We start from the raw sequence: 121,896 nt of genomic DNA, 5'->3' as shown, positions 1-121,896 counted from the left end.
CCAAGAATGAAGAAAAAGTTCTAATACTTATTGTGATGATTGTACAACGCTTTTTAGTATATTTAAATCACTGACTTGTGTGATATGTGAATTATGTCAATGAAACTGTTAGAAAATTTGAGACAGAGAGGCAACTCAGAAGGGGCAGGAGACTGCTTTCTGGAATGCCAGCGAGGGCGCTGGTGAAGAATATGGGAAGTGCCAGGGACTGCTCAAAGTACAGAGCAGTCTATCTTGGAGGGAGTATGTCCAGAGGGCTCCTTGGAGGTAAAGATGGCAAGACTTCATCTCTGGTACTTTGGACATTTTGTCAGGAGAGTCCAGTCCCTGGAGGAGGACATCATGCTTGGTAAAGCAGAGGGGCAGCGAAAAAGAGGATGGCTCCCAGAGAGATGGATTGACACCGTGGCTGCAACACCCGGATCACACACAGGCACAACTGGGAGGCTGGCCCAGGATCGGGCCGGCCGAGAGTCGCCGTGGGTGGAGCTGATTGTGTGGTACCTACCAGCAACACTTTAATACACTTTCACGGAGGTCACCGAGTGATCACGGGAGGTGGCTGATTGGGAAAGGATTTTAAGAAAATTGAAAACTGCATTGATGAGAAAAAGGCCAGGAAAGTGCACCAAGGAGTCCCTCCACCCACCCTCAGCCCCCTTCCTGGTCAGGACAGTGAGTCTGCTCACTGTTCACGGCCGCAGGGCTCCTCTATGGGACTTGTTGGGAACCTGGGAATCTTACAGCATTCACCACACAGCTCGGATCTCGGCCCTTCACAATTCTTTTCTTCCCCAAAGTCAAAGAACATTTTAAAGGAGCATTATTTTGACTGGCTTGAGGATGCCAAAGCTCCCTTTTTGAGGGGATGCAGAATTTGGGGTGTGGGATTAGACAAGGAAACAGCCCCTTCAGAAGTGTACAGCCCTGAATGGAGGACATGCTGAGAAACAACAGCTTCACATTTTTAGATTGTAAATAAAGGTCTTGTCTTTTATAGCAATGCTTTTAAACTTACCTTTGTTCTGCTGGACCCTTATTTTCCACACATGAAATTATTTTGTAGTTTTCTGTTTTATGCCATGTTTAGTCAGATTAGAGCAGGAATGTTCCGGGGGCTTATTAAACTGGATCTGGAGACGTCTTTCTCCAGGCTCCGACAGATGGATTAATAGAGAAATCACGTGCAACTGCCATGGTTTTGTGGGATAGATATCGAGCACTTTCTCAATTTCCTCCCATATTAATCTGTGTAGCTTTTCCATCTCACTTTGAGCTTAATCTCAAAATGTATATTTAGTACTCTATTTCATCCAGGTTTACAGCTGTATTTGTATGTAGTTGTGCAAAATACTATTTTACTATGTTAATTTGTCGTTACTCTGTAATTTTGTGTATTTTTATTTTTAGTGTGTGGGTTGTTTTGCTCATGAGAATAGCATTTAGACTTAACAATTCTATCCCTTTCCCGATTTCTAATTAATTAAATTTATTAACTGCATTCAATCCTTTCCTTTTTCCCTTTATTCATTTTTGTTGCTGTTTTTCTAATTTCTTGAATTTGAGTGTTCTCTATAATTTTCTCTAACTTAGAAAACTGGAGGGAGGTATTTTATTTACTGTTTTGAAATGTTGAAAGTAGACTATGCATGTATTTTGGAAGTGCACATCCAAGATCTGTCTGAATGGTGGAGGCCAGCGGAAACCAGATGCACCAGCCTGGGGTGTGGAGACCCAGAGAAGCAGCAGCAAGACTATGAGGTAGCTCTCCCTTATCCGGCCGGAGACTATGGTACTGTGAGACACAGCAAAAGGTGGGATGGCTTCCTGATCCATCAAGGCAAAGGCCAAGGACCATGTAGCTGAGAGGCTCTGTGTGGGATACACAAAGGTTTTTCCTAGGTTGTCCCCCCCCCCCAAATATATGCCAAACCCAGGATGCTGCTTGCAACACGCGGTAATGACTGTGGCTTATGGGTGGTCAGCTGCTTAGAGGTTATCTCCCTGAAGGTATCAGCCACCTAGAGCAATCAGACCGTACTGTCCAGGGGTCCTCAAACTTTTTAAATGGGGCCAGTTCACTGTCCTTCAGACTTGTTGGAGTGCCGGACTATAGTTTTAATATAAACTATGAACAAATTCCTATGCACACTGCACACCTTATTCTGAAGTAAAACAAGAAAGGTGGCCAAAACACCTGTCGGGTTGGATATATGTCCTCGGTGGGCCACATGAGGCCCTCGGGCCATAGTTTGAGGATGCCTGGTACTGTCTGTCCCACTATAGGTGGAGTCCACTCCCTGTTCATAAGGATAGTGGATTGATTCTCTGAAGGAATCCAGAGACAAGGTCAAGGATGACCAAAGTTAGGCTGCCATCTTGAATCTAGGATCTGTCCATCTTGTCACATGTGTACTCCGAGTCCCTCCCCTTCCTATTGCATGTACACCCCTAAGTGGATATAAGCTGTGATTAGAATTATGCTCTCTCCTCCTCTCTTCTCCCACCTCCACGTGGACACCAAGAGGGGCTGAGGTGCGCATGCTACCATGAAACATGTCAGACTCTTATTTACTCTCTCCCCTATCCCTCCTATTCTCTCTGACTTTACTACAATCCTTACGTATTATCACTGTACAATCGCACCTGCGGAGGTCAGAGGCTGGTTTACTCTGGCGGCTGAGGACTAGAGAGACACTTGGATGTTGGCTGAAGACAGGTGTTGCTGTGGACCAGACTGCTTCCTTACTGTTTGCTAACCCTGACCTCTGGGGACCTATTAGCTTCCCTTGTGTAGTAGTCGGACCCAAGCAAGGTGTCATTTGATCTCTTTCACTGCTGCTTCCATGAGCATTGCCTGTGGATCCAAGCAAGATGGAATCTGACCATTTTCCCTGCCCCCCCATCCCCCATTTATCATGATGTTACCTATTGGTCAAGTTGTGAGGATTTGGGTTTTCTGTACATTGAGTTGGGTCAGTCTGCTGCACAGACCTCTTGAAAGTGTTGAAAACCAAGGCTGTCACTTTGAGGACTCAGCTACACCTGACCCAAGCCATGGCATTTTCAATCACCTCATCTGCATGTGCAAGTTGGACATTAAATAAAGCAGACTGGAGAAGAATCGACACATTTGAATTATGGTTCAGGTGAAGAATATTAGAAGTACTATGGTCTACCTGTCTTGGAAGAAGTATAACTAGAATGTTCCTTAGAGACAAGGATGGTGAAACTTTATCTCATGGACTGCGAACCTGTTATCAGGAGTGACGAGTCCCTGGGAAAGGATACCACACTTGGTAGAGGGATAGTGAGAAAGAGAAGGGCCCTTGACAACATAACTGACACAGTGGCTGCAACACTGGGCTCAAACATAAGAACAATTGTGAGGATGGCGTAGGACAGGGCAGTGTTTTGTTCTGTTGTGCACAGGGTCACTATGAACTGGAGATGACTTGGTGGCACCTAACAATAACATTAACTTAATTAAAACAAAAAACTGCCATCAAGTCAATTCTGACTCATAAGGACCCTGTAGGACAAGGAAGAATTACCCTGTGAGTTTTGTAGACTTTCTCCCACAGGGCACTTGGTGGTTTTGAACTGCTGACCTTGCAGTTATCAATCCAATGTGTGACCACTAGGCCCCCTAACTTCTCTAATAAGGGCCCTTGTACTGAGTATTGCGTGTCCTTGCAACAGACTATTGAGACCAGAATAGAAGTGGAGTGCCAGGCGGTGTAGTTGATGTCAGAACAGGTAGAGAAGGGGTGGACTGTGGAGGCAGGTCAGACTGCTGTCTCATAGCAACAAGGAAGCCAGAGAAGATCAGCTATGGTCCCCTGGCAACTTATTGCTATCTTCTAGGAAACATGAAAAATATAGATGAGTTACAAAATTAAAACAATCTGTAATTCCACCACTTAACTATAACCATCAACATCTTCATGTAGCTCTTTATAGCTTTTCCCCACGGACCTACACATTTATAAGATGTGACTGTATATATAATCTTCCCTTGTTATTAAACATTACCATTTCGCTCATTTTCAATTTTCATTAAAATATTTTATGGAAAATTTGTTGCCTGACTCTTAATTCTTAAAGACACATCCCCAAAGCGGAAAGGACTAGGTTAAGGATATGAATTTGTATACAGTCTTGATAACGGATCGCCTAATTGCAAATCAGACTCAGTATGTCTTTTTCTCTTGCTGATGCATTTTTAAGCCTTTTAAAATCCTTGTTAATTTGATAAATGGAAGTAAACTCTGATGGCTTTGATTTGCCCTTCTGGGAGCAGTGAAGAGAAAATACATTCCTCACGTTTGAAGCATGTTTAGGCGAGAGGACAAGTTTCATCTGAAACACACTGTGCCTCAGCGTGGCCTGAGAGACAACGCAGCCAAGGACACAATCACGACACCACCAGGGCTCCTTAAAGAAATCTGCAATCTCCTTAGAAGTACCGGCCACGGGACTTGTCTTAAAGATGTTTCTGGCTGGTGTACTAGTCTATCTCAAATGTCCTATCACCGAACAAGTTCCGATTTATCCTTTACTTAATTTTGATCACTCTCTGTAATGAGTTGATGGTGGTTATTTCCCAAGAACATGAACTAGATGGTCTACTGAGAGCTAAAATTAACTATGTGGATGCATAATAGAAAGACACAAAAAGTCTTTCAAATTCAGGACTGTTTACACAGTTGAACACCATATTTAAAAATTTTAGAACCCAATGCAGTTCAACTGTTAGCCTTATCTCCCCTCCCCTTTCTCTCCGTCCTCAGTAAACATGCTCCTTAGTGTGCTGTTCAGTCTAGAATATTTTATCACCAAACAAGTTCCTACTTATCCTTTAAGGCCATCATCAGATGTTAACTGCTGACTCAAGAAATGGTATAGGGCATTTAGGCCCCCTTCACAATCCCCATCAGTCCTCTCCAAGCAACCAAATCAAACCCAAAATGTGTACTCTTATCTTTAAAATTTTTTACTATTTTATTTGAATTGCACAACTTCAGTTAAAGCAAAGTGCTTTGTATGTAAACGCATCTTTAGGACGAGTCCCCTGGCCTGTACTTCTAATTAGATTGCAAATTTCTTTAAAGGGCCCTCGTGGTGGAGTGGGTTAAACGGTTAGCTGCTAACCACAAGTTTGTTAGTTTGATCCCACTGGACATTGTGAAATGGTCAAAGATGGGATCTTACTTGTCCTGAGAAGTCTTCTGTAGTCTTCAGCCCGTGGCAAGCTATGGCTTCGCTCTCATACAGTAGCCTTCTCCACCCATTAACTTACTAAACACTAAAAGACTGTTTTTTTACCCCCTTGGTTTTCCTCACTAGGCTAGCTCATGTAACTACAGATCATGCAATTGCATCAATAATCTGTTGAAAATGTTAATTTAGAAAAGGGATTCTAAACTAAAGAATTTACCTTTGACAAACGTTAGAGAAATTGAGAGTTAGCAACTATGCCGTCGGTGAGAGGCTAATTCTACCAAGGGAGTTCCTGAGTGGTACAACTGGCTAATGCACGCAGCTGCGAGCTGAAAGGTTGGGGACTCGCGTCAACCCAGAAGCCCTTTGGGGGAACGCCCTGGGGCTCTGCCGCTGGAACAGCAGTTACTGTCAGACCTGCGGAGCACAGCTCTACTCTGACACATGGCCGGTCATCATGAGTCCAGAGCCAAAGCACCTGCAATGGGTGACATCTACGACATCGCATCATCCGAAGGGCAACGTTCATCAATACATGTAGGAATCCAAGATTTTACACCCTAGTAGCAGTTTCTGGAAAAGGTGTTCATCTTTGCCTTTCTACCAAAACTACAGACTGAAAGATAATCTGATTTAAAATATATATGAAGGGTGGATAGGGAACTGAGAATGAGTGTGCACAGGCACACACACACACATACTCAGGCACACAATTTAACTCACCAATGCCCTCAATTGCCTCATATATGCACGTAAAAGTTCATGTTTATTGCAGGACCAGTTCTAAACTATGCCTAACCCAGAAAGGAAAATGATCAAGTAACTGTGGGGGGGTCTCTCACCAGGAAAGACGGGAAATGTCTTCTTCTGAACAGGGCAGACGCCTCTCTCCGGATAGCCCAAAAGAGAGGCGCAGGGGATTCCATTCCTCTTGGGATTAGTAACTCTGAGCGTGCCTGTGTCACACTTTGGGGAATGTGAATTGTTGGGAAAGATGTTTTTCCAAAAGCTCAGCTCTCAGCCCCAGCCACTCCAATCTAAGTATGCTCATTCGTAGATGAGCACTGTGTAAATGGACACAAGCACAGTGAATTTTATTGTTAAATTACAATGTACCACACGCAGAACAAAGATTACTGGCTGTGCATTCGCATTTTAAATTCTTGAATAATAAACAAGTGAACAAGTGATCAATTAGGAAAGAAAGCTCAAAGCTAGGAATTCCTTACAAGTCTTCTGATTTCTCTATTAATTATAGAAAACATGCTCAAATTTTTTAGAAAACCTTGCCCCCCTACATGTTAATAAATAAACTATAATGGGAAAGACTCCCTTGATATTCAGGCCAGACTGTGTCTGGCTAATACTATTATCATGTGGATATAATATATGCATCCAAAAATAACAGGGTGGCATAGTTTAAATTTTTCCCAAAACTTAACACTATTAATGCTGAGTTTCCAGTTCCAGAATGGTCCATTCCCCTTGGGGAGAACAACTCTCAGAGGAAAAACTGGCCATGGTGATGCTTGCGGAGGAGTCATCAAATGGAGATGTTCTTTCGCTCCATCTGTTCAAAGTGTCAACATGTGCTTGACCCTGAGGTTTTGAACTGTCTCGTGCTAAAAGTAGTGTCTGGTTGATTAGGTACTGTGCTAGATTTAAGTCTTCAGGAACAGAATTTGTAATATTCAAGTTGGAATCTTCTTCAGAGAGCAGCTGCTTTAGCAGAGTCCAATCCTGTTTGGCAAAGTGCTGATCTTCAAAATTTATGTCCACAAAGTGTGAGTCTGACTCCACTTCCGGCTCACAAGCTTCCACTACATCCAGCTCATGTATCGGAGAGAGGGTGTTTGAAGGCCGGTGGGCAGACATGCAGGCTTGGGCCAGTGTGCCACAATCATCTATGTCTCCTGGAATAATTCATAATACTACACAATGTAAAAATCGCACATGTTGTTACCCCTCAGAGTTTTGAAGATCAATATTAGCACAAATCAACAGTGATAATCCGAGAAAAAAACAGAGAATCGGAAAAATAATATTCGTACAAAATTGGTGGGATTCTTGAGGCAATTCTTTTTCTATGTCAAAAACAAAACAAAACAAAACAAAACAAAACAATCCCAACCAACTCAAGGGCACAGTTTAGCAGCATGTAGGCAGGCATGTAGGCAACTAACAATGATTCTCCACATTTTAATTTGAGAACTGGTGATACAGAAAACAAGAAATAGTTTAAACATAAACGCAAAATGGCACACAGATATCTAATTCACTACAATCTGAGCTAAAGAAGAAAAAAACACCATGTGATAATCTCATGTTGACTTGGAGAATAAGTCCATTTTCTCTAAAAGCTTACTAGTAGATTGCACATGCACAGGCGGATGCAAGCAAGGACAGACAAACAAGAAGCAGGACTTTCAGAGCTCTCCACATTCTTTTGCTTTTGCTGAACAGGGACTAGATTCGTGTTTTGTTTTGTTTTTTTTTTGTAGTCCTGATACACAATAGCTACTCAGTCAGTCACTATTGCATATTTTGGGCTTGGGTCATTGGTTAGAATTACTGTGGTGAGGAAGACAAGCACATAAAACACCTAGGAAATCAACGAAACATATGCAATAAGCCTGGGCTTTTTTTCTATTATATAATCATTGCTTTTAAATATAGTCTCTTTTAGTAAATTTGTCTTTATATTTGAAAATTTTAGAATATAACTAGTGTTCCTGAAAGTCTTAATCTCTGTAAAATGTATATAAATTGTACTATTTAATCCAGTTGTTAAAATAGCTGCTTTCTAGTTACACATTCCTATAGTTATTGCACGGCCCTCTTAGACATATAATAGTAGAGTCCACAAATAATGTCTAATGATAACAAAAATCTGAATAATCAAGAATTCCTGTTAAATTAGATGTGAATTAAATAATAGCAAACTGAGTTCTTTATTCCTTCATGTAAAATCCCTTACATTAGATCTGTCTAGTGGACAACCCCCAATTTTGTTTTTATTAGATCTTACTTCTTCACTTGGACGTTAAATAAACAATAGGGAATAGCTAAGCTGTTTTTCATATTCCTAAGAAATTTAAGTTTTCCTTCAAAATTTAAATCTGTTGCTTAACTCTTCACCCTACCTAGCTAAAATATAACATTTAGGGCTACGTATGACTTTAAAATTCTACAAACTCATTTTTTTCTTAGGATTTAGCATTTCTATTTCTGTACATTACCTGCAGACAAAGCAATATTGGCTTTTTCGGTAGCTGTGGGATGGCTCTCTTTCACTTGACCTTCCTGAGGCAGAACTTGACTCCGGCCGGAGTCTACAGATTTTGCTGAGCTGTTCTTTGGCATGTCAGCATTGGGTTCTCGCTGATGAAGCTCCAAATGACACGGTCTTTCTTGATTTCTCATATCACTATCTGAAAGTTTGCTAAGTAGCTGGAAATCACTATTTGCATCCCTTCCAATGCTGACTTTGGAATCTTCTGGAAGAAGCTGCCTGTCTCCTTCAGACAGGGCATGGATGGCAGCCTTCTTAGTTTCTGTGGCAGAAGCACTCTGTGGCCCTTTTCTTGAAGCGCCAATGCTACTAAGAGCCAAGACAGGGTTTTCATTGTGATGGACATGATTGGTTGTTTCTTGTTTACCTCTCCAAGCACTGTTTTCCCTTTCCTTTGAGTATCTAGAGTAGCAGGCGCTTCTACTACGATGCTCGCCAGAAACGCCATCGAAAACATCGGGAGGCGAAAGGCGATCTACAGAAGGCTGCCAAGGAGTATGGGCTTCCCCTTCATCAGACCCCAGCTCATCACACTCATCTACTGAGAGTAAAACGGATCTCTTGAATTGCTTAGTTGCGGAAAACTCAGGACGTTCATTTTCAGCTGCGTCTTCGAACGCTAGGTTAACGATGCCCTGGAACTGCTGGGGAGCCTGTGGAAAGCTGTCCGCAGCATTGTCCGTTTCGGACCGGTCATCTTCCGTTTCGTCTGCGGAGGAAGAGACCGGGTCTGTTTCCTGGGCGCCCTGGCCACTACTGCCTCGAGGGCTGTTTGCTTTCTCCCTGGGGTGGCCGGCTGCAGAACGAGGCCACGGGCCCGGCCTTTTCCTGGGAATCTCGTCGTCACTTGTGGAATTAACCTGGAAAAGATCACTGCTACTCTGCTTTTTCATTCTGACTTCAATTCTTAAATTGCTGTCATATATTTTCAATTCTTCGGGAGTACTGGTATCACTGCTGCTTCTTCCAAGAAAGTCGTGGCACAGCACCGTGCCGCATTTGGAAACGCCCCTGTCGTTGGACCCGTCATCATCCTGAGAGCCGCCCGCATCGTAGTCTTCAGAGCGGGGCTTGATGTCGTCAGAGGAGGTGGTAGCGCTGCCAGAATCAGATTCAGGGCTCTCTCTGGGATGCAGAACACTGGGACTCAAACTCCAGGGACCCGTGAACGGAGCCTCTAAAGTTTTGTGGCTCTCTGGCATTTCTGTGGCTCCCGTATGTTTAGGAGAATTTTTCCCTGATCTTTGTTCTGAAAAGCATTTAGAAGAAAGATCTGAGCCTGCTGCCGCAAGCCTGTCATTATGTACGGCCTGCTTCTCAGGCGGGTGACTAGGAATTCTCAGGCCTTCTACGAGAACTTTGCACTTTGGGTCATTGGGAACAGAACTTAAAGCAGCATTTGTCCTTTCAGGGGCACAAGGTGAAACCGCCCTCACATCTGCAAGGGCTGAGTTCTGGTTTGCGTCTTTTCTCCCCACTTGGTTCCCCCCCTCTGACATCAAGCATATTTGTTCTTTATTTGTTGGGTCTAATGCAGAAGTTAGATTAGAGTTCAAGGAGTTTTCCTTTGGCTTCGACATCGTGAACTTCGGGGTGGCGGAGCGATGGAAATTTGAATCAGTACTATCGCTCCCACTGGCCGGTGAAGGTCTTTTACAGGCACGGTCATGACCTGTTGCTTGGTGGTCAGGAAATTCGGTTTCACTTTTACGTGCGGAAATCTGTTTGGACTGTAGTTCGTGCTGCACTAGTTTATCCAGCTTTGCAATGTTCTGGTATTCTACCCCCAGTTTCTCCTTTTCTGGATTGTTTAATGGCTTTTGTGGGTGGGGTTGCTGTGTAGCCACTTCTGCCCCATTGACTTCCGGTGTAAGGCGCATTACAGGCGTGCGAGACTTCTGCTCAGAAACACTGTCTTTATCATCATCATCATCACCATCGCATCCCTCACGAAGCATACTTTTTTGGACAGATGTTTCACTTTCTAAAGGCCTTTGAGAAGACTGTGTCTTTAAGGTAACCTGTCCTGGAAGCGGCTTCTGTTTCGTTTCTTTATTATGCCCACTTTCCCCTTTCTTTGACTGACTGAGGCTTTTAGGCATGGCCACAATTTTTGCATTAACCTGAGGCAAAGTCGTGAGTCCCTGCTTGACCGTCTTTCTCTTAGGGGTCTGTTTATCTGCAGCTGCACGGTGATGCAACTTTATCCCATTTTCTTCAGACTGCCTTGAAGACACTGAAGATTTTAGCGAATTTGGTGACTCTCCTTGATAACCTGAGAAAAGAAAGTTGGAAAAGTTTCACTCCAGTTTGTGAAAGAATGGCAGTATTTGCTTTTAAACTACTTAAAAAATAAAATTAATGACGTAATGAAATGGTAACACGTCTATGAGCAAATGACCGTTAAGGATTCGGGGTTAGTGACGTGACAGTAAGGAGCCCTGCAGGTACGCCGGTGAAGTGCTTGGATGCCAACCAAAGGCCACTGGTGTGGACAAACTATAGACGTTCTGTGGGAAAATATGCGCTCATCTACTTCCCTAAAGATTACAGCCTTGGAAACTCGACCAGGGGGCTCTGCCCTGCTCTCCAGGGTCCCTGTGAATCAGTCAACTTGATGGCTGTTAGGTTTTCTACCAACTTGGATACAACTGTGGGAAGATAGGGAGGAGTCCAACCTCCCAGTCAGGACACTGTCTGATGGCGACGTCTGGGGGTGTGGACTATTTCGAAGAGGCACTGTGGGGAACTGGGCTCTCTTATGCCTCTCTTCTTCCTGCTCGCTTGGATCCAGTCTGGCTGTGAGGACCAGTGGCCTTGCAGCCTGCGCACTCTGGGAAGCACAGCGTCCTGTCATGTTACTGTTTCATATTGGATCCATGCAATCCTGCACCCCTGGCCTATGATCTCCCAGTTTGTCATTTCTCCTTCCTGCTTCATCTGCTGGTGGCTATTTGAGTTTGCAGGGGCCTCCAGCTACCATCTGACCCAGGGACTTGAGGTGGACTAGGTTGGGCCACTTCCTTGATGCAAATTTCTTTCTTGATATAAAGTTCTTTTTTATACATAACGAATGTCACGGTTTTGTTTTTCTAGAAAACTCAGCCAAAACACAATGGCAATTAGTTGGAACATGATAGATTTTTTTAAAAAGAAAAGGCTTATCTTTTAAAAAACATAGGGTCTTAGCATTCCAAGGTCTTAGTAAATATTGAAATAGGATATCTCTTGCTCAAGAACAAAAGCCTTGATCTGCTGCTGGAAGTAGATTTACATACATAACTACATGGGGGTAGATCCCCCCACCTTTCCCAAAAGTGCAAGAAGAATCTTCTTCCCTTTGAAATTTTGAACAAAAAGACTGTGTTCTCTATAGTAAAGGAAAGAGTCAGGCTATTTATTAAATGCCCCCAGCCCAAAGGCACTGCCATGGAGTTGATGCTGACTCAGAGGGACCTTCTATACAGGACAGGGTTGACCCTGTGGGTTTCTGAGACTGTAACTGTTTACGGGAGTAGAAAGATCCATCTTAAATGAAATAAGGACATTCAAATTGTAAACAAAATTTATTTACTTTTTGTAACCAGTTGATTATTGACGTAGTTCATGCAGGTTCTTGTTAAGTGCCATCAAGCCGAGTCAATTCCAACTCATAGCAGCCTAACAGGACCGAGTAAAATCTAAAGCGAACTCACTGCCATCCAGCTGATTCCAACTTATGAACTGCCGCCACACGATTCTCTTTATGGAAGCAGAGCAGCACCAGAACTTTGCCTGCTGAGCCACTGAATGGGGTTGGGATTGCCAACCTAAGGTTACCAGCTAGGTACTCAACCAGCTGTACCACAGGGGCCCCTTCATTAAGGATAACAATGGAGACAAACAGTGGACACTGACACTGGTGAATGGAAGGAAAGAGGGATTCATTTTGAGAACCCATTTGTTTATAATTAGCTAATATCTTAGAGATGATATTTTGGGCACTCAAATCTGTCTAATAGGATTAACATGTTTTAAAGTCTTAAATTTTAGCTTAATTACTAGAATAAGAGTAATATTACTCTGTATTATTTTTAAATGAGCCTTTGGTATTTACATATCCAACTCAATTTTAAAAAATAGTTTTACAAACTACTCTTACCTAAGTGAATGCTTAATGTATAAGGCAAATAATTAAAAAAACCATTTATTATGCTTAGCAATATTATATAATCTGATCAGTACTCTTTAGGTATATATACGGGGATCACCGCCCCAGGTGTAACCACCCAGGGATCCTTTTTTCCTCCCTTCCTGGCTTCTAATCTTTTTTTAAAAAATTAATCACTTTATTGAGGGGGAGGGGGCTCTTACAAATCTTCTAACAATCCATCATTCAATAGTGTTAAGCACACTTGTATTCATGTTGCCATCAACATTTCTGAAACAATTTCCTTCTACCTGAGCCCTTGGTATCAGCTCCTCTTTTCCCCTCTCCCGACCACACCCTCTTACCCTTGGGAATTCTTGATCACTTATATTTCATTGTTGTTATGTTGTAATCGTTTTATTAGGGGTTCATACAACTCTTATCACAATCCATACACACATCAATTGTGTAAAGCACATTTGAACATTCATTGCCCTCTTCATTCTCAAAGCATTTCATCTCCACCTAAGCCCCCGCCCAGGGATCTTACAGTTATCAATAAGACCTTCAAGAAAGGGGTATATCTAAAAGGTCTAGAAATGCAGATAAGCTAGTGATACTCTCAATTACGTCTCCCGCAATAGATAATAAAAACAACCAAATGTACACACCAAAATTAATAGTATAAAATCTCATCTGTATATTGTGAAATGAGTACACTACGTTATATTTGGCTTATTTGCATTGGAAGTTCACGGTTAAAGTTTGTTTGCCCAACTTAAGTAAGTTGTACTCAGGATACCCCATACTGTCTCAGCTTTACCTTGGGCTTTAGCGAGGTTACATGGTGCACTCTTTGTCCTGTGCTGAGGTGGGACACATCCGTTGCCATGTCCCCTTTTCTTCAAAATTGCCTGTGGTACTGGATCGCTAGGTCCTTTGCCAGTTACCTTCTTTAGCACACTGGGAAAAATGATTTGCATTCAATATTAACTCTTAAGAGGCCCACACATGATATGCACATTTTTTTCTCAAGGGAAATAATACACAATGCATTTATTTTTTGAAAGCAGAAAAACCATGTGCATGTAAGACACAAGTGCTGCAAGAGCAATCTAAGGTATTCCATCATTGTGCATAAATATACAATTTCTTTTCAGAGAAAAATCATTCTAAAATATCATTGTACAAATATACTAAATTCTTTTTCCCCACTAAATTCTTTTAACAGATAACTTTAACATATTTATCTATAAATTAGTACAAAAACAATTTTCAGAAAAAGCATAACATGGAATGAAGGTAACCTAGGTAACCTACCTGTTATTCCTATTAGTTTCTTGTTCATGAATGCTTTTTTTATTGGGAATTCCATTGGTAGCCCTTGAAACGGGTCGAGATTTTACTGGTGTAAATTAAGAGAAAGTGAGTCACAAAATAAAACGTATTATATACATAGTAATTACATATAAATATAATTATGTGTCAGATACTCTAAACAAAATTAAATTAGTTTTTAATTTAGAAAAATAGTTACATTATCTCTTGGTTTGCAGAATACATGAAAAAATATATTTATGGCATTTAAAACAAATAACATTCCAAACTGAGGCTCATTTTTCCCTAGGATCTTTCGCTATTAGGAGCTATTAGGAATTAGAGCGGTAAAACCCACCTACAGAAGAAGTTCTGACACTTTCCACGCTGGTTTTCGCTGTCTGTCTTTGAGAGTCACAAAAAGATAGCTTATGATCTGATGGCTTTTCTCCTATTGGTCCATTTTCTTTTGGGTCGTCCAGACCTTCATTAGGAATCAGGAATTCCAGGCTTGCATTGGTGGACTTGCTGTCGGGCCCTGTGCTGCTGAGAACTGGAGACGCCTGCCCTGTTGTTTTCTTCAAAGGCTTTGCTTTGGCATGAGTGTTTACGTTTCTGGGGAGGACCTTGGGCCTGGCACCTGCCATTTGCCCTTCCTGATTTTTCACTCCTTTTGCATTTATTGAGTTCTTCTGTCTATGTGCTGCTGCTGCTGATCTTTCCACAGCTTGTCTCGGGCACATGTTTTCTGACTTCGCGTTAATATCACCATTGTCTGTTTTGGGCTTAATTATAGCTCTAGGCTTCCCCCCAGTTTTGAAATCTTTTGTAATCTGCAATGCTATTTTTGTACCATTTTTTCCCTTTAACTCATCATGCTTCAAAGTACTGCTTAAAGTATTTCTATTGGCGTTTGATGAATGTCCTGATGCTCCTAATCCATCGGATTTCATCGTTTGTTTAGGAGAGGGCGAACTCCAGCACTCCTTCTTGTTATTTCCCCTCCAAGACTTGTTCTTTACAACGCCAGAGTCAGAAACTTGTCTCCTTTGCTACAAAAAGAAAGAAAAGTATTTGGCAAATTGACTAACATTTTACCACTCAGTCTTTGATATAAAACACTTATGCTTGAATAACCCAGCTTTTCAAAGGAGAGGGAAAACAAAAGGAACCACGCTTACGCTATGATTTAGGCTCACTTAAAACATAAACGATCTTAGAAGGCTATTTCAGTTCGTTTCACATTACTTCCATCAGATCTGAACTACGAGCTAAGTTGCTTGTTTGGGAGGCCCACGGTTATGATTCAAGAGGCTATGGCAGAGCTAATATCGAAAGGGCTTCGGCCGCCCTCGGTGAGTAACAGCCAGTATGCTTTGATGCTTCGCTCCTGGATTTGGTGGCAAGCCCTTTCTTACACCACCTCACTTCATCCTGACAACAACTTCACAGGAGAGCTTCTCCCGAAGACTCAGGCAGCTGTGTGACACATGCCAGGCCTAGTTGGGGAAGGGTGGAAGGAGGACTCGAACCCATGAGTTCCTACTCGAGCAGAGAGTTGCCCAGATGATACAATTAGCTGGACGTCGCCATGCTTTTCACCCACCATTCTCTCTTCAGCGCTACCCCAATGCCTGCGATTTTATCATACAGGCTTAACCCTCTTTGGTCACGCTTGTTTGTTTCTTGGAGTCCTCCTTAAAAAAAAAAGCCCCCCAAGCCCCTGGGGAAGACATGCATTACATCCGAAATGTCTGCGTGGCAGCACAGTGCTGACCGGATGAGGGCAGGACGGGTGGGAAAGGGAAGACAGAAGGGCACTGAGGACAAACACAACCGCTCGATCCTTCTGCTTAGAACCGACCTGGACACTGAAGACCAGCGTATAAAGGGTTGGGAGAGATTTTTGAAGAATACATTTTGGAGATTTATATGAAGATACTTGGACAGCTGTGTAAGACTGTACAGGCGTGGAGCACAGTCTGTGTTGTTTTCATCTATTTAATCCTTAGAAAGGCCAAAGAGGCTTGGGCCTCATATTTGGTTATCATGAGCAAATCATAGCTCCAAAAAACCCCAACTATTTTCAACCTTAAAACCAGGCAGACTTGCAGAGTCTACTTTGGATTTCTTTTTCTACACTGAAGCATTATGCTCTGTAGCAATTAAACTCCTTGGGAAGTTTCACATGAACCTAATACAGCATAACAAGGATTCAAGATGCACACGTCTCTGAGTAGAGACAATGCCTGATATAAGTTTGTCAAGTGTTCACACATCCCTTACGTGTGAATGGCCTACTGGGAGAGGTCACTGGAGTTCTACTGATGCAAATGAAGACCAAGAGGGTTACCCCCTTAGTATGCCTCTTCGACACCCTTTCAGCTTTCATGGATTCCTCTTTAAAACATTTTTTAAATTAAAAAATATGTAAATATAATTAAAAGAAGACAGGATAGTATAATAAACCCCCTTGTGCCCATTATCCAGCTTTAACCAATTTCAACTCACGGTCAATTGTGTTTCATATTTACTCACCCCCCCATTACATTTTAAAATAACTTCTAGAAAGCAGATAATTTTATCAAGTATTTCAGTACCAGCCACTTTTCCTAACTTTTCCTATCTTATCACACTAATGTTCTCCTCTCTCTCAAAGATTCCATGTCTCTTTGGAGAACACATGATTCATTTCATGTGTATCGGGGACTTATCCATGCCAGGTTACTGTACATAAGTGACTGCACTTTGTATTACTCCACCAGCCTCGGACCAATGCTCTGAAGGTCTTGTCCAGGACGACATGGATAACAAATGTGGAGCATCATTTGAACCCAGCTCTTCTGATGCTCTGGTGGTGTCGTGGGTTACGCTGCTAATCACAAGGTTGGTGGTACACGCCTACCAGGTGTGTCATGGGAAAAAGATGAGGCGTTCTACGCTTGTGAAGATTTACAGCCTGGGAAACCCACAGGGGCCATTGTACTCTGTCCTGCAGGGTCAGGGTCACTATGAGGTGGAATCAACTCAGTGGCAGTCAGTGATTTGTCATTTCTTTCTCACTCTCAGAATCTTCTATGCTAAGGAAGCCTGGTGGTGCTGTGGCCTGGGTGTGGGCCTGCACAGTTGGTGATTCAAATCCACCCAAGAGCTCTGTGGGAGAAAGATTAGGCTGGCAGTCATCTGAGCTTCCAATGCTATGGTCCACCCTCATTTCATTTCACCACTGCCTTTATGAAGACAATTATTATTGCTTCCTTCCCTAACAGTGAAAGACCTGAGGACATCCTCAAAGTCTTAGCAGGAAGATAAGAAGTGGGCAGCGAGAGTGGATTCTTTGTATTTTGCTGTCAGCCAGGAAAGTGTTTTATATACTAAGCTTGCTAATAAGAGAACAGAGGAGAGGCAGCCAGGTACGCTGACAGCTGGGGTGTTCATCTCCTTTAAAGCCCTTGAGTCCGCTCTGCAGAACTACATAACAACCAGGACTCAGAGAGGGGGAGGAGTAAACTTACAAGGCTACAAAATTTGAGGGGATTTTGGGTAAGGTTGACTTTAGCTATTTTTAAAATAAATATTTTACAAATTACATTGCTTTTAAGTATATTATTATCTTAGAGAACCATACGATGTGGAACAATTCTCAAAATTAATTGACCTTAAATGTTCTTCGATGGAACATACGATACGTAAGTACATTCTGTAGAACAAGTCCTTGATTTGGAAAACTCTTAGGAGTTGAATGGCACAAATCTACAATGTTCCCCAGCTTTTCACCCTGGACACCTGGAACTTGACCTCCACCTCAAGCCATCAGAATCTCAGCTAAGGCTTGGAGCTACATGGGTTCCTAAGTAAAGGCTGAGGAGGAAGAAAAGATCTGTACCCCAACAAATAAGGGCAATGTTTTCAGTGGCTTTGAAATTAGAACTCTCGGTGTATTTTCTCCATGTGATCATGATGATGCAGGAACTAAACAAAAACCAGAGCCCCTACCATCCAATTGGCTCGGCCTCACAGTGACGGATAGAGTAGACGTCCCCCTCGGGGCCGAAACGCTTTCCGCATGCAGACTGCCACTGCCTCTCCCCAGGAGAGGTTGGTGGGCCCCAACCACCAGCCTTAGCTTTCGGTGAGCAGCTGCGCTCCCAGCCACCGGGCCGGCTGCTCTTCAGCACCAGCACTAAAGAAGTAGAATTTGGGCCTTCAAATAGATCACTGATTAAGCGACCATCTGTAAGTTTGCTTGGAACTCTATCACCAAAAATATTTTTATGGAAGGAAAATGTATTTTGGGTTATAACAACTATACAAAGTAACCTTTAGAGTAAAAAATAATGACACTGCCTTGTCCTGATCAAGAGCACATTATGTGAAATAAAACTGAAGCACAGAGATAACTGGGGCAGCAAAAACCTTTAGTTAAGAAGTAGGTTAATTAGAAAAATAGACACTGAATTAGGTATAGAGTTCTAGACAATTGTTAATCTAATGGAATAGCTCCAGTGGGTTAGCTGCCAAGAGTCTTCAAGGAAATGAAACAATCGGGAATATCTCACTTCCTGTGCCATCAGGGTATAAAGAATCATGTCATTTAAAAGTTTATGAAATGCTCCCTTGATTTTAAAAATGTGAAATAATTTCCATTAAGAAATGGCTTTAATTAATTAATGAAAAGAACAAATTATTTGAAAGTTTTTCTGAAATAAAAAGGATAAGATTAAAATTACTTGGTACCGTTAGGAAGTTTACCTGAGAGCTACTGAATATAGGCTTTTTGCCTAGTCTTCGATCATCACCTTTGTCAAATGCAGCTGTTGAAAGAAACAGCAATTTTACTGATAGCATTATTACAATTATCATAGAACTGAAGGAAGGATGGTAGCAAAAATGGTTATGATTGAATAAAAATAACTTGAAAACGGAAACCAATCTTTTACATACAAATAATTCTCAAATACATTGTAGAAAACTAAAAAATATAACCTTTCTAGTCATACTCCCTGATCCCTATGGATTGCATTATTAAAATGAATAAATCATAAATGCATTATAGCACAGAAAAGATTCACACATTTACACCAAAATAGAATTTTCTCAACCTGTGAAATTTAAGATATAATTGGCCTCATTTAGTTAGCTTTCTAAATGTCAAAACATTGTATGTAGGTTGTGGTAACTGAAATAATTCACAAACTATTAAATATAAGGACATATTTATTTTTAAAAAGCAACAAATCCTGGTGAAAATTAGTTACAAATATTTTTGGGTAATAAAGGTAGAAAAAAGGTTTTATTGACAATAAGGCAAGGAACAATCTTGCTTGGCATTATATAAAAATAATTTTATGGGTTAGGTTTCTATGGGAAATATTTGGGAATGCATAGTTTTGTTCTTTAAATAAGAATTTGATTGATGATATCAGAAAAATACATAAGAAAAATTATATGAGGACTATAAAAATAGTTTAGCTCATTTATTTCTTCCATCTGAGGGTTATGGTGCTTTAAATAATATTTTGATAAAATGCATATAATATCTAAGAGTTATGTGACTTTTATTAAAACAACAATTTGTGAACAGTAAATTTAAAATTCTTTCTGTAATTCTACCATGCATCTACTAACACTTCTATAAGATCTATGCTGTCTCTCTAAGACAAAGCAGAATCCCGGAGATGACATTATAAGGATGATTCACAAAAAGCAAATGACTTTGTGTGACAATATACAAGAAGAAATGAATACAAAAAGGTCAGTAACTCAATAAGAATACAAGAAATGTTGTAACAACGATAGCCTAGAATAACCCCTTTACCTGCGGTTTCCCAATGCAGTAATGAAATATATCAGAACCCATGATCATTTAACCCATTTAAGATAGAAGTAGATATACATATTTTAATATATATTAGTTCACTGATATAATGTAACAGTAGAAAGTTCTTTTTGACACTTAATTGGACTACTCCAAACATTTTGTTTTAAATATGCATGTATATGTGTCTATATTTACACAGATTTTAAATGAAAACTTTGAAGAGTTCAAAGAAATTCTATTAAAGTCCTTGAAAACAGAGAAAAGCAAAGTTTGCTACCAATCAGAATCGAGTGCTGAAGGACATCCACTGTAGGAATTCCGATCTTATCTTCTTCACATTGTATAGATTGTGTAATAAAGATGAACTGTCATTTAAACCCAGAGACAGTCACAAGGAAAAATAATCTCTCCCCTTCGTAAGACATTTTTTGTTGCTTAAAATAGGAATTTCTTTGAAAGTGCTCTTCAGATCCCACGTAGCTACACTATTCCGCTTGCTCTCAATGCAAGACAGAGTCGCTGCTTCTCTGACTGCCACAAGAACTGAGCCCATGGATGGATTATCAGGAAGGCGTCCTACATGACTGTCACGTTTTACAGTACAAGCATATTGACTTCACCACAGACAGCTTTTTTACTTCAAATGTTTTTGGAAGTATACTTGCTGAATCTGCCAGTATTTTTCCTAAGGCCCCTGCTTTAAAATAAAAAATAGTCATGAAGCCATTTTCAGTTCCCCACCCTCAAAATTATTTTTGTTACTTTTAGAATTAGACACTGCTGAATGCCATACGTCCTTTGCTTGATGCTAATATTTCCAAGAGCACCGATTAAGCATCAAGAGCCCACTGTGCGGCTCCTGGGGGACACTCTGCAATAGCAAACACCGTATCACCGGGCCAGTCAATAGTGGAATAAAGCCATCTAATTGAGGTCCAAACGACGAGAAAGAGAACCTGATGCAAGAGAAGGAAGAGCTTCTTGGCAAAGTCGATTTGTAAGAAGGGGCTAAAGTATGTTCGGGCATCTGTGCTATGGGGATTACGTTTCCTGGACTCTGAATCTCTTTACAAGAATGCTTGTAAGCATATTGCCCTGGAACATCTTTGCTAATACAGAGAAGGATTAAAAACTGACATACACATATAAAGAAATGCGTTTCATTTCCTAAGAACAGCAACAACAACAAAAGGAAATCATGATTTATTAAAACTGCTGAGACATACTACCACTAGATTCAATTAGCCAGCTATTATTGAACCGGAGCAGAGAAGCGTTAAGCCTGCCATTGATTAGACTGCCCTCAAAGTAGCTGCTGTCAGGCAGATCCGAATAAAAGAACAGGAAAATCGCAAAGCTAACATACCTGCTTGGATTTTCTGTTGATCGTCTGTGCTCACCAGCTTCCAGCTTTCTGTGTGACGAACAGCATAGAAAGACTGGACCAGGAAGATCCACAGCTTATCACGCAGAGCCTGGAGCTTGCACGTAAAACCCTGTGTTCAGGCAACAAATCAGCAGCTGGTGAGAGCCACATTGTCATAGCAACCAGTCATTATTCCTTTCCGATCCTACTTACTCCTAAGCTGGATCAGTGATGTCATCACTTAGATTTGAAGATTGGCTTGTAGGTTACTTGTGAATGCTTACGCTTCAACAACAGAATTTTATAGTGCAGCATGAAGCTAAATCTTCTTCTGTAAACTAAATATTTTAAATAGCCATGGCCCTTTATATGAATACCTTCCATGACCCTTTTCAAATCAACTACGACATTACAAGGTCAAATACTATATGGTATAGTAATAAATTTGATTGAATGGTTGAATCATTCTTCTTGAACAAATACAAGATGACAATACTTTGCAATCACCTTACTAATTATTTTTTATTAACGACACATAAAAAAAAATAATAATTTATTCGTACCTTTTCCCAGTTAATGCAATTTTTAAAATATGTTTTTTTCTGATGAAGGAATTTTGAATATATTATAAAAATGAATTAAGAATATGTTACAAAATAAAAGTCATTAATGACTTTAAAATATATAAGGCTTATATGTAGAAAAGTAAACGCAGTGACGAGGTTGAAATATTGTTATTACTTAAAAGCAAACTATGCTTAAAATTAACCAAACTTCCAAATTCCAAGCTTTTATAATAAGTTCATTTGGAGATAAATAGAATTAAAAGCTTTTCTGTTATATAAATTTGAAGCACACACAAAAGAGCATAGCAAATTCCATGTACGAATCCCCTGAGCATTTTTTGTGCACACATCATAAAACAGTTCAAATAGGCGATGATTTGGGGGGATTTTATTAGACTCACTGCCATTTCCTTTGTACTTTCAGAATTTAGTAACGTGTCCAGAGCCAGAAGAAGAGAGCAGCTATTCTCAGTAGTAATATGTTCTTCAATTGCTTTTAAAACTTTGTCCAATAGATCAGCCGTGCTGCTCATTGCTTGTGACTGCAAAACACAGAAAACTGATATTTAATAAGAAATTCCATGTCAAATATATACGAATTGTGTAAGTCTGGCATAGCAGCAGACCATGGATAATAACTCTTGTGTGAACTCAACCGAAAGTTGTATCTGCCCCCTCCCCACCTTTGTAAAAAATATAAACAAACTCAGTCAGGAGTGAAAATAGATCAAACAACAGAACCTAGAGATAAGTAGCAGAGGCTTTATAATCAACGACTAATGTTAAGAAAAAGTGGGTCTCCGGTTAGTCAGGGAATCTGGCATGAACCATAACCGACCCACACCACGTATTTGTGATCTGGGTTTGTAAAGTGTGGCTAACACTGACTCAGGGGTAGAGTTGGCCAGAGTTACACTGCACCTTGCCAGGGCACTCACTCCTGTCCCCCCTGTTCCCTTATCCTTGTGAGCCAAAAATCCTGTCCGTCACACTCTAAAGCCTATGCAGAAAAGCCATCTGCTGTGGGATTTATTTAACTCCTATGAATTCAATACAAGGCAACCTGCACTTAAAACCTCTTACATAAGTAAAATCAGAACACAGGGGTAGAACTAAATATAGAATATCATTTTAGACACAGTACCTGCAACAGAAGAGCAAAATTTTCACTCTGAATGATCTTGGAGAAGTTTACCACCATGAAGGCGATACATTTTTCTTGGAGCTGAGATGCCATAGTCAGGGCTGCCTCTGTCCACTTCACTCTGGGTAGACTGATGAGTAGTCTGTCACTTTCCATCAGAAGAAAAGCGACATTGTCGTCATTCTTAACAAATTGTAAATATTGAGAAAAAGGTTAGAATTAGCTGTGCATAAAATAATTACCTAGACAAATTAAATTATTTGGCTTCCCTGTGATATTAACTGGAAAAAGGAGCTGTGTCATTAGCTTCACATATACCATCTAGTTACTTATTCAGAATCATCCAAAAGGGAGATTTTTCACTATTGAATTGATTTTTGTATTTACGGACATAATTCCTACTGAAAGGCTACATGCATATAGTCTTACTTCCTATCTGACTATAACATTCAGGTTGGTGTTGAGTACATGCAGGTTTACAGAGCAGATCAGCTTTCCCTTCAACAACTCATCCACATGTGTTTCATCACATGGCTTGCAATCTATACAAGGTTAACGTCACCCGGCAAGCATTGGACTGACAGCAGCGAGGTCTGTGGTTCAAACCTAGCAGCTGCTCCGTGGGGGAAAGTTGAAGTTGTCCGTTCCTGTAAAGATTCACAGCCACAGGAACTCTTTCAGAAGAGCTGTTAGTGGGACCCATACCATCTCGTTCTTCTTGAGGTCATGGAGGATGATGTGCACATGGTCCCTTAGTCCATTCACCTATTTGTTTCCTTTGAAAGCACGGGTCACTCTGCGGGAGAAAGAAGAGGCTTTCTACTCTGATGAAGAGTCTCAGTCTGGGAAACCCACAGGAGCAGTTTTACTCTGTTCTACAGGGTTGCTATGAGTTGGAATTGATTTGGTGGCAGTGAATTGAGTCTTCTTTCATTCAGGTAAGGCGAAACCAATGGTTGCCTCTTAGATGGCTGCTCAAGAGCTTTTAAGACCCAACCACTATTCACCCAAGTAGGAAGTAGAACACTGTCTTTTTAGACTATAAAGTACATGTTCTTTACTGTAAATTTTAAAAGGCTAAAAATCATGTATAACTCCATCGATGTTCTTCTTCCTCTCTAATTAGTTAAGACTATACTTTTTATATCATGCATTTAATGATCATTTCTTACTATACCATGAGAACAAACATATTCACAAGTACTTGTTTCTATGGAAAATGGAATGGCAAATTAACAAATGCCCTGCGCTCCAAGACAAAGAAACAAATGGCCACTTATAAATGTGCATATATTATTCTGTTTGTATTTCTAGTCCTTCAAACAATGCTTGGTGGACAGTTACTTATTGAATCTGATACATGTTAGTCGGTTTGGAAAACAAGGCCACACATTCTTTGCAGCTCCATCCATTAGGAAGTTGAATGTGTCCGTGAGTATGTACCTTGGTTGCAAAGACACCCATGAACACGGTGGAGCATAAAGGGGGCACAGGTAGGAATACTTCTTAGACATAACCAAACACTTCTGAGGGAAGAGTCTCTGGGCCTGGCGACACAGGACCATATTCCTAGGGGACACTAAGGTACAACTATTAGGCTCTCCCTGTCTATAAGAAGGGTGATAAAAACAGAAGACCCCAGGAAACAGTCAGATGGACTAATGTGAACATCAATATCCATAGTCCTTAGAGCAGAACTAGATGGTGTCTGGGTACCACAACTAACTGTTCTGAAAAAGTTCACATTAAAAGATTCTGGCTTGAAAAGACCAAGTAAATCTATCTTGGAGGAATTACAGCCAGAAGCTCCTGTTTTATTGTGTTTGTATACGGGACCAGAGCTAAGTGTACGGCACTCTGACAACAACGTATATTATTTATCCCCAAACAGGATCATGTGCTACATCTTCTTCTAAAGCCTACTTTTTCCATTTACATAATAAATACTTTTTAATTTTATTAAATATTTTTTAAGTGTTCTGACTTGAGTGGAAGAAAATTGTGGAACAAAACTCAAAATCCTGAGACCAGATTATTCTGGTTGGATAGAAACTGGTGGAACCCCTGAGACGATGGCCCTCAGCCACCATTCAGGTCTGAAGATGAAAACATAACGCTTCTAGATCAGACACATACACGTTCCATTTAATTGTTAACATAGTCACAGAGTTCAAATGCCCCAAATGTAAAAAGGGCATTGCTAGGAAATGTCTGCTTCCTACTCCTCTTCCATTCCCATTATTAACAACCCAGTTCCCTTTCTCACAGCCAGTCTTACGTTTTCCTGTATCTTTCTAGCTATTTTATGCATATGCAAACAAATAACTTGCCCTTATTTTACCCAAAGGGAGACACTAATATACACAATGCCCGTTACTTTGAATTTTAAACTTTGCATACATTCTAAATATTCTTACCAATTCATAAAGAGCTTTCTTCTTGTTCTATTTGTTACATATAACTCCAAACCCAAAACATTAAACTCACTGCTACCGAGTCAATTCTGACTTATAGAGACCCTATATATAGTTTCCAGCCTTTGCAATCTTTCTCCCTTGGAGCAGTTGGTGGGTTCGAACTACCGTCCAACTGAGCCTTGGTCTCTAGCTTGGGTTCTGCCAATAAATCAGAAACCCAGAAACAAGCTTGTATGCAAAGTTATTGGGGGGAATTATCCCAAGGGCTTGAAAGGCACTAGGAAGAGTAACCAAGACGGAAGGAATGCTGTTCAAGGAAATGTTATCCAGCTCTTTGCTACTGACAGTATCAGCCCCCACCCTGAAGCTTGTAGACTATGCGGAATATCAGGCCTTACCCTTGATTTTCCGAACTAGAATAGGCATTTAAACAAGATCCCCAGTGTTCTGTGTAAACGTTCACATGGGAGAACAGGAATAGCTTTTCATTGCGTAGATAACTTGGCTCCATCTTACCTCTCAACGGGCAATGGAGAAATTACCCACTTAAAGGACAGAAGGAGAGACCACTTAAGCTATGGGTCCCAAACTTATTTGACCTACCACCCCCTTTCCGAAAAAACAAAAGACAAAAAACCTCAGCAACTCCCCTGGGAATTAAAAACTTTTGTATTAAAAAACAAACAAACACATTTTATTGGGAGCTCATACAACTCTCATCACAATTTATACATACATCCATTATGTCAAGCACTGGCTCTTCTCTTCTTTGTGACTCTTGTGTAGGGGATGTCCAATTGTCTACAGATGGGCTTTAGGTCTCTACTCCACACCCCCCCTCATTCACATTGAGATGGTTTTTTGTTCTGTGTCTCTGATGCCTGATACTTGAGCCCATCGACACCTCGTGATCGCACAGGGTGGAGTGCCTCTTCCCTGTGGGCTTTGTTGCTTCTCAGCTAGATGGCCTCTTGTTACTCTTTAATCCTTTAAGGGGATGCTGTACCTTTTGATAGTTTTGCATTGTATCGTCCAGAATTGAGGAAAGAGTGTAGGTGTCTGCTTTTACAGTCTCCCTGGATTGCTCCAGTGCCCTCTAGGGAGATGTATCACCCACTTGGGGAAACATGATACAAACACTGGCTCCCATCTCCCACTGGACAAGACGTGCTCCCTGAGGTGCTACCACCCTTTCACTTTCAGGTACACATGTGACAGGATTGCTGAACGGCAAGCGTCCCAGTTGGAACAGCGGCAAGCCTTAGGCCAAGAGTGAAAAATACTTGTGAGGGGACTGAGAGACCGTGCTATCAGGTACACCAGAGTGCAGCTCAAGGAAGCCCAACAGCAGATGAGGTGAGGTGCTGGAGGGGTAAAACACTGCCAACACACAAGCAGTGACGTGTTGCTCCCTCCGCTTTCAGCAAGCCAGAGAAACCTACGTTGTGGGTTCCAACCAGCATTCGAAACAACAAAGAGAAAAAGAATTAAAAAAAAAAAGGTAAACAGCAGTACATCATATAAAATAAAGGTAAGCATTGCTTCGCAAAACAGTTGTTGCAGTTCCACCTACATAAGTATGGGGTCACAATGTAAAAAGAACTTATTCTGGGTTGTAGTTCGAAAGTTTGCAAAATACAGCAAAGTATTGAACACACGTGCCCACTTCAGCAATGAATAACAATGTTTAGTCCTCACAGCTTTACCAATGTAGCACACTGTCAAATTTCCTTTTTTTTTTAATTCTGAAAAGTAGAACATTGTATGATCAGATAGTTTAAATGTCTGTTTCTCTTAAGTAAGTGAAATTGAGGATCTGTTCATCAAATTAACAAGTGGTTCTATTTTCTTTCGGAACTTTGGTGGTGCATGAGGCTACATGGTGGACTGCTAACGGCAAGGTCAGTAGTTCGAAACCACCAGCTGCTCAAGGGAGAGAGAGAGACGAGGTTTTCTGTTCCAGTGAAGAGTGACAATCCTAGGGACAATCCACAGGGGCAGTTCTGCTCCGTCCCAGAAGGTCTCCAGGAGTCAGAATTGACTTGATGGCATGGAGAGTTTTACATTTTCTTTGGAATCTATTTCAGCCTTGCCTTTGTTTGACTTAAAAAACAAACAAACCATTTTTAGGAACTGTATAAGAAAATTAAGTTTCATATCTGTGATATAAGCTGTCATTTGTCTTTTGATTTATGGTGATTTTTACTGTGTACACATTATTGTGCGTTTTTAGGTTATCATATTTCTTTTATGATCTCAGAGTTGTATCATACCAAAAATTCTCCTTCTTTCCTTCTCTATGAAGATTACAACATAATTCTTACATGGTTTATTGTAATTGGTTAATATACCACCTTTTACCTATTTGGAAAGTGTCTTAGGATGAGATGTCAGACTTGGGTCCTACTTACATGTTTTTTAGGTAGCTTCCTGGTCCTAATACAAAATATTGAATATACACTATCACGTACTATTTCTTAGTTCGTGTGATATATGTTCATTAAGTAGACTTTCAAGTAGTCTCTGGCCTTGTGGCTAATGACAACATGCAATTTGAGTTTAACTCTAGTAACTGCTTCTCACCTGTTATTGTTTTAAATTTAAAAACTCTTCAAAATTAGCTGTCTTAAAAGAATTTTTAAAATTTAGGCTATCATTCTTTTTTATTTAAATTGTATTTATTGTGTTGTTGGGAGTATACAAAGCAAAACGTACATCACATGATTCAACAGTTGTTACAAGTACAATTCCGCGAGACTAGTTACATTCTTTGTTATACATTCTCTCCTTCCTGTTGGAACTGTTCCATGCCGTTACCAAACAAACAAATTCCAAACGCGCTGACTTCCCGTTAACTCTGATGCACGGTGACCCTCTCAGCCAGAGCAGAACTGCCCCGGTGGGTTTCTGGGCTGCAGGTCTTCATGGAAGCAGAAAGCCGTGCTTTCCCAAGGAGCAGCTGGTGGTTTTGAGCGGCCTAAGGTGTAACCCCGAGGTCGCCAGGGCTCTAGCCTTAATGCCCCTTCATGCCTCACTAATCCTTCACGCTGCTGCGGTGAATCTGATTCTGCATGGACGCTTCTGAAAGAGCAGCATGCACAGGCAGACTAAAAAAGCCCTGCATTTTCCAATACCTTTCTCTCTTCTACCCCTCCCCTTAGCAATCACCCTGCTCTCTTCCCCCCGGAAGCCATGTTTTCTCCCTCATAGGATACAGCAGCCGCTTCTTACTGAAATACTTCACAGTGACCAAGAAAAACACAAAGCCCTCACATTAAATTTTTGAAAATGTCTATTTCTCCACGTACAGATCAATGCAGCATTTCGGCGCTCCCTCTGAGTGGTGCAGGGCATCCCACTGCAGGCCGACAAATATTTGAAGATGAAAGTGCCCGTCATGGCACATGTGGCTGAACTGAAATAGAAACGAAAATGCTTGGGAAGACTGCTCCTCTTTTCTTGTGACCTGAGCTCCCTGCGCTGAGCCTCCTTGATCCCGGAGACGGAACTGTGACATTAGAGAGACGTGATGCGAGAGGGAGAGGGGCAGCAGCAGAGGCAGCGGGACCTGGAGACTGGCACGAGAGAGAGGAGGGCTTCCTGGCACATGGAACGAGTAAGCGGAGTGCCTTTGGGCTGAGGTCTGCGGGCAGAGTGCAGTGCCTTTGAGCTTCAGCAGCAGAGCTGAAAGATCTTGTATCACTTGCCTGAGCGGAGCAGAAGCCAAGTAGCTGAGAGGTTGAGAGGCTGAGGGCTGGGCATGGCTGAGCAGAGGTTGTCTTCATTAAAGAAATGTATCCTAAGCATTCCTAAGCCTGAATTGTACCTGTTGTTTCCCTACTAAGCCCCATAGTCGTGAGTATCGTCTGTGAGCTCTATGTGTCCGCTGTAACAAATTATTCAGCCCCCCAGAGAAGTATTCACAGAGCTTACAAGAACCTGATCAGAGCTCAGAAATCAAAACAAAATTCTGAGGCAGAGGGTTTAATGAAGGTTTTATTCTCCGATTAATCTCGCACACAACCTGTAAGATGAAAGTCAAACTTCTTAATAAGACACTCATTACAGATTCCTTACAACCTGGCTTCAGCTAAACCGTCCCCAGACTCATTTGTTCTCCTTCCACTTAAAGCAGACTATGAGACTGACCGTCTTGCCTGCAGCCCATAGGTCACATTGTAGTTTGTCAGGAATGCCCTATTTACTTTTGAAACTGTACTTTATGTTCAGGTTCTTCTTGAATTACTTCTCTCATGCTCCTGGTCAGAATCAGGAGTTTCCTCTTCCAGTTCCCATGTATACACCTGGATTATAAATCATACCATTCATTTGTTTATTTACATATTTGAAAACATATATGAAGTACTTAGTATGTGCTATGGACTGTGATAAGACTAGGACTGACATGGAAATTAATGCTAATGTTCATCATAATTTTGTTGCTTAAATACCCATTTTTTCCATCAGATTACAAGTTTCTTAAAGTCAAGGCCAAACCACATTGAGCACCTATAATCTGGCTGACAGAATTTAAGACCTGGCTTTGCGCTGACTGGCATTGTGAACATGAATAAAACACTTGGCTCTCTGATTCTCTTTCTGATTTGTGGAAGAGAGATAATCGTATCTGTATTCCATCTTTAAAGGTAATTTTAGAACCGAGGAGGTATTAGAAACCACTAAACTATGATGTCCCTAGAAAAGGACATCTGGGTTGGTAAAATAAAAGGCCAGTGAAAAAGAGAGATCCTCAAAGAGGTGGACTGACCCCGTGGCTGCAAAACGGGCTCAAATGCAAAGACCATAGTGAGGGCCACAGAGAACCCAGCAATGCTTCGTTAACAGGTTGCTATGAGTCGGAACTAACTCAACCAGCCTTTAAAAACAACAACAAACAGCAATAATAATGATAAATGTTGTAAATGAATATTTCCACTTGTAGTAAATGAAGTTATAACTCACTGCCCTCAAATCAACTCATCTCGAGTCTTTTGCTCAGGCATAGGAGCAACAGTGCGGACGGCGCAGGACCGGGCAGTGCTTGTTCTGGCGTGCATACGGTTGCTATGGGCTGGATGGCACCTAACAACAACAGGACAGAACAGAACTGCCCTCTGGGACATCAAGCTGTAAATCTCTAGGGAAGCAGAAAGGCTCATCTGTCTCCCAAGTGGAAGGCAGTGGTTTTGAACTGCTGACCTTGTAGTCAGCAACCCTCAGCACAGCCTGCCATGCCACCAGGGCTAAGGAACTTTTATCTGCCTTTATGAATAGGAAGTGAATCTTTAATGCCCAACGATACTGTAATGCGAACAATAGCCAACAAAAGCACCGTTCTTCCTTCGGCTCAGCTGAGACTTACATTTATATCTTACCGAAGCCCCTCACCGGGTTATGGCCTGCGTTGGTCTTCGCACTTAGGTAGCCCCCTCTCTGGTTACCATCCGAGAGCTGCTATGGGAGCAGCTATGCTTACCGAGGACTTGACCTCATGCAATCGTGGGAGGGAAGACAGGTATGAAGTAGAGGAGGGCAAGGACAAGCTAAAACAGGGGTGTGAACTGAAACCCACCAAGATGGACCAGAACCAGGCCATGTCTCACTGACCACCTGCGTGATGTGGGTGTCCCTCCGGGGACGCGGGCGCCGTTCACCACGGAGTCACACAGAGGGTGACGAGAGATACAGCATAAGCTAGAGCAGCTGCGGGTCTTGTTGCTGTTCCAAGCCAACAGGATAAGTCAGTAAATAACCAATAACGAAGTGCAAGTACAAACGGCTGGCCCACCTTCCTAGTGAAAAAACAGAAATGGCTCCTCTCACACTTCTGCCTCCCAACGCTCACGCTGAATCGTCTCTTGTGGCTCATCCGAACTGGAAACATACAGAAAAGGAGATTCTGGGAAGCAGAGCTCAACTTAACCATGGGACGCAGACAGCACAGTCTACTTTTCGTCAACTTTGTGCCCCGACACTTCTCTGTGAACTCTGTTCAGCACCCAAATAAAACAACAGCAAGGTTCCGCATCTTTCTAACATGATCGAATCACCACACATAAAACACCCGTGCACATTACAAATACGTGAATTCTTTCCCCCAAAGAGGATGACACAGAGTCGTCCCCTCTCCCCGACCCCCTTTTTTTCCCTTGGGTAATGTGAATTTTTCAAACTGATTCATATTCCCTTAAGATTTCTGTCGGTTTGTTAGGGGCCATTGGGTCAGGTCTGACCCACAGCGACACTGTGCGCAACAGAACAAAAGGCTGCCCGGTCCAGGGCCATCCTGACACGAGTTGCTGTGCCCGAGCCCATTGATGCAGACGCAGTGTCATCTCTCTCTTCGAAGGCCTTCCTTTCTTTTGCTGCTCCTCCACTTTACAAACATGATGTCCATCTCCAGGGACTGCTTGCTCTTGGCAATGAGCCAAAGTGTGCAAGATGAAGTCTTACTGTCCTTGGCTCTAAGGAGCACTCTGGCTGTACTTCTTACAGGGCAGATCGGTTTGTCCTTTTAGCAGTCCGTGGAGCTGTCAATATTCTTCTCCAGCTCCCTAATTCAAATGCATTGCCTCATCTTTGGCCTTCTACATTCAATATATTCAACTTTTATGTGCATATGAGACGATGGGAAATACCATGGCTTAGATCTGGCACACCTTAGTCCGCAAAGCACCATCTTTGCTTCTGAATACTCCAAAGAGGTGTTGTGCAACCGACTTATCCAATGCAATCCGTCGTTGGAGCTCTTGATGGTCGCCTCCCTGAGCAATGGCTGTGGATCCACCCCCCCCACCCCCTCCTTGATAACTTCAAACTTTTCTCCATTTATGTTACTTATTGGTCCAGTTGTGAAGATGCTGGTCTTCTGTGAGTCATAATCCACACTGAAAACTACAATCCTTGATCTTCATCAGCAAGTGCTTCAACTCCTCCTCATTTTCAGTAAGCAGGTTGTGTCATCTGCGTGCTGCGGGTTGTTAATAAGCCTTCCTCCAATCCTGATGTCAGATTCTTCTTCATATAATCCAGCTTCTCTGATGATTTGCTGGCAGACAGACTCAACAAGTTTGGTGAGCGGATACAGCCCTGATGCACACCTTTCCTGAGGAGGGGCCCACAGGAAATCTTAGCCCACTATGCCACCAGAGCTCCTTTTGCCATGCTAAATCATAGTAAGGCCTTTTTATTTGAATACTTCCATAAATATATTAACTGTTTTTTTTCTATCTCAGACCCCTAACATCTAATATAAGGTATGTTGATAACACTTGATATTATCTCTCCACATTTAAGTTACTAGAAATCTAAGCTATGCATATAATTATGGAGAAATTACATCAAGATGTAACTTCTAGATATACTCCTCCTTATCCATATGTTATGGTAGCAACCCAAATTCCCCATGATCATATCCATTCATCACTGATCCTCCAACGTCGCCTGTCGATTCACTGTGATGAAGAGCCCCACGTGTCTAGGAGGCAGTCTGCACTTGTAGGTTAATGGCCTCGTTGCGGTTCCCCGGTAGAAGCAGTTTTCTCTGTGAACCGCTATCTGGAGGTCAGCAAAACCTAAGGTTGTGGGGACAAGAGGCAAACATTTTGCTCTTGGGTCGCTAGACAGCAGTGTGTGGACCCCATGTCCACCCCTTCATTTCTATAGGCATAAATCCTGGCTGTAGGCGAAATAGCACTGCATACTGGACACGGCCTTCGAGTATATACCACATCCTGGAGCATAGTCTCTAGGCCTGTGAAGTCTTGCCACTTAGCTGCACCCGGCCATTCTGCCACTCTCAAACCAGCTACTTGGGGGTCCCAGAGAGCCTGCTGAGATCATTACAATACTTCATGCTGGGAAGTAAGTTCCTTAGCGAGAACTGAGGCTGTGAGGATGCCAGGATGGTGGCGAGGACATTCTGTAAGTTCACGTACCTTACCGGAAGCGTTGCCAGAAAGGACCGCAAATCCATATCCAGAACAATGTCTGTTCCAATGAGAACAACGTGGAGCCTCTTGTCCTTTCTGTGATGCAGAAGAAAGTCTGCCACCAGAACGGAGGATAACGCCAGGGTGCAGCACACCTCTGCTCTAGTTCTTTAAGATTTTCTCCCCCTACTAGGATGGTCCTTACGTGACATACCTCACTGGTCATGTTAGATTTGCATATGTTCATTTGTACGTTTAGAATCGCTCGGTACATGCTAGTAAAGACAGATGACTCCACAGACAGTGACAGGGATAAGGGTTCCCTGAGGGTATGAGAAGTGGCGGGGGGGGGGGGGATTGATCACATTGATGACTGCATAGGGTCTGAACAACGGAACTGTATGGGAAGGGAAGGGATATATTGGAATGAGTAAGATATGCAAATACAAATATGTTTTAAAAAGAAATAAAGAATAAAGAAAATCTGCCATCAGGTTGCTAGCTGATATTCCTGGGGGTCAATATCATAGAGGTAGCAGTCTTATATCTCGACCTACCTCCGTGCGGGGACATTCATGTGACTAAGTGAATGCACAGGCTCCATCCATACCTGGCCTCTTCATAAACCAATATACACCGCCTCATGGCGTGTCTTCTGGGGAATAGAATCTTTAACGATAACCTAGCCACACGAACCCCACTACCATTCAGTGGCTTCTGACTCGCAGCAGTCTTGCACAGGGTTCTCGTGGCTTTATAAATCTGCACAGAGGTAGCCACCAGCCTTATCTGTATGAATTGGTTTGGAGTTATCTGGAACTGGTTTTCATATCTTGCTTTCATAAAAAGTTTTACACTTATATTTAAAAGACTGAAAGCCAATAAATTGTTAAAAAAAAAAAAGACTGAAAGCCCTTACGCAAAATGAATCAATTCTGTGATGGCAAACACGAGCAAGGTTATTGAGGTTACACTTACTAAGGATTGAATCAGCATATTAAGACACCTGTTCTGGATCTCAGGGGGTACATTGGCAAAGCTTCTCTCAGACCAGCACCTTGAAAAATGCTTTACAATCCACCTGTTAAATTAGAAACAAATTCCAAGTGGGAAAACCGAAAATATCTTTCATTATATAGTCAATACTATCTTAGTTGCCAGTTATATAAAAGTTACATTTTATTAGGGGCTCATACTTATCACAATCCACACATATACATACATCAATTGCATAAAGCTCATCCGTACATTCTTTGCCCTAATCATTTTCAAAGCATTTGCTCTCCACTTAAGCCCTTTGCATCAGGCATTTTGACTAAACTTTATTGCTAGTTGTCTGAGTTCTGTGGGAAACGTAACCATGCCACCTTTATGTTATGTACATAGATTTTTAACAAAAGTAACAATGACTCAACTAAAAGAAGATGGATCCTAAGTATCCCGAGTAGTATGTAAATTGATACTTTTTCTCCCCCAACTGGCATAACTAGTTAAATATCACACTTAAGAAAATAGGTCAAATCTAAATGGTCCACAAAATTAGGAGAGTGAAACAACAAGCCCCTAAATTAATGCTATCAGCGCTATTTCAGATCACTTACTTCATGCAGTCAGTAAAAAGACTTTCCACGCCAACTGAATGAGCAATAAGCAGGCACTCTAGAATAGATGCCAACCTTCCGGGAATAGGCTAAAATTGACAGAAAGTACCACATGTATTAGTTTTCAACTTACAGAAGGCTAAAAGCATTTGCTTCACAAAGATGGTTTGACTCATCAGCAGAATATACTTAATTCAGACGTGTGAGTCTCTTGAAATCACGGATCATGTTTAGTTTTACACACTATCATCTGAGTTCTTTTAGCTGCCAGAATGTACAGTTTCGACTCTCATTTATTTTCGCTTAACATATATAATTTCCAGCACATAACATTGCAATACATATGGTCTAATCTATTTCCTATAGTATAAATGTAAATTTTAAGTAATGTGCAACCTCACATAAAAAGAGAACTTAATTGGATCATTAGTTAATTAACAATTTTTAAGTACCTACTGTTTACAATCAAACATAAGCCTACACAAAAACTGCATTAAAAATTTGCTGAAAAACTCGGCTTATTCACGAGTATATATGGTATATGGGAGTAATGAACAAAAATAAACAAAATGTACATACAAGACATGAAAGCCACTTGGTGCTCTGGGTGTGAAGCCTCTTGAGTTATACATGGCCCAGGCTCTGCACACTCAGTGTCGAGGTCACGTTCCTAAGGACATCTAGTACCCAGTTAAGCTGACTACACTTCAGCTTCTCTTCTCAAACATCTATTACTTGTGATTTGGGGATGAGACGTCGAACAAAGACAGCAGCCAACTTGTTCATGTGGCCTCTAAATGTATACTTCTAAGTACCTGCCCTTCGTCTCTGAGACGAGCGAAAGCCGCTTTAGAACACCTTAAGCGCAGTCCTTTGATTTCACAATATCCTTCCTTTAAAAGTGTTATATTGGTATTTATTTAAGAAATGAAATGTAAATGTTTTGCTTTGTATGCTACCAGTTATGTGATTCCCGTTGAGCTAATTAAAAGTTCCCTAAGTTGTCTTAAAACCAGAAATGGTTATCGTGGTATATTCCACCAGGTTAAATATTTGATTTCCTGACCCATTTTAGACTGAAGTATCAAATTAGTATGAGGGAAAGGATTACTGGTGTAGGCATACTTGCGACGGAAAGCAGCCAGAAGTCTGAAACACTGAAAAAATGTAAGCATAGGAGTTAAAATATTCAGCAGTCAAAACTGATTTCATTTATGAATAACTGCTCTCTATAACATAATGTCTACTAATTGACTGCAGCTTATTAATAACTTGTATGAAAATACTCCTTTGGAGAGGGCCTGGTTCCACCAAGCAGGGACCAGCATGGTAGCAGGAGATGTCCTTGGTCTCGCTTTCATTCAGATGCTGGCCGCCTCGGTTGACGTGTGACTCTGGGGGCTGATGGTTTCACTCGAGGCTCTCGGGGGATGAAGAGTCTTCTACTGGTTCCCCCTGCCTCCCGAGGGAGAGCATCGTCCCATCTGGCCCCGTGTCAGTCTCTTAACCCTCCTGCAGCCTCCTGGGGTACTCCTCCTTCCCTGTGGGTCGTGTGTCACTGGGGATGAACTCCCTGTAACTTTTTCCTTAGACAAAAATGATCAGAGTCCCTTATCACCAGGCAAGTGCTTGCTGCTCTAGCAAGCCCCCTCCTTTAGAAATCAGGATGTTCAAGCACATTCCCATTGGTGTCTGAGGGCCGATGCCAAGCTCTGCCAAGCAATTGCGGACCACCTTCCTTCTGATGGAAGTGCCAGGGCAGGCTGGTTCCAGAGAAAGGATAAAACCCATCTGGGGATACAGGATGCATCTCCTCACTGAAGAGACCCTTTCCATGTTTAGTCTGTACTTGGGATTCACTTGGACCTGCCTCCTAGCTTTCATTTGGCTGAGACAGTAGGGACAACTAAACTGAAGAAACCACAGACTACCCGCTGCCCACCCCGCCCCCGCCCCTTTGCAGTTCTTTTCTTTAAAGGGGCTGAAGTAAATTCATAAAGATAACTGAGGTGATTAACTGTTTCTCAATAAAGCGTGGGGAGGGCGGGGGTGTGGTGGGGGCGCTGGCTGTCCCGTTGTCCTTAGCTTAGCACAGGCGGTTTAGCGCCTCTTTTCTGTCACTGAAGCTTACCTACAGGACAGTAAGGAAAGTCCTATCTAACACACACACTTACATTTAAATGTCACCGAAACTTCAAATTAGGTGAATCAAATTCATGGAATGTTAACTTCTATGAATATTGTTAACTTCTCAGTACCCACCAAGAGGGGGACATTGATGTAAACAATTCTTTGAAGACTTGTTTTTGGTTAAATATGAACATAGTGTAGCTTAGTTGTGGAACCATAATATATAGTCCCAGAATAAAATTAAAACAATGACTTAAGTAAAATAATGTATCAAATGACTCTGAAATACCTAGTGTTTCATAGATTTCGGGAAGAGAATAGTTACTTTTGCGTGAGTTAAAGTGAAAAATGGTGTTTCCTAAGCAGGAGGCAGGTGGGAAAGAACTGTATTCTCCCTCGTGTGCGCACTGTAACGAGAAGAGGCAGGAGTGTGTGCCACGGAAAACAACCAGGGAGGCACCGCGCGACTCCTTGGTTAAAGGAGAAGTCACTCTTGGGTCTTTCTTCTAGTCCCAAACCTCGAGTCCCAGCTGTACATGCCATCTTTGGATTATACAAGGCACTCCTATCACCTTTCAAAAAGCTTCCACCTCAATTCGATTTTACTTAAAATGGTTTGAATTTTGTTCTATGGTGGCGTTTGTTTTGCTTTACAAGCATACAATATGAGCTATTCCTCAACTGGCATTCCCATTAGGTGCACTGACTTATTATCGTTAGTATTTAAAATACTTTTAAAGCACTAGTTTACTTATCTGGGCAACTTTTAATTGTAAGTTTATTTAGCTCCCAAGCATACTTTGCTGCTTCTTCAGTTTCTTCTGGGATATCACTGTCTTCCTGTGCAACCTCCTCTTCTGGTCCAGGAACAAGGCGTCCTTCTCAGTCGGGATCCGTCCCGGGGTGGCAGAGATGGCTCACGGATGGGGTGATCCGACCATGAGCTCTGTAAGTCTGGCGGCACATCTTGAGGGCTTTTTTCACTTGGATGTGCTCAATGACCAAGAAGCCACATCTAAGTCCTTAAGTTCAGCATTACCGTCTGCAGTTTTAAGCATGTGCAGTAAAAATTCAGCACTCTTTTTGGGCCACCGATCTTGGGTCCAACCCGTTTGGCCTGAGCACACCTACCAACGACAGCATTACATCGTCGGGAGGACCCATACTGCTTCTGCAAAGTGACATCTTTCAAACACTTGGTGGCTTTTCAGGATGCATAACCTTGATGGCCTGGGCAGTTTCCTGGGTGGTCTTTCTTTCTTTCTTTCTTTCTTTCTCTTTTTAAGTCATTTTATTCGGGGCTTGTACAGCTCTTATCACAGGGATTCTTCAAATGGACCTGAAGATCTGACCTCTTGATTTGCATGATTTTGTGGGTCAAGTGAATAGCCAACTATGATGGCAGAGCACCTTAGGCTGCTATGGGAAGAGTTAAAGCACTATTTATTATTGGAGTTAAAAATGACCAGATAATGAAGAAGGTGATTGGTACCCAGCTATCAGAAAGAACTGTATCTGGGTCTTAGAAGCTTGCCTTAAAATAAGCAGTCAGCTAAATGAGGTGCCAGCCAAGTACACATGGAAGAGGCACACTAGCCTGTGTGATCCAAGGACTGTGAATAATAAAATCAGATTTCAGAGGAGGAATAGTAGTACAGCTTAAATTATGAGCACCTGGTTTGCAGGAGGCTACAAAAGACAGTGGAAGCCCCAAAGCCACTTGCAGAGCCCCCACAGAGATTACGCTGCCCTTGGAGGAGAGGCATTCCCTTGGAGCATTGATGAACGATGGGAATAGCCGTGCCCTTGCACAGAGTGCATCAGAAAGGGAATTCATGCAGGCAGTTAGGCTGCATTTGAACCTCTTACAATTTAGTTTCTCTTTTGACCCACTTTGAATTTGTTCTCATTTTCATTACTTTCTGCTTTCTTTAGGATTCAGGTTTTTCTGTGTTTTGTTATTGCTGTTTTTCTGTGTTTTGTTATTGCTGTCTTGTGTGGGATTTTTTGGTATGATTTTCTTTCTAGGGAAGCCAGGATAGGTAACTCTATAGAGACAGTAACTAGAATAATAGTTTCTTAGGGTTCGGGTAGGGAAACTCTGGGGAAATGGAGAGCTAGTAACAATGAGTGTAAATGTTCTAACATTGATTGTGGCAATGACTACTCAACTCTTCTTGATGTAACCGAACTAGTGAATTGTATGATATGTGAATTACATGCCAATAAACCTGCTAAAATTACCAGATAATAATGGGTGATTTTTTAAGCACTGCGTAAAAAAATTTATGAGATTCAATAATTAATTACCTTTTGAAAGAAATTGCAGTAATCTCTTCTTAAAATGTAGATTGCTACTTCTTTTAATCCATCCAGCCCATACATATCTGCCACATTGAGTATCTGACTAAAATAAAAAATTTATATACTTTTAATTTTCTAATTGAAAAAATTATAAGCAAAATACACAGTAGTTTCTTGATAATATATCATCAAATTTTAATTAAATGATTTTAATCATATTTTTCACTTCAAATAATACAAACTTTATTGATTATAAAAAGTATATGACACAAAGGTAAAGCACTGTCACATGATTTGATTAATAGAGAATAACAAGAGGTAAATTTGGAGACATTTCTCAACTTCCTCTCATATTCTCAGTCCTGGAAACTGTCCATTCTCAGTGCAGTGAAAGCTTCAAAATCCTTGCCAAAAAAATTGTATAATCAAAGTTTGAGGGCGTCATCAGTTCATTGATGCTTATCATACTGTAAATACCTACAAATGACTCTAAGGTTGTCAATAGCAATTGGTGACTTGAGGAGTGTCCTTTGCTTCTTAATTTTGATAAATATTTCTGACCCCTACATATACTTTAGGTACTTTGGAAATCTACAAGCTTTGAGAGCATGAAGAAATTCTACATAAGGATCTGGGGGGAGTGGGGGTAGCTTCAGCATTCAATCCCTTGAACTCATGGCACTTTGTCCCAAGAAATATACTATTTCATCAGTTTGTGATTGAAGGCACTAATGAATTTTTAAAATTAAAAGTACAGCCTTCATCTATCTGGTATTAGAAAATCAAGAAGAGGGAGGGAATCTGAAACACATGAAGAAGCTCAGCATGAAATTTCACCCAACAGCAGGGTTATAACATTTTAGAGAACACTTTACTATAAGTCACTGGAGACTCAAGTCATTGTTGGCCTGTAAGACGGCTGTAAGTTAAGTGTCTATGTTTCTCAATAACATTTAAGGGTATTCTTCTTTCTGAAATTTTCCGAATGACTTTTAAGTGAGCCATTCTGAACAATTTAAAAAGCAAAGCAGTAAAATAATTATTCAATGTTGAATAAAGCATTTAATTTTTACAAAAATCTGCCATTGGTTTTCCCAAACAAGTTTTTTCTTCTTTACTATAAGCTTAATTAAAAGCTCTTCATAATCCTATTACTGGGAATTGCCAAATCATCTTTTCTTCTAAACAAAGTATTTTTATTTGCTTATCTTTTTTAACATAGTCCCCAAACACAGAAAGGACAGAGGAAAATAAATAATGAATTTAAGGCTTTACTTTGATACTTTACAACATAGTACGAAAAAGCAGAAATTTGTTTCCAAACAAGCAGCCATCTAAGTGAGATGTCAACTAAGTCTAAATGGAAAAAGCACACCCATGTCAGTAGGTGAAGGTTTGCAAATCATAATCCGAAGTCAAAGGTGGATTAGTATCAGAGTCTAAACTGGGAGCATCCGGTTTGCAGAAGGCTATGGATGACAGTGGGAGGTTAACATACATTTGTGAGATCTACACAGGAAATAAGTCTCCGGTGATTTCCCTCTATCCATACTGGAGGGATGGGAGGAACGTGGTTACCAAATAGAGAACCCTGGAGAGATGACTATACAATCAGAAGGATAAACCTGACTTGAATGGTTAAAATCCTGTCAGTTGATCCCTTTAATGCACATTCGGCCTAATCTGGTTTTCAAATTTTTCGTTTGGTCATATTGGGGCTTATCTCAGATGTATTGTGTCATTGGGTGACCCTCTTGAATTTGTGTTATGTTTTTCTTTTTTTTAGGATATGAAACCCAGCATTGATGAACCTACAGGGACAGCAAGTAGAATAAGGGTTTCTGGGGGTACAGTGGTGGGGTGGGGGTAAAAGGGAGCTGATGTCAAAGAGTTCAAGAAAAAAAGACTGTCTTCAAACTGATTGTGGTAACAACTGTAAAATACTGCTTGATATGATTCAACTACAGAATAGTATATTTGTATTAACTCCCAATAAAATGGTGTTGAAGAAAAGAAATCTTATACTCAAATTTATTAAATTTGATTCTATTTTCAAATTTACTAAAATGTAATACATACCCAACATTAGCTTTGTCTGGAAAGTCCAAAGTTCCGCCATATATAAAATACATCATAACCTTCATTTCTACCTGGCTTATACTGGAATAAAAAAGGAAAAAATGAACTCAAACTTAGAAATTACTAAAGTTTAACTGATGTCGTTCAATTGAACATCCTCTCACGGAAGGGTCCCAAGGAAGGGATGAGCCAGCCAACGAAACTCAACATTCCTCTAGTTTTTAATGCTTCCTCCCCACCACTATCAACGACCCCAGTTCTACCTTACAGTTCTACCAACTAGACCAGACCATGTATTCTGGTACAGCCCCTGACAGAATCCAGGACAGATAAATCCCTCAGGACCAATAATGAGAGTAGCAATTCCATGAGGGTAGCAGGAATGTGCAGGGAGAAGGGGGAGAAAGGGAAACTGATCCGAGTGATCAAACTATAGCCCTCCCCCAACGAGGGGGATGAACAACAGAAACATGGGTGAAGTGAGACAATGGATGGTATAAAATATGAAAATTAAAATAATTTATAAATTATAAAGGGGTTCACGAGGGTGGGAGAGTCGGGGGAGAGGAAAAAGAGGAGCTGATACCAATGGTTCTAGTAGAAAGAAAATGTTTTGAAAATGATGGTAACATATGTACAATTGATGTATAGATTTTTATAGGAGCTGTAAGAGCCCCCAATAAAATGATTTAGTAACCAAAAAATAAAAAAATAACTGCTGCCACAATACATTTGTATTGTCCCCAAAAACTTTTAGCCAAGATAAAGTTCAATCTCACACATATCTGAATAAGTTCTTCAAATATCACCTATGCAACTATACCACTAATTTAAAAGCATGACTTCAGCTAAATATTTTATATGATATAAAATGTGACTAGAATATTATTAAATCATTTATTATCCAAGGAACATCATCTATCAAGGACTTTTAGGGTTAAATGGAATCCTTGAGGTCACAGACAATCCCCTGGCTCATTAGCAAATTGTCTCCTTAGCGTTTTATACAAGCTACTTGGGTCTTGTTTAAATGCCTTCAATGGATAAGCCTGTTTACTAGAACCAGTGGAGCGTTCTGAGGGGCCGGCCCAATCCCAACTACTACATGGACACCTGCCCCTCTCCCCAGAAGAATTTATCTCAAAGGATGGCACTGAATATGCAGCTCCAGGAGAGAGACATATCTGATCAGAGCACATGGGAGCAGATGAAGAGGGAGGAGGAGAGAGTGGAGCACATCCTGGCCCACCAAGCCTTGAGGATGATGTTCCCAATTAGAGCAGCCAGGCCACAGAGAAGACCACATGGCCAACTCTACTAGGAGACATGATGCCCCTCACTGACCCATAGCCCTACAGGGGACAACACCGGAGACACAGTGTGGGAATTGCACCCGATATGATCCCACCACACCAAGGCAAAACACTAAGGGGGTACAACAGAACAGCAAGGGAATGGAGCGGCAAGGTCCCCAGGGAATACCCAAGGTGGACTTTGGGGCCAGGGCTTGGTGCCCCAACAGGCTGGACTGGAAAACACTCCTAAAGGCCAACAAACAATCCTTGAACTAACTACAAGCTTTTCTTTTTGTGTTTTTTTGGTCATTGGTTTATTGTTATTGTTGTTGTTTTGCTGTATATTGTTGCTTGGTTTTGCTCTGTCTTGTTTTTGTGCATGTTATTATCTCGGCAGGTCTGTTTAAATAAGATAGGCTGGATGAACAATCTGGAGGAGAAAACAATAGGACCAACAGTTCCGGGGGGGACGGAGAGGGGGATGTGGGGAAAAGGTAGTGGTGTTAACAAACCCAGGGACAAGGGAACAACAAGTGATCCAAATTGGTGGTGAGGAGGATGTGGGAAGCCTGGTAGGGCATGATCAAGGGTAATGTAACCAAGAGGAATTGCTGAAACCCAAATGAAGACTGATAGTGGGACAGGACAGTGGGACAAGAGGAAAGTCAAAGGAAATAGAAGACAGAGCTAGGAGGCAAAGGACATTTACAGAGGTCGAAATAAAGGCATGTACATATGTAAATATATTTATATGAGGATGGGGAAATAGATCTATGTGCATATATTTATAGGTTTAGTATTAAGGTAACAGATGGACATTGGGCCTCCACTCAAGTACACCCTCAATGCAAGAATACTTTGTTCTATTAACCGGGCATTCTGTGATGCTCACCTTCCTGACACAATCACTGAAGACAAAGTGGGTGAATAAGCAAATGTGGTGAAGAAAGCTGATGGTGCCCAGCTATCAAGATATAGCGTCTGGGGTCTTAATGGCTTGAAGGTAAACAAGCGGCCATCTAATTGAGAAGCAACAAAGCCCACATAGAAGAAGCACACCAGCCTGTGCGATCATGAGATGTCAAAGGGATCAGGTATCAGGCATCATCAGAACAAAAAATCATATCATTGTGAATATGCAGGGGGGAGTGCAGAGTGGAGAACCAAAGCCCATTTATAGACAACTGGACATCTCCTTACAGGTGTCAGGGAGGAGACAGTCAGGGTGTGATGTAGCAACGATGAAACATGAAACATACAACTTTCTTTAAATTCCTAAATGCTTCCTCCCTCCCCCACTAGCATGATCCCAATTCTACCTTACAAATCTGGCTAGACCAGAGGATGGACACTGGTACAGATAAGAACTGGACACATGGGTAATCCAGGGTAGATGATCCCTTCAGGACCAGTGATGTGAGTGGCGATACTGGGAAGGTAGAGGGAAGGTGAGTTGGTAAGGGGGAACCAATTTTAAGGATCTACATGTGACCTCCTCCCTGGTGCACAGACAACAGAAAAGTGGGTGAAGGGAGACATCAGACAGGGCAAGATATGACAAAATAATAGTTTATACATTATCAAGGGTTCATGAAGGAGGGGGGAGCAGGGAGGGAGGGGTAAAATGAGGACCTCATGCCAGGGGCTTAAGTGGAGAGCAAATGTTTTGAGAATGATGAGGGCAATGAATGTACAAATGTGCTTTACACAATTGATGTATGTATGGATTGGATTAGAGCTGTATGAACCCCTAATGAAATGAAAAATGTTTCTCAATGCAGTTTCTTATCCAGTGTCTCTAGCTCAATGAGTCTCCATCCACAAAGTAAAGATGTGATTGAAAAAGCAGTTTAGAGTGATAATCTGTGTCTCCCTGACTGCTGGATCTCAAACTCTGAGTTCATGACCTTCCTCCTTTTCCCAACTCCCCTCCCAACATCCTAAATTGGATCCTCTTTCTTTAAATTCTATTTTGCTAATAGCACAGTTGGAGGGTTTCTTGTATCTTGACTGCTGGGAGGAGATGTGATTTCTTTTCTCCCTCTTTCTCTGAGAAACCACGGGGAAATGGTGACGAGGAGGCCCGTCTGCCTTGAAGAGTCAAACTTCCTGTTCGGTGGGCTACCCTGGGATGCCATAAACAAGCCACGCCTGGCTCTCATATGAAGCAAGCGCACACTGCCATCCACTCACAGAGACCGAGTGGAACTGCCCTGGGGAGTTCCGAGACTAAAGTCTTTACAGGAGCAGAAACCTTCTTCTCTCTCCCATCTCCCAGTAAAGCACACGAATGCTATAACATTCAGTTCTGCCTGGTTTTGGACAGAAAGGGAGGCTGTTATTTATTGGATGCCCTCAAAACTCCAGCACACATTACCCATCTCGTCAGAATCTGGGGTTAATCTCCATCGTCTCCCTCATCGCATCTATTACTTACAGCTTCAAAAACCCCCTTGAATCTAGCCGCTGCTGCGTCTCCACTTTGCTGCCCTGCTTTAGTCTCCCTATTTCTCCACACTGAACAATGAGTATCTTCTTTCTCAGACTTCCTGCCTGAGATCTGCTTGTATCCCATTTTCTACATGATTGCTAGAGTGACTTTGCTAAAATGCAAATCTGATGTATCCAACACTTTAAACCCTTCCACAATTCTCCACAGCCCCTTTCAGGAAGCCCCCATTCCTAAGCACAGTGTAGTCTTTCTATCATCTGACTCTGGTTCTCCCTCTCGAGCAGCTGCTCGGAGGTCACTGCTCGTATGTGCACTTTTTCGAATTCTCTGTACATCCATGCCTTCGCGCGTGCTGCCCATGTGCTTAAAATGCTCTCCTCCACCAGTCACCTTTCTGACACAGCACATACGGTGCTTTATCAGGTTATTTCCTTCATATATCCCAAATCAAAAAGGGAGAGAAACCCACTGAATTAAATATTATAATAGCAATTAACATCAAATATACTACGCCAGCAAACCCGTGACGGACAGCCTCAGTAATTATTTTTGTCTATTTCCCTGATAACTAACCCCAATTATCTGTGTAACTAGCGTCCAGCCATGAAAGGATTGTGTAAAAGTGAATAATTCAGGTACTGTGATATGAAGTTAGCTTATGCTGGCTTCTCTCAACAGGGCTTTAAAAAAATTAGGACCAGGGGTCAATCAAAGACAATATTCATGGAAGATGATTATGCCCCAGGGGGATCATCAATAAGACTTGCTACCATAAATTAACAAGAAAATTTGGAAAGAGAGCCAAAGGCAGATAAAAAAAGCAAGCAACCACACAAAAAATAGATCCAGGAATGGGTTTTGAGCTCACACTAAATCCCAGCTCCAATTTATTGACAATCAGTCCTTACATCATGGCCCTGCTTGATACTTGCCCTCAGAAAAGGAACACAGAAGATATGGGTGCTATAGCAACATGCGGCAAGGAAATTGGACGGTGCCCAGCTACCACATAAAGTAGCATCTGAAGTCTTAAAGGCTGATTCCCCAAACAAGCAGCCATCTAAGTGAGATGTCAAGTAAGTCCCCAGGGAAGCAGCACACCATCATGTTCCCAAAGGACTGTAATCCATGTACTCCGAAGTGGAAGGAGGGACTACTGTCCGAGCCTAAACTGTGAGAATCCAGTTTACCGATGGCTATGGATGATGGGAGCCCAAGCTATATTGTGAGGCCTACCTAGGAAGTAAGCCTCTGGTGATCCCCCTCTACCCACAATTGAGGGAAGGGAGGGCAGTGGTAAACAGAGCGCACTGCACAGATGAGTAAACAAGATCAAAGGGATAAATCTGACTTGAACAGTTGAAACTTTGTCAGTTGATCCCCCTTTGCTGGACCTGATCTGTTTTCCAACATTTTCTGGTTTTTCTCAGATATGCTATGTCATTGGGGGTCACCTTCTTGAAGTTGTGTTATATGTTTTTCTGTGTTTCGGTATAGGAAACCTGGGATTAGTGAACCTATGCAGACAGCAAGTAGACTGAAGGTTTCAGGGGTACAATGGTGGTGGCGGCGGCAGAGGGGCAGCGAAAGGGAGACAATATCATGGAGTCTAGGAAGATAGAGAATGTTTGGATACTGATTGTGGTAGCTATTGCACAATGCTGCTTAATGTGATTGAACTCTGGAATGATAGATGTATTCACTCCCAAATAATAATTTTTAAAAAGACAAGTGAAAATAATGAATTTAGAGAACACATACATATATAAAATATTAGTACACTGATTGAATATTTATGGAGCCTGTGGTGCAGAGTTTAAGACTTAGCTGCAAACTAGAAGTTCATATTCAAACATTGCCAGCCACTCCACAGGAAAAAGATGTGGCAGCCTGCTTCTGTAACTATCTACAGTTTTGAAAACCTTAACCCTTATGAAAATAATAATAATTTATTATCTATTAAGGGGTCACAAGGGTAGAGGAGGGGAAGGAAGGGGGAAAGAGGAGCTGATTCCAAGGGCTCAATAGAAAGTAACTGTCTAGGAAAGAATGAAGGCAGCGTATGTACAAACATGCCTGATGCAACTGATGTGTGGATTGTAATAAGAATTCTAAGGGCCCTCAATAAAATGATCAAAACAAGAAAAGAACACCGTAACCCTATGAGGCAAATCTATTCTACCTAGAAGAGTCATGGAGTCGGAATCAATTCTATGGGCTAAGAGTTTGGTTGTGTTTTGTTGTTGTTACTGGGCATTTATTATGAACCAGACCCTGCGCTAATAAGCACTCTGAATGTCCTCAGCCCATTTAGTCATCATATCTCCAGGGAGCAGATATTATTAGTCTCATTTTATAGAAGAAGAAACTGAAATTAAGGAAAATGCCCAAGGTAAAACAGCTAATTTTACATTGGAATTAAATCCAGGCAGATTAACTCAAAACCTGGGCCTTAACCAGTATACTACACACACTTCAACTATCACATTTATCAAAGACGACTTGTAAGATCTTATTTACATCTCTCCCTTTCGAGACTGAGTATTGTGAGGGTCGACTTTGTGTCTGATTTATCACTGCCTCTCCAGTACTACCAGACGGTTAGCACTGACTCAGTGCCCTCGGGATCAAAGGATCCCCACCCCTCCCTCACAATACCCGAGCCCTGCCCTGGAAACAGGGGGAGGCTAGGGAGGCCAAGACCCCACAGCTCGTTAGGCTTTTACTAATGTTTTTAAGGGAATAAAATGAGCACGCCAAGAAGACAAGAGTTGCAGAGAGTAGGTGTGAGCACGAGGGCTTGCTTTGACCCGACGAAGGTCTAAGAGTACATGCTAAATGAATGCCGACGCTTTAACGATGGTCTACTAGGGTATCTATAGCGTCTTCTAAAGCTTTAGGGCTCAGAGGATAGAACGATTTTCCCATTAATTTAATAAACGTGTTGTGTCCCCGACTGTGGCTAAGTACTGGTCTCTGCTGATTTAAAACCGCGTGCTACCTTCATTCTTAGATACAAAAAGTCAAGTCTCAGAATACTCTCATTGACATATCCTACTTTCCTCCTAAATGGATATGACAAGATTGGATCTTAAGGGGACCATATTATCTATATTTAATTTATCTAAAACACCAGCAAAATTCCTAGAACAAATACCATACACTTTCCCTCCCAGATTCTAAACAACCATTCTTACGAACAGTAATGAAAATTGGGCATTTATGTTTGAAGAATGGTTCCTTTTTAAGAATTGGCACGTTTAAGCAGAAGATCATAATGACTGACTAAAAGCAAAGTAGTTTCATTATAGTGAACACTAAAACACCGACTCTCGAGCCTCTCTGTCAGTGCAGATGACAGCTATAAAAACAGCAGGCCTCCTGTCCTGCTGTCTTGACAGATGCTCCACTAATCTGCATCCACGGTATTTTGTTGTAAGTCATTTGTATTTTTACTAAAACTGTTTATCGAGACATGACCAAGCGATCTGGAAAAACAACAAATTACTAAAATAGTCTACAATGTAAATGAAGAGATTTAAAGCAACAATCACACTAAAATGTAATCAAAAGCTTCCCGGCGATAAAAGCATTGCATAAACTCAGAGTTGCTAGATGGGGAAACTCTGAGATGGCAGTTTTCTAAAAGACTCTATTTTAAACCAAACCCATGGTTGTCAGGTCAATTCTGACTCATAATGACCCTATAGGACAACGGTTCTCAACCTGTGGGTCGCAACCCCTTTGGGGGTCAAACGACCCTTTCACAGGGTTCACGCGATTCATAACAGTAGCAAAATTACAGTTATGAAGTAACAACAAAAATAATTTTATAGTTGGGGGGTCACAAGACGAGGAACTGTATTAAAGGGTCGCGGCATTAGGAAGGCTGAGAACCACGGCTATAGGGCATCGGAGAACTGCCCCATAGGTTTCCGAGGCTGTAAATATTTACAGAAGCAGAATGTCACACCTTCTTCCTTGCAGCAGCTGGTGGGCTCGAACCTTTGATTTCCTAGTTAGCTGCCAGTGCTTTAACTATTGCACCACTCAGGCCCCTGAACATATATCGAGACAACTAAAGTACTGTGTTTCAAAGTTGAAGATCCCTAGTAGTGTTGTAGGAGGGCACTGGACTGCTAACCTCAAGGTCAGTGGTTCAAACCCAGCAAACGCTGAGCAGTAAGAAGGTGAGGCTGTCTGCCACTGTAAAGATTCACCGCCTTGGAAACCCGGTATATAGTGTCACTTGAATCTGTGAGTTGGAATGGACTTGGTGGTAGTGGGTTTGGTTTGGGGCTTAGATGCACAGGCTAAAAAATGCATAGGTACGTCATTTCCTCACATTCAGTATTTATTGAATAAAAGGCCCTATTCAAGACTTCCGAGATAAAAAAGCTTTAATTGAGAGATAGGAAATTATCATATTTAAGCAAACACATAAAGGAGAAAATTTGGACAAGGAAAGGTGCTATAAAGAGAATAAAACCAAATAAATAAAATCCACGGTCACTGTGTCTACTTCAACTCATGGTAAACCTGTAGGACAGAGTAGAGCTGCCTCCATAGAGTTCCTGAGATTGTGAATCTTCATGTTAATCTGAGAGTACTTCATCTTTCTCCAGTGGAGTGGCTGGTGGATTCAAATCACCAACCTATCAATTAGCATCCCATTGCTTAACCTACTGTGCCACTAGGCCTCCTAGAAAGACAATACAGCAGGACAATATTTTTAAAAAGAGTAATTGGGGAGTTGGACCGTAGCTATGTGGGGTCTTCTGGGACCTAAGTTGAAACTGCAAGCATGAAAAAGGAGCCAGCCACGTAAAGATCTAGATGAAGACCCTTAGGCAGAGAACAGCACGCGCCAAGTCCATGAGGTTTGAATGAACTGATGGAGAGCAAATCTGGGAGCCAACAAATGAGAGAAAGAGTGGCACAAAATGAAGGACAAGACCTGGACTCAGTCATATGAGGTCTTACATGCCAGGGCAAGATGGGAACTTCCTTCTCATTGTGATGAAAGGCACGGTAGAATTTTACTCAGGAGAGAAATAGGATCTGATTTATATTCCAAATGATCATTCTGAAGATGCAGAGGAATCCTAGGAATCTCCTAAGGAAGATTAGGAAATAATCCAAATTCATGGCCCCTAGCCTCAGCCACCACTGTAAGATTTCTTTTGGCTAAAATAAACGGAGATTGGGTTCCTTCAAAGAAGTGCTGACTGGAGTTCAATTCCCACTATAAAGCGTGGCAATGACCTACCTTTCTCCGGTGAGCTTCCCTGCAGCCACGCCTTTCCACTTCCCAACCCTGGGGCATGGGTGGAGCGGGGACTATGGGGCTCCATCACCCCATCTTAATTTACGAAGACTGTCTCTCTTGAAAAAATACCATGTGCATTATACCTTTAGGTTGCTGACTCATTAAAAACACTGTGGCTCTTTTCTGGAACAGAAAACAAGATTGCCCTCTTATCTATTCATAGAAAAGTCCAGCCATGAAAAAACAGCTGTGAAATTTCAAAGGAAGCTGCTGATCAGACAACACTGGCATTACTGTACTAGGATTGAGAATGGCCTCACTCACAACTGCCCCTCTCCCCAGAATAACTCACTTTAGAGCACAACACTGAAGCTGCCGCTAGGGGAGAGGAACATGTCTGATCAGAGCACAGGGGAGAAAATGAATGAGGAGGAAGAGAGAGTGGGGCACATCCTGGCCCACCAGGCCTGGAGGATGATATCCCCACTCTGAACAGCCAATGCACCGAGTGGACCATATGGCTGATCCCACTATGAGACATGAAACCCCTCGCTGGCCCCTGGCCCTACGGGGACAACACTGGAGACTCAGGGTCTGGATTGGCCCGGTCTGACCCCACCACACTGAAGCAAAACACTAAGGGCTTGCAGCAGAGTAGCGAGGGGTAAGGGCGTTGCAGAGCAGGGAGCTCCCTAGGGAGTGCAAAGAATAAACTTTGGGCCAGAGCGTGGCACCCCATCAGACTCAACTGGAGGACACTCCTAGAGGTCAAAGAACAGACCTTGATCTATTTACAGGTTTTTCTTTTTTTCTCTTTTTCAAAAATTTATTTTAATTAAGTTTTTGATCATTGGTTTTCTTTGTTGTGGTCATTGGGTTCTCTTTTGTTGCTTTGTCTTGTTAGGCCTTGTTTTTTGTGCATATTATTATCTCTCAAGGCCTATCTAGATAAGATAGGCTGGATGAACAGTCTGGAGGAGAAAACAACGGGACCGATGGTTCCAGGGGGACATGGGAGAGGGGGAGGTGGGGGAAATGAAGGGATGTTGAACAACCCAGAGACAAGGGAGCAACAAGTGATTCAAAATGAGTGGGAAGGAGGGTATGAGAGGCCTGGTAGGGATTTAGCAAGGGCAAAGTAACCGAGAGAAATTACTGAAACCCAAATGAAGGCTGAGCATGATAGTGGGACAAGAGGAAAGTAAAAGGAAATAGAAGAAAGAACTAGGAGACAAAGGGCATTTATGGAGGTCTAAATACAGGCATGTACATATGTAAATATATTTATATAGGATAGTAGGTAAATAGATCTATGTGCACATATTAAGGCAGCAGATTGACATTGGACCTCCACTCAAGTACTTACTCAATGCAAGAACACTTTGTTCTATTAAATTGGCGTTCCATGATGCACACCTTCCTGACACAATCGCTGAAGACAAATGTGTGCCTAAGCAAATGTGGTGAAGAAAGTTGATGGTGCCCAGCAATAAACAGATATAGCATCGGGGGCCTTAAAGGCTTGAAGATAAACAAGTGGCCATCTGGCTCAGAAGCAACAAAGCCCACATGGAAGAAGCACACCGGCCTGTGTGATCATAAGGTGTTGTTGGGATCAGGTATCAGGCATCAAAGAACAACAACAAAAAATCATATCATTGTGAATGAGGGGGAGTGCAGGGTGGGGACCCAAAGCCCATCTGTAGGTAACAGGACACCCCCTTACAGAAGGGCCTCAGGGAGGAGATGAGCCAGTCAGCATTCAATGTAGCAACAATGAAACATACAACTTTCCTCTAATTCGTAATGCTTCCTCTCTACAACTATCATGTTCTCAATTCTACCTTACAAATCCGACTAGACCAGAGGATGTACACTGGTACAGATGGTAACTGGAAACACAGGGAATCCAGGATAGATGATCCCTTCAAGACCAGTGGTGAGAGTGGTGATACTGGAGGGTGGAGGGAAGGTGGGGTAGAAAGGGGGAACCGATTATAAGAATCTACATATAACCTCCTCTCTGGGGGACGGACAACAGAAAAATGGGTGAAGAGAGATGTTGGACAGTGTAAGGCATGACAAAATAAAAATAATTTATAAATTATCAAGGGTTCATGAGGGAGGGGGAGCGAGGAGGGAGGGGTAAAAAATGAGGAGCTGATACCAAGGACTTAAGTGGAGAGCAAATATTTTGAGGATGAGGGCAATGAGTGTACAAATGTGCTTGACATAATGTATGCATGGATTGTGACAAGAGTTGTATGGGCCCCCGATAAAATGATTAAAAAAACAACAACATAACAATGCAAAAAAGAATGGCCCTCACTCACTCCTCTTTCTTGCTAGAAAATAACAACAATCAAATTTCGGGAAAGAAGTCAATGACAAATTGTAATGAGTACTACATATCATGCACCCACCACCACTGTACTTGGCTCTGGACAACTGGTACAAGGACACCACAAGCTACACTTTTTCTATTGCAGCGCAGCCCACGGAAACAAGGAGGTTTGTAATATAAGTTTATGGGAAAATGGAATCTGTTTTGCAGATTATTTTGTTGCAAAAAAATCCCAAATACGTGATATTTTAAAAAAATCAAATTTCTCAAATCCCTTTACAAATTTTACTTTGAAAAATCCCTTCCAGTAGTCATATGATGTGCCACCAACACTGCCACCACGTTGAGGATACATGACAATCCCCCAAACCCTCAACTTTACTGACAGCCAGTCCATTCTGACACACAGTAACCCTGTACGTACAAAAGAATTGAACTGTCTCTGTAGGTTTCTGAGACTAAAGTCTTTATGGGAGCAGAAACTCGTCTGCTAGGTAGTCAGGGGTTTGAACTACTGACCTTGCTGTTAGCAGCCCAATGTGTAACCCACTACACTACTAGGGCTCCTCACATGTAAATGTAGCATTTACTTTTCCATACTATTTATTGAGGAGCCCTGCTGGTCCTGTGGGTCAGGCAGCGGTGTATCAACCACAGGTAGGAAAGGTGAGGAAGACAAAGCTGCTCCCGTGAAGATTCGCAGCCTCTGAAATCCTATGGGGGGAGATGGGCAATTCTACTGTCTTTTAGTATTGGGGTCGATTCAATGCCAATGGATTTGCTTTTTGTTTTTATAAGTTAGAATCACTTATAAAACCTTACTTTAACAAACAGATAAAGGAGTTGAGTTGACAAGAAGTGTGTGCGAATTTCTCATTAGCACTGACAGTGAGTCCCCACACCGATATGATGACTCTCGGTTGAGGGACCATTAAGGAGCAGAGTTTTGCTTATGACAGCAGAGTGAAGGAAAACACCGTAAGAGGGCTGGCTGGTACTACACCATGTACAGGCTACTTGCTCACGTGGATGAAAACTTTGAAGCTAATTTGGTTCCTTATACTTGAGTTCCCTCTGACTTGATGGCAATGGGTTAGGATTAGACAAGTCAGTCAAATCGACCAGTGGCAAAATCATATTATAAGAGGAGATATTTTTCTATACCAGCCACCTCCACCATAAATCAAAGATGGAGACCTATAGGTGAAGTAGATCAGCAGCTGATGTCACTAATAAATAGATCTCATTTTACAAATAATTTATTGGGGGCTCGTACAACACTTACCACAATCCATACATACATCCATTGTGACGGGCACATTTGCACATTGTTTGCCATCACTATTCTCAAAACATTTGCTTTGTACTTGAGCCCTTGATATCAGCTCCTCATTTTCCCCTCCCTCCTCCCTCATGAACCCTTGATAATTTATAAATTATTATTATTTTGTAATATCTTTTACTGTCCGATGTCTCCCTTCACCCACTTTTCTGTTATCCGTCCCCCAGAGAGGAGGTTATATGTAAATAGACCTCATTTTTAACAGGTGGGTGTTTTAATATTTAATTTGATTAGTTTGTGTGTTAATTAAGAAGGATGGGGAAAGAGTTACCTAGTAGCTAAACGTATAGGTCATCCTGAACAATATAAACGAGATGGAGAGAGTTCAGCTCCAGTTGAAGGGTGACTTCCAAATGACCTGCCCTTAGAAACCAGTCCCACACCACATGTTTCCAAATGTACCCACCAGGAACTTTCAATCATAGTCATTCATTTAAATCAGCATTTTCCAAAGTGGGAGCTACATGCCCTGGGGGGAGGGGGTTCTAGAACAATCGGCAAGAAGTACTATTTTTTTCAAAGGAGGTGGTAGGCCAAATAAGTTTGAACAGAGCAATCTGAGATAGCTCCAGAACACGTATCCAAGAGGAAACTTAATGCTTTCCTCAGAGGCTGTGGTAGAATAGCGAATCAGGAATTGACAAACATAGCTTTTTCCTTAACAAACACATCAGCTGCAACAACAGGCTCAAGAATAACAGTCATGTGAATGGCGAAGGAGCCGGCAGTGTCTCCTGCTGCTGCAGAGTCCCTATGAGTCAGGACTGACTAACAAAGACAACCGCACATGGGGTTGATTTTCAGCAAAACACTTATTTACCAGATGGCTCTCTTCTCTGACCTTGAGTTTCTTCATCTACAACGCGTGGAGACACGTTCCCAATCTCAAAGATTGATTCTAAAAATCAAAGGGCCTGGTGAATGTGCATCAAGCCTAGAAAACATAGTGTTGCATTGACCCCTCCTTAGTACTGAAGGTAGAGTCTACTGGGTGAGAGGAATAATGATATACGTAACCAGGACCAAGTGTTGGGGACATCACTAACCCTACAAGGACAGTTCTGATTTCTTTCAGAAAGTAAAGAAGTCATGTGCTCTCTGTAAGTACTACAGCAGTCTTAAAATCATACTCTTCTTTAACCTTTGTTTCCCTACGAAGTCAGTGGATTACTAATAAATGCCAAAATGTTACTTTCTAAGCCAAACTAGTGTTATGTCACCATCCATTTAAGTTTTTATCAAATCCAGTTCTGTGAGAGTTGATGGTTCTTGAAAAGATGTCTACAATGTATCAAGGGCACAGTCCTTGGACACATTTTCTACATTAATTCTAAATGAAACAAAAATGATTGCCCCTAGAATTGGCACTCTCAGACTTAGTCTCTGACCCGGCTGGCATTGCCCTTCCTACACCAGCAGATATTTTAAAGTCCTCAGAAGGGAAAGGTGTAATCTGTAGTTTTCACCAATATGCAGCTTTCTGGTTGTTTTTACCCATGACTCCATCTGCATGCCTCGCCTGGCACTGAAGTCCTACAGAGTCCGAGACTACCTCTACTACCTCTTATTTTCAGCAAATGTACTTTGTTGAACTCTACTACACGAGACACATTTCAACGAGCATATAGGGAATCAGATTAATACACAGTGCTTTAAATGCAATACGAATTCCCATCATTTGCAGTCAGGCAGTCTTGTACAAACCATGCTTACCCTTGAAGAGCAATGTGCTCCTGGGAGCTTTCAGCCCAGCAGCCACTCAGCATCGCAGCGAAATAACTCGATCTGGCACTTAAAATGGCCCTTAGAGGGAGGGGGAGGGAAAAAAGAACACAGGTAAACATTTATGTACCAGCCACAATGCTATTTCTAAGTGAAACCATTCATCTTTACCCTTTACAACATCATGATAATCCTTTCTCATTTGAGTGCAGTGATAGGTTTATTATAATAAGGCTATTTATACTTAAGCATTTCATTGTTCAATTAAAACATGAACTACCATACCCTTTTTAATCTTTCTAGTTTCTTCTCATAAAGACTTTTTAATAATAACAATTGAGAGTAACTTCATGACCAAGAGAGCAATAAACCACTTAAATAAAGACCCAAAGATGTTACTTAACATCTTGAGGGGATATCCATAAAAAAGAGACTAAGCCTCAAAAAGCCCTGACCTAGTCAGCACTCTCCCTAACTAAACTCGCTCACTCACTGCCAGCAGTGGATTTCGATGCTTGGCGATCCACTAGGAGAGAGCAGAACTGCCCCTCAACGTTTCTAAGACTGTAAACCATTGTGGAACTGACAGCCTCGTCTTTTTCATGTGGAGCTACTGGTGGGTTTGAAGCACCAAAGCACCAACCTGTGGTTAGAAGCCCAAAGCTTAATCCACAGTTTCCTTAGGATGAGAAAAAAAAAATGACGGGAAATATAGTTTCCCCCCCGCCCCCCGCCGGGAAATATAGTTTCTTTTGCATTTTTATTCTGCCTCCTGAGATAAATGTACATTCATTCATTCTGTCATTCAACGGTTGACCGCTAACTTCTATTCTGTGTCAGACACTATTCTAAGTGCTGAGAACACAGCAATAAATGAGATACACAGCGCAATGTTATATCCTAGTTGAGGGGGGGGAGGGGTGCTGGAAGAGAGGCAAGAGAAGAGATAACAAAGTAAATAGATAGGAGCTAGATCAATAATTTAATGTAGTGCTCTACAGATAATAAGACAGGGTGAAGCTATAGAGGAGATGGTAATATGAGAACTGAATTCCTCCAGAATTTAGAAAAGGAGGCTGCTTTATTTATTTGTTATTTAGCTGGTAACCAAAAGGTTGGAGGTACAAGTCTACCCAGAGGTTCCAGGAACAAAAGCCTGGCAAATGACCTCAGAAATCCAGCCACTGAAAACCTGATGGGCACAGTCCACTCTGACACACATGGCTCACCATGATTCAAAAGTGACTTAATAGAAACCGATGAGAAGTAAGTGTATGAGAGCATGCAAATTTCACTGCATGGCTTGTAGAAAACACTTGATGTTTAATTAGGTACCATGCCTTAGATCGAAAAACAATGCTGTAAAAAAGCAGAGCGCACTAAACATCTTTGCCAACTTCTTCATTTTACAGCATGCCAAAAACCATTTACACCTTTTGATTAGATTTAATCACAGCTGACAGTGCTGCTCTGGCTAAGTTGCCCTAATTCCCCCTTGCTGTGGCTTTCGAGCACGGCTATTCAACACTTGCTGGTGCTAGCTGAACTAGATTCACACTACTCCAGGCTGGATAATGGCCTGGATTACTGAGAGAAGCTCTTGAGAGGGAATTTTTCACTTGGACTAATTTTTTTAAGTATTCTTGCTCTGAATAAAAAAAAAAATCCCCATTTTAGTTTCTCATAACTGAATGGTGACTGTAACTGTTGGAGTTGTCAGTGCACCTCATTCCACGGTTTTGCAAGTATTTTAGGAACCATAAGTCTGAAAAGGAAAGTTGGTTTTCTCTTGAGAGTGAGAACAGATCTCACAGGGCTAGTCCTTTCCATGTTGAACTGTGAAGTGCAGTTGACGCCCTACTATCCGCCACAGTGGGGACTGGTAGCTGTTTGGTTAATTAAAGATGACAAGAAACAAAACAGAAAACACCCCAGGAGAGAATATAAAGATGTTTTGGATAAATCATCATTTTACTGTAAGGTTAAAAATGTGCCTTCCTTCTAAATTCTTTTTAAAATATAGGTTTACTGATGGAACCTCTTTCCTGCACAAACTCTACCCATATATACCATCTATGATTTCTGCTCAAATTTCTTTAAAGTTAAAAAGAATTCAAATGCTTTTATGAAGTAATCTGAGCATAAACGACTAGATTTTTTATTGCTTTTATATTGTTTCATTCATAATGAATTCAAAATCCATTTTTTAAAGCACCTCTCCTTTATTTGATCATTCCACCCAGTCACCTTGGTTTCCACTGGAACAATAACTCTTGCTTTCTGTACTTCAGGCATCACTGCCTTTATGCCATTTCATTCATTTCTATCACTAAAATAAAAAATCCAAATAGCACAAACGGCTTTATACTACACCTAAGTGACTTTTGGGAGGCACAAGCCCAATTTCAGTGGGAACAGAAATGGCTAAGCCTACTAGAGAGTAGCCCGCTGGCCTTGTGTCAGCATGCACTAAAGAGACTCCAGGGAGCAGGTTAAGCCGGGCTCAGGTACAAAATCTTCTACACCGGGTTTCCCTCCTGCCCTTCCTTTCTGACACCCAACGCCTTTTGCTTAGCTCCCCATTGCAACCTCCCACCAAAGTCTGTGGAGTGAGGAATTCCACTCTGTTCCCTGTGTTGTCCCCACATCTACTGTGTCATTACTTTAAGACTCGCACGCACACAGGACTGACCATTTTAACACAAATAGGATAGGACATACTTTTATTAGATGGCAATTTGAAGCTTTATGAGAATCATTCATATAATCTTCCTGACAGCCTTATGAACAGCATTGACAAACTTCTATTACAAGCCAGATAGGAGATATTTTAGGTTTGGCCAGTCCTCACTGCAGTCGTCTTTGTTAGGTTGTTTGTGCTGTTGTTTTTTAAATGCAAAATCCATTTAAAATGCAAAATCCTAGCTTGAAAGCCATACAAAAACAGGCCTGCGACCAGATCTGGGCCCAAGTTCATAGGCATCTGCGATGGCAAATACAGCATAGGCAACACTGTGCCTCTTAAAGTACACACTTATGGTAACTAGTATTTATTAAGAGTTTACAATGCAGCAGCCATTTTGGTCAGTGTTTTAGGTGCATTATCTGATCCAATTCTCACAGTCATCTCCTGCCATAAAACCCAAACCTGAACCAAACCCACTGCCTTCAGGTGGATTCTCATTAACATGGGGTTTCTGAGGCTGTAACCCTTTATGGGAGGAGATAGTCCTATCTTTCTTCTGAGGAGTGGCTGGTGGGCTTGAACTGCTAACCCAACGTGCCAAAAGCTTCCTTATCTTGTGGCATCTGAAAACAATAACCTCCCTGCCATCAAGGCAATTCCAACTCCCAGAGACCACAGTGGAGAGCACAGAAGTGCCTTGGCAGGTTTCTGAGACCAGCACTTTACGGTAGTCTTTCTCCCGATCTAGTGGCATAGTCTTATTACTCCATGTACATTCAACCTAAGCCAAAGGCCAAGAAGCAATGCTTAGTATTCCTTTGACAGATACAGAAATCATTACTTGGAGAGATTAAGTCACTTCCGAACAACAAAGTGGTGGGATAGGATCTAAACCTAGAAAGATTGGCTTCTTAATTACTCAGCTCATTGCAGCATCTAAAAAAGCTTTCAGCTGGTGTACCCAAGAGCATATAGTTCATTAGTGGCATGGCCCAGACTAGAACACTGGTCTCCTGACTCATTGCTAATTTACTAAATATTTTGAGAAACCTACATTTTAAAAGAGAGATGCAAGGAAGCTTTAACCTAATGAACGAGTGCCTAATGGCACAATATTAGGGACTTATCACAGAGGTATTCTAATTATGAAAGGCAGAAGTTCAACAAATAAATTATCTTCAAATGTAGCAGATTTGGTACACACGCAAAATGCCAGTATCACTCTAAAGAGCAATGAAGTACATACTAAAACACGAACACACCTTGAAAGCATTAGGCTGCGTGAAATAAGTCAAAGGGACACATACTGTACGAGCCCTTTATACGAACTGTCTGGAATAAGTAAGTAGATAGAAAACAGGGTTTATCAGTGGCTGCCGGGGTTGTGTGTTAGGCCGCTAACTGCAAGGTCAGCAGTTTAAAATCACCCGTGGCTCTGAAGTAGAAAGACAGAGCTTTCTACTCCTGTAAAGAGTTTTCATCTCATGTCGGGTAGTGTAAGATATGACAAAATAATAATAATTTATAAATTATCCAGGGTTCTTGGGTGGGGAGCAGGGAGGGAGGGAAAAAATGAGGAGCTGATACCAGGGGCTCAAGTGGAGAGCAAATGTTTTGAGAATGATGATCGCAGCAGTGTACAAGTGTGCTTGACACAATGGATGTGTGTATGGATTGTGATAAGAGTTGTACGAGCCCCCAATAACATGATTTAAACAAAAAAAGAGTTGTCGTCTCAGAAACTCAGGGGTAGTTCTGCCCTGTCCTATAGGGTCACTGTGAGCTGGCATGAATTGAATGACTGTGAGTTTACCAAGAGGGTGGGGAGGAGATGAAACACTCACTGCTTAGGAAGCACCTAGGTTCTGCTAAGAGTGATGGGGAAATTTGGAAAAGGATGTAAAGATGTTTGTAGAACAGGATGCATGTATAATAAAGTCATTGAATTGTGCATGTAAAAAAAATCTATGTGAAATGGCCAGAAACAAACAGACAAACCCCACACAGGCAAATAAATGAGGCAGTGACCATTTTCCTTCAATTCCCATTCACAAAGACAGATTTCAGTCCACGCAGTAATTGCAGGGCTGACGGTCAGAATGCATATGTAATTTTTCAGGGCAGCCGAGTAAATATGTAGCATTTCGCTATTCCAATTCTCTCATCTTATAAAAGAAAAAAAAATAAAAACCAAGTAAGTTTGTGTGTTAGTCTGGGTTGACTAGAGAAACAAATTCATAGACACTCATATGTAAGAGAGCACTTTATATAAAAGAACAATTACACATTAAGAAAACATTCCAGCCCAGTCCAGATCAAGTCCATAAGTCCAATATTACCCCATATGTTGATACCAATCCATAAATTCCTCTTTAGCCTCATGCAGCCATGCAATGACACTGAATGCTGGAAGATCACAGGCCAATGGGTAGATAGATAGTCTTGTGGATCTCAAAGCTGGCGTGGGTCTCCATATGGCTCCTCCAGCTCCGGGGCACTGGCTCTATCAGCATAGCTCCAAGTGACTTGTCAACCGGAATGTCTCACAGAGAGTGAGCATGTATCTGGCCTCCAGGGAGCTATTATCTCCATTTGTGCCTCCCAAATGGGGTCATCAAGCTGTGACCTGATTGACAGGCTAGACTCCACCCCTTTGCAAGTTGACAGGAAATAGTGTAACTGCCACAGACCACCCCTTGTCAACTTGATACTCATAGACAACTCTTTAGCAATACATAATTTTTAACAAAACAATAATAAAGCCAATTTGTACCTAACAGGATAAAACTAAAAAGCATACAATTCAATATGTGCCAGCCTCATTTAAACATAGTATCTGTAAGTGAACAAAACAAAATATTCTATGCCTAACAATTGCAGTTTAATGAGCACCTACACCTTAATCCTATGACTATATTCCCCACCTCTGAAGGTTTGTAAGCAGCCACTTCATGCCTTTATCTGCCCAATGTTGGGTAACTGATTTCTATATTGCCTACTTACATCAACCCAGGGCCCTGAGGAGACAATCATACTCTTTAATGTGAAAAATCTTTCCAGGTGGAACGTTGTGAGGTCTGTATCCATAAGCAAAGTCAAATCAGTACAGGCCATAAAGTCAACGGCAATAGGCACCTGTTCACAGGCTCAAAAATCTTCTCTTCATCTGGTTGGGTTCTAGTCAAATCAATGTGGGCTGCCTCATTAGCCTTACCAAGGTACCCATTGGTCGCCTCACCTTTAGACCATGAGCAGCGTCACAAATTCTCAACAGCCCTTGATCCCTTGGGCTTGGTCATGAATTTCAGACCAGTCAACCCACTCGTCTTCTTCTCTAGTCCCTAAGAACCAGGTCCATGGGTGTCAGTGGCTAAACTCAACCTGTCTCTTTACTGATGCATTTCTCTTACTTCCACTCAACAAGTGGATCCAGGTGGTCACCTAGCGAGCATTTTAACCTTCCCACAGGATCACTTTATTGTTCAATCCTCAAGTGGAGTTTTTTAAGTGCTCCAAATTTTCTTTTTAGCTTTGGGCACAAACCACTAGTTCAAATTCAAAAAGCCAAACAGTTCCTCTCCCCTTTCAGTACCCCCCTCCCCACCACCTGCAATCTGTTAACAGCCCCTAGGCAAGTGTCTTCATCTTTGAATGTCCTGAGCACTCAAGACACTGGGTGGGGCTTATCTTTTCAAAGCCTTTTTTGCAGGCATGTCCAGAAACCATTTAATGATTCGAATTGTAATGACTGAAGGCAAAGTTTACAAGCTCTCTAATTTCATACTTCCCAATAGTCATTTCTATCAACTATGATATCAATAAAAATCAGCAGACAAAATCAGTATAAACACAGTAAAACTAGAGCCTAAACTCAATTCTTAAAAGTAAAGTCTCATCCTTATCTAACTTATCTTAATCCTTTCTAAATTATTCCATTGATACAAAATATTGCCGTAAGCCTCTGACTGCATTAAACCAGGTCCTTCTGCCAGGCATTTTGATCTTCTGTCAGACATTTTCACTAAGCAGCATAGTTTCCGAAAAACTCAGTGACTTCGATCCCTGAGCTCAAAAAATATATTAACAACATTCATTTTCACCATTTCAAACAGGAATAACCAAACCAACAACCAAACAAAATAATCAAAACTTTAACTTCCCATATTCTTTCCAGAAAACAACATGATAAACTGCATGGCCTTATCGGACCTCTGGCTACACAAAGAAGAAAAACTACCATGAGGCAGAGGTCAAACAAGCATCTACTCTCCATCTTTATGATTTGTTTCTCTAGTACCCCACTCCCAAGGTACTGTAAGGCGTTATTCCGGGTTGACTAGAGAAACAAATTCATAGACATTTATATGTGTTTAAGAAATAACTTTATATCAAAGAGCATTGTACATTAAGAAAACATCCCAGTCCAGTCTGGATCAAGTCCATAAGTCTAATATTACTCCCTATGCCAATATTAGTCCATAAATTCCTCTTTAGACTCACATAGCCATGCAATGATGGCAAATGCAGGAAGATCACAGGTCAGTGGGTACAAAGTCTTGTGGATCCAGTGGTGGTGGAAGCATCTCTAAGTTGGCATGGGTCTCCACGTGGCTCCTCCAGCTCCAGGGCACTGGCTCTATCAGCGTTGTTCCAAGTGGCTTGTCAATAGGAATGTCTCTCAGGGAGTGAGCATATATCTGGCCTCCAGTGAGCTATTATCTCCATTTGTGCCTCACAAATGATATCATCAAGCTTCCACCTGATTGACAGGCTAGACTCCACCCCTTCGCAAGTTGACAGGAGATTGTGTAACTGCCACATTTGCCTATTTACAAAGTGGTTTAGTGGTAGAGTTTAGAGAAAGAAGTGTTTTCATTCCATTTTGGTATCCTTTCCAAAAGCTTAGAAATATTGATCAAATGTGGTAATGAAAAAGGGGTTATCTTAGAATACCTACTATTTGCCCAGACCCTTAAAAATACATTTTTAAAAGTTCTCATTTCAATCCTATGAGGAAAGATATTAGCTCAGTTTTTTAGAAGAGGGGTACCTTGTTTCCATACCAGTTTGAGCACATTAAACTAAAAAAATTAAATGGTTTTTAAGTTGGAGACCTAAATCGAATGTAATTTGGATCATAATCCATGTCCACTATAAGTGCCTGTATCGATCAATATATAATTACATAAAAGTTAAAAATTAAAGTAGCAGTGTCACCAATGGATTTTAGCCACACTTCTAGGAAAGAGTGACATCATTAATTCCTAGAATAAGATTCTTAAACAAGAATTTTTAAAAGAAGTTCTATAATTTAGAGATTTCTGATGTTAGGCATTAGGCACATGAATGTGTGTTTTCTGAACTACTGATATATTTACATTTTCTGGCATGAAAAATGAAATCAGTATGTACCAAACAGAGAGATGCTGGAGTATGGACTTGGACGGCACCTCGGGATTGAGAATTTGCCACTGTAACTCACATAAGGTCAAATCTTGAAATTTACCCTCATGAAATCAACATTCTGATTCATACAAATTCCTTTTTTATTAATATGTGAACAGACTCAACCATAAATGTGAACAAGAATACAAATTTAATGTTCTATATTCCACACCCAGCCCCTAAAACATAGCCAGGCTAGCTCATGGTCAAGAAGTACACAGGCCAAATACAGACACTGAGGAAATACATCAAATGATCACAAAGCCTTGCCTTCCTTGTATGATAAGCAGTAGGCACGGGCTCTTTAAGTAGAACTCTGGTGGGCTGCCCACATGGCTTACAGCAAACTATGGACACAAAATGAAATGAAATTAAGTTTTAAGATGAAACTGTGAGAGTAATGATAAGGGGAAAATGAAAAAGAAGAGAGAGGGGAGGAAAAACAGTAACAGCACACACGCACGCACGCACACACACTATGTATGATCTTGCTATTGAAAACATTCTGATATTTTACTATACTAGTAGAGATTTCACAGGAGTTAGAAAATTATACTGGTGTAAATATATATATATACTCCCAGAGAAAAACATGTATAGTTCATATTGAAAACAGTAAATAGTCTTGTTTGAAATGAGCAATGTACTGCAGCCAATTAGCTGGCAAAACCAGTATGATCTTTGAGAGCACAAACAAGAAGAGTCGAGTACTAGGTTCCTTTATCTAAACCACTGCTAATTTCATGAAAGGCTGTGTTCTCTTGAACCGCGATGATGGAGCTGCTCTTTGCCATTGCTAACAGTCTAATTCTTCTTTTCCAGAGTATCCAAATAACTTTTTTTTAAAGTTCTACCTCTTTTATTGTTGTTCAAAATATACATAGCAAAACATGCACCAATTCAACAGTTTCTAAGTTTCTACGTGTACCATTTACTGAGCTTGACTGTCCAGGTGTGCAGCCATTCTCCACCCCCTTTTCTGGGTTGTTTCTCCTCCATTGACATAAATCACTGCCCCTCAGGTTCCTGTCTAAGCTTTCACATTGCTCTTGGATTTTTGATCCCACACAGTGCTCTTTTAACTGGCTAGACTAAACTATTGTTTGGTTTTAAGATGAATTCAGGGATATTTTTGGTTTAAGGTTTAAAGATTATTTCAGAGCGATAATTTGTTTTAGAGGTTCATCTACCCTAAATGTCTCCAGATAGTTGAGTAGATAAAATTTTATTCTGCATTTTCTCCTTTTTGGTCAGAATTAATTATTCTATGGAATTTGATCAAAATGTTCAGCAACGGTAGCCAGACCCCATCCAGTTCTGTCATGCGGCAAAGGAGGCAGCTGTTCACGCAGGCCCTTAGCCTGGCATTCTACATCGTCCTCCTGTCCCGAGTCTCCTTTTCCCTCTGTTGCTTCAAATGACTAGAGACCAACAGTTGTGCCTGAGGTGGCCCCCTGTAAGTATTTAAGAACCAGGAGGTGGAAGAGGAACATTAAACATGCTATTTATTAGTCAATTACCAGGATGTCCCATGAAATCATGACCCTAAGCCTCCAAACCAAGGAACCAAATCGCATAAGGTGTTTGTTTGTACATAAGAGAAGAACTTCTTATCCCTATCCTATCTGAAACCCAAAGAAAGAGAGGGAAGATAATTATCCGGCTTCCTCAGTTTCCTGGTCCTGATTTTTATCTGTTGTGAAGCCCAGTTGTACTTCTCCCCCTGAGTTCCAGCAGATAATAACTTGTATTTCTTTTTTTCTTCTTCTTCTTTTAAGCAGATTTTCATGACTTGGAATCAACAGAGGGAGCAGGCTTCAATTTAAAATCTGGAATGTTTAAGTAACCCAATTGAAAAACAGAATAATCGTGTTGTTTTTTAAAGTGCTTTGAACTACTAAAATTCCTAATCAATGCTAGTCACGAGTATCATCTATTTTGAATCACAGAATTTGTGCCAAAATGCATCCAGAGAAAATACAAGTCATTCATGCAGAAATAGTCATTCTCAATTCTATAATATTTGTGAAATGAAAAAATGCATTTAGCTAAATCTTCTGTGACAATGGTTTTCAAACCTATTTTAGGCATCAGAGAACATTTTCTTCAAAGGAAGTCTTAGTTGGTGCCCAGTGGAAAGCAGAGATACAGGCAGAAGATCTGCTTGGGCGGAAGCCCGTCTCTGGGAAGGAGGCAGTGCAGTGCATGTGTGAGCTTGCCAGCAGAAAGCCCGGGCAAATGGGCAGCCTCTTCTCATGTCAGAGGCTCCACTGAGGCATCACTGTGGAACTGTGGGACCCCTGTGTCCTGTATGAAATCAGAGCTTGAAAAGCACTGTGCTAGTAAAGACAACATCCTATAATCTATTATTACAATCAAGACATGAAACCAATTACATTTCATCTTACCTGTGAGCTTTAAAACTTTTTCCATCAACATAAATATCAGTATCTGGGCAACAGTGATCCACATAGAGTTTCAATAAATCTTCTCCTAACTCAGATGCAGGTTCCAAGTCATAATTATCTTCCAAAGAGAAAAAAAGAAAAACAAGATGAGACTAAACATTTTAATATTAACAACACAAAAAAATTGTATCCTGATATTAATAAAAGGTTTTTTCCAAACAATTATCTCAATTAACTGTTGTAGGCATGTGTAGCTATGATTGATATATTTAAATGGTAAATTCAAATAAAACAAAAATGTTAAAGTAGCTCTGCTTCCTGTTTTGAAATATATTTCATACTTGCATATTTAAATATAGATAAGTCTTTAAATGTAGGCACGCATTGAACGAGCACTACTGAAATTTTTGCCCTATCTCCAGTCCTCATTATTTGTATAAATAGTGTCTAGTCACTTGAGTCTTTAAGGTGTACAAGTCACTAATTCATGTATTTTATTCTAAAAAGCTGTCATATATACATATATATTTTTCCTTGTAACAATATTTTGAATTCTACACCCTTGGCTAAATTAATGATAATATCAACAGAATTAACATCTGCCTTATAGGTATAATTATCCCCTTGTTATCCAAGAAAATAGTAATAATGTCTCTAAAGTGAGCCAGGGACATAAACACACCACACACATCTGAATAGATTTCGAGCTCACACGTAATCATAACCCTAATCTGAGAACAACTCGTTCTGAGGACATGAGCCTACTCGATACTTGCTCTTAAAAAGAGTCTAGGGTCTTGAAGGTTTGTCTTAAGACAAGTAGCCATCTTAAGTGTGACATTAGTTAAGTCCACATGGAAAATCACTGTATGATTCAAATACTGTAAATAATAAAATGTAAGACTAGCAGAGGGAACGGAAGTAGAGCTTAAATCTGAGCACCCAGTTTGCAGAAGGCTGTGTATGACAGTGAAAGCCCAAAATCCATTTGGTGGGTCACCACCGGGACGAAGCCTCCATTGAATGGGAACGGCCTTGCTGGAGTGCACTGGAGAGTGAACTAATTCACATGCTCTTAGGTTCGCATTTAACACCTTCGAATTTAGTCTCCCTTTTGACTCATTTAAAATTTGTCCTACTCTTTATTATTTTGTTTCTTTCTGATTGAATTTTCCTTCTATTTTATGCTGTTATTGTTGTTGAGTTTTTCTGGTATGTTTTCTTTTACATGAAGTTAAATGTATGGAAATTAACTGGATTGATAGTTTCTTCAGGTTATGGCAGGGGAGGCTTGGGGAAATGAGGAGCTAAAATAATGAGTAAAAGAAAGGAAATGCTCTAAAATTGATTGTGATGAATACAGCACAACTCTTTTAAATATGTGTAACCTATTAAATTGCATGCTTTGTGAATTATGTGTCAATAACACTGTTAAAATTTTAACATTAAGCCTGTGAATAATAAATATAGAGACACATTTTAATATAGGTAATATAACAAAGCTATATACAAAAAATGAAGGCATTTCATGAACAGCTCACTTAGAAAATTTTAAACAATTAAATTAGATATTCTTTTCCAGTACTTAATTCTTTCTTGTCACCTACTTCATATCCACGTGGCTAAGCACAGTGCACGCGCTCACTGAGAATGAAATCAGTGGGCACGTAAAGAGGACTGACTATGGGTTTAGTAATGACACGATGTGGAGAAGTATGGAAAGCAAGTGTTTAAAACATTATCCCTGCTTCAAACAATTCACAATTAGGCCGTGCAAGTGAGATGTATACATGAAACAAAAGAAAACGACCATCCTGAGGTTTTCAAGTTCCGAAACTAGTCAGGATACCTGATGAGGATCAGTCACTGGTGATAGATTCCCAATAATCAAATTTACATGCTTCAAGATTAAACCATGCTTTAAGCTGATAAACCAAAATTGGCTCAAACCTTCAAAAGAGATATGGAATCCGACCATCTCCACCGATAAGACCCTAGTCCAATCCATTACCTTGATTTCTGCAATGACCTCCTGTCTTTCCCTCTAAACCCTTAACAATATACTTTCAACAAAGCACTCAGTAGCATCTTTTTAAGTTGAAATTCACATCACGACCTATTTCAGTTCAAAGCTATCCTATGGCTGGCAGCTCCCCCTCCCCCATTTTTTCGGAGTAAAGGTCAGAGTCCTTAACAACAGCCTGCCAGGCTCACCAGCATCTAGCTCCCTATTCGCTCTCTGACCTCGTTGCCCACGTTTTCCTACTTCTACACTGAAATGTTCCCATCCTCCAATACAGTATGTATGTTCCTATCTGAGGATCTTTGCTCTGCTATTTCTTCTTCCTTAAACACTTTTTTTCCAGATATTTAAATAGCTAACTCCCTCACCTCTTGCAAACTTTTGTTTACAAATCACCCTCTCAACCAATTCCCACTCCACCCCACCCCTCAAATGAATGAATTTCTAACTCCCATCACGAGCATTCCCAAAGTCCTTTTCTTTGTACTGTATTTCCTTTTCTTTTGGCAACATGCCAGCCTACAAAGGCAGATCGGTGATAGCTGGGCATAGGCTTTGAATCAATCTGGGTTTCTTCGATTGAAGACGAGAAGTTTATCAATGAACTACCACGGCTGCCTTGAAAGCCCCTATAATTCACCAGGATTTCTAAGGGTTGGGGGATAGAAGCTCTTGTATCTCTACTCTTGAGTCAGAACAAAGTACTTCAAGCACCTAAAATATGTGCTTCAAGGACAGGGCAGGTGTTTCACACTGACCACACCATTATAGCATGGATTTGTGCCTTATGCTTTCCCCTGGGCCTGGGACCATGGACAACCCATAGTTCAGACACAGAAAAAAACAGAGAAACAGTAGTGCTAGAAGGTTGGTTAGTGGATTAAGAAATCTGTTTATTTTTTAAAAATCTATTTATAAATGTCCTCACTAGATTTAGGTCTTGGAGGACATGTATTATTAATCTTTTCTCTATATAACCTCTACAGATAGCTCAGTGCCTAACATCTATATGTGAATAAAATATGGTTCATTTAAGTCGGAATTCACTTGATGGCAATGGATTTCAGATTTGGGGTTGTGTTATTATTATTTTTTAACTCTTTACTGTGAATTCATTAGAAGCTCACAGAGAAGATCATCGGTTTTATATTCAATAATTCATATACATTTTGTTTCATGTCATTCATTGCCTTCCCCTTAATGTACCATTATTTATCCTACTCCTTCCATGTTCGTTTCCATTCCTCCATATTTCAATATCCTTTTGAAATTAGTTTTTGCATAAAAGCTACGTTGATCTTATATCATTGATTCCAAGGTCTGCATACTTCACCAGTGCTATTTTTCCCCTCATAGACTGGACAATGGTTTGGATGAATTCACAGGGGAGTGAATTCAGTTCCCCAGGTAACGGCTAACTAAGGAATTTTACCAGTCTCTTTAAAACCAGGAGGCCTGAACTCCTTTGTGATTTTGAGTTTTGTTCTACAATTTTCTCCTACTCTAGGCAGGACCTTCTAATGTGATCCCTCTTAGAGCAATTGCAGTGGCGTCCAAGTATTATCTAATTCTTCAGGTCTCAGGGTTATAGAGACTGATGTCTGCAGGGCTCATCAGTCCACTAGATTCATTGTTTCCATGTGTCTTCCAGTTTCCTTCATTCTTCTTTCCGTTGAATGGTGAACAACCAATAGTTGCAGCTCAGATGGCCACGCACAAGCTTTTAAGACTGTTACCATTCACAAAGATGTGGAATACTGTCACTGTGAACTATAACCATGACACCAACTGACTTCAGTGTTCCCCGAAACTATGGTTCTGAACCCCCAGGCTCAGCAACTCATTTCATAAAGGTGTTTGGTTATGTCTAAGAAGTTTTCATAACTTTACCTCCTGTTGCTATCCACAAGGTCAGCAGTTCAAAATGACCAACCACTTCATGGGAGAAATACAAGGATTTACACTCTCATAGAGTTACAGTCTTGGAAACACAGAGAGGCAGTTCTACCCTGTCCTAGAGTCACCATCAACTCGGTGGCAGTGGGCTGGTTTCTGTTTGTTTGTTTGTTTGTTTGGATGCTCTAGCACTTTCATGGATATATTGTAACAAAGGTAAATACACAGAAACAGATAGTCTCTGTTAAACCTACACAGATTCCTTCCACATATATTCTTCTGCTGTCCCTCCCACACCTGTTCAGCCTGGGTCTATATTCATGCATCTACTTGTAGACGGTCACCATCACAGGGTAGTGTATTTTCTATAGCTTACCACCTTTAAAATTTTTAATATGTTTATGATTTACTCTCTGTCTCCAGCCCCCTCTCTAATACCTGGAACTAGAATGCAAGCTCCCAGAGGACTAGAAATCCATTTCAGTCATCGAAGGATCTAGAACAGTGTCCGGCACACACTCGATTCTAAATAAATATCTGTTGAATAAATGAAAGTATTGAGAATAAAAGTGTTTGAAGGAAAAACATAAAACTCTAACCAGAATTAGGCAGGTAGGGGTAGATATGAGGGGTGAGAAATTTTGAAATACAGAAATTGGAAAATAAAGAGATGAATTTAAGGGTATTTGTGAGATAAATCAGTAAATCTGGGCATCAACATGGTATGAAGGATATAAGAGAGGAAATGAGTAGAAAGAGGGTGAATGAACAAATGGCTACAGGGCTTAAGAGAAGAAAAAGTTTGGCGAGAAGGATAATGAGGTCAATGTAGAACAAACAAATTTTATATATTTAAGGCATGTTTAAGGAGCCTGGTGGTGTAGCGGTTATGAGTCGGGCTGCGATCAGCAAGATCATCAGTTTGAAACCACAGGCAGTCTGTCAGAGAAAGACGGGGTTTACTACTCCCATAAAGAGTTACAGTCTTAGAGACCCACTGCGTTGCTGTGAGTCAGCATCTGCTCCATGACATGGAGTGAGTGGGTGAAGGCATGTTTAAGCAGATGTCTAGTCAGTAGGGGAAAAAGAGGATAGTTCCAATTATTTCAGAAACAGAGAGAGGAGCCAGTGAAGAAGGCTGAAGAGTGAGGACAAGGAAAATCCGGAGGAACTAGAGGAGTTTCAGGGAAGGCAGCATTGACAATATGCAAAACGGGCTGGAAGATATGGGCACGAAGTATACTGGCATTAATCTGGCACCTGGAGCATGAGTGGTGAACACAACAGCTTTCCCTGGAATTCAGAGTAAGCAGTCTGATGAGCAGTTGAATTCACAACCATCCAGCCTCTTGAACGAACTGTGGCGGGGGCATGGCAGCGCTCTAAAGAGAGGCAGGAAAAACAGGCACCAAACACTAGCGCTGCCAATTGCTTTGTGTGGCCCAGGGAGGGTCTCTGAATCTTAGAGTCCTCATCTATAAAATCAGTCTGGGACAGCTTTCCTCCAAGGCTTATTTGAGAGAAAATGAGATAAAAATATATAACTAGATTTATCTCAGAATCTAACATGTGTGTTCATTCATTTGCCTTAAGGAGACACTAGGAATATAATATAAAAGGAATCAAACTGATCTTTAAAATCAAGTTAGTTGTTATTATTGTTGTTATACTAAACAACAATAATAAGATCCCTAAGGCACTTTCATATGTAGTTAATTTTGCTGTAATACTTCTTATGAAAACATGAATTAGATCCAATACAAGCAACAACAGAAAGCAAACAAACAAAAAACCTTGCCCTACAGACATTTTCAACTCACAGTGACCCTAAATAAGGTCTCCAGGATTGTACATCTGCAGGGAAGCAGGCAGGCTCATCTTTCTGCCATGGAGTGACTGGTGGGCTTAAACTGGACCTTGCACTTGGCAGCCCAACCCTTACCTGATAGCACCACCAGGTCTCATTAGGGAACAATTTGAGCATAATATAGATTTTGCTTTTGGTTATGTGTAATTCCATGTATGGGAAACACCAGGTTAATGCAGGAAAATGTGCCCATCTGAACCAAGTCACCTGAGAATACACAAAATACGTGCGCACACCCCCCCCCCCCCCCTTTCAAACATCATGCAGATACCTAGGTTCACAGCATGTGTAACGAGCTGCACCCATTCACATCTGACGTTATAAATTTCCATCTGATTTCCGATAGCCAGCAGTGGGGAGACCATTTTCTGTGAGTATTTTTGTATTTCTGAGCAGAGCACTGGCAAACCTGGTGAAGGATAACTGAACAGCAGGCATGCTAGGGGAGGCAGGGACACTATCCTGCTCCGGAAATACTCAAGCACCTCCCTTAGAGCCATTTCCTCACATTACAAGGTGGGGAGATTGAGACTTAACTCTCCTCCAGAGACAATTCCTTCTCTTTCCAAAGCAAAGTAGGGGGATGATGGGCAGATATGTCAGCAGCTTTAACAAGATTGAGAGTCTCCTAATTTAGGGATTTCTCTACTACAGTGAGGACTGCTGGTGAAACACGAAGTTAAGCATTGGACTGTTAATCACAAGGTTGATGTTTTAAACCCACTACCTGCTCCGAGGGAGAAAGACGAGGCTGTGTGCTCCGATAAAGATTTAGTTCAGAAACCCAAAGGAGAAGTTCTAGAGTCTCTAATAGTGGAATCAACTCGATGGCAGTTACGTTTGGTCTTAGTTCTCTTGCCAGCGTGCAAGCCGCCTGCACATGCACGGCAATACCAGCCCTCACTGCATGGCCTCAGCACCTTGCAAAGCGAGGTTATGAGAGGCTGTTTCCTGATCTAGAAGCCTTGTGTTTCTGATAAGAATATCTATTGTTGTTAGTCAAGTCGGTTGTAACTCAGCGTGACGCTGTGTGCAACAGAATGAAACACTATCTGTCCTCCGCCATCCTCAACATACTGGGTCAATCTATCCTGCGTCAGTCTTCCTCATTTCAATGATGATCTATTTTACTAAGCAAGAGTCCTTTCCCAGGGACTGGTCCTTCCTACCAACGTGTTGAAATACGTGAGTCAAAGTCTTTGCTTCGAAAGAGCTCTCTATTAGATGTATATTTTTATCTATATACTTATACACTTCCTTCTACCAATTCACACACTACTATTCTTCCAATGCCCACTTCCATAAGCTAGGCTTTTTCCAGATAAAGCCCCATACTGACTGTACAATTTATGTCTGTAACTATTTAACATATGTAAAACTATGTTACCTTGGTTCGTGTCTTATTACATGTCATGACAAAGTTTTCACATACTGGTGATTTGTGCTGCATGGTGATTTTTTTGTTTAGGAATGCATATATGTTCAGGGCTTAAAAGATGGTTGGGAAAATGTAATTAAAAAATAAACAAAAAAGATGGTGGAAAATTTTAATTCCTTTTCCCCACAAAATGAAACCATACTATGTTTTAACAGAACAGACTCTAAATGGTCTGCTGAAGCCTCTCTACAGGTGTAGATTACAAAAAGGGCTGATAACATGTGGAAGCTTAAATGGTTAAAAACAGAAGTGAGAATCTTACATGGATTTATTCATAATAACCCCATTTCCAATTACGTGGGGAAACCTGGAGTTGACTATACTAGCGTTTCTGTTTTCCCATGCTTATAGAAAAATAAACAAGTAGAGCAGGATTACGAAGTGTGCTTTCTAACAACTATCACTACATAATTACTTTCATGGCTGTAAAGTGTTATAAAAGCCCATTACAAAATAGCTCCCCTGTAGATATTAAACTGTTCTCTCTAATATTGCTATCCTCTGAAACGTTACTCTTCAGAAGGGAACGGTCATGTAATTTTTTACCTAAGAATTCTATAGATGATCTTCCATCGTTATCCATACATTTTTCAAGATTTAAGTCGGGCTTCTTTGGTGGTAACCCACTCTCCAGTATCTTTTTCATAAGAAGTTCCTCTTCATACTTCATGTGTCTGTTTGATGAATACACACTCCTAGAAGGTAAAATGTAATATACATAATTAAAATACAACACTGATGATTTCTAAAAACAACACTCCCAACATGCTGCTGTCATGTATTAAAATTCCATACTACCAAAACTTTTTAAACCCAGTACTAATTGGGAAAAAGTCAACTCGAAATGCCTGAAAAACTGAAAAGTAGCCTACAAATGATCTAATGTTAAAACATAATAAGTTATGTTAATGTTATAAGTTTATAAAATGAATATTTAGATATCCTAGGTGAAAAGGACAAAGAAATAAACAGAGTAACAAAAATGATGCAAGAAGAAATTGAATATCTCGTCTTTTAACAGGTGATGAGATTGAACCCACAGTCCAAAAAACCTCCAAAAACAAAAGTCCACAATCAATGGGCTTCATTGTTAAATTCTAACAAATATTTACAGAAAGATTAAAATCAATATTCTCACCCTCTTGGAAACAAATACACAGGTGGAGGGAGTCTCTTCTAACTCAGCCTGTGAGGCTAGCATTCCAGTGACACGAAAGCCAGATGAAGATAACACATGGGGGCGGAGGGGGGACAACTATAGATCAATATCCCTTTATGAATATACACGTGAAAATCTTTAAAATAGTAACAAGCCAAGTCCAACAAATTAAAAGGATTCTGCACCATGACCCAGCAATATGAGGCTGGGCACACAGGAAAATCAACCAACATGATATAGCATATTAATAGAATGCAAGAAAAGAGCCACATGATCAACTTAACTAATGCAGAAAGGGCATTTGACAAATTCTAATACCCTTTCATGATTAAAAACAAATAAAACCAAGAAATCAGGTGTATAAGAACAACTCAACATGGCAAAAAGCATTTATAAAAAACACGTAGCTTTTATCACACTCAGTGAAGAACACTGAAAGCTTTCCCCCGAGGATGAGGAACAAGGATACCGGTCTTCATCTCTGTGAGTACTGTGTGGATGTTCTCGACAAAGCAGAAGAAATCAAAGGCATATAAATCAGAAAGAAGGAAGTAAAATCCCTTCTTTTCTTTTTTTAGATCATTTTATTGGGTATTCAGACAACTCTTATCACAATCCACACATCAACGGAAGCAGGCATGTTTGTACACGTCACCCTCATTCTCTTCTAGACACTTTCTGTTGAGCCCTTGGTGCCAGCTCTTTGTTGCTAGGTGCTACTGAGTGGGTCCCGACTTTTGGCCACCCTAGGAACAGAAGAACGAAGCAACACTGAGTCCTGCCTCATCCTCACCGGTCTTCTTACGATTGAGTCCATTGTTGCAGACACTGGGTCAATCCAGTTTGGTGGGGATCTTCCTCTTTTTCTGTGCTCCTCCACTGTACCAAACATGATGTCCTTTGCCAGGCACTGGTCTCTCCTGACAACATGTCCGAAGTCCATGACACACAGTCTCTCTAGCCTTGCCTCTAAGGAGCATGCTGCCCGTACTTCTTCCAAGACAGATTTGTAGGCTCTTTTGGTAGTCCAGGGTACTTCCAATATACTTCACCTACACCATAATCCAAATGCATCTATTCTTCTAAAGTCTTCCTTACTCAATGTCTAACTTTCATATGCATATGGGGCCACTGAAGATACCATGGCCGAGTCCTTCAAGTGACACCCTTTTAACACCCTTCCTTACCTTCATCACTTTCAAGAGGTCTTGTGCAGATTTATCTAGTGCAGGGGTTCTCAACCTTCCTAACCTTCCATCCAGTTCCTCAGGTTATAGTGACCCCAACCATCAAATTATTTTCATTGATACTTCCTAACTGTCATTTTGCTACTGTTATGAATTGGGTGATCCCTGTGAAAGGGTTGTTTGAACCCCAAAGGGGTGGTGACCCACAGGTTAAGAACTGCTGGTTTAATGCAATGTGTCATTTGACCTCTTGACTGTGGCTTTCATGAGCACTGATTGTAGATCCAAGCAAGATGAAATCCCTGACACTTCAATCTTTTCTGTTTATCACGATGTTGTCTATTGGCCCAGTTATGAAGATTTTGGCTTCCTTTACACTGAGTTGTAATCCATACTGAAGGGTGCAGTCCTTGATCCTCATGAGTGAATGCTTCAAGTCCTCTCACTTTTAGCCAGCATGGTTGTGTCATGTAAATATTGCAGGTTGTTAATAAGCCTTCCTCCAGTCCAACTACCATAGATGATCAAGAATCAATGGTACTGAGGAAAGATATACAAGCTGTACTGATGGTAGAAGGCAAAAACGAAGCTCAAGGAATTGATGGGATACCCACTGAAATGCTTCAACAAACTCATGAGACTCTGGAAATACTCATTTATGCCAGCAAATTTGGAAATACATGTACCTGGTCAACTGATTGGAAGAGATTCATCCACCTTTGTACCCATTCCAAAGAAAGGTGACCCAACAGCATGCACAAATGATACAAAAATACCATTGATATTACACACAAGTAAAATGTTGTTGAAGATCCAACAATGGTTGCAAGAGTACACTGATTGGGAGCTGCCAGGAAATCAGGCCAGATTCAGAAGAGGTGGAACAAGGGACATCATTACTGACATCTGATGGGTCTTGGCTGAAAGCAAAGAACACCAGAAAGATGGTTCCTTGTGTTTTACTGACTACGCAAAGGCATCGACTGTGTGGACCACAATGAACCATGGAGAGCCTTGAGCAGAATGGGAATTCCAGAAGACTGCATTGTGCTCATGCACAACCTGCTCATGGATCAAGAGGCAGTTGTCTGAACAGAAAGAACCAGGGAATACTGCTTGGCTTCTGATCAGAAAGGAGGTGTGTCGGGGTAGTAGTCTCTCGTCACACTTAATCAATGAGTATGTGGGACAAAGCATCAGAGAAGCTGCAGGTTCGGTAAACAGTACAGACAATAGCAAGAATTTACCAGAACACTACTAGAGTTAGTAAGGAATTCAACAAAACTGCAGAGGCAAGGTCAGCGCACACACAAGAACCAGTCATTTTTCTGTACAGCAGCAATGAAGAGTCTGAAAGAGCAATCAAGAAAACAACCTTAACTATATTCTTATCTAAAACAGTAAATACCTGGGGATAAATTTAACCAGGGAGGTAAAAGATTGATACACTGGAAATCCTAAAATATTGCTGAAAGAAATCAAAGAAGACCTAAATAAATCAAAAGACATTCTACATCCATGGATTAGGAAGTTTAATATTGCTAGGTTGTAAATACGGTCTAAAGCAGCAGTTCTCCACCTGTCGGTTGCGACCCCTTTCACAGGGGTCGCCCGATTCATAACAGTAGCAAAATTACAGTGATAAAGAAGCAAAAAAAATAACATCATGGTTGGGGGTCATGAAACATGAGGAACTCTATTAAAGGGTCACGGCATTAGGAAGGCTGAGAACCACTGATCTAAAGCAATAACATTAAAAACAGATCAAACAAAATTCCAACAACTTTTTTCAAAGAAATGGAAAAGTAAAATTTCAAACTCACAAGGAACTGCCAGGAGCCCTGAGCAACCACAATAATACCCAGAACATTTTCTAAACTACTGAAACACAAGAACTGAAAGAATAAAGCAACCCAATTGAAAAATGGGCAAAGAAATAGGAATTTCTATAGATATGTAGGGGTACTAAAAATGAGAGCTATGAATTTAAATTTTTTTACAAAACAACATTATCACCTTCAAAGTACTCTCCATTATACTTAATGCATTAGTCAAATCTGCGATTCCATGCTTGGCAACACTTTTCAAACTCATTTGTTTGGCTGACAGCACCTCCCTGATTTTTGTCTTCACCTCTTCTATATCCACCAATTGCTGTCCTTTCATGGCCCTCTTCATTCTTGGAAACAAAAAGAAGTTGCAGGGAACAATGTCAGGTAAACAAGGTGTGGGGCAAGAGAGGCCTGCTGTTATTTGCCCAAAACTGGCATACTGAGATGGTTGTATGAGCAGGTGCAGTGTGATGGTGCCCAAACCAGTCCTGCATCTGTCATAAATCAGGCCTTTTTTCTTGCACACTTTTAGGCAATCTTTGGAGAACCTCTAAAAAGAAAGTTTGATTAAAAGTCTCCCCTGGTGGTATGAACTCCACTATGCCCCTCACATCAAAGAAACAAATGAGCATCGTCTTGATCTTTGACTTCACTTGATGAGCTTTTTGGGGACAAGGTGATGATGGCATCTTCTGCTGGCTTGACTGATGTTTGCTTTAACAGGTGGTAAGAATAGCGTCCTCCCATACCCCAACACACCCCCTCCCAAACCCCCCCCCCCAAAAAGAATAGCAGCATGGCTCATCACCAGGAGTGACCTTGGACAAAGTCTGGGTTGCTTTGGAGCTGTGTTTTTCAAAGCACAGCTCTTTTTGCTGCCCAGTCAGAACTTGAGGCACAAACTTCGTGGCAAACCTTCACATTCCCAAATCTTCCATTAAAATTCACTGAACCGAGCTCCAAGATGGTCCTGATAACTTCCCCAGCTCTTCAATGGTCTGTTGTCAGCCTTTGAGCACAAGTGCACGGCTTTGTTAACATTTTCATCTGTTGGGGAAGTTGACGGATGTCCACAATGAGGTTTGTCATCAATTGACTGACATTCCACCGTTTATGAAATGAGAAAACCACTCGTAAACTTGAGTTTTTCCCATAGTGATAACCTTGTAAGCTGTTTCAACATCAAGCTGTGTTTCCTGAGCGGGAAACAAAACTTCCCAGCTGCAGGCTGTTCTCTTAAATTGGTCATCACAAAAAAAGAGGTTCTAGCGAAACTGCTTTTCCAAAAAAAATTCACTGTGACCAGAGAGAACCTTCCCAAGCGATGCCACTGGGTGCACTATCTCAGAGCAAATTGCTAGATGCTCACCTAGCAGGAACAATTCGTGCTATGAAAGCTCCACCCAGGGGAGCATTTTCTGTTTTGGGGGGTGTACCCCCTTGTATGTTGTTGTTACAGATGGTTAATGAGCACATTAAAATACACACACACACATCACTGTAGTTAGATGCTGTGGTTATCAGTGCCATAAAGTCAGCTCTGACTCACAGCCACTCAAAACTGTTCATGTGCCTTACTGCTCATCATCCGTATGTCTAAGCCCATTGTTGCAGCCACTGTGCCAACCCATCTCCTTGGGGATCTTGCTCTTTTTCACTGACCTACTTTACCAAGCATGATGCCCTTTTCAAGGACAGCCCATGGTGGCGTAGTGGGTATGCATTGGGCTACTACTAACCATAAGGTCAGCAATTCAAATCCACCAGCTTCTCCTCAGGAGAAAGACAAGGCTTTCGACTCTCAGAAAGTTATAGTCTTGGAAAGTCACTGGGGGAGGGTAGTTCTACCCTGTCCTATAAGGTCTCTATGAAATTTTTCCAACAGAATATGTCAATATTGCAACTCAAGGCTTGATTTTTTAAATTCATTTCTTTTAGCTTGAGATATGCTAAGCAAGTTTTTAAACTTTTTTCCAATATAATATGTATTTACTTAGCTTTTTTCAACTATAAATTACAATAACTTGTACACCTGTAATAATTCTTCTTAATGTATTCTTCAACTACAGATTAAGCAAACACAGCATAGGTGAGCTTATAACAAATCATAGTCTTTCTTAGTGTAATTTTCAAAAGAGTGAAAAAATCCTGGGCCCACCACACCTTGGAATATCATGTATCCATAAAAATATTCAGCCATTTTCCAGTTATTCAGGGAGGCCCATGCATGAGAGGCCAAGCAGAGAACATTGCAGTTCCTCTTTGAAATATCCCAGCTTGGCCAATGGCATCTCTTTTCTCAACTGCATAACTTTCCAAAACATGATCAACATCCTGCTGTTTTACCAGTCCTTGCTGAATGTATCGAATGCAAGTTAAGAGTTACACTTAGGAGCGCTCCTGTTAGCACAAAAAGGAGAAATGTAGTAATACTTGATTGTGTGTTTATAGGACTGACTCTCCCAGAGAGAGCACATATTTTTTTCAGTCCTCCACATTCAACTGCCAAAGCTCTCACAAATCAAACAGGCTGCAACCCCACTGGCTTATTGCTTTCCACAGCCTTGAGAAACAGCTGAAACCAAGTCACTGTTTAAAAAAAAATTAAGCATTTTATTAAGGACTCTTACAGCTCTTGTAATAACCCATACATCAATTATGTCAAGCACATTTGTACATATGTGGCCATCACTATTTTCTACATATTAATTTTCTATTAGCCCTTGGTGTCAGCTCCTCGTCCTTTGCCGCCCCCTCACAGGCCCAACTCCCTTTTTGAGAATGTTAAACATGGAAATAAATCTTCCTGATAGAATTTGTCTAAGAAAGGGCAAGTTCTGCCCATTGTCTGCTCATCCTTCCAAGGTCTAAATCCATTATACACACACCAGTCGGCCTCTTTGCAGTCGTTTACTTGGCGGTGTCAGACTGAGATCCTGATGACTGCCGCCCATAAATAACACTGCTTATACTTTTATTTCCTGCATGCCCCCTTTTAGTTGTTAATTTTTATTTATTTTTTGTTTTCTGTAAAGCTCCTGTTATAAGCATGTATTTATATAAAAGTTGTTATAAGTAATTTTATTTATCTATTTATTTATTTTGGTAACTGCTATTTTAGTAGCTGTTTTGAGGATCAGTACAGAGAAATGATAAAGTTCATACATAATTCTGTTTGTTTGTTTGGGGTGCCACTGGCTGTATTTCTGGTGTCTGGGGCTGGAAAGGGGTGCAAGGATGAGCAGTTTGACCACCTTGCTGCCACCGGCTGAGGATGTCCTTGGACTCACCTCGGGGTCCACAGCCAAGAGAAGACAAGAGCTCTGCTCCGGATCTCCGGCCTGCTGAGTCGCTTCCCACCTGGCAGAGGTATTGTGTGACGATGTTGGAGAACTGGGCAACACAAGTGTCTCCAGTGCTGCTATTTCAGCTTCAAGTGTGTCAATTTCCCCTTGTGTTTCCTTTCGCTGTCTTTCTGCTGTTGCCTGCTTGACGTTTGCTCCTCTCACCATCTGAGGAGGTTCCTCGAAAAGACTAGCTGTGAGTTCCTCCACGTCCCGTCCAAGTGGATCTCGTACTTTAGAAAGTCTGTCACATTCTTCATCCTGGAACTTCAGTTCCTTCTGAGCTTTGGTGAATTCTTCTTTTAGTCTTTCATACCGCTTTTCTCTGACTTCCACAACAGATGGGCACGGTAAATGGGACAGTACTCAGCCCCAAAATATCATCCTGTCATCACAGCTTCTATCACTGTGGCACCCTGTAAACACTTCCCCTCTGCGTTAGTTGTTCTTTCTCGTAGCTAATTTTGTTAACCCGTCATGACTTCAGAGGTAGAACAAGATGCTGGTCTGTACCATGGATGCTGATACCAGATGATTCTGCAGAGTGTACACGTCTGGGGGATGAATACACAGGCTGTGTAGGGAGGTAAGAAACAGCCAATGCATTCGCCTGGATAGGGGCTGAGCACAGAGGTGAAGGATGAGGTCAGTAGATGACTCTTCATGAGGTAGTCTGCTCTTGGGTTCCAGCTTCTTACACACTAAGGAGGTCTGGAGAAGTGGGTGAAGCAAGGTTTACTTCATGGAAACCTCCCAAGGGGGCATTAGCCATAGCAAAGGGTTCATCATAAGATAACAGAGCACACCGCGGTCACTGCCTGTGCTCAGAGATGTACAGAGCTGCAGAGAGTGCACCCTAAGGCAACTGGGGGCGACGGGAGACAGCCACCTAGCCCTGTGACTCTGTTTTGGTGGGCTCACTGCTCTATTTTACTTTTCTAACTCCAAGTCTTAGCATATTTCATTGTAATACTTTCCATTTTTCTTAAGCTTCCCTTTGAAATTCTCTGTTCAGCTCTTTTACTTCATAATGTCTTCTATTTGCTTTAGCTATTTTATGTTCAAGAGCAAGTTTCAAATCTCTTCTAGCACCAACTTTGACCTCTCCTTTCTCTCCTGTCCTTTTAATGACCTTTTGCTTTCTTCGTGTCTGACCTACTTGATATCATCCCACACTTTGTCAGGTCTTCGGTGAGTAGAGGACTCTGTCAAAGCTGTCCTTGAGATGTCCTTTAAATTCCGGTGGGATACACTCATGGTTATATTTTGGTTTATGAAGACTTGTTTTAATTTCTTAATTTTTAGTTTTAACCCGAGCTTCCATAAGAGCAATTGATAGTCTGATCCACAGTTGGTTCCTGGACTTTTTGTGTGTGATAATATCTACTTTCCCCATAGATGTAGTTAACTGGATTCCTACATATTTCATCTAGTGACTTCCAAGTATATAGTCATCATTTATGCTACTGAAAAAGGTATCTTCAATGAAGACGTCATTGGTCTTGCAAAATTTTATCATGAACCATATTTTCATGATCCTTTCTCTTTGCTTCCAATTTTCCTATTTCAGTTGCCAGTAGTTACCAAGGCATCTTGACAGCAGGTTTGATCAATTTCAGCTGATCACTCTTCAACCTGCTTAGTCCTATGCACCATTGTAAATGCCACAGCTTGCCCAAGGAGCCTGTCCTTAGGATTGAGAAGTTGTCCCAATTTGAGCTATATAAACCTCATATACTGTCCAGAATTAAGCTGTACTTTCCTTTCTGATAGGCTGTCTCCTTTGCTGCCCTTTCCTCCCAGAAAAGTATACCACTACAGTAAGTAAGTGTTGGCCATGACCAGACCTGGCTTGCCACACGTGAGTAAAATGACAGTCACAACATTTGGGTCACCTTAGAGGACAAGTACTTAGAGCAAGGAACCAAGTCACTACAACAACACACAAGACCGACTCAAAGACGTTTGACAGTGAAAGGCCCAATAAGGTATCTTATCAAGGATTATAACCCCACCCTAACGGATATTTACAACCATTCCTGTTACATATTAGTATTCCCCTCAATTTCCTTCCTGGATTCACATATAAAACTGTATACTCTCATTTTCAGGAGCTTGCCCTTGGTGACTCTAGTCCCGGCTCGCTCCTTGCTTGACCTACCAAAGTGAAGCGTTCCCCTTTCACTCTGATCCAGTCGCTGTCTTTGTGTCTCAGCCCTGCCTAGCGAGACCCGGTGGTAACAGGTAGCTTGCTGCGTTGTAGCCACAAGTAAGTCACCATAGTGCGACAACTGACAGAGAAGTTTTTTAGGTGAAGAAAAAAAAGGTGTATATGCTGATGGAAAGAGTGAGAAAACTCTTTTTTTGTGGAAAAGCAGAAAATTGCTTGAGCAATGTACCTAAACAGGAGACAAGGAGTGGGATAAAATCTGGTGAAATGGAAGGGTTGACGTCAAAAGCAGTCACAGGTCGTCAATAGAAACAGGAGAGACTACAGCGCACAGGTGCATATTCAAGCAACTGAATGGATATAGAAGCTGATGGACATTCTCTGCAGAGATCTATGATTTTTTACTGAAATAGAAAGCAAGATCATTAAGTAAGAATGAGAATGGGAGACGCCACTTGAAGTCTAAGGGAAGACAGGTATAAAATAGTCCTTGAGAAGCATGGAAGAGCATTGTTCTAGGAAAACAAGAGTAAGGAAGTATAGTATGATTGCATGTACTTATGACTGATGTCAGCACAGAGTGCCTGTTTGAAGTTCAGGGTCATGCATATAAAGTGCTAGCATCTTAGTGAGCTGGATAAAAGAGCTTGGGGTTTGACAAGCAAATACCACAAATTCAGAGGGGAATGGGGGGAGGGGCCATATCCGCATATAAATAGAGTGGTACAGTGATGGACCAAGGAGCTTTTGCTGAGTAAGAAGGAAAATGAGGGCATAAGAAGATAAAGAGAATAAAAATATATAGTCAGTTTAATTGGTCGTGAGGGTTCAGCATTCCTGGGGGGGCTGATGAGTTACTGGAGCTGTAGAAGTGAGTAGGCAAAAAGACTGGAGGTAAGGCTTAGGAAGTGAGACACTTGGGGTGGAGATTACAGAGGGTTCGTTTCAGTTACAGACAATGTTAGATGTTAGGATTTGACATGGATAGAACTGCTGAGGTAGGACAACATTATTAAAGATGAGAATTCAAGAAACCGAGAGGCCAGGGTACTGGAAACACGTGCATGACTATCGTAATTACCAAGAAACAATGAAACCGGTAAGTGAGAAATGACAAAAGTCAACAACTGAAGTCTTTGAGGAATGAGAGCTGATCTGGGGTGGCCTACAGACGACAGTCAATGGTAATAGACTGGTAGGATGAGATTGTTCAACAAGGATTAGGGAGGAGAGGATTATCTCGAAGCTATGTCACCCACTGCCAGCCCTAGGAGTAAACGAGGCCGTTGTCATCGTGCGCCATTGAATCAATTTCAACTCACAGCAACGCAAAGTAAAATTCCCACAGAGGAATTGCTAGGCTGTGGTTTTTACCAGAACAAATCATAGGTCTTTGCTCCTGTGGAGTGGGTGGTGGTTCACACCACTCATCTTTCAGTTAGCAGCCAAGCACCATCGACACCCCCACAGCTCCTCAGCTTAGGAGGCAAATGAGGGAAAACAGCTCCCATCTCCAAATGCTTCAGGGAAAGCCGAATCCTCAGTACAGTGCTCATCTATCAGGAGGAACACGTGAACCTACCATCTTCCAGTTATTGATATGAAATTTCAAAGGTTCTCCTTTCCCTCTTCTATACACATGATCACATGTGCATGCACACACACACACATACAACTATACGAGTATAAATCTTCTTGGAAAACTCCAGGATTTTGATGATCCAGAGTTGAGTTTTAATGATGCAGTCATGAAGCAAGCAATGCTTCCCTCTGCCAATCACTTTAGCCACCTCGGAGGTCATTCTCTAGAGAACAACTTTTCAAAGGGATCACAATAGGAGGTCCTGGATCCAGTGGGAGAAAAATGTGAACAAAACTCAAAATCGTCAAAAGTCCCAGGTTTCCTGGCCTGATAGAGACTGATGGAAGCCTGACACTGGCCCTTAGACACCCGAACTCACAGGTGTAGCTTACCTTCCAGCCAAGCAATAGCTTGGCTTGTAAGGTAAACACAGACACTACGGAGGTATGAATCCTTAGAACAATCAACCACATGAAATCTAAAGTGCAGCTTTTATCCAGGGATAAAGCTCAGAATGCAGGAAGGGATAGGAAAGAAGGATGAATGTAAATAAACACAGGAAGTGGGAAGAGTGCTGTTACATTGCTGAAATTATAATCAGAGTCATCAAAGTATGCAGGAACTGTTAAATGGAAGACCAATTTGCTCCATAAACTTTCAACCAAATCACAATAAAAAGTTTTAAATAAATACAAACAAAAGCTATGCAAACAACTCTACATTAAGTAATCCAAAAAACACTATCTCGATTCTACTGGTTTCTTAGGAGGAAGGATATGAATTGAAGAGACTTAAAAGGACTAAATTCCATACAGTAAAACATTTTACAGTCTACTTTATCAGAAGTTTTATTAACAAATTTTAACCTTACCAGTTTTTCACACTATCACCCTCCCATCTCATTAACTTCATCATAATCCTGCAGGAGCAGTATCACAAGCACATTTAATGTCCTAGACTCTGCATGAGGTACCTGCTGAGATGATGCCATCAATAAGACAATTCATCTCAAGGAGCTATGGAACCACAGACATACATGATATAGCAGAATGTGATTCAGTGCTGAAGAGAAAGCACACTGAAGTGTTATGAAACACAAAAGCCTTTACTCCAACTTTCTTGTTCTACACTAGGGTAAGTAAAAAAAAAAAAATACTGCTACAGGATACCAGTTCATAGATGTACAAGTTTATTCCAAATAAAACGACCGTATATACTCGAATATAAGCTGACCTGAGTATAAGTCAAGGTACCTAATTATTACCCGGGAAACCAGAAAAACTGATTGACTCGAGTATAAGCCTAGCGTGGAAAATGCAGGAGCTATTGGTGAGTTTCAATAATCAAAACAAATGAAAATAAAATTACTAAAAATTGAGACATCAGTGGGGTAATGAATTTAAGTATTTATTTTAAATAAAAAACATAAATTAAAGGACAAGTCATTCGACATTAGTAAACCAGCACAGTAAGTGGAAAATAGGTTCAACAAAAACAATAAGGCATCAACAATGATACCTTAAGAGTACTATTCCCTGAGCTCAATCAGCAACCATGCTAAAATGTAGAGTTAAAATCTTTTGAAACTGGATTCCTCATCATCATCCATATCCCATTGCAGAGCTTCAGCTGGTGTGAGGTCATCATAGACGCTATCCTCACTGAGATTGCTGTCATCACCATCACTGCTGTCATTTTCATACAAAGTGCAGTCTTCACTGCCATCCATAGCATTACTAATACTACATTTCTAGAAGGCACATCGCACCATGTCTTCTGGAATGTCTTCCCATGCATCTCGAACCCACTTTGCTATTAACTCTATGTCAGGCTTCATGAGATTGCCTCCTTTTGTTAGTCGGGCTTGACCAGATGTCTTCCATTCATGCCACATCCTTCGCAGTCTTTAAAAGGCTTATTCAAAGATACATCCAGAGGCTGCAGTACAGATGTAAGCCCACCTGATATAACGGCTAAAGTAACTTTACTAGACTTTGCCATTTTTTTTATGTCATCCAACAGGTGGGCTCTGAACATATCCCAAACAAGTAACAATGGCTTTTTCTTTAAGGCTGCTCCTGGTCGTCAGTTTTAAATTTCTTCCAGCCATTTTTTTGTTCCGTCTTCATCCATCCAGCCTTTAACATGTGCATGCACAGTAATTCTTGTTAGGAAATTGATCTTTTTAGCCAAGGTCTTTCTTTTAAAAATAATGACAGGATGCGGCTTAGTTCCATTAGCCAAACATGATAGAACAACTGTAAAGTGTTTTTTTTTTCATTTCCTGTGGCTTTGAGAAAAATGATTTTTTTCTCCTAAACTTGCCACAGTTCTGTTGCTTGGAAGATTAAATGTCATGGTAGTTTCATCCATATTCCCAATATCTACCAGGTCATAATTATAAATCCTTCTTTGTTTTATAATAAATGACTGGAATGACATACTTTTTTCTTCAAGGTCTTATGGTAATTTCTGGGAAATCTTTGTTCTTTGTCTCAAACACAATAGGCCAAACCTATTCATGAAGTGGGTACACCATCTTGTTGACACAGCAATTTTTTCAATGCCTGGTGCTTTATATTTGTCATCCTTAGCCATTTGTAGAGCACGTACGTGGATTCCCATGTGTGTTACGCAGTAATCATTTTGATGACACTCCATAACCCGTTTATGCAATTCCCTCTCTAGAGCCCCATAAAAAGACGTTAACCCAAGACGAGCTTTTTTAGCTTTTGGGATCTGTCCCGTCAGCCTTCATTTTCCGCCACTTCCTCACTTGCTTTTCGTCAACACAGAATTCCCTACTTGCAATACTGTTATTGCTCTCTTCTGCTCTTGACACAACCTTCATGTTGAAACCAGCCTCATATGACCAGCATTTTTGTTTTGGTTCAAGAGTATCCATTTCTAATAGGATAAAAAAGCAAGACTTTGAAAAAGAACTTTCATGGTAATGCCCCCCCCACCCGCCTCCTGCGACGTGTTAGCCGGGAGGAGGGTGGGGAGTCACAGCCACAGACACATCCTTACCAGTTCAGCGGCTGGCGTAAGTGTATCATTACGGGTGCTTCTGTGAATTGGAGCCGTCCATGTCATAGGACGGTTCTGAATGGTTAGATGTGAGTAAACAAACATTCAAAACCCTGTAGTATCAGCGGAGTGTCAGCGGAGTTTTTCAGCACATTTTTGTGCTGAAAAACTCGGCTTATACACGAGTATATACGGTACTTAAACCTGTCTTTTGATCAGTGAATAGTAGAAGACAAGTCCTTTCAGTAAAACATGTCTTAGTCGCATTAGGGTGCTTTTACACAACAATGACTTCTGAAGGGATCTATTGGGCCAATTAAATTCACAGCAGAGAGGTCAGGCTCAGAAGGTTATAACACCAGCTTTTCTTTCTTTCTTTTTTTATTGATAATTTTATTGGGGAGCTCTTACAAAATCTTATGATGATTCATCATTCAATTGTATTAAGCACATTTGTACACTGGTTGCCATCAACATTTCCCCAACATTTTTTTTTTCTACTTGAGCCCTTGGTATCAGCTCCTCTTTTTTCCCCTCCCTCCCCCATCCTCGTGAATCCTTGATCAATTATATGTTATTGTTATTTCGTGTCTTACACTGTCTATTGTCTCCCTTTACCCACATTTCTGTTATTTGTGCCCCTGGAGGGTGGGCTATATATCCACCCTCCTTTCCCCCAACCCTCATGATATCACTACTGGTCCTGAGGATTTTTATCTGTCCTGAATTCCATGTGTCGAGAGCTCTTATCTGTATCAATGTGTATAGCACCAATTTTGGGGAATTCCCAAGGGGTGATCTTGATAGATTTTCTCAAAGGATGCATGATGATATTGGGGGCTTATTATGAAGAAGTTTTGTTTTTGTGTTTGTTTGTTTGTTTGTTTTTTCAATGGAAAGGTGCATTGGGATAAAAAGACCAAGGAAGGGGCACCAGAATTTGTTTTTCATCATGACAACACAGCTGCTCACTTTATTAAAAACTACAAAAGTATACTTGAATGTTAATTAAACAAAAATTTCTTCATTAAAATCAGTATAACTTTTTAAAACCTGATTTTGACGATAGGAAAAAAAAAAAGAATGTCAGCAAGTGAACAAAAGACTAATTATCTGAAAAATACCTAAGATCCAGGACATAAAAACACAAATATCCAACGTTAATCTTTCACATAAGTCATAAATGATCCCTGGCACTGGCATAAGGATAGACATATAAATCAATGGAAATAAAACCTAACATCGATGGTCAAGTAATTTGTGACAAGGGTGTTGTGATGGTTAGATTTTAAGTCAACTTGTGGCAGCAAGTGTGGAATCCCAGTTGTCGATCAAAACACAGTCTGGTGCTGCCGCCTTCGAAGTATGGCCTCTTAAAAAAAAAGAGAGACACTGAGGGGACTGAGCACTCTCTTGGCTTTTACCGTCCTGCTTGACGGCCCTGAGTCTCACTCAGGTCTGGGGCCTGAAGCCCATGCCACTTGCCGAGCCCGAATCTGTGGGTGCCCCACTGTGTCACTGTGAACCCTGGAACCACACAATTCTGCACCCCATCCTCTGGTTTCCCACCTTCAGCTCCATGAGTCTGAGTATCTCCAGCTAGCATCTGACCCACGGACTTGAGTTGAACTTGGCTGGGCCAGTGTCTTCATGTAAAAATTTTCTTTGATATAAAGTTATCTTGTAAACATATATGAGTGCCACTGGTTTTGTTTCTCTAGAAAATTCGGTCCAATACAAGTAACAAGACAACCCCACGGTGAAAGGACAGTCTCTGCAACAAATGGTACTGGGACAGCTAGATGTCCACATGTAAAATAATGAAGTTGGACATAAAAATTTACTCAAATGTATCACGGAACAAAATGTGAGTACTAAAGCTATATTATTATAAAACTCTTAAAAGAAAAGATAGAGGGGGAAAAGAAAATATAAGAGTAAACCTTGGTGATTCTGGATTAGGTAATGGCTTCTAAGATCGAATACCAGAAGTACAAGCAACAAAAGAAACAATAGACAAAGTAGACATCTAATTAAAACTTTAATGCCATACTTCACAGTATGAAGGTAAAATTACAATGCACAGAAAGGGAAAAATACTTGCAAATATATATTTGATAAGGGTTAAGTATCTAGAGTATCTAAAGAACTTTTACAACTCAACAATAAAAAGACAAGTCATCCAATTTAAAGTGGACCAAAAGAAAGGTTCTTGGGTAGTATAGTTTGTATTGGGCTACCTGAAAGGCTGCAGGCTCAAATTTAACCAAGAGTGTCATGAGAGAAAAGCCTGGTAATCTATTTCTGTAAAAATTACCTCTATGAGAAAGAAATGTATAAAAGTATGAATGCCATCTAGCTGAGAAACAACAAAACCCACATGGAAGAAGCACACCAGCCTGTCCTAACTCGATCGCTGAAGACAAAGCGGGTGCATAAGCAACTGTGGTGAAGAAATCTGATGGTGCCCAGCTATCAAAAGATATAGCATCCTGGTTCTAAAAGGCTTGAAAATAAACAGGTGGCCATCTAGCTGAGAAACAACAAAGTCCACATGGAAGAAGCACACCAGCCTATCCCGACACAATTGCTGAAGACAAAGCAGGTGCATAAGCAAATGTGGTGAAGAAAGCTGATGGTGCCCCACTATCAAAAGATATAGAGTCTGGGGTCCTAGACTCTAGGACTGGAGACTGGAAGATAAACAAGTGGCCATCTAACTGAGAAACAACAAAGCCCACATGGAAGAAGCACACCAGCCTGAGAGATCACAAGGTGTCGACAGGATCAAGAATCAGGCAATAAAGACCAAAAAAAATCATAATACTATGAATGACGGGGAATGCAGAGTGGGGACCCAGGGCCCATCTGTGGGATATTGGACATCCCCTTGCAGAAGGGCCGCGGGGAGGAGATGAGCCAGTCAGGGTACAGTGTAGCAATGATGAAAAATACAAGTTTCCTCTAGTTCTTGAATGCTTCCCCCCCTTCCACTATCATGATCCCAATTCTACCTTACAAATCCGGCTGGAATGGAGGATGTACACTGGTACAGATAGGAAATGGAAACACAGGGAATCCAGGAGAGATGAACCCCTCAGGTCCAGTGGTGATAGTGGTGATACTGGGAGGGTGGAGGGAAGGTGAGGGAGAAAGGGGGAACAGATTACAAGGATCTACATATAACCTCCTCCCTGGGGGACGGACAATGGAGAAATGGGTGAACAGCGATGTCAGACGGTGTAAGCTATGACAAAATAATAATAATTTATAAATTATCATGGGTTCATGGGGGATGGGGGATGGGGAGGGAGGGGGGAAATGAGGAGCTGATACCAAGGGCTCAAGTAGAAAACAAATGTTTTGAGAATGATGAGGGAAACAAATATACAAAAGTGCTTGACACAATGGATGGGTGTATGGATTGTGAAAAGAGTTGTACAAGTCCCCAAAAAAGTAAGAATGATAGATCTCCACAGAAGACACTGTATTAGAGCTTAAATTCTGAGCAACCCACTGGCAGAAGGCTATGGATGACAGTGAAAACCCAAAATCCATTTGTATAGTCCCTGTTTGAATTAAGGCACCAAAGAATTCCTTCTGATCATTAACATCCTACAGACAGCCTTGCCCTCAGGTAGAGTGCACTGGAAAGTGCATTATCTATCTGTACCCTTCTCCAGCCAGCCCAGGGAGGGGCAGGCTCTCTTAGGGGCTTGCCTGGGAGTCCTAGATGGAGACCACAATATGGGGTTGGTACTGGGGTCACACGGTCTTTAGTCATGCCCTATTAGTTGTGCCCTGATTGTCTTGGTTGGAAGGCTCTGAACCAATCCTGTAAGCTCTGCTATCTAACATAGTATACGTGTCCCAATCATAGTCCTATTCCCACTTTTATAGTCTCCCTAGAACTGTGGTGGACTGATCTAACAGCAATCACGGATGCGTGTGTTTCTTCTGTTCCTTGTCTTATTTAACTTGGATCCTGCCTATGAATCCCCTGATGCCATCACAACCTTGTGGTAATGGCCTCCCTCATCTGGATCAGTGTCCATGTCTTTGTGCTGTCTTCTTCCCTTTTAAGACATAACAACTGGACGGCACACTCAGAGGGCAGGTCTGGGCACCTCATCAGACTTGATTGGAAAACATTCATAAGGGTCAGCAACAAGCCTGGAACTATTTTTAGGATGGCTTTCTTTCTTTCTTCTCCTCCTCCTCCTCCTCCTCCTCCTCCTCCTCCTCCTTTTTTACATGCCTAGCTATATATAATCATATATATAAGCATATCTATATCTATATAGGCAAGATAAATAATCCCAAGGAGAAAACAATGAGACTGATAGTTCCAGGGGACAGGGGAGAGGGGGAGTTGGAGGTGAGGGAAAGAAAGGGGGAAGCCAACAAACCCAGGGACAAGGGAACAAGAAGAGATATAAAATCAATGGTAAGGAGGGTGTAGAACGCCTGGTGGAGTTTGATCAAGTGCAAAGTAGCTGAGAGGTATTACTCAGAGCCAAATGAAGGGAAAACATGATGGTGGGGCAGAAGGTAATCAAAAGGAAATAGAGGAAAGAACTAGGAGGCAAAAGACATTTATAAAGGTATAAATATAGCCATGTATATATGTAAATATATTAATATTTAACAATAGGGATATAGGTCTATGTACATATATTTATATGTTAAATACCAAGACAGCAGACAGATATTGGGCCTGTACTCAAGTCCTCCCTGAACGCAAGAACATTTCCCTCAAATAACCTGGCATTCTGTGATGCTCACCTTCCTGAACAGGATTACTAAAGTTAAAATGGGTGCATGAGTAAATGTAGTGAAGAAAGCTGATGGTGCCTGGCTGATAAAAAATATAGCATCTGGAGTCTTAAAAGCTTAAAGTTAAACAAGCAGAAATCTAGCTGAGAAGTAACAATGCCCACATGGAAGAAACACACCAGCATGTGTGATCACAAGGTGTCGGTGGGCTCAGGTATCAGAAGACCCAAAGCAAACAATCATATCAATGCAAAACAGGTTGGGTCAGAGTGGAGACCTAAAGCCCATCTGTAGACAATTGAACATCCCCTCACAGAAGGGTCACAAGGAACGGATGAACCAGCCAGGGTTCAGTAAAGCACCGATGAAACATACAACATTCTTCTTATTTAATGCTTCCTCCTACCACTATTATGACCTCAAGTCTAAGTCTACCATAAAAATCCAGCTAGACCAAAGCATGTACACTGGTACTGATAAGAGCTTTTGACACACGGAATCCAGGACAGATAAACCGCTCAGGAACAATAATGGGAACAGCAATACCATGAGGGTAGGGGAAGATGGGGGGCCAAGAGGAGAAGGGGAACTGATCACAGATGTAAACCACACACCCACGCCCAGGAGATAAACAACAGAAACATGGGTGAAGGGAGACACGGATGGTGTAAGATACGAAAATAAAAATAATCTATCAAGGGGTCATGAGGATCGGAGGGTGGGGGAGTGAGGGAATAAAGAGTGGTTGATTCCAAGGGCTCAAGAATAAAGAAAATGTTTTTAAAATGATGATGGAAATATATGTACAAATGTGCTTGATACAATTGATGTATGGATTATCATAAGATCTGTAAGAGCCCCCAATAAAATGGTTTATGAGAAAATTATACATGAAATTGTACTCTAAAACAACACAAAAATAGCCACATGGAAGATACCCAGTATTTTTAGAAATCAGAGCACTGTAAATTAAAACTGTAAGACATTACTTCAAAACCACCTGCGTTGAGGTTGAGTCCACTCGTGTGTTGCAGACTAGAGGGGCACTCCATAGGGCTTTCAGTGCCTAGAGTCTTTCAGAAATGGGTCACGGGACTTTCTTCCAAGATGCCTCTGAGTGGATTTGGCTAGTAGCTGAGTGCTTAAGTGCTTTGCCATTCATGACTCCAGATGATACTTTATAGTCATAAAAAATATTAAATCTGGTTGCAGTTGAGTCAGTTCTGACTCAAGGCAACCCCATATATTACAGAGTGAACTACATTCCATATCGCGGTGTGCCTTTTCAATAGCAGATCACCAGGTTTCTTCCAAGGCGCCTCTGGGTAGTTTCAAACCACCAATCTTTCGGTTAGCGGTAGAATGCCTAAACTTCTGTACCACCCAGAGACTCCTAGACAGTTACCAAATGACACTCTTATCAAGCACAATGCAGACTACTTTCAAGGAGCACAGGGTAAAACCCAGCTGTCTCTTAGACAAGATCAAATTCTTAACTATTCAGGCATACAACTGACATCTAGTGGGCCGAGTCGGGAATGCTGCCAAATATCCCACAACACACAGGGTAGGCCCTACAACAAAGAATTATTTGGCTCCAAATAGAGTGCTGCTGTTGACTGGCACAGAGTAGTTCAATCAAGTTCATGGACAGCTGTTGTGTCCTCACTCATAGCGACCCCATGTACATCAGAACAAAACACTGCCTGGTCCGGTGCCATCCTCACAATTGTTGTTTCAGCCTATTGTTGCAGCCACTGTGTCAGTCCAACTTGTCACGGGCCTTCCTCTTTTTTTGCTTCCCTTCTACTTTTCCAGGGATTGATTGTTCCTGATATTTCCAAAGTACCGGAGACAAAGTCTCACTTTCCTTGTATCTAAGGAGAGGCTTTATTTCAATCAATGAAGATTTTGTGGGGTTTCTTTTTCCAGTCCATGATTTCAATATTCTTTCCCAGCACCATAGTTCAAACTCCCTGATGATTCTTCTTCAGTCTTCCTTCTTCAGTGTCCACCTTTCAAATGCATATGAAGTGACTGCAAATACCATGGTTTGGGCCAAGTGTACTTAGTCCTCAAAAGCCATCCTTGATCTTTAACACTTTTAAAGAGGTCTTGTACAGATTTACCCAATGCAACTTGTTTTTTATTTCTTGACTGCTTCTTCCATGAGCATTGATTATGTACAACTTCAATCTTTTCTACATTTATCATGATGTTTCCAATTGGTCCAGTTATGGGGATTTTTATTTTGTTTACTCAAAAGCACCCCATTCATTTATTCTCTCTCAAGATCAATCAAGGGACTCCAGATGGTGTAGTGGATTATGCATTGGGCTGCCAACCCACAAGGTCAGCAGTTCGAGTACACCAGCCACCCCGCAGAAGAAAGATGTGATTTTCTACTCCTATAAACCCTTACAGTCTCAAAAACTCACAAGAGCAGCCTCCCTCGTGCTATAAGGTTGCTATGAGTTGGAATCACCTTGACGGCAGTGAGAGCAAAATCAACTACAGTATAGTTAGTAATCAGCCTCTACCAACATTAAGTACTTAGCCATTCCAATGCTAAGCCTCTAATATTAATAAACAGCTTCTACTAATGCAGTAGACTAAGATCATTCAGATTGTTATGAGTAAGAATCAATTGAACAGCACTTAAAACAACAATGACAAGGCAATTTGGGATTTAAGTGAATGGATTTTCCTTTATGGGTTATCAAAAGATACGAAACTATAAGAATCAAAAGCACAAATATATACATGTGTTTTAAAAGAAATAATTATACAATACACTTAAGTTGAAAAGATTAAAGATAAAGCACTTACTGCAAAAATGTTTTAAATTCTGAAGCTTCAACATTCTCCACAAGAAGCTCAAGATTTGTTGAACTGTTTGATGTTTTCCCAATTGTATGATAATAAAAGTCGGGAACTCGTGCTAAAAGGATGGCTTTGTGTGCTTTGAACAAAGTACAACCTATACAGAAAGTGATATCCATATGAATTTCTTCCCTTAGAAGCCTGTAGAGAATAAAAAAAAATGATAGTCAGGTCAAGAAATATATACCTATTTTAAAATCAATTTTTAAATAGATGCAACATAAAAAAATGTTTATATGATGGCATTTTTATACAAACTCAAGTTCATATAAAGATGAATTTATTCTCGGCTCATTCCAAGGAACACTACTTAATAAATTAATATTGGCTTATCATCTAATTTCCTAAAATTTATAGTGAATACAACTTCACTAAAACTGACTTTTTAAAGTACCTTTTATTATTAAATGCCTTTAATAAAAATAAATCTTATTTTGTGCTATCACGGTTGTTTTCCTTTTTACATGTCTAGATTTACTTTGAAAACAGAATACTGAATAACATGGTCATAAAATAGTGGAAAATGGTATTTAAAAAATCTTACGAAGGTTGGAGCGAAAAAAATAAACACCAACAAACTAGCTATAACAATAGACAATTCATATTAGAAACTGTCCCACATTGTTCTGGTGCTAAATACCGAGTCTGAAATGCAAGCTTGGCTGTCAGGAATGTGACATTTGGGCCCGCAGCCTCTGCAGTAACCAGTCCATGAAGTCAAACCACAATCTCAATCTCTGCAGAAATCACACCCAAATTATCAATAACTGTCAGTTTCCCTACTTGTCCCACTTCCAACATAGGACAGACAAGAGAAGGGCAAAATGCTCCCCTATCCTGTCAGTCTTGGACTGTTTTCCAGGTCTCTGGGAGATGCAGTCAACCCAAAGCCAGTGAGTTTGTTGTTGTGCTGAATCAGTCTTATAGAATACTCTGTCCTACTAATCAGGCCTCCAGCTCAGGTGGCAACAGCCTCCAATGGAGGCACGCCTAACCTCATCCCTTTTCCAAGAAAAGCTTCGCCACTCTTCTGTCTCCTGTGCATCTCATGCACGTGCAAAGGATGGTGGCAGACTCCCCTGCTACAGTAAGTTCTGAATAAACTGCCTCCGTGTGTTCTTAAAAAGAAAAAAAGAATGTGACATTTGAGTCCTATTCCACTCCCCCCAAGCCCTATTCTACAAGTAGAATTAACCATACTGAACCAATAAAAAAAGAATCATACTTTGGTCAAGAAATATATAGCGATTTTTAAATTGATTTTAAAACTAGAGATGCAACATAAAATAAAAGTAAGTTCCTGTGACAGTACTTTTAAACAAACTCAAGTTCATTTGAAGATGCGTCTGTACTCAGTTCAATGGAAACCGGTTTTCATAAAATCTATTATTAAAATGATAAACTCATGGGGAAAACCCATTCAAATCCCTTTACTTATGTACTGACACAAAGTACCACTAAGTGATGGCACGTACGTGTCAAGTGATGGAATGACTGAAAGCATTGTCTGCTCTCAGTCAAGATCCATGGACATCAGCAATGATAGCCCTCATTCCTCGGCTTCTTCTGAATCCACCTGGAATTTCTGGGAGCAACTTGTTGACATGCTCCTGCAATGCTAGGTTAGCCAGGCAGCTGTCTCCCATATTTCTTGAGTGACCCTGCTGCTGCTGCCTGAAAAACTGGTAGCACAACTTCATGTATCACAGCAACATACAAACTACATGGTACGACAAACTGACAGAGAAATGTCGTATAGGAATTCCTGAACACTCAATTGTACTCAAGAAGCCTGGTATTGCAGTGATTACATATTGGGCTGCTAAGCACAAGGTCTGATGTTTGAAACCACTAGCCGCTCCTCAAGGGAATGACTGGGCTATCTATTCTGGTAAAGAATTACAGTCTCAAAAGAAAAAAAAAATACAGTCTTAGAAACTCACAGGAGCAGTTGATGCTGAGTTTGGTTTGGTTTTTGATGATTGTGCTCATTTAAAACTGTACAGAACAAGGAGTAGTTATCGTTCAAACAGGTCAAGGGAATGATAAATGGTTTACCATCTGAAAAGGTATGTGTCCTGCCTGTGTCCTTTCACTATACTTATTCAATGTGCGTGATGAGCAAATAACCCAAGAAGCTGGACTACAGGAAGAAGGATGCAACAACTGGACGGTGGAAGGCTCCCTAACAAGCTGAGATAATCAAATGACAAAACTTCACTTCCTGAAAGCTAAGAAGACTGGAAGTCATTGCCGATGAAAATGAAAGACTACCGTCTTTAGTGTGTATCACACCTCAATATAAATAAAATAAAATCTTTACTAATAAGCAGCATTACGACAATGGAAAGTGGTTGACGTTGTTAAGGACTTCGTTTTGCCTGGATGCAGTGGAGCTCCAGGGTAGTGGTTCTGAGCTGAGGTGTAAGCCATCCACATGGTCGGCAGTTCGAAATCACCAGCAGCTCCATGGGAGAAAGAGTAGGTTTTCTGCTCCTGTAAACAGTTAGTCTTGGACACCCACAGCGGGTGCTACGAGTCAGCATAGACTCAATGGCAGTGAGCTTGGATTGCTAGCCTGGTGCAAACAAGAAAGCAAAAGCACAATGCATCGGGCAAATCTGCTGCAAATTTTTATTTTGAAGACACCACTTTGAGGATTAAGCTGCGCCTAACCACATCTTGTTATTCTCAATCACTTAACCTGCATGTGAGAGCTGGACATTTTAAGGGAAGGCTGAAGAACTGATGTCTTTGAATGACGGTGTGGATTCAGAATATTCAAAGTACCGTAAACTGTCAGGAGAACAAACAAATCCGTGTTGGTGCTTTGAGGAGGGACCGCTCTCTGGAGAAGGACACTCTGCTTGGTATAAAGGGTCAGGGGGATACAAAGGAAGCTCTTCAACAAGATGGATTGATACGCTGGCTGCAACAAGGAACTCAAACACGCAACCTTGTGAGCTGGGCGCAGGCTCTGTCAGTGTTTCATTGTGTTGTATGAACCGGAACTTCCTAGACAGCACCCAACAACAACATATGCAAAGGTGCTTCAAACAGTTCTTGGGAAAATTGCTCTCTTCCTTAATTCTATCTGTCCGTGAATTTTTTGAAGCCCCTTCATATTTTCACTCTCTACATATTAAGTAATGCTTCATATCACTGTAGCATTATCCTTAGCAACGTACGTGTGCTCAGGGGACTTCTGTACTACAGAACGTAATTGGCAGTCAGTCACGCAGCACACTACAGGAGGCTCAGATGATGGATGAAGATGTCCATTACCATGAAAGCTTGGAAAGCTGCCACTGACAACCACATTCCCCCAAGACCACGTTCACGGCTCCCTCCTCTGCTCCCCCTGCACTCGGCACATGCCTCTGTGACATCACTTCTGACCTCGCATCATTATGTTTACGTGTCTTTCTTCTTACTTGACAATGAGCTCCCTAAGGCAAAGACTGTCATTAGCAAGAGTTCAAGATCTGCTTGCTGAATCACCATTATTTACCCAAATAAGTAAATGTCCACAAGCTGAGAAGCTTTCGGAGCCTTGAAAACAACGCGCAGATCTGTCTTACTTTGGTCAGGATTTCATCAGCTAATTATTTTCATAAGTGACTTTCAGAGTTAGGCAAAAATGCATGGGTCTCTCAGACTTTCCCGCTTCCTAGTCCTCCCCACATGAATAAAGAGCACTGCAGTTGGTAACCGTACAACCATCTCTAGGGAGCCTGCCTGGTTCATAATGCTTGCCCATGAGTATTTCCAAAAGGGAAAAAAAAAAAAAGAAAACACAGTGCTTGTTATTTTATAAAACCATGCATATCAATTAAAAATCTGCAAAAACAAAAACCCTCACTGCCATCCAGTTGATTATGATTTATAGAGGCCCTGTGGGGCAGAGTAGAACTGCCCCTTAGAGTTTCCAACACTGTGACTTTACGGAGCAGATTGATTGACTACAGTTGTGGGAAGAGAACAGAGAGAAACTCAATAGCACCAACAAAGCCAGGGGCCTACTGTGGGACAAACCATCAATTGTCCATCTATCAGTTCAGGTTGAAGTTAAAGAAAATTAATACAAGTCCACAAGAGCCAAAATACAACTTTGAGTATATCCCACCTGAATCTGGAGAACATCTCAGGAATAGATTTGACTTACTGAATATTAATACCTGAAGACCTGATGAGTGGAGGGGTGGCATCCAGACCATCACACATGGAGAAAGTAAGAGGTCGTTTTTTAAAAAGGAAAAAAGTGACCTAAGCAGACTAAGTAACACTTTACAAAGAAATGTGCAAAGACCTGTAGTCAAAAGTCAATAAGGAAGACAATACCAAGCTCATCTCAAGCTGAAAGAGATGAAGAAAAAAACCCAAGGCTTGAGTTGTGCTACTGAAGGATTCTATGGGCAAAAATTAAACAATGCAGAAAGCATCAAAAAAATGGAAGGAACAGAGAGCAACAAGAAGAACTGGTCAATGTTTAACCATCTCAAGAAGTAGCATACGATGCAGAACTAATGGTGCTGAAGGAACAGGTGCAAGCTGCACTGAAGGTGTCGGTGCAAAACCAGCCTCCAGGAACCGATGGGTTACCAACCGAAAGAGTTCAAAGAGTCAAGAGTTCAAAGAGCCAACGAAGCGTTTACTTGTCTATGTCGGGAAATTTGGGAGACAGTACCTGGTCAAGTGACTGCAAGAGATCCTTATATACATACTCACTGCAAAGAAAGGTGACCCAACTGGATGCAGAAATTACGAAACAATATCATTAATATCGCATGCATGTAAACTGTTGCTAAAAATTATTCAAAAACAGTTGCAGCAATAAATCCACAGGAAGCTTCCAGAAATTCAAGCTAGATTCAGAAGAGGATATGGAATGAAGGCTTGTGTTTAGAGATGCCTGACGAAGCATAGCTGAAACCAGAAATACCAGGAAAAGGTTTACTTGGTGTTTTTCGGTTCTTCCTCTCCTTCACTGTGCAAAGGCGTTTGACTGTGGGGACAACAGCAAACTAACAAAATGTAAGTTTTCAAAGATAGGAGTCCATGCTTAGCGGTGCTCACGCAGAATGTGAACACAGACCAAGAGACAGTCATTTCAATGGATCAAAGGGTATACCACGTGGCTTAAAATCAGAAAAGGTGTTCATCCAGCCTGGCCCGCCAGACCTTGAGGACGATGTTCCCGATTAGAGCAGCCAGGCCACAGAGAGGACCACATGGCTGGCCCCACTATGAGACATGACGTCCCTCACTGACCCAAAGCCTTACAGGGGACAACACCGGAGACATAGTGTGGGAATTGCACCTGATCTGATCCCACCACACCGAGGCAAAACACTAAGGGCTACAACAGAACAGCAAGGGAACAAGTGACGAGGTCCCCAGGGAATGCTGAAGGTGAACTTAGGAGCCAGGGCGTGGTGCCCCAACAGACTGGACTGGAAAACACTCCTAAAGGCCAACAAACAGTCCTTGAACTAATTACAAGCTTTTCTTTCTTGTTGTGTTGTGTTTTTTTTTTTTGTCATTGGTTTGTTGTGGTGGTGGTTTTGTTGTATATTGTTGCTTGGTTTTTTAACGCTGTCTTGTTTTTTGTGCATGTTGTTTCCACAGGTCTGTCTAAATCAGATAGGCTCGATGAACAATCTGGAGGAGAAAACAATGGGACTGACAGTTCCAGGAGGATATGGTAGAGGGGGAGGAGGGGGTAAGGTAGTGGTGTTAACAAGCCCAGGGACAAGGGAACAACAAGTGATCCAAATCAGTGGTGAGGAGGGTGTAGGACGCTTGGTAGGGCATGATCAAGGGTAATGTAACCAAGAGGAATTACTGAAACCCAAATGAAGACTGAGCATGATAGTGGGACAAGAGGAAAGTCAAAGGAAATAGAGGAAAGAGCTAGGAGGCAAAGAGCATTTATAGAGGTCTAAATAAAGGCAATGTACATATGCAAAAATATTTATATATGAGGATGCGGAAATAGATCTATGTGGATATATTTATAGGTTTAGTATTAAGGTTGCAGAAGGACATTGGACCTCCACTCAAGCACTCCCTCAATGCAAGAATACTTTAAATGCAAGAATACTTTCTTCTATTAAATTGGCATTCTATGATGCTCACCTTCCCGATACAACTGCTGAAGACAAAGCGGGTGAGTAAGCAAATGAGATGAAAAAAGCTGATGGTGCCCGGCTATCAAAAGAGATAGCATCTGGGGTCTTAAAGGCTTGAAGATAAACAAGCGGCCATCTAGTTCAGAAGCAACAAAGCCCACCTGGAAGAAGCACACCAGCCTGTGTGATCACAAGGTGTCAAAGGGATCAGTTATCAGGCATCAAAGAACCTCCCTGATACAATTGCTGAAGACAAATGGGTGCATAAGCAAATGTGGCGAAGAAAGCCGATGGTGCCCGGCTATCAAAAGATATAGCATCCAGGGACTTAAAAGCTTGAAGGTCAACAAAGCCCACATGGAAGAAGCACACCAGCCTGTGCAATCATGAGGTGTCAAAGGGATCAGGTATCAGGCATCATCAGAACAAAAAATTCTGTCATTGTGAATGAGGGGGGGGGGAGTGCCGAATGGAGAAGTGGAGACTCAAGGCCCATTTTTAGGCCACTGGACATCCCCTTACAGAAGGGTCTCGGGGAGGAGACGAGCCAGTCAGGGTATGATGTAGCAACGATGAAATATACAATGTTCCTCTAGTTCCTAAATGCTTCCTCCTCCCCGACTATCATGATCCCAATTCTACCTTACAAATCTGGCTAGACCAGAAGATGTACACTGGTACAGATAGGAACTGGAAACACAGGGAATCCATCAGGGCGGATGATCCCTTCAGGACCAGTGGTGTGAGCGGTAATACTTGGAGGGTGGAGGGAGGATGGCTTGGAAAGGGAGAACCGATTACAAGGATCTACATGTGACCTCCTCCCTGGGGGACGGACAACAGAAAAGTCAGTGAAGGGAAATGTCAGACAGGGCAAGATATGACAAAATAATAATTTATAAATTATCAAGGGTTCATGAGGAAGGGGGAAGTAGGGAAAGGGGAAAAATGAGGAACTGATGCCAGGGGCTTAGGTGGAGAGCAAATGTTTTGAGAATGATGAGGGCAATGAATATACAAATGTGCTTTATACAATCGATGCATGTATGGATCGTGATAAGAGTTGTATGAGCCCCTAATAAAACGATTTTAAAAAAAGATAAAGTGTGCATCAGGACTGTATACTTTCATTATATTTTCAGTCTGTCTGCTGAGCAAATAATCAAAGACGGTGGACTACATGAAGAAGAGGGCGTCAGAATCGGAGGAAGGCTTATCAACAACCTGCAATATACAGATGACAATCTTACTTGATTACAGCAAGAAGGGCTTGAAATACTGGCTGATGAATATCAAAACCTTCCACATGGATTACAACTCAATGTAAAGAATGCAAAAATGCTCACCAACGGATCAATAGATGGCATTCTGACAATTGAAGATAAGATTGAAGTTGCCAAAGTGTGGTAGTTAGACAATTTCATGTCAACTTGATAAAAGAATGAAGGGGTGGCGTCTAGCCTGTCAGTCAGGTCACAGTCTGATGATCCCTCCTTGTGGACATGGTCTTCTCATGAGGATTCTGGTAACTTCGCTCTCTCATTTCTCTCATCAAAAGAGATGGTCCACTTTCTATCTCTCTGCTTTGACATTCCTGTTGACAGGCCACACGGAGCCATGCGGATGACAGCCAGCACTGAGATGCTTCCACTGCCACTGGATCCACAAGACTGTGATTATCCTGCCTTCAGCATCACAGCATGTGCTGCGTGAGTTTGAAGAGGAATTTATGGAGTAATATTGGATTTATGAGCTAATATCAGACTTACGGACTTGATCTGGACTGGGCTGAGATGTTTTCTCAATATACAATTGCTCTTTGATATAAAACTCTTTCTTATACCCATATAAATATCTCTGGATTTGTTTCTCTAGTCTACCTGGACTAACACACAAAGGATTTCATTTTACTTGGATTTACAATCAGTGCTCATAGAAGGCACACCCAAACTCATCGCCATCCAGTTGATTCCAACTCATAACGACCCTATTAACACAGGGAAGAAAGGCCTCCGTAGATTTCCAAGGCTTTTTAACGCTTTACGGTAATAGAAAGCCTCATATCCCACCCCCCAAGAGCAGCTACTGGTTTCAAACTGTTGACCTTGCAGTTAGGAGCCAAATGCATAACCAGGTCTCCTTCACTCAAAACAAGTCCAGGGTACATGACTTGATTTCTGGACTGCTGCTTCTTTGACCCAGCAGTCAAGAAGTGAAATGAGGCATTGCGTCGGGCAAACTTGCTGCACGAGACCTCTTTAAGTTGTTCGAGAGGAAGGCTGTCACTTTGAGGACTCCGGTGTGGCTGACTCAAGCCGGGATATTTTCATTCTTCTCATAGACTTGTAAAAGTTGGACCATGAGAAGGAAGATCAAAGAATTTGGTTTATTTGAATTATGATGCTAGTTAAGAACATGGAAAGTATCATGAACTACCAAGAGAACGAATTTATCTTAGAAAAAATATAGCCAGAGCGCTCCTTAGAAGCAAGGATGGCAAGACTTTGTCTCATGTACTTTGGACACATTATCAGGAGAGACCAGTTCTGAAAGGGCCATCATGCTTGTTGAAGCAGTGGGTCAACGAGAAAGAGGAAGATCTGTGACTAGATGGACTGACACATTGGCTGCAACAATGGGCTCATCCATAACAGTAACTTCTGTGAGGACAGGCAGTGTTTGCTTCTTTTGTCCACTGGGAAAAGTCCGTCTATCTTTGGCATCTTTTCTAGCTATCCCATGTTGGTGGAGACAAAGCAGTATCCTCGGTGCCCAAAAAACCCAAACTCACTGCCATGAAGTCAAGGAAGAACTGCCCCTGTGGGTTTCCCGGACAGTAACTTTACGTGAGTAAAAAATCCCATCTTTCTCCCGGGGAGTCCCTCGTGGTTTCTGCCTGCTGACCTCTCAGATAATAGTCCAACAAGTACCCCAGTTCCCCTCCAGGCCTCCTGTAGCTCCTTAGCAGGTAGGCCCAAATTAAAGGTAAATTACGGGGAACACCAGGTTATTGCTTCAGGTGTGAGCAGTTTTCTGACCAAAAACACGTTTTAAAATCCAGGATGCTGCACAGGGAGCCCTGGTGGTGTAGTTAGCCAGTTGTGTGTTGGGTTGTGATCGGCATGGACAGCAATTCGAAACCACCAGCAGCTCCTCAGGAGAATGACTGGACTTTCTACTCTGTAAACAGGTAAACAGTGACTGTCTGGGAAACCCGCAGGGGGTCACTGTGAGTCAGCATTGACTTGATGGCTGTGAGTGGTTTTGAGTACAGCTTGTATTCATAGCTCATGGTTCCCAAAGTACAGCCTTTGGTCTCAGCACCAACAACACTGAGCAGAAAAAAGAAAAAAATAAAAGAGGGTGGGGGGCAAAGTCTCAGGCTGAACCTCAAACTACTGAACTAGAAACCTCGGAGAGGGACTAACAATCAGTGTTATATGAAGTACTCCGGGTGACTGATTCACACAAATTCTAGGATCGGCGTTGTGGTCGAGATGGAAATTAGCTAGGTAAGCTAAGCTTGTTTTTCTTGTTGTAAACAGATAAAGCCGCATCCACCATAAGCAAAGGTGGACATCCACTAGGCTTACAAAAGTTAGAGACTTCAGTAGCGGCCACTTGTTGGATCCTCCTGGAGACAGGGGGTGCTGGCTGGCAGGGTAGGCGGGGGTCAAAGGGGGAGGGAAGCCAGGTTGCAATGGTTTTCTGCAGAAGCACTTCCTGTAAAATTGTTCGTCCCTCACAAGAAAGAGACCTCCAAGGCCCCAGACATTTGCCCTACTTTTCTTTCAATTCACTTTTATACCTGGTTTGTTTTTTTTAATTCAACATTGTAAGCTTGTGCAAATTCATGTAGGGTTCAGGACGCACGAGACGGGGATCCCCTCTGAACACGTCTGTCGAGCAAGTGACGCCTGTCCGGGTAAGCCGGGACACCTGGAGCCTCAGGGGCGTGCTCTCCGAGGAGGCGCCAGGCACTGAGTATTCAGGGCGAGCGAGCGGACTTGGAGCAGCGCGGGGAGCCCGGCGAGTGGCCCGGGCGGCCGGACTGGGGGGGCAGGGAGGGGAGTCAGCTGGGGGCGGGAGGGGGGCGGTTTCCCAGGCAGAGCAGCCATTGCTCCCGCCTCCTCCTACCTGAGCACATCTTGGCGGAGCTGCTCCGACACGGTCGCTTTCAGCCGGCGCCGCTCCCAGGACCCCTTCCTTTGCAGCCCCTTACTGCAAACTCCCGAGGACCCCAGAAACACGCCGGGGGGCTCCCCGCCCTCCCCACAGCGGGCCATCTTCCACGCGGTGCACCAGGGCCCCGCGGCCCACCGCTGGCCCCACTTTGCCGGCTCGGTAGCGAGAAGGGGGCGTTTCCTACCGGGCCCGCCGCTCCTACCCGAGTCCACCCCCTCTGGAAAAGGCAGCCGCCTCTGGTTTGTGGACGGTCCCTTAGGATAGGTATTTTCAGACGCTCCCTTAGAGTTCGCCTCACGTGACCTGGGAGGGAGTTGCGCGTGCGTACTAGCTCTGTTTAGCTCTGCCGCGGGCACCACCTCCCCCTTTCGCTCCTGTTTATCTAAACTTTAATATTCCCGTCGGCTTCCACTACGGCGCCTTCTTCTGTTTGCTTTTTTACGCTTCCTTGTTATCTATTCATGCTAATAATCATTTTATTTTTAAAAGCTTATTGCGAATCGGGTGATGGTGTAAAGACCGTTTATCGCTGCATCCAATAATCAACACACGTTTTGTTTCCTCTTATTGCAATCCCCTCAATGGATCATCGCGTGTCCCACTTCCTCCCCGTGTTTTGGGTTATCCCTCCTCCTTTCAGAGCCCTCCTGAACTTTGCCTTTGGGGAAATGCTGCCCTTTTGATTTTACATGGTTGATCATTCTAAGCGTGCACACCCACCTAATGTTATTGTTACCCTTATAAGGCCTATCCATTGTTTGACTGAAAATGAGCCGTGAGGGTAAGTTCCGTTTCAGACCTGAGGATTGACCAAGGGTCATAATCATAAAAGTGATTTTTGACCCGTGTCTTTTTGCCCCTTAAGACTGGTTTATTTTATGATTTTGAGTTTCGTTCGGCTATTGTATTCCGACTCTATTCAGGACCTTCCTGTGTGATCCCTTTCATAGCAGTTGGCTCTGAGAGCTAGCTGTGCCCTGTCTATTTCTTCCGGTCTCAAGGCCGTGGAGACTGATGTTTCCGTGGTCTGTTTGTCCCTTGGGCTAATTGTTTCCATGTGTCTGATTTTTCATCACTCTTCTCAAGAGTCTAGGAAGTCTGGGACCCAGACTAGTCTAGGGCCTAGACAGAAAGAGAATGGTGTCCAACTGCAAGGGGTCTGGGATACATGTCACTATATTTGCCAACAACAGAGACCAGGTTCATTTGAGAATTAATTAGTTCACTCCTGCAAGTGCTATGTTGGACTTCCATCGATCCACAAGGTTGACAATTAGAAACCACCAGCAGCTCCTCAGAAGAAAGATGGAGCTTGCTACACCCATAAACAGTTACCACTTATGGCTGGAAACTCAGGGGCAGTTCTACCCTGTCCAATAGGGTCACTATGAGTCAGCGTCCACTGGATGGCAGTTAGAGGTTTGTTTTGTTTTCCTGAAAGCACCGATAGAAGGAAAACAGCCAAGTTTCTCCTCTGAGCTGTTTCAGAGTTCAGTCCCAAGCCAGCAAGGTAATATGCATTAAACTAGGTAACAAGAAACAGGTGTTTTGGTTTTTCCCCACAACAATTACAGGGAGAGATTAGCAGGTGTTTTCAATGTCAATGGAAGAGATTCGCCGATTTTCACAAGATTCTCAGGATACAGATGATACTCTAAGAAGGCAGGTTTTTCGGTGATCATTAGGAAACTCTCTACACCTACATTTCTCTAGAGGCCATTAAAGCACTGTCCCCTGAAGCCTCGTGCATCCGTGTGTATCTAAACTGGCCGGATGTTTTTTAGTCTGGCTTTTCCAGACCACCGTGGAAAAGCCAGCCTATGAAACGTAAGGACCTGAACACGATGCTTCTAATCTGGCTTCTTATGTGAATAGAAGGAATTTTCCTGCAAGGAAGAGGGCTTATACAAACAAAATCTTCAATTGTGTTATATTTCTAGTACTTTGATGAACAGCAGACTAACTTTTCACCCTCAGGACCAGTAGTTTTAACTTCATTGACAGCTCTTAAGCTTTTAAAGCCCAGTCATTACTCACCAAAGTAGGATGTGTAACATTATCTTTGTGGACTGTGTTCTGCCAACTGACCTTAGTGTCCCCCAAGACTATGGTCATCATTCATTTTATTATTTATTTAATAGTCTTTTTAATATAGTTCATGTACCATACAATTCAATTGTTTAAATATATTAAAGAGAGTTGTGCATTCATGACCACAATTAAATTTTAGAACATTTCCTCCATTCTTGTATCCATTAGTTCCCCATTTTCCCCAATCTTTGCTGTCTTAACCCTAAGAAACTATTAATCAAGTTCTGCTTCTATAGATTTACTTATGGGTTTCATGGAAAGAAAGTCATTCAAAAATTAAACAATAACAGAATAAAATATTTTTAAAACCTCAATCCATGTAAATCATATAATCCGAAGTTGAAGGAGGGAATAGAATCAGAACCTAAATTGTGAGAACCTGCTTTGTAGAAGGCTATGGATGACAGTGGGAGCCCAAAATACATTTGTGGGAACTACATAGGAAATGAGGCTCTGCAGATCTCCCTCTATCCATAATAGAGGGATGGGAGGGAAGTTACTAAACAAAGTGCACTGGAGAGATGACTATAGCAGATCAAAATAATAAACCTGACTTGAACAGTTAGAACCTTGTCAGTTGATCCCTCCTCTGATACATGTTAGGCCTGATCTGGTTTCCAACATTTTCTGTATGTTTTGGTTTGTTCATATTGGGGTTTATCTCAGATGTGCTATGTCGTTGGGGGTCACCCTCTTGAAGTTGTGTTACATGTTTTTCTGTTCTTCAGTGTCTGATGCCCAGGATTGATGAACCTATAGGGACAGTGAGCAGAATGAGGGTTTCTGGGGAGGCGGGGATGGAGGGAGACAGTGGTGTTAGGGGGTGGGGAATGGGAGCTGATGTCAAGGAGTTTAGGAAAGAAAGTTTTGAAACTGATTGTGATAGCAAGTGTACAATATCTGTATTAACTCTCAATAAAATGGTTTGAAAAAAATACAAATAAAAACCTCAATACAAAAGATAGCAGAAAGTAATAAGAATTAAAAACAAGTTAAAAATTAGTCAAAAGGGAAAAATGGTAAGATGTTAAATTTTAACCAATCTACATCAGTATTAATCTATTTTCCAATGCACTCCATTTGACGCAAGACTATTCACCTCCCTGGTCAATGATGCAAGGACATTCAATGGAAGCTTAGTCTATGTGGGGAGTTTGGAAGTGGATTTTGTGCTTTCTCTGTCACCCATAGCCTTTTGCAACCCAGGTGCTCACAATTCAAACTCTAATACAGTTCCCTCCTGCAGTCTTGGATTTTATTGTTTACAATCCTTGGATCACACAGTGTGATGTGCTTCTTCAATGTGAACTTAGCTGATGCCTCACTTAGATGGCTGCTTGTTTTAAAACAAGGCTTTAAGACCCCAGGTGCTATTCTTTCTGATAGTTGGGCACCATCTGATTTCTTTTCTAAACTTTGCCATAGCACCTGTATCTTCAGTCATCCTTTCATGAGGATGAGCATTGATCAGGGCTTATGATTAAGTGTGAGCTCAAAATCCATTTGTATATATATGATTTATATATAGATAATATATGTCCCTGATCTACTTGAAAAGATAGCATTATCTGTTTCTTGAGAAATAAGTAATTTCCATAAAACACTTGGTAATTCTGATAATAATATCCTTAATTTAGCCAATTGTACAGAACTTAAAATGCCATGGAGAAAAGAAAAACATACATATAACGGAAAGCTTTTTAGACTACAACACGTGGATTGTTGACTTGTACAGATTAAAAATTTAAGCAATGAAATATTGTTTACAAAAACAGTGAGGGCGGTGCTTGCTTCAGCAGCACATATACTAAAAATAATGAGGGTTGGACACAAAGCCAAAGTCTCAGCCACGCTCATTTACTAAAACAAAACTATGTGTGCAGGACTGGGACACGTCCTAAAAGCAGCAGGGTATCTCAAAATAGCAAATACTTGATCGTCTTCAGTCGACAATTATTGAACACCCCCAAAAGCAAGAGATTTGCACCAAAGTCCAATGACTTCAAAACCCACTGCCTTATGATAGTGCGATTCAGTTTCTTTAACCTGCTGCCGGTGTGTTTAAGAAAAGACAATAGGGCCTACCTAAAATCAGTCAGAATAAGCTTCAGAGTTTCTTATGAAGGATGGTTTTTGAAGTTCCTGGGAAAATTCCATCGCCTTTTAATTTGTGTAATCTTTTATGGTGAATTAGGTAACACTTTTACATTTAAATGAGCTGATCGACGTTTCCCATTGAAAAATCCATACACGTTCTGATTGAATTACATAATTTCTTATCCCACTTCTTCCATTCCTTCTTCTTCCAAGCCTCCTGAACTTTGTCCTTGGGTAAACTCTGCCCCACCTCACCCCTTGACACACACTTGTAATGATTTTTAAATTGTAAATTAGGTGGGGGTAAGTGCTGCCTTTCTTATCTTAAATAGGTGAGTTCAATTCCAGATCTGCAGGGCCATAGGCTTAAGTGTCCCACCTGTCTGCATTTCTATTCTTCCATGAACTTTGTGAAGCTTGCTTGTAGATGCCGTGTAGGAGACTGCACCCAATCTTCATTCTGTTCCGCGTTCAAACTGCTCATTGATAGTCCACACATAGATCTTCGGAAGATATCCTCAAAACAGTTGCAGCAGTACATCAACAGGAAGCTGTCAGAAAGGCTAGCCGTGTCCCAAAGAGGCTGTGAAACAAGAGATGACTGACATCAGATGGATCTTGGCTGACAGCAGAGAACACCAGAAAGATGCTCTCCTGTGTTTCATGAGCTATGTGAATACACTCAACTGTATGGGTCATACGGACCTAAGGGAGAACACTGCAAAGAACAGGACTCTCAGAATATCACTGAGCTCACGTGGACTCTGTGCATAGACAAACGCAGTCATGGGAACAGAACAAGGGGATAAAGCATGGTTTAAAAGCAGGAGAAGCATTTTCCCTTTCCTGGATGTACCCTGTCCCTAATTACATTTGTATGAGGAGCAAATCGTCTGAGGAGTCGGACTCTGAGAAGAAAAGGATGCGTCAGGATTAGAGGAAGGCTCGGTCACAAACAGTGACTTGCAGATAACGCAACTTTGTTTGCTGAAAGCCAAGAAGACTGGAAGTACTTAATGATGAAGATCAATGATCATCTGAACCTCCATTTAAAGAAAACAACATTCCTGCAACCAGTAAACAGAATCATGATAAATGGGAAAAGATATTAATATTGCCAAAGATTTCATTTCACTTGAATCCACAGTCAAAGTCTACGGAGCCAACAGTCAAGAAATCGAATTGTTTTTATTTGCAATGAGTAATTGTGCTGCGAAGGTTCTCTAGAAAGTGTTAAAGGGCTAAGATGTCTCTGTGAGGGCTAAGGTGTGCCTGACCCAAGCCAGGGCATTTTAGTTGCTTCATAAACATGTGAAAAGTAGACAATGAAGAAGGAAGACCAAATAAAACTCGGTGCCTTTGTATGAGGAAGTGTATTGAATATAGTATATAGTCTACCATGGAAGGCAGGAAAACAAGCAAAATGTCATGAAAGAAAGACCACCAGAATGCTCCCTGGGAGGAAGAACCAGTCGCTGGAAAAGGACCTCATGCTTGATAAAAGAGGGGAAGACCGTGGATGAGGCGGAATGACACACGGACACAGGACACAGAGCTCAAACGTAGGAACCATGGGATGAGACGGTGGCCTGGGACTGAGCAGTGTTTCCATGTTGTGTGCCGGACCACTACACATCAGAACTCGCCCAAGGACACCCAACAACTCTTGAACTGTAGCTTAGCAAAGCCGTGAGATTACCTGCCAGTGCTTTTTATAGACAGGAACAGCATCAATTTTATGACAAGGGGACACGAGGTCACATGCAAGGAACAGAATCATTGATTGAGCAGGGAAATGGTGAGCTATAAAACTTGAAATATTTTGGCCTGAGAAAAATTGCTAGAAAGGAAATCATTTAAAAGCCTTTGGGTATTTATTATCTGATTGCCTCTGCCAAAAGCAGAAAGCTGAATTATATTTCATTTGCAAATTACTGTATGCTTAAGGGAAAGACTAATAAAATTTTCTTAGCAAAGATAAGGCTGAGAGGTAGCTGTTTCTTTAAATAACACCCCTTTCAAATAAAAGAGGCATACCACTTGTGGGGATTCTAACTCCTGGCTATCCCTTGTGTGTCAGAGCACAACTATGCTCCATTGAGTTGTTGGGTTTTTTTTCAACCCTTTAATTAGGACATAATCCAGACATCATTCCAGCTAATACATAAGTCATATCCAGAAGTACAATCCATTTCAAAACATTTTTTGTCTTCCTTCTTGTACTTCTTGATATTAGCTCCCCATTACCCCCACCCCATCCATCTCCCCTGTCATCCCCCCTGGAACCCTTGGTCTAGTTATTGTCTCTATAGATTCACCAATTCTGGGTTTCATATCCCCACCCCCAAAATAGAAAACTACATAGTGGAGATTAAGAAAGACTACCAACAATAATAAAACACAACAGAGACAAACCCATTTGTTAAACAAAAACAAGCCAGAAAATATTAAAAACCAGCACAAAGTGTGTCAAATAGGAGATCAAATGATAAGATTTTAACCATTTAAAGTCATGTTTATCATTTTAATCTATTGTATCCATCTCGACAATACACCCGGTCTGATACCAGTCTATTCTCATTCTTCGATTACGGTCAGAGGGAAATCACCAGAGACTTAGTCTCTGGGTAGATCCTGCCAATGCACTTTGGGCTTCCACTGTCATCTGTAGCCTTCTGCAATACAGAATGTCCCAATTTAAGCCTTGATACCGTTCCCTCCTTCAGATTCGGCTGATATCATTTACAACCCTTGAATCACACATGTTGGTGTGCTTCTTCCATGTGGGTTTAGGTGATGCCTCACTTCAATGGCTGCTTGTTTGATCCATTGAGGTTTTTTAAAACCTTTTTATTGGGGGCTTGGACAACTCTTATCACAATCCATATGTACATCCATTGTGTGTCAAGCACATTTGTACATTTGTTGCCCTCATCATTCTCAAAACATTTGCTTTCTACTTGGGCCCTTGATATCAGCTCCTCAGTTCCCCCTCCCTCCCCACTACCCCCTCCCTCATGAACCCTTGATAATTTATAAATTATTATTATTCTATCATGTCTTACACTGTCCGATGTCTCCCTTCGCTGACTTTTCTGTTGTCCGTGCCCCAGGGAGGAGGTCCACTGAGTTTCTAATGCTGTGACCCTTCTCTTGTGGATTTCCGGCCTTTCCCCATACACCTCCGCAGACTCAAGCCTCCAACCTTTCTACTACCACTGAGTAGCTTAGCTGTTTACAACACCTGGGCCTCCAGCATAATAGCAAATATATCTATTTTTAATTTAAATCATTTTATTGGGGGCTCATACAACTCTTTTCACAATCCCTACATACATCCATTGTGTCAAGCACATTTATACATTTGTTGTCCTCATCATTCTCAAAACATTTCCTTTCTACTTGAGCCCTTGGTATCAGATCCTCATTTATCCTCTCCCTCCCCACACCCCTTCCCTATGAAACCTTGATAATTCATAAATTATTATTATTTTGTCATGTCTTACACTGCCCAACATCTCCCTTCATCCACCTTTCTTTTGTTTGCTCCCCAGGGAGGGGGTTTTATGTAAATCCTTGTAATAGATTCCCCCTTTCTACCCTACCTTCCCTCCACCCTCCTGGTATCACCACTCTCACCACTGGTCCTAAGGATTCCTTGTGTTTCCAGTTCCTATCTGTACCGGTGTATGTCCTCTGGTCTAACTAGATTTGTAAGATAGAATTGGGATCATGATAGTGGGTTGGGGTGCGGGGGATCATATAAGAACTAGAGGAAAGTTGTGTTTCATCATTGCTACACTGCACCCTGACTGGCTTGTCTTCTCCCCAAGACCCTTCTGTAAGGGGATGTCCAGTTGCCTACAGATGGGCTTTGGGTTCCCCCTCATTCACATTAATATGATTTTTTTTGTTCTTTGATGCCTGATACCTGATCCCATTGACACCTTGTGATCACACAGGCTGGTGAATAGCAAATATTTAATGATAAGGATCCCAGGTGGTGAAACTGTTATATACTTTGCTGCTGGAAGAAAAGATGGCGCTCCACCCCCAGCCCACAGCTCTATGAGAAAAAGACCAATTGATCTACTCAGAGGATCACAGTCTAGGGTCCGTTTTACGCTGTCACATGGGGCCACTGAGTTGAAAATAGAACTAATGCCACCTAACAGCAACAGTTATTGAGTGCTTACCATGTGTTTGCCTCTTCTCTAATTAACTCAATCTCGTCATTTTCTCTCAAGAACAGATTTGATGCATTAAATGCTGATGACAGAAGACCTGATGAGCTGTGAGAGGGTGCCAAGACCATAGTTCATGAAGAAAGCAAAAGGTCATTAAAATGACAAGAACGAAAGAAGAGATCAGAGTTGATGTCAGAAGACTCTCAAACGTGCTCCTAGAGTAGCTAAGGCTAATCGAAAAAAATGATTAAGCAAAAAGAAGAACAGACCTTAAATTCTGAACACACAGTTCACTGTGAATACCCTGCAACCACAGTCAGAATCGTAGCATTTGTAACGTCAATTATGGAGATGTAACACCTTATCGTTTAATCTCTGTTTAGACTTTAAAGTTGTTGCAGTTTTTAATATTCTCTGATTTCTTTTTGATTGAGGTTTTTTCTTTATTTTATCATTGTTGGGTTTTTTGGTTTGTCCCTTGTTTTTGTTTTGACTGTTTTTCTGTATATGTGAAATCCAGGGTAAGTAAATTTGTAGGGACAGTAACTGGATTAACAATTACCTTGGGGTATGGCAGAAGAAGATGGAGGGAAATGAAGAGCTAATCATAATGAGTCTAAGAAAGAAGAAATATTCCACAACTGATTGTGATGATTACACAACTCTTCTCAATATGATTTAACTACTGAATTATATGCATGAAGGACCAACCTACCCACAGCCTAAGGGGTCCAAGGGGCAGTTGTGTAATTTAAGGATAAATTAAAGAGCAGTAATGTATTCTCTCACAAGCTTATATAATCTTGGGCATGCAAGCCAAGATTTACACAGATGTAATAGGAAGGGTTTGTACTAGAGGCATACACATAATATGAGAGGGATAAGCTAGGGGTATACACACAATAGGAAGGGAGGCACTAGAGGCAAACGTGACAGGAAGACACATAGGTAACAATATCGGTGGGCTCTTGTTATAGTATTATGATGGCATCCCAACCTTGCTCTCTCCGAGCTGGCTTGACCTTGGAAACCCCTGGGGCTTCAATCTATGATCCTTATCAGAAGAGAGTGGGCCCTAGGGTCTGATTGCTCCCCTTGGCAACCTTCAGGCAGGTAGCTTTCAGGAAGGTAGTCTTCAGGCATATATAGTAGCAAGTACGTGCTTATGAGCACCTTAAGATTGGCATTATTATGGGGGTGGGGCATCATGGGGAATAACTTTCCTTTAGGAGAATGTGACTGAAACACATCTCCAACCTACAAATATGAAGGTCTCCCTCTGTAGGAACCCCAGCTCCTGGACTCCTTAATGTATAACGGTAGAGAATTTGTCCATATACACTCTCTTCCCGGTTCTGTTTCCCATATATATGTAAAGTATGTGTCAATAAAATGAGTTTTTAAAATCTGAACAGAAAATTTCAAAAGGCATCTTGAGTAGACAAACTAAAATATCATAATGAAATTTGCAAAGACCTAGAGTTAGAAAACCAAAAAAGGAAGCACATGGTCAGTGTATTTTAAACTGAAAGAACTAAAGAAAAAATTCAAACCTCCAGTTGTAATATTGAAAAATTCTATGGGAAAAATATTGAATGATGCAGGAAGCATCAAAAGAAGATAGGAAGATTACAGAGAGATACTGTATCCAAAAGAACCAGTCAACATTGAACCATTTCAGAAGGAAGTATCTGAGTAAACACCAAGGATGCTGAAGGAGAAAGTTCAAACTGCACTAACTGCATTAGCCAAAAACAAGGCTCCAGAAGTTGATAGAATATTCATTGAAATCTTTCAACACACTGATGGAGACTGGAAGCACTCACTCACCTATGCCAAGAAATTTGGAAGACAGCTACTTAGCCAACTGACTGGGAGAGATTAATATTTATTCCCATTCCAGAGAAATGGGACCCAACAGAATGCTCAAATTGTAGAACAATATCACTGGTATCACCTGAGAGTAAAATTTTGCTGAAAACCATCCAGTAACAGTTTCAGTAGTGTATTGACAGTGAACTGCCAGAAGTTCAGGCCAAATTCAGAAAAGGACATGGAACATGGGATATCATTGCTGAAGTCAGATGGATCTTGACTGAAAGCAGAGAATACCAGAAAGATGATTACTTGTGTTTCCTAAACTATACAAAGGCGTTCGACTGTGTGGACCATCATAAGCTGTGGATAACCTTGAGAAGAATGGGAATTCTAGAACACCCATTGTGTTCATTCGGAACTTGTACATGAATCAGGAGACAGTGTGTGAACAGAACAAGGGAACCCTGCATGGTTCAAAATCAGAAAAGGTGTGCATCAGGATTCTACCCCTCCTCATACATATTCAATCTGTATGCTGAGCAAATTATCAGAGAAACTGGATTATATGAAGAAGAACGTGGCATCAAGATTGGAGGAAGGTTTATTAACAACCCATGGTATGCAGATGACACAACCTTGCTCAAAGTGAGGAGGACTTGAAGCATTTGCTGATGAAGATCAAGGATTGCAGTTTTTCAGTATGGATTACAATGAAATATAAAGACCCAAATCCTCAGAACTGAAGCATTGGATAACATCATGATACATGGAGAAAAGTTTGACATTGTCATGAGCTTATCCTTGACTGATCCACAGTCAATCCTAATCCACAGCTTGTCACTGACTGATCCACAGTCAAGGCTCAGAGAAGCAGCGGTCACGAGATGAAAGGACACATTGCACCGGGCGAATCTGTTGCGCAAGACCTCTGTAAAGTGTTCCAGCTCAGGGATGTGACTTAAGGACCAAGGTATGCCTGACCGAGTCAATGACCTCAGATGCATATGAAAGTGAAACACTGAATAAGGAAGGGTGAGTAAGGATCGGTGCAGTTGAATCACACTGGTGCAGAATATCATAAGTACCACGGACTGCCGAAAATGAAAACTAAAATAACAAACGAACTGCCTTCAAGTCCATTCTGACTCACAGCGACTCATAGCAAGCCAGCCTGTAACCCACTCCACCACCAGGCCTCCTGGAACTAGCCAACGAACAAGCAAATATGTCTCGGAAGAAGTAGAGGCAGAACGCTCCTTGCAGGCGAGGATGGCAAGACTTCATCTCACATGCTTGTCAGGAGAGGCCAGACCTTGAAGAACACCGTGCTTGACAAATAGAAGACAGTGAAAAAGAGGAAGGCCCTCAACAAGATGGACTGACGCAGTGGCTGCAACCACAGGCTCAAACATGAGAACAATTGTGAGGATGGTGCGGGACCAGGTGGTGTTTTGTTCTGTTGTGCATAGGGTCATTGAGTCAGACCTGACTTGAAGGCGCCTAAGAGCAAGAACATAACTCTTTAAATACTGCAGTGATCCTCAAGTTACAGAGGGGGCGCTGAGGGCCCTTTTAAAAAAGATGTTGACCTTTCAGAAGCAGATCACCAGGTTTATTTCCTGAGAAACTTCCTGATGGATTTGAACTGCCAACCTTTCAGCTAGTAGTTGATCATTTAAACCATTGGTGGCACCTATGAGATCCAGTATTAAACAGCAGTCTGAATGTGGACACAGGCAGGCTAACACCAGACTAGTTCCCTTCAAGGGCCTCCCAGATTTCTCCCATGCCTCTTCATCTGCTGGTAAAGGGACAATTAGGCTACTCTCTGGGCTTGGAATGATGTGTGGCTTTTGTCATTTAATTCTCTTGAAACCACGCCGCACAAGCCAAACAAATCCCATGTGGCATGATTAAAGGAAAAGCACCCTCTGTCCTGGAGGAGTTAATCTTAAGAATCAATGAACAAGTGCCTAAGCATGCAGGGGCATCAACTCGATTAATTCATGGCAAGGGAGTCATGGCGATTTGAGGACGGGAGACCTCAAGACATGTATTTAGTATTGGAAAATCAGAATTAATGATTGCAATGTTCGTCTGACTATTAGATTCTGAATCTTTAGATTTCAGGCTTCCCTTCATGAGGGGCCTCGGGGAGGAGTGTTGACAAGCCCTCGAGCTCAGGAGCGTCCCAGCACGCGGGTTCCAGGTCTGCGCTGGGACAGTGTGTCGGGAGGGCTCCCACACCTTCGCTCTGTCTTCTCTAAGCACGGGTGGACTCTGGGGATTCGCCTACCCTAGGGGCCCTTATGTTCAGCTCTAATTGGAATGTTTCATGGCCAGTTAAGGAATTGTATATTTGTTTTGCTAATTTATATTATGGCATTGAGGGGATTGTTGTATAACATCTTTATATCCTTGTTTACTAAATGTTTAAGTCTAATTAAATTAATTTAAAATTATGGAAATTTTGTGGCATATTTATAGAGGTTTGACTGGCCTTACATTCTATTATCACAGAGTTCAGGTAAACAGCCCGATTTAAAGAAACATTTTTTATTTCTTTTTTTCCCCTATCTGTGACCATTCCAGAGAAAAGTGATCCAACAGAATGCAGAAATCATTGAACAACAGCATGATCATTATATGGCAGTAAAAGTTTGTTGAAGATAGCTTAAAGTAACAAGAGATGTAGATAGGCAACTGCTGGAAACTCAAGCCAGATTCAGAAGAGGACGTCAAACAAAGGAGATCATTGCTAATGTCAGATGTGGATCTTGGTTGAGAGCAGAGAACATCAGTAAGATGTTTGCCTATATTTTAACGACTATGCAAAGGTATTTGACAATGTGGATCTTAGCCAACTGTGACTAAAATCATTGCAGAGAACGGGAACTACAGAACACTTCATTGTGCTCACACGGAACCTGTACAGACCAAGAAGCAATTGCCCTAGTAGACTGAAAGGATAATATATGGTTTAAAGTCAGGATAGTTGTGCATCAGTGTTGTATCCTTTTCACCATACGTATTTGCACTGATGCTGAGCAGTAATCTGAGACGTGGGACTCAATGAAGAAGAATATGGCATCAGGATTGGAGGAAGGTTCGTTAACAGTTTGTGATATGCAGATCACACAACTTTGCTTGCTGAAGCAAGAATGACTTGAAGCACTTGTGGATCAAAGTGAAGGACTTCAGCCTTCGGAATAGACTATGCTGAACATTAAATAAAATAATATTTTTTTAATTGTCACACCTGGACCAAACAGCAACATCGTGATACAAGAAGTTGTCAACTGTTTGGTTTGACTTGCAGCTATGACCCACACCTATGGAAGCAGCAAACCAGAAACCACAGCGGTAGCCATCATGTAAATCAGCTTCAAAAGACCTCTTCAGAGCGCTTCAAAGCCTAGATGCCACCTAAGGACAAGGGCACCCGGGCCAAGCCATGGTGTGTTTGATCGCCTCACATGCCTATGACAGGTGGACAATGAGTAGGGAGACCAACCCACCATTTTAAGTTTGTCCTTATACATGAAAAGTGAAGTTAGGCAAAATTGCCTTGGAAGGCAAAAACTTTTAATTTTATGAAAATTAAGTGTTTTAATTTTATTTGGGAGGGGGAAAGGGGCTTGTTTTTAAGATGCATGACTTTTCCTTCATAAGAAAATGCTTTAATCTGAGAAATTTCTAGCATCCAGAGAAATGAAGAGAGGTACGGTGAAACCTCCCATTAGTGAGATTCAAGAATTATTAAGATTTGGGCACATATGTTTTATAATAATTATCATCATCATCACTCTTATTATTCGTAAAATTACTTTGTTTTGTTCTTTGCTGGTTCAGTAAAGTAGACATGTGCTTGACTGATGTTAATATGTACATGGAGATGGGCACCCAGACCAAAGGCAGGCTTCTGGGGAAGTGCCACAGTGGCTTTCAATCTCAGGGGAGGGCAGCATCTCTCGACTTCCCCAGCTCACAGCAGGCCCTGAACAGGCCCTGGTGAACGCTCCACAGTAGCTTCGTAAAGCCAGGCAACCTGTTTAAAGAGTTCATCCCATATCAATGTCATAGAAACAGAGTCAAGTGGGGAGTCCGGACATTGGCTCATCGTTCGCTCTAAGGAGTACAGAAGAATGCACTTCAGAGGACAGCACTGAAGCTACAGCTCTGGGAGAGGGGCACCTCTGATCAGAGCACACAGAAGCAAATTAAGGGGGAAGGAGAGAGAGTGGAACACATCCTGGCCCACCAAGCCCTGCGGACGATATTCCTGCTTGGAGCATCCAATGCACAGAGAGGACCATAGGGCCTGCCCCACCACAACATGACGTCCCTCACTGATCCATAGTGCTACGAGGGCAACACTGGAGGCACAGTGCAGGAATTGTGCCCGATCTGACCCCACCACACTGGGGTGAAACGCTAAGGGCATGCAACAGAGCAGCAAGGGCAGCAAAGCAAGGAAGTCCCCGGGAATACCAAAAATAGACTTTGGGGCCAGGGCATGCCATCTCATCAGACTCTGCTGGAAAACACTCCTAAAGGTCAACAAACAGACCTGGAACTATTTATAGGCTTTTCTTTTTATTTTTTTGTCTTTTTTTTCTGTTGTTTTTTGGTTTTTTTCTTTTGTTGTTTTGTTTTCCTCTGCCTTGTTTTTGTGCTTATTATTGTCTCTGCATATCTAGCTAGACAAGATGGGTGGGGTAAACAATCCAGAGGAGAAAACAATGGACTGGTGGTTCCAGGGAAACACGGGACAGAGGGAGGTGGGGGGTGGGGAGTGGGGGAGGAAGTGGGTGTTAACAAACCCAGGGACAAGGGAACAACAAATGCTCTAAAATCAATGGCAAGGAGGGTGTAGGATGCTTGGTAGAGCTTGATGAAGGGCAGTGTAATTGAGAGGAATTACTGTAACCCAAATGGAGGCTGAACATGATAGTGGGACAAGAGGAAAGTCAAAGGAAATAGAGGAAAGAACTAGGAGGCAAAGACATGTATAGGGGTCTAAATACAGGCATGTACATATATAAATATATATATAACAAAAGGGAAATAGATCTATATACATATATTTATATGTTAAGTATCACTGTAGAACGTGGACATTGGACTTCTACTCAAGTACTCCCTCAATACAAGAGCACTTTGTTATATATCTGGAATTCCATGATGCTCAGCTTCCCAACATGATCGCTGAAGACAAAGCGGGTGCATATGCAAATGTGGTGAAGAAAGCTGATGGTGCCCAGCTATCAAAAGATACAACATCTGGGGTCTTAAAGACTTGAGGATAAATAAGCGGCCATCGAGCTCAGAAGCAACAAAACCCACATGGAAGAAGCACACCAACCTGTGTGATCATGAGGTGTTGATAGGATCAGGTATCAGGCATTAAAGACCCAGGGAAAAAGTTACATCAATGTGAATGTCGGGGAGTGTGGCGTGGAGACCCAAAGCCCATCTGTAGACAATTGGACACTCCCCTTACAGAAGGGTCACAAGGAAGAGGCAAGCCAGTCAGTGTGCAGTTTAGCTCCCCCTCCCTCATGAGCCCTTGATAATTTATAAATTATTATTTTGTCATATCTTGCCCTGTCCGACATCTCCCTTCACCCCCTTCTCTGTTGTCCGTCCCCCAGGGAGGAGGTCACATGTAGATCCTTGTAATCAGTTCCTTCTTTCCAACCCACTCACACTCTACCCTCCCAGTATGGCCACTCACACCCCTGGTCCTGAAGGTATCATCCGCCCTGGATTCCCTGTGCCTCCAGCTCCTATCTGCACCAGTGTACATCCAGACTTTCGAGGTAGAATTCAGATCATGATAGTGGGGGGCGGGGAAGCATTTAGGAACTAGAGGAAAGCTGTATTCTTCATCGGTGCCATATCACACCCTGACTGA

General features: G+C 41.5%; 1 protein-coding gene and 2 pseudogenes across 2 annotated transcripts; all 3 read right to left on the bottom strand.

Annotated features, from left to right (window-relative positions):
- Positions 1–6,227: 6,227 nt before the first annotated feature.
- Positions 6,228–106,026, bottom strand: BTBD8 (BTB domain containing 8). 2 transcript variants are annotated; one of them, XM_075558397.1, is made up of 18 exons: positions 105,739–106,026; positions 95,417–95,611; positions 74,054–74,202; positions 66,284–66,401; positions 55,736–55,825; positions 41,321–41,401; positions 39,248–39,344; positions 34,808–34,896; positions 34,185–34,287; positions 22,859–23,041; positions 22,116–22,256; positions 21,149–21,278; positions 18,714–18,775; positions 14,320–15,013; positions 13,965–14,049; positions 13,468–13,607; positions 8,463–10,790; positions 6,228–7,136 (listed from the first exon to the last, which is right to left on the bottom strand). In XM_075558397.1, the coding sequence occupies exons 1-18, from the start codon at positions 105,885–105,887 to the stop codon at positions 6,670–6,672; spliced, it is 5,301 nt and encodes a 1,766-aa protein (XP_075414512.1). In that variant the 5' UTR covers positions 105,888–106,026; the 3' UTR covers positions 6,228–6,669. The 2 variants fall into 2 exon arrangements, with proteins under 2 accessions (XP_075414512.1, XP_075414504.1); XM_075558389.1 differs by having other exon boundaries at positions 7,018–10,790.
- LOC142429128 (rab-3A-interacting protein-like) lies at positions 79,893–80,639 on the bottom strand (annotated as a pseudogene).
- LOC142429119 (rab-3A-interacting protein pseudogene) lies at positions 80,775–81,801 on the bottom strand (annotated as a pseudogene).
- Positions 106,027–121,896: the final 15,870 nt, after the last annotated feature.

The sequence above is a fragment of the Tenrec ecaudatus genome, chromosome 1 (assembly GCF_050624435.1).
Source record: "Tenrec ecaudatus isolate mTenEca1 chromosome 1, mTenEca1.hap1, whole genome shotgun sequence".
Classification (NCBI taxonomy): Eukaryota; Metazoa; Chordata; class Mammalia; order Afrosoricida; family Tenrecidae; genus Tenrec; species Tenrec ecaudatus.
This window is presented reverse-complemented; position numbering and strand designations above follow the sequence as displayed.

What these genes read in the sequence shown, in the direction of transcription:
- BTBD8 (XM_075558397.1), bottom strand. Translation starts at nt 105,887, where the DNA reads ATGGCCCGCTGTGGGGAGGGCGGGGAGCCCCCCGGCGTGTTTCTGGGG. An exon ending in ATCATCTATAGAATTCTTAG is followed by an intron (nt 66,402 to 74,053) that starts GTAAAAAATTAC and finishes TCTCTTTGGAAG; the next exon opens with ATAATTATGACTTGGAACCT. An exon ending in TAACCTCGCTAAAGCCCAAG is followed by an intron (nt 10,791 to 13,467) that starts GTAAAGCTGAGA and finishes TTCTTTTCTCAG; the next exon opens with GTTATCAAGGAGAGTCACCA.